The sequence below is a fragment of the Lissotriton vulgaris genome, chromosome 8 (genome assembly GCF_964263255.1).
Source record: "Lissotriton vulgaris chromosome 8, aLisVul1.2, whole genome shotgun sequence".
Lineage (NCBI taxonomy): Eukaryota > Metazoa > Chordata > Amphibia > Caudata > Salamandridae > Lissotriton > Lissotriton vulgaris.
In genome coordinates, this window is record NC_141696.1 from 967,190,785 (window position 1) to 967,334,963 (window position 144,179).

General features: G+C 46.3%; 1 pseudogene; it reads left to right on the forward strand.

The window, feature by feature from the left end:
* The first annotated feature begins 17,838 nt into the window (after positions 1 to 17,838).
* On the forward strand, positions 17,839 to 92,169 carry LOC147698187 (mortality factor 4-like protein 1 pseudogene; annotated as a pseudogene).
* Positions 92,170 to 144,179: the final 52,010 nt, after the last annotated feature.

The following is a 144,179-nucleotide window of genomic DNA, read 5'->3' on the forward strand; positions in this document are numbered from 1 at the left end:
AAGGCGTCTGTCTGTATTTGCCCAGGTTACTGGGGCTTATGTCAGGGGTCAAATCTATGTCCCCTTCACAAATCAGAACAGCCTGAGTAAGGGTTCTGACTAGGTCAGAATCTCCTTCAGTTCCCAAGGTGATACCCACTACCCCCTTGGTTTGTGGACCAGCACTGCTAGCTGTACTAGTGGGTGCAGTTGCCTTAGGGGCTGCAGTGCTGGGGGCTCCACCCTTTTTACACTCACTTGTCCAGTGAGAGGTGTTTTTACAAGTTTTACACCAGGGTTTCTTCTGACCTTCTTTCTTCTTCTTCTTGGAAGTTTGGGACCCTCCCTCTGCATCAGTTTGGGGCCCTGTTGAAGACTTCTGGTCTTTAGCTTTCTGCTCCCCACCCTTCTGGTCTGTTTTCTTCTGGTCACCACCCTGGTTCTGGTTCTGGTTCTTTTGCTTAACTCTGGTTCTTACCCATTTATCTGCCCTCTTTCCCAATTCTTGGGGAGAGGTCAAATCTTAGTCAACCAAATGTTGATGCAACTGCTGGTTCTGACAATTATTTAAAATGTGTTCTCTCATCAGCAAATTATACAATCCTTCATAGTCTGTAACCTTGCTTCCCAGCAACCATCCCTCCAGAGCCTTAGTGGCACACTCAACAAATTCAGACCAGTCCTGAGTCTGTGCCTTCTGGGTATCTCTGAACATTAACCTGTACTGTTCAGTGGTTAAGCCTAACCCATCAATCAGAGCACTCTTCAGGACCAGGTAGTTTCTAGAATCCCCATCACTAACTGTGAGGAGTCTGTCTCGGCCTCTACCTTCAAAGGAGAGCCACAAGATTGCTGCCCACTGCTCCTGAGGGATCTGCTGTACTCTGCAGGCTCTCTCCATTGCAGTGATCCATTTATGGATATCATCCCCAGCTTTGTAGGGGGGCACAATCTTACTCAGGTTTCTATTATCAAAAGACCTGTCTTTATCCTTGTGGATATTGCTGCCACCAGTGGGTTCTATTACCCCACTCTCTCTAGGCTGTCTTGCTCTAGCAAGTCTCTCTTGGACCAGGGCAACCTCTAGTTCTCGCTTCTGGATCCTAAGCTCAGCCTCTCTCATTTTGGCCTCATGTTCCCTTCTCTGAGGGCTAGTCATCTCCCTTCTGGAGTGCCCATGAGAGCCTCTAGAAGCATGGGAGTTGTCAGAATCACCTGAGTGAGTCCTTCTCCTCCTAGGCTTCTGGTTAAGTCCACCTGGGGGTCTGAATGGGTTGTTACCAGATTCATTCCCAAGTAGGCTTAAGTTAGCCTGGTTCAGTCTACTGACCAGCACCTGACTATTTCTGTCATCATCTGACTCACTGCTTCCCCCCTCTTCCTCTTCTTCCTCTTCCTCTTCCTCCTCATCTACCTGAGGAGCTCCAGTGATGGGGGCTTCCTCATCTACCAGGATGATAGGTGCAGGGGTGTCTACAGTGTCATCCTCTGAAGGATGGCCTCCTTCAGCATCCCCTGTGGGGTTTGCCTTAGGAGGCTTTAGAGTCTCAGACTGGTCTAAGAGCTCTCTTAGGTGGTCTGTAGTAGGGGAAGGCCCTGTCTTCAGACCCCTTAAGACACAAAGCTGTCTTAATTCCTTAAAGGAAAAAATTGCAAATTTGGATGGTGCCCTTGGAGGGTCACTCTCAACAGGGATGTTCCCAGTGGAACCCTCTGCTCCAGACATTGCTCTAGTGTGGGTGGATGTGTTGCAATCTACCTACACTGGTGTTTACCTACTAAACCTATCTAGTAGTTGTAGCTAGGGTGTGCTACTCCCTTTGCTCTACAACAACTAAGTTCAGTAGAACTTAAGTATACTAGTCTTGTTTTATATGTACCTAGCAGGTACCTGTATGATCTTTTAAATGATAATCTCAAAGATTGTAATGGTAAAACAACAGCAAGCTCAGATCCCAATCCGCTGCTCACCAATGTGAGAAGTTGGCCTGGTATATAATGCTCACTAATTCTTAGTGATCACTCTGTACCATGCCAAGCAACCCTTATGATGATTGGTTGTAATTCAACCTTGTAGACCAGTTATCCTAGTGGTAACGTGGACAAAGCAGTCTTAGGCTAAACTCTGAAAGGCATGTTAAGCCAGCTGTATTAGCATACACAACCCCCTTGAATACCAAATGAAAGGGACACCACACAGATATATATTGAAAATATATATTGATTTATTAACTATAAAATCCCCTGGACTCTTTATGAGCACAGAAGCACAAGCGTTAAATCACAAGACAGTTTAAAATACACAAAAGTTGCACAATATGGATGAGCCCTAGGGGCCACCTAAACCATATACTAAGAAAGTGGTATAAGAGATACCAATCGGAATTGGAACAGGCCTAGGGCCTTGGGAATCGCTGGAGCTATTCGAGACTATTAATGATTAAGTCGGGAAAGGCCCGCGGGACTCGGGTGCAATGTTCAAAGTGCACGCACTTTCCAATGTAAAGTCTATGGTGCGTAAAAAGTACAAAGTTAAAGAGTTAGGAACCTTCCGAGTGACCTAGAACGCTGAAACTTAAGACACAGGCCCTTGAGATGTGTACCAGTGTAGGAACACCGGCGGAGCTGAGTTATCTCACCCACAGGAAGCGGGTGCACAGGGTCGAAGTAGTGTCGGGTTTCGTCACGCTGGTCGATGGTGCTTGGAGCTGAAGATGCTGCAGGCGGCTCGATGTGAAGAGTTCCGGTGGATCCAAGGGTGGATCTGAAGTGGTGAAGACCTGAAAGCAGAGGGGACAATGTTCAAAGTCACTAGCCAGTGACTACCGTAGAACCAGATTGGAACCAGGCGATGTCGGGTGCAAACAGGCGTTGTCGGGTAGCTTCTCTCTGCAGCCACGTGGACACCGGGGGTCGAGTACGTCCAGGAGTCGGTCACGAGCTGTCCCACACAGGCTTCTCGCTGTTGGCGGTGTCGGCGACCTGATCAAAGCAAACAGGCCTTGGCTAATGCAAGCCACGCAGGAATCGAAAGATGCTTAACACTCGGTCCAGCAAGGTCAGAGCGAGTGCTCCTTTTCACAGGAGCTTGGGAGGGTCTGGAGCAACCAGACCTGCTGTGTAGTTCGTCGGTTTCATTGCCAAGATGGCCGCTGACCACGTGGCTAGATGGCGCGTCGAGTGGCACAATGCAAAAGGGCCCCACGCAGATCGTGGAGATGCTGGGGGGCTGATCTTCGGTGCAAGGGCTGCTCGGTGGTGGGGGTTCTCAGTCCCCAAAGCACAACGTCGAGGATACCTCAGAAGCTGCGCAGTCAGCTTTTCGAGTGTCTTCCAAGAGGTCCGGTCCCACGTCACTCGGTGCCTCCACGGGTCCCTTCTTTGCAGGGACTGTGGATCGGGCTCTGAGAGGTCTGGGAGTCTGGTTCTTGTCGGGCTCTGGGCTCGGGCTCCGGCAGGAGGCGGCGGCAAAGCAGACGTCGAGTTGCTGGTTGGTGCCTGTGTTCACAGGGTGGCCACTCCTAGGCCACAAGGGAGATTCTCTTCAGTCTTCTGAGCAGCAGAATGTCGAAGTCCAGTCTTCTTCTTTGTTTAAAGTTGATTCGGGATGATCTGCTGTGCAATGGCACTGCTCCCACTCTTATTCCCAATCTGAGGGGTGGATCCCCTACTAGGTCCCTCCTCTGGGAGGAACCAGGAAGGGGGGCGGTTACACCCCCCTTTCCTTTGTCCAGCTCCTCGCCAGCCCTGAGTCTGGAAAGTCCCAGGACCGGTTTGGACTGGCCTATGCACGGGGACACCTTGTGTGCCCCGGGCATGTCTGATTCTATTCAGCCCTGTCCTACCCAATACACAAAACCCTGTCTGGGGTGGTGCTCGCACCTCCCAAGGCAGGAAACCCTTTGTCCAGGCCACCATCTGCCGAGTTTCGGACAGCAGCAGGAGGCCAGACTCATGTCTGTGGTGGCAGCATCCATTTTGTGATGCTGAGGCTCTGGTTAACTTTAACCGGGGTTAAGGCTACACACATGTCGTGTCCCTCTAGAAGGGTGGAATGCTATCCCCGTCAACAGAACTGTCGAGGGGATAGTATTCCAATTCGTATGACACCTTACTCGACATGTTTTGATAAAGCCAAACCAAAGATAGCATTTAACCGCGAGGATTATAATGCACTTAAGAGTATATGGTATGGCAATATCCCGGAACAGCTTAGGGAGTGGTTCCCGACAGCTGCAGACAGGCTCAGCTCATGCTAGAGCACCATCTCACATATTTCCAAGCACTCTGCCTCCAGGATTGATGAGGCCTTCCATAGGAGTGGCTGATAGGAACATATGTGTCCAGTTTAGGGTTAGGCACAGACATACTGTACCTAAGTAAGAGGTGATTACACCAACTTACTCCAGCTGAGTGATCAGCCAGTTGTGTCAAATATGGAGGCCAGGCCAGGGGTGGCACAATACATGCTGCAGCCCCTGGTAGGCCTTGGAAAAACCTATGCCCTGGGTACCTAGGGTACACTACTACAGGGGCTAATAAGGTGAACCAGTTCCAATTCGTAATGCACCTAAAGTGCATTGGCAGTAATTTATAGAGAGAACAGCAGGCTGTGGGTCTGATTAGCAGGCCCACAGCCACATTAAGTCATAAACCAGTGAAGCAAAAAGCAAAAATTTGGGGTGACAATAGGATAGCAGACCCTACTCTCCTACAGTCCCAACAGCAGACAGGAGGCCTGGGAAGTTGAAGATTATGTGAAAGAAATGGGGACACTTGCAGCAGGTGCATTAACCTGTGAATGAGCACAAATATGTCTGGCTGTGAGAGCAAAGGGCCTGCAGAAGCTGTAGCGTACCAGGATTATCCACTGGATTGACTTCTTTAGAGTCTGGGTCCAACTTGTAATGTCTCTTCTGAGGTATATTCTGAATGGCTTTGGGGAACCTGTTCCAGGTCGATAACCACTCTCTAGGGCCAAGGCATGTATTTTAGGATGTACCCATCGCTATCCGTGGCAACTGGAGTGCAATTAGAGAAATCATATCTGTCCAAGCTGTTGCAGAAGCTGTCTCTTCTGAGATGGTGCATGCTTAGTGTGAAAGGACACAATACAGAGAGGAACTTTTGATCTACGGGTTGCCAGCACTAAAGTCTGAGAATATACAGGGAAATATGCTGTCCAAAGGCCTGTTCTACCAGGTGCGCCCCCTATGTGATCTGGAATATTGCAAGTGGTGAGGCCTTGCTTTTCCAGATCTTACATACACAAAGGCAGCAGCCTCTTTCTCACTAGGTGCACCCACAGGTAAAAATAGAGATTCCTTGTCAGCAGGGTTCTAATATACTTTCATTTCCACACTGATGACTGGCAGAAGGAATAGTCATTTCCAAGGAAAGGTACGTTTTACAATCCACTAGGGATGTAAGCATCATCCAGCAAAAGGTTAACTTTACAATCCACTGGCAATTTAAGCACCATCCCTACTCTCCAGAAGATTATTGTGAGATTACAGGCCATCTGACTCCACTTTGGGGTGCTCCTGTTCAGCTCTTGAAGATTTCCATGAAGGGATCAGACCACTTAAGACTTCCTTATATGTACTTTCACAGACCTAGTTGAGAAGCCAGAGCGTATACTAGAACTTTAGCACACCAAGGGGCATATTTACAAAAAAAGTGAGGAAGCGCAGCGTTAGTCTTCTTGGCTTAATGCCACGCTCCGCTACTTCTGAAACGCAGGGCTGCACTGTATTTACAACAATACAGTGCAGCCCTGAGTTTCATCCTGTGTTAGTGCTAATTACAGCTGTCTAGCACCAACACAGGAACCCTTGCTCCATGGTGCCAGCGTGCCTGCATTGTGAAAATTATTGTTTATGTACAGGAAGGTGTCCCTTCCTGCACATTAACAATCTTAAACAGTGATTTGTAACTTCACACACAGAAGTTAAAAGTCGTTATTTTTAAAATGATTGTTTATGTGCAGGAAGGGACACCTTCCTGCACATAAATAATAATGCATGGCATTTTGCTGTTTTTATATGTGCTGCAAAATGCAGCACGCGTGGTAACTGAAAATACATGGAGAAATAAAGCATTTTTCCTTGTTGCGCCATGTTAAGACCACGTTTTTTTTTTTACTTAATTATGGAGCTGCCCCATATTTACACCACTCTTGTAAATATGGTGCAGCGTCAAAATTAATGAATGGGTGTTGCGGCGGAACGCCCTCTGCAACACCCATTGCTCACCCCTTTCACGCTAAGTATAACGTGAAAGCGGGACTTATTTACAAGGCAGCGTTAAGTGCGACATTAAGTGGCTTAATTCTGCCTTGTAAATAAGGCAAAGCCCGTATCGCCAACAGGAACGTCTAAAAAAGTGACATTTCTGTGGCGATAGGAGCTTGTAAACATGCCCCCAAGTCATCTCTCCTGAAGATAGGTGTGTTCCAAGGATGGGGGAGGGGGAGTGCCGCAAGACTAGAGTGCACAGCTCTTTCTCCAGAATTGTGGGCAGATTTCACAGTCCCTCTCAGCTCTGCCTTGGATGAAGGAAATAAAGTCTGGAGTCCATGGCGGGAACAGTAACTTCAGAGACCTTCCCAATGCCTGGGGTACGATAGCTCTCCGGTTCTCGTGGAAGGATGCACGCTATAGATTCCACAGGTAAGGAAGTGCTTTCTCCCATGCCAAATAAAATATGTGCATTAAGTGTCAAAATAGAAAAGGGGACCAGGCAAGCATATTGGCTCCGTTTTATTTATTTCTGAACCAAACGTCGTAAACGAGGTATCTTTGTAATCAGAACAGTAAATAGTTATGTTGAATCCTACAGATAAAAGTGAAAACGAGAAACCATGCTCTTTTCCTGAATTTTATCTATTTTTAAGAAATGTATAGCTGCTCAGGTTTACAGATACCGGTCCAACGAAAAAGACGAACTGACAGATTTTTAAACTGTAACTCAATTGATAACATAGAGTAATTTTAATTTTATTATTTCCTATACTGGGAAGAACATATTTTATTGGTGCAATTTACAAATTTTTATTTTGGAAATAGGTGAAACTCAAACCAAAGACCTTTAGTATACTTATGCTCACAATTTTATGGTAAAGAAGGTTGAAACCTTGGTTTGAATTTGTTTTGTGTAAAGCTTTTGTTATGCCCTTGTCCATCTCCCAGAAAAACAAACAAGCATTTGCAATGCAATAGGTCTCGCAATTCCGAGAATTTGAGCTACTGGCATTGTAAATGACAATGGGCCATATGTATATTAAAAATTGCAAACGCCGAAATTCGCAGAGTTTCAGCGTTTGCAATCGCAATTCAGCTAAGTGGGATGTAAGAAAGGAAAACAGCCTCGCAAAATAATGAATCGCAAAATTTGCGATTCCTTATTTTGCGATTGCAATTTAGGATTTGCAAATTGAGATTCCTTAAATGCAATGTAAGAGGCCCAGAAAAAGTGCAATTTGGCCTTAAGGAATCACAAATTACCACCAACTTCAAGTTGGTGGTAATTTGCGATTTCTTTGAAAAATGCACTTTTTTGCATTTTTCAAAGTACCACGGATGTACACATGTACATTTCAGGGGTGCAACAGGGTGTCCTTTTGACACCCTGGCACCCTTGAAATTGCATTCTCAATTTGCGATTCTCTAATTGAGAATCGCAAATTGAGAATGTTTTCCCATTCATTCCTACGGGCCTCTAGGCTCATAGGAATGAATGGGGAGGTATTCCTTAATTGCGAATTGCAATTTGCGATTCGCAATTAGGGAATATGTAGGATTCGCAAAATTATTTGCGAATCCAACATACATAGCATTTTGCGATTCTCAAATAGTGATTCTCTAAAAATCGCTATTTGAGAATCGCAAAACCAAAATTTCATACATATGGCCCAATGCCTTTTATTTTTGTGTTGTTTTTAAAACAGATAAATTAAAGGCATTGTCATTTACAATGCCAATAGCTTAAACTCTCGCAAATGTGAGACCAATTGCATTGCAAATGCATTGGTGCTATAAAAATGTTTAAAAATCGATAGGAGAGGAAGGACAAAGTTATTTGAGAAAATAGTGCTAGAAGTCTGCCATTAAAGCCTACCGAGTAACAACACATGTAACGGGGGTATCGCCATGGGAAGTTACAAAATGAGACAATGCGGTACTAAGGAGGGACCACTAAGCCTATTCACCAATGAACAGTCAAAGTTTAAGTGGACTTTGACACAAGCCAATTAAAAATATGGGTGGAGAGTAGGCAGAGCTTCAAGTCCCTACCTGAATACAGCATGCCTCGCAGAGCAGGGCATGGCCTGCCCAGGCTCGACCTAAAGCAATCAAGCAGCAGTTCTTACTAAAAACACAGCAACAGCCCACGATATATGAGGCGGAAATGTAACCGCAGTCAAGCGCACTCATTTACACTTCCAACAGTCGCCTGTTAACGTGTTCTCTATGTGGATTAAACCCCAAAGAGAAGCTAACATGGTACATTTGATGGGTGTACTCAGAAGGCTAGTATGCTTGCCAGGCTTGTGGGAGAGTTGTGCATATTGTTTTTTAAAAGCATGGGGAACATTAGTCCTCCTTAATCCTTCTTTAATAGAATAGGCTAAAAAAAACTGCTGAAAGTAAATGTCAAGGTTTTTCCCAATCTGTATGACTGGCATACATTCTAACAACTGGAAAAAAATAAGAGAATCGCCTAGAAAACAAAATCTGAAAATGTCCTTTTCCCAATGCCTAGCATTCAAGTGGATGGGTTTCAAGTGAGAGAAAGCTCAAATAAAACTTTTTGCTTAAAAAGTTAGAAGTTCCCACCTAATTCAGAAGTGTTTGCAGGTCTGAACTCTCTGTGGATTTAAATAACTCAATCATAGCTGCAAATCAGCGAGTACCATAGTCATTCAAGAAATGAGATGTAGATCATTTAAATTACAATTACAATTTATAGAGCGCTAGAAACCACAAGAGAGTGACTAAGAGTGTGCTGCAGTTCGAACCAGATGCTGTTGCTAAACAGATGTGTTTTTAATGCTCTCCAAAATGGAAAGAGTTGCTCTATCTGTCAAATTCTATCCAGGAGGGAGATCCACAAGGAGTTTGCGATACAGTGGCGGCCGGCACTGATCTAGGGCGGAGAGCGCGTGGGCGAGGGGGTAAGGGCGGTAAAAAAAAAAAAAACACACACTTACCTCCTCTCCGCTCTGTCTCTCGTCGTCTCTCCTCAGTCAGCCGAACAAGAAGCAGCCAAGCTCCCCTAAGCCAATTGCAATGCTGCCATGCAGCATTGTGATTGGTGTAAGCGCCAAAATTAGGCACTCAGATTGGGACTGGGGGCATAGGCATCGTCTCCATCCAGGCTATAATGCAGCCTGGGTGGAGAACATGCTAAGTGCGCATCACTGTTTGGCTGGCCCGGAACGGCCGCGAAAGCATCCTGTTCACTTCAGTGTATGCACCACTCCTCCCCTGCGAGCCAAGCAGCCCCACACCACCCCCATGTTGCCCCTGCAGGAACAACTAAAATTATAATATCACGTTATTATCATTTTATTTTGCCTTTTCATCATTGCTGCAACGCAGTGGGGCAACACTCCTCCACCTTAGCGGAGGAGCCGCCACTCTTACCGTAGCTGGAAAGAATTTTCACACTATTTTTCCATGATGGTTTAAAGAGGCAGTCACAAGAGTTTATCTGCAGACCTCAGAGTACTGCTAGGACAGTGCAAGCGAAGTTGTGTTGCATGTAGTCAGGGACAGGGCAAAATAAAATGTTATGAGTCGATGTTAGGTTCTTAAACTTGATCCAAGGGGCTACGAAAAACCGATGACGGTTGCAGCAGTCCTCTGAGGGGGAAACATCGTTTATAATGCAGGGATTACATCGCGATGCCATTACATAGCATTTTTTACAACGCAAGTCGTTACATCGACTTGCGCTGGATGGCGCTCTAGGACAAGGAATAGTATAATTTACTATCCAACACCTTCCCAACTGTACGTAGACAGTACGTAGTACAGTACGTAGTAAATTATACTACTACTCCTAAGTTCTGCGCCCTCCAATGCAAGTCGCTGTACCGACTTGCGTTGTAAATCCCACGATGTAATGTACCGCGATGCAAATGTATGCGTTGTAACGTCATACATCCCTCTGAGGTATGAGTCATCTTGGGCAAATTAAGTGTTGTTTATATTGTTGGGAATTGGAAGGTCTGGAGCTTGAAACCATTGACTTTCAATGTACCTACTAATTGTGCTTTTCCATAGTCGATTATTGGACAGATAACCAGTATTGCTGTGTTCTGGGGACTTAAGACGTTGGATTTTGCTAACAGTTTGAGATGGTAATTGCAGGAACGTATAATCTGGTTGCTTTGGCAATCCATTGAAAACCACGTGTCGAAATTAATGTCTAAAGTCATCACCTTATTTTCACCTCAGCGTCATTTGAGCCCATCCATAAAAAGTTGAGATCATTGCTACAGTTTTTTCAGCCAGTGGTCTCTGTCAATAAGCAGGAATTCTGTTTGATTGGATCCCATTCATCCAGTTGCTTATAACCTTAAACACTGCTGTTATCTGCTGCTTATAATTGAGGACCGCAAGTACTTAGCATTTTAACAGTCGCAAACTTGCCAATTTGGCCTTCCTGGCTTTTAACATTCTTTTTCCTATGTACAAATTCTATTTTAAGAAACAGAAACGATTTTCTGAATCCAATAATGGGATTCCAAATGGATACTAATTCAGTATCTGGACAGAGTATTCTTGTAGGCAACCATTCCAAAAATAGAATCCGCATCTAATGTATCTATGTTTTGAAACCAAAATCCGGTCCAAAATCATTGAAAATTTACCAACACCTTAAAGGAGGTGGTAACCCATCCACAAAATAGAGTTTGTGAATGTAAACAAAAGTTTGTTGAAGAGTAGGCAGTGGTCCTGAGGAATACTAATATGTGTAATAAACAATTCCTAGGCAATCATAGATAAATACATATATACATATGCGGAGGGTATAAAAAATCAAAGTCAATAGAGTATCTATACAAATATATAGTGTATTTATTCTTCATTTATAAAGATTCATGGCAAATAAAAACATAAAATTAATCATTTCAAAATAAATCAATTTCAACAATATTCCTTACAATAAATATACAAGGTTACATCTATAAAGGGTTTCAATCAAAATATAACTATCATTAACGTAATAATAGTCAAGTTGTTATCCATGTAAATGAGGAATACTGCCATTTCCTAAACAATTAAAAAAAGGAAAACGTTTTTAAAAAACTCAGTTTCATTTCCTTTCAGGAAGACAGCCTGCATTTAAAAACAAAGTTTACTTTGTTCCAAATCAATCGCAGATATGGTGGTATGCTGACATTTGTAGGCCATCATTCCTGGGACTGTGGCCAATTGTATTGGCGCAATTTGTGACCTACCTGAAGAATCTTAATTAAGTAGGTTAGATTGTGACTCAATTCAAATATGTTTTTTGCAATTGAACTCATTGTACATAAGTTAGTTCATAAAAATATATGTGCAACAGGTAGGATCCCTGTTGAGCACTACTGCCAGCCATAAGTGTTGTGAAACAAAAGGGGATGATGGACAGAGCGTTTAAGCAAATCAAACACTCACCCCAGTCAACTGATCTAGGTTTAATCGATCACCATTCTTTAGCCCACTCAGCCACCCCAGTTCAGACATGGCCACATGCAAATCAGTCTGACCCTGTGCCTCATGGGAACAGTCCAGTCCGAACTACCAAGCCATGTCTTCCCTGGACCGGAAACAACCATCCTGGGACCGGTTTCGGATTCATAATCCTCATCAGCCAGGCACTCTTGAATCCAGTGGCCAAGTGAGCAAGGGACTCACGTCCGAGCATACCCTGACAACTTAGGGCGAACAAAGCGAAACAAAAGGGGATGATGGACAGAGCATTTGAGCAAATCAAAAACTCACCACCAGTCCACTGATCTGGGTTTAATCCATCACCATTCTGTAGCCCAGTCAGCCACCCCAGTTCAGACATGGCCATATGCAAATCAGTCTGACCCTGTGCCTCATGGGAACAGTCCAGTCCAAACTGCCAAGCCACGTCTTCCCTGGACCGGAAACAAGCATCCTAGGACCGGTTTCGGATTCATAATCCTCATCAGCCAGGCACTCTTGAATCCAGTGGCCAAGTGAGCAAGGGACTCACGTCCGAGCATACCCTGACAACTTAGGGCGAACAAAGCGAAACAAAAGGGGATGATGGACGGAGCATTTGAGCAAATCAAAAACTCACCACCAGTCCACTGATCTGGGTTTAATCCATCACCATTCTGTAGCCCAGTCAGCCACCCCAGTTCAGACATGGCCATATGCAAATCAGTCTGACCCTGTGCCTCATGGGAACAGTCCAGTCCAAACTGCCAAGCCATGTCTTCCCTGGACCGGAAACAAGCATCCTGGGACCGGTTCGGATTCATAATCCTCATCAGCCAGGCTCTCTTGAATCCAGTGGCCAAGTGAGCAAGGGACTCACGTCTGAGCATACACTGCTAACTTAGGGCGAACAAAGCGAAACAAAAGGGGATGATGGACGGAGCGTTTGAGCAAATCAAACACTCACCCCCCGTCAACTGATCTGGGTTTAATCCAGGGTCAAGGCTTATTTACATAGGGCCATGTCTGAACTGGGGTGGTGTGGAGTGCAAAAAAACGATGGATTTAGGCCCAGATCTCTGCACTGGGGTGAATGTATGACATTGTTCTGCATTCTGTCCATCAATTGTTGTTTTTGCATTTGTCACCCCGAGTGGGATGGGTATGCTCAGACATGAGTCCCATGCTCTCCACACTACTGGAGTCAAGCTATCCTGGCTGAAGACGGCTGATAGCCAGAAACCGGTCCTAGGATGCTTGATTCCGGTCCAGGAAGGACATGGCTTGGCAGTTCGGGCTGGACTGTTCCCATGAGGCACAGGGTCAAGGCTGATTTGCATATTGCCATTTCTGAACTGGGGTGGTGTGGAGTGCAAAAAAACGATGGATTTAAGCCCAGATCTCTGTACTGGGGTGAATGTATGACATTGTTCTGCATTCTGTCCATCAATTGTTGTTTTTGCATTTGTCACCCCGAGTGGGATGGGTATGCTCAGACATGAGTCCCATGCTCTCCACACCACTGGAGTCAAGCTATCCTGGCTGAAGACGGCTGATAGCCAGAAACCGGTCCTAGGATGCTTGATTCCGGTCCAGGAAGGACATGGCTTGGCAGTTCGGGCTGGACTGTTCCCATGAGGCACAGGGTCAAGGCTGATTTGCATATTGCCATGTCTGAACTGGGGTGGTGTGGAGTGCAAAAAAACGATGGATTTAGGCCCAGATCTCTGTACTGGGGTGAATGTATGACATTGTTCTGCATTCTGTCCATCAATTGTTTTTTTTGCATTTGTCACCCCGAGTGGGATGGGTATGCTCAGACGTGAGTCCCATGCTCTCCACACCACTGGAGTCAAGCTATCCTGGCTGAAGACGGCTGATAGCCAGAAACCGGTCCTAGGATGCTTGATTCCGCTCCAGGAAAGACATGGCTTGGCAGTTCGGGCTGGACTGTTCCCATGAGGCACAGGGTCAAGGCTGATTTACATATGGCCATGTCTGAACTGGGGTGGTGTGGAGTGCAAAAAAACAATGGATTTAGGCCTCGATCTCTGTACTGGGGTGAATGTATGACATTGTTCTGCATTCTGTCCATCAATTGTTGTTTTTGCATTTGTCACCCGAGTGGGATGGGTACGCTCAGACGTGAGTCCCATGCTCTCCACACCACTGGAGTCAAGCTATCCTGGCTGAAGAGGGCTGATAGCCAGAAACCAGTACTAGGATGCTTGATTCTGGTCCAGGAAAGACATGGCTTGGCAGTTCGGGCTGGACTGTTCCCATGAGGCACAGGGTCAAGGCTGATTTGCATATGGCCATGTCTGACCTGGGGTGGTGTGGAGTGCAAAACAATTATGGATTTAAGCCCAGATCTCTGTACTGGGATGAATGTATGACATTGTTCTGCATTCTGTCCATCAATTGTTGTTTTTGTATTTGTCACCCCGAGTGGGGTGGGTATTCTCAGACGTGAGTCCCATGCTCTCCACACCACTGGAGTCAAGGTATCCTGGCTGAAGACGGCTGATAGCCAGAAACCGGGCCTAGGATGCTTGATTCCGGTCCAAGAAAGACATGGCTTGGCAGTTCGGGCTGGACTGTTCCCATGAGGCACAGGGTCAAGGCTGATTTGCATATGGCCATGTCTGAACTGGGGTGGTGTGGAATGCAAAAAAACGATTGATGGATATAGGCCCAGATCTCTGTACTGGGGTGAATGTATGACATTGTTCTACATTCTGTCCATCAATTGTTGTTTTTGCATTTGTCACCCCGAGTGGGATGGGTATGCTCAGACGTGAGTCCCATGCTCTCCACACCACTGGAGTCAAGCTATCCTGGCTGAAGATGGCTGATAGCCAGAAACCGGTCCTAGGATGCTTGATTCCGGTCCAGGAAAGACATGGCTTGAGCATACACTGCTAACTTAGGGCGAACAAAGCGAAACAAAAGGGGATGATGGACGGAGCGTTTGAGCAAATCAAACACTCACCCCCAGTCAACAGATCTGGGTTTAATCCAGGGTCAAGGCTGATTTGCATATGGCCATGTCTGAACTGGGGTGGTGTGGAGTGCAAAAAACGATTAATTTAGGCCCAGATCTCTGTACTGGGGTGAATGTATGACATTGTTCTGCATTCTGTCCATCAATTGTTCTTTTTGCATTAGCCGTAAGTGTTGCAGCATACTTCCAGGCAGGAGCCCTGAGCAACCCCATTGCCAACCGTCAGTATTTCATTCTACTGCAAATGTTTCAGCCCTACTGGCACTCTATGTTATGTTATGTTAAGCCGTACTTTTTGAGCGCACGGCTACCCCAAAAGGGTGTCCCGGCGCTTTAGCAAAGAGGCCCAAAGAGACAAGAAAACAAAGGCATACACACTACAGTCACGATGGTTACTTAGTGAAGAGCAGAGTCTTCAACTCCTTCCTAAAAGCCAGGAGGTTGTTCGCTTTCCGAAGGAAAAGTGGGAGCTCGTTCCACAAACAAGCTGTCACGTGTTGGAAGGATCGGCCACCCATCCGGGCACGTTTGACCGCAGGCACCTCCATTTTGGCCAAGTCCGCTGACCGCAGCGACCTCCGTGGCACATAGAAAGCAATACGCTTCCTAAGATAGTTGGGACCAATCGCATGAAGGGCTTTAAACGCCAGAGTGAGGAGTTTAAATCTGATTCTACCAGAGATTGGCAGCCAGTGCAGCCTAGCTAGTAGCGAAGAGGCGCTGGCTCTCCTGGGCAGGCCATAGATGGCTCTGGCCGCCGAATTCTGGACAATTTGCAGTCTGGATAAAAGATACTTAGGTAGGCCTGCAAAAAGCACATTTGCATAGTCCAGGCGGGATCCCACAAGCGCCTGGACTACATTCCTACGATACTGCAATGAAAGCAGAGGGAGGAATTTCCTAAGCATCTTAAGGATGCCGAAGCATTTCCCTGATAATCCCAGAATGTGTGGATGGAAAGAAAGATCATCGTCGATCACCACTCCAAGATTTATTACTTGAGAAGATGGTTTCTCCGGGGGGAACATGTCCTGGGGCCACCATGTCTTCCAACCCGGATCAGGGGCACAGCCGAAAAAGAGCAGCTCAGACTTGTCTGAGTTGCATTTAAGGCTGTGCCGCTGAAACCACGCAAAGACTGCGCTCAGACAGTCTTTGATTCTGCCGCCGTTGAAGACCTCTCCCTTCCTGCAGGTGAACAGGAGCTGGGTGTCATCGGCGTATGAGATGACCCGGGCCCCAAACGCCTCCGCTACCTCCGCCAGAGGGGCCATATATATGTTGAAAATGGTGGGGCTCAAGATAGAGCCTTGAGGCACCCCCACCTCCAGCGAAGGCATTTCAGCCGAGAACGGCGGAGCCCAGATCACCTGTCGGCGGTCGGCGAGAAAGGATTGAAACCAGTCCAACACCGTACCCCGCAGACCAATCTCCCTGAGTCTTGAAAGGAGACCTGCGTGTGGGACGGTGTCGAACGCCGCCGACAAGTCCAACATGACTAACATAGCCTTTCCCCCGTGATCGAGCGTCTCCCTGATGGCGTCGGTAACCTCTACCAGAGCTGTCTCCGTGCTGTAGTTCGCACGAAAGCCAGACTGGGAGTCATGCAGCAGTTTGTTATTCTCAATAAAGGTGGTAAGAGTATGCTGAACATGTTTCTCCAACACCTTCGCCAGAGCAGGGAGGAGGGAGATCGGTCTATAGTTAGCCCACTGCAGGGGGTCGAGCAGAGGCTTCTTAATCAACGGCAAAATAAGTGCGTGTTTCCATTGTCGAGGAACCACCCCGGAGCTCAGTGATAGATTAAGCAGGGGGTTCAGCAAGCTGTTCACAGCTGAGGCCACCCTGCCCAAGCATTTCGCCGGACAGGCATCCAGAGGCGAGCCAGATTGCAACCGGGATAGCAGCTCGAGCGATGTTTCACTGGACAACTGGGGAAAGACAGATAGTAAGGGCCAGGATTCTGCTTGTAAGGGAGCTATACAGTTCTACTTACCCCCTGAAACAGCGGCAACAGTCAGAGGATCCACAGATGGAAATGTGTCCTGAATCTTTAAGATTTTAGCCACAAAGAAGTCTGCAAGCTGTTTGATCCATTCTTCAGTATGTGAATGAACAGGGGTGCCTACGACAAGATTGACAAACTCCTTCACAATCCTAAAAAGTTCCCGGCTCGTATTGTCGGCTTTGTCAATTCTCTGCTCGAGATAGTTCTTTTTAGCTGCAGCAATCTGTTTATGGTATGACTTTATAGCATCACGGTATTTCGTTTTCTCCACAAGATCGTACTTGCGCCGCCAACGCCTTTCCAACTTTTTGCAGTCTTGGCGCATTATGCGTAGTGTGGAGGAAAACCAAGGAGCAGAATCGAGATGAGGGGCTGTTGTAGCTGACTTCAGTGGGGCCAGCTCCTCGAATCTTGCCTGCATCCAGTTCTGGAACAGGATTAAGTCAGCTTCCAGAACCCCTGTCAGTTGACACGGGTATTGGCAGAGAGCAGCAGAAAGCATATCTGCTGTCACTAGGTGAAAGGCTCTAGATTGCCGGGACCCTTCCTTCAGTGCTCTTTGGCTAGGCTTAGACTCAAGCACTAAGGCAAAGTTTATAAGATAATGGTCTGACCAAAGGACCGGGAGTGGGGGGGACACCTCAATAGGCACGGAGGAAAAGATCACATCTAATGTGTGGCCTTTCACATGAGTGGGGCTGTGAATAAAAGAGGCTAGCCCTAACAGCGCCGTAATGTCTCGGAGTTTGGCAGCTTCAGCATCAGTTAGAGAATCCATATGCAGATTTAAATCACCCAATAGCAAGCAATGCGCAGAACGCATGCATGGTACTGATAAAGCTGACTGTAGGTCCTCAAAAAAGGACCCGATGGGTCCAGGGGGTCTGTAGAGGAGAATCCCGGTACAGGTCTGAGACGCCGATAGGCAGAGCGTAAAACCTAAGGCTTCACATCCAGCAATATTGTCCACCGTAAAGGAGGAACAATCAAAGGCCTTGTCCACTATCAGAGCCACCCCGCCTCCTCTTCCCTCAGTTCTATCCTTCCTTAAGATGGAGTAATTAGGCGGAATAGCACAGGCAATATCGGGTTCCGAACCCACTCCCAACCAAGTCTCAGTTAAGAATAAGCAAGAGGTCTTGGAGTGCGCAAGAAGATCCCATATGTCCGAGGTATGACGAGGAAGGGACCTAGTATTAAGCAACGCGCAATGACAATGCAAAGGAGGGGTAGATAGAACACGAATGGATGTCAACGTAGGGCGCCAGTTGCACACAGGGCAACCCTTGCCTAGTCGGCGACCGCCGGGGAAAAGAGACAAACAGTCAGAGCGAGGGGGGCGCAGAGCAAACAAGGTAGCAGCGCTATACGAGATCATCCTGGAACAACAGGAAGTCAGCCACTAGGCAGGCAGACGGCAGGGACCCAGTACAAGATGGTGGAGCTAAGAGCCAGAGTCCGGCCTCGTCCGACTCCGAGACGCGGACGAGCGCAGACGGGCAGGACTCTGGCACGACTCAGGCGCAGGGAAGGCGCTCCGCTGCGCGTTACCGCTGCGCGCTACCAGCGAGCACTAAATAGCGTTGTCTCGGCGTCCCAGGTGACCTGGACGCTCAAAGATGGCGCTCGCGCTTCCTCCCAAACCAAGATGGCGCTGAACCCACAACCTCCCGGTAACCCGGACCCACCAAACAGCGGTGGTGATTCCTGAATTACAGTGCAAGGTAGGGGCCAGAACAGATTAAAAGCAGGGAAGAAGGCAAAAATTAAAAGTTACAAAAATCTGAAAAACGGGAATTGTTAAAAATTAACTGGGCAGAATAGCGCGCGACCAGCGCGAACAGCAGCGAGGCACCAGAGAAATTCTCGCCCTCAAGGACACTAAGCAGGCTCACCTTCCGGTCAGCTCGCCCTAAATAGCGTCGTCTCGGCGTCCCAGGTGACCTGGACGCTCAAAGATGGCGCTCGCGCTTCCTCCCAAACCAAGATGGCGCTGAACCCACAACCTCCCGGTAACCCGGACCCGCCAAACAGCGGTGGTGATTCCTGAGTTACAGTGCAAGGTAGGGGCCAGAACAGATTAAAAGCAGGGAAGAAGGCAAAAATTAAAAGTTACAAAAATCCGAAAAACGGGAATTGTTAAAAATTAACTGGGCAGAATAGCGCGCGACCAGCGCGAACAGCAGCGAGGCACCAGAGAAATTCTCGCCCTCAAGGACACTAAGCAGGCTCACCTTCCGGTCAGCTCGCCCTAAATAGCGTCGTCTCGGCGTCCCAGGTGACCTGGACGCTCAAAGATGGCACTCGCGCTTCCTCCCAAACCAAGATGGCGCTGAACCCACAACCTCCCGGTAACCCGGACCCGCCAAACAGCGGTGGTGATTCCTGAATTACAGTGCAAGGTAGGGGCCAGAACAGATTAAAAGCAGGGAAGAAGGCAAAAATTAAAAGTTACAAAAATCCGAAAAACGGGAATTGTTAAAAATTAACTGGGCAGAATAGCGCGCGACCAGCGCGAACAGCAGCGAGGCACCAGAGAAATTCTCGCCCTCAAGGACACTAAGCAGCTCTCTAGATTCCTCTATGTTAAACACTTCAGTTGAGCTGTTTCTGTGACAAAGTTTGCTTGTCAGTTGGGTGGGTCAATAAGAATCTATGGATCCCAAAACTATGAAAGATGCTAAGCATAGAGAGGAAGCGAGAGGATACGGAAAATAGGTTGATGTAAAACATGGGTACTCACAAACAGTGGCCCAGGGGCCACAAAGTACGGTCTGTGGTGTGACCGAGGGCCACTCTGATGCCAACAGGGTGGCGGTAAGGGGTCTGGGTGGGCTAGAGATTGTGTAAGGAGGTCTAAAAGCATGTTAAATAAACGAGCAAGCACTTATTTGCATTTTAATAAGTGCTTGCCTGTTTATTTAACATTTTTCCTAAATATTAGTGCTCAGCAACGGAACAGAAGCTCTTGCTGCTGTTTACCGGGGGGCCGCATGTAAAGGTCAAGAGGGCCACAAGTGGCCCCCTGGCGGTACTTTGAGTATCACTGATGTAAAACAACTTATCGAGAGAGGTAGCAAGTGCTGGGTCTCTAGTGTGCATCAAAGGAAGTGGGTATGGTTAGGAACAAAAGATGGGAGGAGCATGGATCCTGGAAGAGAAATAAAGTATTGTAGAAGTAACGTCTAACACATAGGACCAGTCATCCCAAACGATGCCCCATTTGTGGATTTGAATAGGGTGGTAGGGTTCATAATATGAGGTGATACACATAAGGAAAACTAAGATCCTCATTACTAATGCCATAAAGTCCTGATTCATATTCACACAGGAGTTTTCACCTGATTTGGGATCATAACTGGTGTAGGTTTACCACACCATACAGGTTTATGCCCTCACAATTTTCACAAGGAAAAAGACAAAAAAAATGTGAGGCAAACACTGAACATTACAAATGTTGGTACTTCAGAATGGAGAAAATATTATGTATATGGTGTATACATCGGAATGGTGTGGTAATCAGACACCTCATAAATACTACATCCAGCAGCATGGGTATTTACTGGAAGCACTGTTTCCGCTCAGCATTGTTTGGGACTTGTAATGAGCCTCTAAACAAAACACATTGAGGTCCATATTTACATATATGGCGCAACCCCGACTCAAAATGCATTTTGCCATTTACTAAGCCATGTGAAGTAGATTTGCATGGCTTAGAATACTGCCTTGCTTACTTTGCACCAGGTACATGGAAGGAGCATTGGCATTCCTGTGCATTCACCCATGTATTTTGATGCATATCCAGATTTACATAGACTTGTAAACCTGAGGCTGAGCCAAAATGGTGTGCTTATTCGACAGAGGTGTAACAGGAGAAATCTTATTTTCTCCTTGTTGCTTGCTCTTTCCAAGAGTGCTGCATTTTGTATCACATATAGAAAGAGGAATATGCCTCCAAGGATTGTTTTTGTGCAGAAAGTTAGCCCTTACGGGCCAAAAATAATCCTGCCCATAGCACAGGCGCCTATGGGGCAAGGGTGCCTGAGTTAGACCTAGGCAGCTACAAGTGTGCCAGGGTATACAGGGAACTGAACAGAGCCTTATCGTGGTAAATATGGTGCTGCTAAATTCTCTCTCATTCACACAACACAGTATGTATCTTGCCCAGGGCCGGACTGGCCATAGCGGGCACCTGGCAATCCCCCAGTGCGCCGCACGGGTGGGGGCCGGTTTTGGGCCGACCGTTTTTGTTACAGGGCCGATTTTGCAGCATAGTTGCAAAATCGACCCTGTACCAAAATCGGCCAAAAACCTGCAAAGTGCTCGGTGGCACCTCCAACCCCCCCCGAGTGGGGAGGAGGGGGGGCGCGAGCACTTTGCACTTTGCCAGGGCCAGTTGTGGTTCCCAGTCCGTCCCTGATCTTGCCTTGCTGCATTGTGTAAACTATTAGTAAATATGACCCAGAGTATGCAGAGGATTTAACTAGTTAACCTTGGCCTGTGTCTATTGAAGGAAGATAGAGCATTTTACACCAGGTCTGATCTGGTGCATTTTACAGTACGGTAATTTTACAGTACGGTATATGGTCTTCCCGACTCAATGCAATTTTGCACCGTACATTTCTGGATTACGTAGATTACACAGGTGCATTTTTGCACTTCCATTTGCAAGCCCCTACAAGGAAACGTTATAATCGTCCCAACTATGTGGACTGATTACTTTAGGTGCAAAACCCGACAAACAGTGGAGCACTCTTTGTAATCCTGCCTGACTGAGTGTTTACAGAAGGTCGATTTTCAGGGAAGGACTTCTGACAAACAGGTGCGAAGAACAGATGCTAATAGCCCTACAGGTGGCCCTAGTATCCCATATACCTCTATGTGTAAATGAATATACCACAGCCTTTTCTGACGTTAGTTGCCTCTGTTTGACTAGCTATTACAGTTTGAGCACTGGTTAGTTAGGTCGGACATTTACCACCAAGGAAAACCTGCCTCATTAATACCAAACGAAGTCGTTTTGCCCTGACTGACGCTATCGTTGTACTTCTCCACAGACATCTATTCTTAAAACTGTGCCAGCTATTGCGCGAGCCATTTTGTTTCGTCCTGTGAATGTTTTCTTCTTTGTAAACATAACGTCGGGGAAAAGGCCCTGTAGCAAATGGATTCTCACTCTGAAAACGAGAGCTGGAACGTTAACCGAGGTCATAAGGTTGGGCGCGAGCTGTGAACAGCTGTGTGCTCCCCACAGAAAAGAGTGTTACATTACCAAAAGACATCGGCGTCCAAGATGACATATAAACCAAATATGTTGCACTTTATGAGTGGTTGCTGCCTGTGGAATAATGATTCATAATGCTGCAGGTGCAGGCATGCGTTAAACCGAACATCTTGGAAATGGGAGCCAACATTGTGTTTTTTATGTCTCCCTTTCCTGTATTCCGTGAAACAAGACTTTTCTGCGCCAGTTGTTGTCAGAAACAGCTGTAGAAGTATTTGATACGACCCAAATCGTTAACACAGACAAGCTTGGGTCATGAGCTCAGTTGTCCTCTCTCTGTGTCCCTTCATCATCATGAGAACCAACCAAGGCGTGAGCTTTGTGATTTTTTTTTTGCGAGGGGAGAAAGAATTTCCCTACATTCTGAAAGCAAAGTTCAAGTCCGGGTTGCGATCCCATAGGAAATGATGCAGTTTAACCCCGGCTTGTTCTCCATGGGGAGGGAGGGCATTAGTTTAAATATGCTTGCAAGAGACTCACCCACTTTCTGCTGCAAGCTGATAAGTACACTGGGAGAGGCCCGGGGTAGGGGCGCTGGAAAAGCTGATGGTATCATTCGCACAAACATTAAAACTCTGAATCAAATCTGTTTTTTCACAGAAGGAGGCACAATTTGTCAAAGGACATTGAACAGAGACGGGCGCATTTATCTTACTTTAGTATACTCTGCGGTAGAGGCATCTAAAATTAGTCGTCATTTTTGCTGCAACCAGGCCTGTACCTCTGTTCTACATCTCATTGCACGGGTGTCCTTTTACTTTGTCCATAGGCACCTGATGCTGTACCTTCTCACGTCTAGGAGGGTACAGTGTGCACCAGCCCTAGTACCAGTGAATTATTTGTTGGCCATTCACTATTACATCACTCAATTCCTCACCTCTTGAGTTTCTTAGCCTTGCTCTTACCATCAGTTCAACCCCCTATAGTGCTGTTGCCTTGTGATTCCTTGGTTTGGTTCAAGGGTGAAGGCATGCAGATATCTCTGGGTGCAGACAAATACTCCTTCAGCCTTCCATTGGGTCTCCCCATTCTGGAAAAGGGAAAAAAACTGAATGCTGTAAGCTATAAGTGGTTAAGAGACAAGGCCCGGATTAGCTGAGATATTAGTGGTAGGCATATTTACTTGACAAATTCTTTCGCTATGGCAATGAAGGGGAACCACTAGTATTTTTTAGATCCTGCAGGTATTCAAGGATAATCGAAGAAGTCACTTTGCCCACAGCTTATTGTGGCATGCTTTATCATTGGTGACTTATTCACACTAAGGTAGGTGTATACCACATTGGCAGACTCAACCAACTTTAATTTTTACATTCTGTGTTACAACTTATGGGACATCAACACTGTGGGAAGCATAAGGGCCCTCTCATAACCCATTTGTGTTGTTATCCATTGCATGCCTTATTGACAATAGTGGGCCATACCATGGAATGACAATAATCCCTTTTGAAGTGATATACACCACGTCTGCTGAAATAGCCCATATTTGTATGTTTGTCTGATTGCATGCCATTGTCGGTATCCTGATGCATTCTTATGATCGGGTGACAAAAGGACATGCTGTATTATCGACATTACAACAATGTTGAAATGCTTCTATTCTAATTTCTTTACACCTCCAAGTGTGTGACTACAGAGAATTAACTCAGTTGTGACCAGAAGGCCTTCAACAATACTAAAATTGGGTAAGTTAGAGTGATGTGTCAGTTACATGATATACACATAGTCATGTGTGCAGTTTCTTTGCAGTGTCTTCCATCTCAGAACCCATTGATTCACAATCATAATGCTTTTAATTTGCAGTGTCCACCAGTCTGGGGTGAGTGTGTTAAGTTGAAAAGTTAGAAAACTTTAACAACAATCATATTTTATGTTTATTATTATTTTTACAAAATGCTATTGCAGGTAACACAAAAAAGGAACAACATATAAGATAGCCTCATACTTTATAATTTTGCATGGTATAAATGCGCGACAGACAGGGATTGTAGGATGACCTGATGAAGGCTGTAGACTGCACAAGCTTTTTATTCGGCCGAAACATTTTGGCAAAGCTTCTGGGTGGATGAAAAATTAACCATCAATCATCCAAAACATTCTCTTTTAATCATATCTAGGGTACCTACTGAATGGGTCAATGACACAAAATAGCGGTAAACAATTTTGTTTGTCGATTCGATTCGATAAAGCTTTATTCGAAATGTAAAAACAATTCATAAAAGCATATACAACAATCACAATCATTAAAAAATTCATCGTAAGTACAAGTAATAATTTAAAAATAGAAAGTCAGGTAATAGAATTTAATCTAACTGGTTTCTTAGAATTTAGCACGGGTTTTGATAAAAACATGTAATAATTAAAGGATTAATTCGTTGTGGAAGCAGCTATTATTCGAGAAACATAGAAAGGGTTGATCTGCGTTTGCCCTCCAGTGGTGATACTTTCCTTTAGAATTACGTATTTACATGCGGTAGGCATTCACAATACTACCCTTGCGTCGTGTTCACCCTTAATAGGGGCAAGTTAATAGCGCATTCCATGTTTATATATGTTGTGCGCTGAGGGAAAGCAGTTAGGTGCGGAGGCATAGGGTTTTCTACCCATCACGTATTTAAAATTGTACCCTACCTCTGGTCTTAAGGGGGGTATGTATGGCATTCTGGGATAAAAATCATGTAAGTCCCAGATCGATATTGGGCCATCGTCTTCTTGTGGCTGCCAAGATCGTAGGTACGGGACAATATGTCTAAATCTAAATTTTACCAACACTAAGTCACCAGGAATGTCTTTTGGGAGGGAGCCTAACCAGACCACCCTTTTAACACACATTATTGTTCCATTCAAATCCGGTGGCAAAGGTCTGTTTTTTGATAACCAGGAGGTTACTTTATTTAGTAGGTCATTTTGTCTTTCGGATTTCCCATGTTTGAGTGGTGGTACTCCAGAGAGCACACACACGTATGGAGCGGCCTCAGGTGGAAGGTGTATCGAAGGTGCCTTCTCATCTCTAGTAATAGTATACTGTGGTGATACCAATTTGGGGGCGATCATAGGGGTTATTTTATTGGGGGCTAGTTGGAGAGTTTTAAAATTGTTACATAGTGTAAGTTGCGTTGGCATTATGGGGCAACAGGGGATTGATGACGATTAGTTATTTCGGTGAATTTAGCGGGAATTAAGTCAATCTTAATCAATTCCTCTATTTCCAGCAACTTATTCTCCAAGGTATTTATTTTCTCCAACAGTGGCGATATAAGAGATTTAAGCAATGGTTCAATCAGGGATGTTAGAGCCAATTGAAGAGGGGATGCTAAACTATCTAATTCTTCTGCAACCTCTGGTATCAAGAGGGGGTTAGTGACAGTCAGTGGCAAGCTTAAGTGCAAATCTTGACCCTTTAGATCGTTCTCATTATGTTGCGCCTTGTCACTTTTGCAGGTAACGGGTGAGGTCTGTGTAGGCGCTGAGCTTAGAGTGTTAACTTTAGTATATAATGGGGTGAAATCATGCGCAGATTCATTGTAGAGCGAAGAACTTAGGCTTTTAGCCGTACAGGGGGAAGCACTATCTGATTTAGATCTCCAATCTATTTGGGCATACTTGGTATTACACAGATCATTAAGTTCCTTTAGCAGTGAGTAGTTTTGCGAGATACGTTTCTAAGGGAGATTGTTCACTGGGGGTACTAGCTATCGGCTGACGAAAAAAGTTCACTTCTGAATCAGTGGGTGTGGGCCATGGTATCCTGGTTAAATGATGGTCTTGAGTACCATTAAACGAACCCCTCTGGTTGATAGAATTTTTGGAGGGCCCTTTCTGAGTCATGGTTCCGTTCAGTTGGATAGGGGTAATATGTGTCATCAACACGGGGCAAGAGTTTGATGTTTACAACTACGTGTCCATTAGATGTAAGGAAGCATACGATAGTTCGTCTCACTTTATCTCCTCTGATACGGAATGCAATGGGGGTGGCCCGTCCCGTCCTCCACGGCCCTCTGAGGGCCACAGAGGGCCCGCCCTTTGCCCGGGCATCGCCCGGCTCGACCCGCACGCGACCCGCGCTGCGGGAGCTGCTAGGCGTTATATAGTGACGTCAGCTGTGAGGGCTTCCCTCCCCTCTGTCACAGGTGAAGAGCGCACAGGCTCCTGGTCCATGGAGTCCCGTGCGCTAGGCTGCAATAATTCTCCCAAATTAGCAAACCCCTCCTGGGGTGGCAGATTTCTCCCTCGGCACAGGAGCTTTCTGATAACCCCTCCTTGGGCAGGAAACAGCACCGTGAGCACCCGCTCAGGACAGCGATGCGGGACCCCAATTTTGTTTGTCAAAAATGATGTGTCAAAAATGTATTTTACCACAAAATTATGTTCAAAAACATACAAAAATATAATTTTCTAACATATACACAGGTTAAAGTGGTAAATGTTAAATATTATAATGTATAAAATGAATATAATGTAAAGTAAGTAAATTCCACTCTTCAAAAAACAAACAAAAAAAGATATATATATATATATATATAAATATATATATAATATATATATATATATATATATATATATATATATATATATATATTACCTACTGGCGGTTGACAGTAGGTAATTATGGTTAGGACCCAGTTTCTATAGGAAAAGCGTTTTTTCTTTTCCCAATAACTTTGGCGCCGGTTGATGAATATTCGTGAAATTTTTTTTAAAAAGTGCCCAGCTCCGGTCAGCTTCTGTCTTGAAAGTTTTGGGGTGATTCATCAAGCGGGGGCTGGGAAAAAGGGATGTTCCCAAAATTAGTTTTTCCCATGTTAATTTCCATAGGAAACTTTAGACAAAGCTACAGCCTGAACTGCTGAACGGAATTACACCAAATTTGGCAACAGGTCGCCCTTGCTACAGAAAATGGTGTAATTTCGTTCAATAGTTGCTGAGAAATTAGAAAGAGCCCGGCCACGCACTTCACTCTGATTGGCTGCCAACACTCCAAACCAAGAAGTGTTAGCAGCCATCTTGTGACGAGGAAGAACCGAATCACATAAAAACAGTAAGACAAATATAAAAAACAAGAAAAGGGGTCAGGGTATAAACACCCTGACCCCCTAGGCCTGCTCAGGGGGTCCCACAAGCACCCCCCCCACCCCCCCCCCCATTTTTTGTTTAAATTTTGGGATGGGCAATCCTCATTATTGTAGCAGGGGCCCGCAGGGACCCAGGCAGCCCCGGGGACCACCACCTCCCTGGGGCTATGTTGAATATGTGTGGGGGCATGCAGCCCCCACAGCCCCGGGGACCGCCACCTCCTCAGGGCTTTCTAAAAAAAATAATGTGTGGGGGGTCGCACCACCCCACCACCTCCCCGGGGCGGTCAAAATTAATTGGTGTGGGGGGATTGAGCCCCCCCATACTTCCGCGGGGACCACCATCGCCCCGGGGCTTTAAACATTGGGAGGGACGCCAAACGCCCCCCTCCTGGAGCCCTTTCTGGCCCAGGGGATCGCCACCCCCCAGGGCCAGCTCCTGCAATGTTCCGGGGTGCCCACACTGCTTTTTGCTATGGCAGGGCGGGAGCCGTGTGGCTCCCGCCCTGCCGTAGCAAACGCGGCTTTGCTTCATTGAAGCGAGAGCAGGGAAACCTGCTCTCGCTTCAATGAAGCAAAGCAGAATTGCTTTTCCACAAGGGGAGCTGTATATCAGCAGCTCCCCTTGTGGAAAATCAATGCCGGCTCCCGCAGGAGGTGGGGAGCCGGCTGGACTGTGGGAGCATTGAGGATCCCCCATGGTCCTCAACGCAAAAAGCCGGCCCCCAGGGTAGGGTCCCCAGGGCCAGAAATGGCCCAGGAGGGGGCCACGCACCCCCCTCCATCAATAAAAAAAAAGTAAGGGGCACAGTCCCGGGGGATGGAGTCCCTGAGGCCAATAGAGTCCTCAGGAGGGGGGCCACACAGCCCCCTTCTTAAAAAATATATTTTTTAAATACATATGTGGCAATGCCCTGGGGGATGGGGTCCCCGGGGGCCAAAATTCACCTCGGGAGAGAGCCCCCTTCCTAGTTTTTTTCCAAGAAAAAATATGGGTAAGGCCCTGGGGGATGGGGTCCCAGGGGCCCCAAATATTGTAAAATATTTTTTTTAGGAAGCTGACATTGCGCCGGAGTCCCCGCCCCCCTCCCAGCAGCACTCTGCAAACGCGCCCCCTGGTACGTTGTAAGTTGGGGAATTAATTCCCCTTGAATACTGAGGGCCCCTGGGGGCCAACCAGCCCACCAAGTACCTCCGTAATGCACCAGGGAGCTGTGTTGCAGAGAGGTGGTCCGAGGCCACACCCTCTTTTTACACCACTCTGCAATGCAGCACTGTGGCGCTTACTGGAGGTAAATGGTGGGCTAGTTGGCCCTCAGGGACCCTCAGCACTCAAGGGGACTTAATTCCCAAGTTTCTGCAATGCGCCAGGGGGCACGTTTGTACAGTGGCGCAGGGAGGGGCCGGGCCTGATATTAGCAGTGTGCAAACACACCCTCTTGCGCTTTTTAAATTGGGGAATTGAGTCCCCATGAATCCTGAAGGTCCCTAGGGCCAACTAGCCCACCAGGTACCTCCAGTAAGCGCCACAGAGATCCGCGTTGCAGAGAGGTGGTCCGAGGCCACGTCCCTTTTTACAGCTCTCTGCAACGCAGCTCTGTGGGCCTTACTGAAGGTACCTGGTGGGCTAGTTGACCCCCAGGAACCCTCACAATTCAAGAGGACTTAATTCCCCAACTTGCAACACACCAGGGGGCGCGTTTGCACAGTGGTGCAGGGCGGGGCCTGATATTACAAGTGTGCAAACACATCTACTGGCGCATTGTAAATTGGGGAATTAAGTCCCCTTAAATCCTGAGGGTCCCTGGGGGCCTACTAGCCCACCAGGTACCTCTAGTAAGCGCCTCAGAGCTGTGTTGCAAAGAGGGGATCCGAGGCCACGCCCCTTTTTACACCACTCTGCGAATGTGGCTTCTGATGCACTGCTGGTGGGGCAATGAGGTCCTCTTGTGTCCTAAGGACCTCAGGACACAAGTGGACTTCATCCTCCAAGCAGCAGTGCACCAGAAGCCGCATTTGCAACGTAGTGTAAAAAGGGACGGGGCCTCGGAACCCCTTTCTGAAAGCCAGCTCTGTGGCACTTACTAGAGGTACCTGGTGGGCTACTTGGCCACCAGGGACCTTCAAGATTCAGGAGGACTTAATAGGGATGGTATAGTTATAAATTAGCATGTAAAAAACCTTAGAAATTCACTGAAAAAACCATAGGACTGAGGCACATTACAATTAGAAATTTTCATTTAAAAAACCATTGAAATTCACTGAAAAAACCATTGGTTTCAGGGTCATTATATGTAGAAATTAGCATTTAAAAAAACATTGAAATTCACTGAAAAAAACATAGGTTTCATGCAAGTTACAGTTAGAAATTAGCATTTAAAAAGCCTTACAAATTCGCTGAATAAAACATGTGTTTCAGTGACATTATAGTTAGTTGGACATTTTACTCATACAAAACCATAGAAATTCTGCTGTTATAGTTAGTTCAGCTACCTATAACTTGCACCCCCTCAATGCACTGATGATGATATCACATATTACATCATTCATGACATGGTCAGTGACATCACTGATAACATCACTGATGACATCTCAAATGACATCACTGATGACATCATCCGCATGAAAATCTGATGCACCTCTTCACACCCTAATATAACCTTTGATACACCCACTGTAAAATACAGACTGCCATTTTCGAATCCATCGACACACCAATACCAGTTACTACATACGCATGCACTGATTCCTAGGTATACACACACGTCCACTTATTTCCCCATACAATCACTCATACATGCAGTCACTCATCAATACAACACTATCATATGCACTTATACACCTATACAGACACACACCACCACTCATCAAGAGTTACTTGCACACCTAGTCAGTCATGCAAAGAATCAATCACACTTCCATTTACTGACCTATACAGTTATACACACAACACATCACTTATTCTAACAGAAACAAACGCATACTTTTTCTCTTATACAATCACTGATACAAGTACACACTCATCTATACAGCCACTCTCACAATAAATGACTCTCACGTATAGTTATTCATATACTCCAACTCTCACATACACTGCCTTTTACATTAGTGGTTACTTGGACATGTACAACTGAGACATCCATTCACTCACCAACACACACTGACCCACCCATACAGAGGTTTCCACATGCACTCTTGAACCCATACACCCAGTGAATCAACCACTCACATCTATGCACAGTCACACACCTCACACCCACCCACACAGACACTCAGGCCCCCATACAAATACTCAGGCAACTAATTGATACCCTATATAGACCCTCATGTAGCTACTGACCAACCCATGCATTAGCTTATACAACAACAGACAGACTGATACAGACATTTACACAGTTCAATCATTACCCATGCATTTAGTAAGACACGTGTGATCACTCACTTAAACAGTCAGTCACACACCTACTAAATCCAACATCCAGACACTTATACACCCACTCATTCTTCAATACACCTTGGCATATACATAATACATATTTAAAATGTAAAGAAACACATAGTTACTGGATGATGTCATCAGTGATGACATTTGAATTGCCTTCAGTGATGTTACTGACCATGTGATGAATGATATAATATGTGACATCATCAGCAGCGCATTGCAGGGGCGCGAGTTATAGTTAGCTGAACTAACTATAACGGCGGAATTTCTATGCTTTTATATGAGTGAAACGTCCAACTAACTATAATGTCCCTGAAACCTATGTTTTTTTCAGTGAATATATATATATATATATATATATATATATATATATATATATATATATATATATATATATATATATATATATATTCACTGAAAAAATTATTCTAAAATAGCGAATTTTACCGATTCTGTATTTTAGAATCAGTAAATCCTATGTGGGTAAATATTCGGTAAAAATTACCGAATCGTTAAGATTCGGTAATTACCGAATTGGTATTTACTGATTCGGTAATTGCTATTCATTCCTATGGAATGAATGTCAATTACCGAATCGGTAATTACCGATTCGGTAAAATTGGAAAAAAGTCAAGGGTGGCAGGGTGTCACTTTGACACCCTGCTGCACCCCTGATTAGTGCTTGTGTGCACATGTGACACACATACATGCCCTAAGGACATGTATGTCTGTCACATGGCACAGGTGTAAATGCACATATTCGCATTTACATAGAAATTCGTTATTTACCACCAACTAATAGTTGGTGGTAAATAACAAATCCTTAAAGCCCAGAAGCACTGTTTACAGTGCTTCCTACATCTCATTTACCGATTTGGTAAATGATGATTCGGTAAATACATAATCGGTAAATACCGATTTGTTATTTACAGAATCGGTAAAAAAGCCTCCAACATAGGAAAAGGCTATTACCGGTCGGTAATGGCCGAATTCAGCCGTTACCGACCGGTAAAAGCCTACCTACATCTAGCCCTAACATTAAAAAAACCTTAGGAATTCACTGAAAAAAACATAGGTTTGAGGCATGTTATAGTTAATTTGAACATTTCACTCGTACAAAACCATAGAAATTCCCCTGTTATATTTAGTTAAGCTAACTATGACTTGCGCCCCCGTAATGCACTGCTGATGACGTTACATATTACATCACTCATGACATGGTCAGTGACATTACTCATGACATCACTGATGACATCTCAATGGACATCACTGATGACATCATCCAGTGACTGTGTGTTTCTGTAAAGTATAGATATGCTTTATATATATAAATGCCAAGGTGTATTGAAGAATGAGTGGGTGTATGAGTGTCTGAATGGATGATTTAGTAGGTGTGTGACTGACTGTATAAGTGAGTGATTATATGTGTCTTACTGAATGCATGGGTTAGTGACTAAACTGTGTGAATGTCTGTATCAGTTTGTTAGTTGGCGTGTAAGTGGCTGCATGGGTTGGTGACTAGCTACATGAATGTCTAAATGAGCTATTGGTTGGTTGTCTGAGTATCTGTATTGATGCCTGAGTGTCTGTGTGGGCGGATGGCGGGATGTGACTCTGTACATAGATGTGTGAGTGGGTGATTCACTGGATGCATGGGTTCAAGAGTGCGACTGTGAGGGGCTATATGGGTGGTTGAGTGTGTGTATAGCTGTGTTGGTGAGTGAATGAATGTCTCGGTAGTACATGTGTGAGTAACTACATATGTGAAAGGCAGTATATGTGAGTGTTGGAGTATAGAAATGATTAAATGTGAGAGTGAGAGATTGTGAGAGTAGCTGTATGGATGAGTGTGTGCATGTGTCAGTGATTGTATATGAATGTAAGTATGTGTTAGTATCTGTATAAATAAGTGAGGTGGTGTGTGTATAACTGTGTAGGTGAGTGATTGGGAGTATGATTGATACTTCGCATTACTGACTAGCTGTGTGAGTAACTATATGGGTGAGTCGTGGTGTGTGAGTGTCTGTATGGGTGTATGAGTACATACAATAGTGGCTTTATTGACTGCATTTGTGAGGAACAGTATAGGTGAGTGAGTGGATGTGTGTGCAGACATAGGAATCAGCGAGTGAGTATGTAGTAACTGGTATTGGTGTGTCTATTGTTTCAAGAATGGCAGTCTAAATTTTAGATTGGGTGTATCAAAGGTTATATTAGGGTGTGAGGAGGTGCATCAGATTATCATGTGGATGATGTCGTCAGTGATGTCAACAGTGATGTCACTTGATATGTCATCAGTGATGTCATGAGTGATGTCACTGACCATGCCATGAGTGAAGTAATATGTGATGTCATCAGCAGTGCATTGCAGGGGCGCGAGTTATAGTTAGCTTAACTAACTATAACAGAGGAACTTCTATGGTTTTGTACAAGTGAAATGTCCAACTAACTATAACATGCCTCAAACCTATGTTTTTTTCAGTGAATTTCTAAGTTTTTTTTAAATGCTAATTTCTAACTATAACGTGCCTGAAACCTATGGTTTTTTCAGTGAATTTCAAAGGTTTTTTAAATGCTAATTTTTATCTATAACGTGCCTGAACCCTATGTTTTGTTCAGTGAATTTCAATTTTTTTTTTTATGGTAACTTCTAATTATAATGTTCATTTAACCTATAGTTTTTTCCGACACCCAAGAAGGACACAACACCCACTGCCACAACCCTCAGGACGCCCCCGTACCACCCCTCTCCCTACTACCATGAAGGCAGTGCAGAACAGTACAGCAAACCCTACTAAAACGGCATGGTCCCTCAACCGTATAATAGCTCAATGTTAGAAATGTGGGAATAATTTTTTCAATAAATTTGATTTTTTTTTAGAATACTAATTTCTAACTTTAGTGTTCCTGAGACCTATTTTTGTTGTGAATTTCAAAGGTTATTTAAATACTAATTTCTAATTATAAAGTTCAAAAAACCTATGTTTTTCTCAGTAGTTTTGAAACAAAATGTTATATTTTGTAACTTTAATATCCTAGAAAATAGTTTTTGTAATATTTTTATTTATTATTTAAATTATATAATGTCTTCTTGTTTTTAAAATATTAAACAACTACATACAGTATGAAAGGCAGCCCAGCCCAGACCAACACATGTCATAGACCTACTGATCATGCAGCTCCAACCCCCAAGAACGCCACAACACCCATCACGACCCCCAGGAACCCCCTCCCTCTACCACTGAGGCAGCGCAGAACAAGCCAGCAAACTTTCCAAAAATGGCATGGTCCCTCAGCCACACAATAGCTGAATATTGGGACAGTTGTGAACCAACTATATATAAAGGAAGCAATTCACCCTTGAATAACAATGCACACAATGCAAAGTGTAGCGGTGATGTTCTGGACACATCTCAGTATGCACAACACATACCTCTCCATGTGCACAAATACTACCGGTGCTTGTAGTGTTGTGGACAGTGGACCCAACCATGTTATGTCAAACAATAGGGAAGATCTCAGTCATATAGCTGTGTCGTCCCCCCTGTAAGCATAAGCATAACCAGAGTGGGCTGGTCCGACGTACGTCACTTCAGCGTAAGAGTGTGAATAAATAGGCCGGAGCTCTAGACGTGGTTCACTTGTGGGAAAGCCAAAGTGTCTGCCAGGGTGGTACCCCTCACCCTGCCATGAGGCCGCCGTCGTGACCGCCAGCCTCCTCAGCCGATTGCTGGCTTCCGCCACACAAGCTCCCAGGGGCACAGCACCACGGACTTATGTCTGTACAAACTACTGCCTTCGATATACACTGCCGACAGCAAGGCTCACAAATCAGATCGAGCCGCGATTGCAGATGACGCAGTCCAGTATGCAACAGACATTGCTCAAGTCAACAACACGTGGCTCTGGGCCCTTCCTCACTGCTGCCTCCGGCCTACACTGCAGTGAGTAGGGCTCACAATTCAGAGCAACTCCCGATTGCAAATGACGCAGTCCAGTAGGCAACAGACATTGTTACCAGTACGGCCTGCCCGAATGACGCATCATCGGCACAGTACATCCCACATGTACAACTGTGCCCTGAGTCCTGAATGGCAGTGACCCCAAGTCTGTGACCCCTTCGATCAGTGAGGCATATTTCCAAATGCAAGGCCAGCGACACATGGTGCCACTGACCCTATACAACACAAGGCGCGACACGTGGTGCCAGTAACACTGTACAACACAAGGTGCAACATGTGCTGCCACTAACCCTGTTCAACACAAGCCAACCCCACATGTGGAACTGTATCCTGAACACCGAATGGCAGTGACCTCAAGTCCATGGCAGCGACCACAGCACCAGACTCCCTTCGATCAGTGAGGCATATTTCCATATGCAAGGCCGGCTACACATGGTGCCACTAACCCTGTACAACACAAGGCGCGACACGTGGTGCCACTAACCCTGTTCAAATCAAGCCAATCCCACATGTGGAACTGTGTCCTGAGTCCTGAATGGCAGTGACCCCAACTTCGTGGCAGCGACCACAGCACCAGACGCCCTTCGATTAGTGAGGCATATTTACATATGGAAGTCATCGATGTGCAAAGCATTGCAGACGGAAATATAAGTCAAAGGATACATTTTACACAAAATGTCGATTTACCTTTCCACGTCCAGTACTTTCCAAAGGAAGAGTGAAAAGTTTTATGTCAGCAGTGAGGCATACCATCACTCGAAAATCATCCAAAAATACTTATAATTTAAAAAGAACAGAAGAATCCAATACATTAATGATTACAATCCGGTGATTTTGAAGATGTGGAATGCAAATATGGAAATACTATATGTTGCAGATAACTCAATTGCTGTTGCTCGCTATGTCACGTCATATATTACCAACTCTGAGAAGACAGAATTGAAAGAAATGTGGTAGGACATTTCGCAGGAGAGGACACTTAGCAAAAAATTATACTGCTTCAGCTTGAAGATGCTTTCACTTCGAGAAATTGGATCCTACGAATGTTAGGATTGATTGACATCTGCAAGTTTATATTCAATGTCAAGAGGGATCATCTGGATAAGTCTTGGTCTTCCTGCAGCACAAAATCGAGTTTTCAAATCTGTACAAGAAATTGAATACTTGGCACTTAATGACCCGGAAAGTACAGATATTCTGAAAACAAATATGTTGCATACGTACTATTCAATTAGAAGTCCATAAGTGGAAAACATATGTCTATATGAAATACTGCAACATTATAGTTTTAAAAACATGTCACAGAAAATATAAATGAAGGAAAATACGCTGTAATTGGATCTGAAGGATGTTTGGTAAAGCATGACAAAGGAAATCTGATTAATCACAGGAAATTAAGTTGGGATACTCCATATAAAAGAGAGTTTTTCTGTTTAGGTCTTCTGCAACTCTTCAAACCTTGGCAGACTGAAATGGAATACTTGGACATTGTGACTTCTATGAGGATTCTTTCAATGCATGTAAAGATAGCATTAAATGTACAATTTTTCCACATTATCTCCAAATGTTGAACGAAGAGATTAATCAGGAAATAACTATTGCAGCAGAAAGAGCTAGAGATAGTTCTCAAGATAGTCAAAGATCACATGACACACAATCTTATCTTACTTTTTATTTAACAGGCTGTGAATCACAAATCAACATTCACCCCCCAACACCACCAGAGCTGAACGTGTGAAAAATCTGCGATGATGCCTGGACATCCTGACAATTAATATCCAACCTGAATTGTGAGTTCAGCTGGACCGCGTGTACGCAACGGCTCAGAAGTTTGCTTCAGCATGTGGTGGACCCTCTTACACACATGCCGGTGGCGGAAGGTGAGCAGAGAGACTTCTTTCCACAGCAGCAGCCAGTCACCTCTGGGCGGTGAAAGTGGATAGTGTGCATCAGTCTGTGCGCACAAGAGCGCACAGACACCTCCAAGCAGTGGGAATAAATGGGGTGCACCACCCTTATTGCACATTACCAAAAATAGAATTACACGTGTGCAGTTGTAGGTACTCTGCAATTATTAATTATATATTATCTTTCAGATGACTAAACTTGAGGGCTGCACTATCTCCCGGCACGTGGTTGGAGACACACCGGTGGCACAAAGGTGAGCTGCAAAGATTTTTTCCAGTCTCAACACTCCCTCTCCATCTCTTCCTTTTTCTCTCTCACACTTCCTCTTTTTCTCTGTCTCATTCTTTCTTTCTTTCTCTCCTCCTCGCTCTCACTCTTTATCTCTCTGTCTTTCACTCTCTCACACTGTTTCTCTCTTTATCTCTCTTCCTGTCTCTCACACTGTTTCTCTTGTTGTCTTCCTCTCTGTCTCACTCCTTCGCTCTTTGGATGGCTTCCTCTCTCTCACTCTTTCTCTCTCACTCTCTCTCTCTTTCTTCCTCTCTCTCTTCCTCTCTCTCACTCTTTCCCTCTCTCTTCCTCTCTTCCTCCCTCTCACTCTTTCTCTGTCTTCCTCTCTCTCACACTGTTTCTCTTTCTCTCTTCCTTGTATCTTACCCTTTCTCATTCTCACGCTTTCTCTCTTTATCTTTCAGATCACTAAACTTGAGGTATGCACTATCTCCCGGCACGTGGTTGGTGACACAGCGGAGGCACAAAGGTGAGCTGCAAAGATTTTTGCAGTCTCAACACTCCCTCTCCATCTGTTCCTTTCTCTCTCACACATTCTTTTTTTCTCTCTCATTCTTTCTTTCTCTCCTCCTCTCTCTCGCTCTTTATCTCTTTCTCTTCCTCTCTCTTATACTGTTTCTCTCTTTATCTCTCTATCCTGTCTCTCACACTGTTTCTCTCGTTTTCTTCCTCTCTGTCTCACTCTTCCTCTCTCACTCTCTCTCTCTCTCTCTCTCTCTCTCTCTCTCTCTCTTCCTCTCTCACCATTTCTCTCTCTCTTCCTCTCTCTCACACGGATTCTCTCTTTCTCTCTTCCTCGTATCTCATTCTTTCTCTCTGTCTCTCTTTCTCTATCTTCCTCTCTCTCACAGTGTTTCTCTCTTCCTTGTAGCTCACTCTTCCTTCTTCTCTTTCACTCTTTCTCTCTCTGCGTTCTTCTCTCGCACACTGTTTCTCTTCCTCTCTTCCTTGTATCTTACTCTTTCTCTCGCTATCTTCCTCTCTCTCACTCTTTCTCTTTTCTTCTCCCTCTCTTGCTCACTCTTTCCCTCTCTCTCTTTCTAACTCCTTTCCTGGACGCATGAGGCATCATCTTATCTTTCGTTTTGTCTTGCAGGCTGTGATTCACAAATGGACCAGCGATGACATGCCACGGCTGTACATAGTTTTATTTGTTGTTGTTTTGTTTAAATAAAATGTTTTATATGTAAATCTATACATGAATAAGATTCTTGTTTGTCCAACCACAGAGGGACACTTCCGGGTCCAAGAAAGTTGTTGGGGGTATGCTGGTGATGTGAGAAGAGGGTGTGTTACCTGCCAATGTGGGGAGATGCAACGTGAAAGGGGTATCTCTCAGAGAAAGAACTCCGGTATGTTTTCAGAAATGCCTCAGACAGAAACCAGCAGACGGACTGAATCACAAAATGGCTTTTCAATGCTCATATAGTGTGACTTATGAACAGTTCGACCCAGGCTCTCAGAGGGACAGCTGCGGCCCGTGGGCTCGACTCGCAGATGGAGAACTACAAGCCGTCTACTCCTAAAGGAACAGCAGCGTGGTAGCTCGCAGAGGTAGAGGCACAGCAGCGTAGTAGCTCGCAAAGGTACAGGGCTGCGAGCCAACGCACAGGCTTCTAAAGGCATACCTGTGAAGTGGTGGTGTTGGGGAGAGTGAGCATGAAGGGGGTATCTTGCAGAGAGAGACCTGCGGTATATTTCCGGTCTTGACTTCATAGATACAACTGCAGCCCCGAGAAGTCCCAACGGAACAGCTGCAAGCCCACCACTAGTTGCCAGTCACTGTTTTCCACCTAAGCTGAATGTTCCTTGATGGGGCTAGAAATCAGAGCCCACAGACTTGCATATGCTCCAGTGGTGGAGCGTCTCCTTGGCCGGCACACCGTCAACATTTGCTTCCATACACTTGCCAAAGATCGAAGACGCACTCTTCATTCAGACAAGTTTTAATTGGTGGTTAAAGCAATTCAGGTGAAAACAATTACTTGACTTTCATGCCCTACCCATTTCGGACTTAAACAGTCCTTGTTCACAGGACCTGGTTGGCAGTTCGTAAGGAGTGAAAAACAAAACAGGTGTTTGGAGGGTCTAGGGGGATATTTTTAATGACCTGACTGCTCGTTCCCCTATATCAAGATACAAAACACACAAAAGAGCAGAACAGGTCGAGAGGTGGTGTGTAACTATCACAGATACTAGTATGATAATAGAGGTGAATGCGTGAAACAAGTTGTTGCTGGACACCAACTGTTGATGACAGAAGGCTCAAGTGATTCCCATCAGACCACCCTCATGGTGGAGTTTGCATCACGTGGGAATTGCTGGTCATACCATCCCTTAGTCCGACCATAAAGTGCTGGTGCGAGAAAGGATGTCAGAAGTATTGTGTACATCCTAGAATGGTGTGAATACACAAGTGCAGTGCTCAAAATAGTGAATTAAACTCAACTACCCAGACCTCAAACAACGTTTGGACAGAAGTCTAAGTGCCAAAGATTAAAAACCACTCCAGGTAGTCAGACTACCCACAGGCGCTGTGCAGTACGGTCGACATGTTTCAGCCTAAGGGTTATTTGACCCGGCTTTCTTCAGGACCTATGATAGAAAGAGCTACCGCAACTACATATGATGTTTTTTAAGTGATAAGTGACACGAAAGTGCTACTGAAAAGTTACATCTGTACCAAAAAACATAGATACTTAAGTGTCCACTGAAGGGAGAGATATGTGTCTTCTTCCCAGCTTTGTGTGGGTGATGACCTCACCTCACCCGGCGACCGCTCGGAAGTGGAGGCCTCCACTTCCGCTCGTTTTCTAACTGAGAGCACCGACGGATAGAGCGGGGCCTCATACTCCCGAGCGGTCGCCGGGTGAGGTGAGGTCATCACCCACACAAAGCTGGGAAGAAGACACATATCTCTCCCTTCAGTGGACACTTAAGTATCTATGTTTTTTGGTACAGATGTAACTTTTCAGTAGCACTTTCGTGTCACTTATCACTTAAAAAACATCATATGTAGTTGCGGTAGCTCTTTCTATCATAGGTCCTGAAGAAAGCCGGGTCAAATAACCCTTAGGCTGAAACATGTCGACCCTACTGCACAGCGCCTGTGGGTAGTCTGACTACCTGGCGTGGTTTTTAATCTTTGACACTTAGACTTCTGTCCAAACGTTGTTTGAGGTCTGGGTAGTTGATTTTAATTCACTATTTTGAGCACTGCACTTGTGTATTCACACCATTCTAGGATGTACACAATACTTCTGACATCCTTTCTCGCACCGGCACTTTATGGTCGGACTAAGGGATGGTATGACCAGCAATTCCCATGTGATGCAAACTCCACCATGAGGGTGGTCTGATGGGAATCACTTGACCCTTCTGTCATCAACAGTTGGTGTCCAGCAACAACTTGTTTCACGCATTCACCTCTATTATCATACTAGTATCTGTGATAGTTACACACCACCTCTCGACCTGTTCTGTTAGTTCGTAAGGAGTACCACCAGGGCTTTAAGTGGGATGAAAAACTGGGGGGTCTCTCAAAGGGGCGTGGCCAGTTTAATTAGGGGCGTGGCTTTAAAACACTTACGCTAAAAATCTGTGTTTAGCATAGTGTGCTGCCCGACTTGTATTTTGCTGTTTCTGGCATTGCATCCAGATATGTGATACAACAAGTAAAATCATACCTATAGCAAGTCAGGACTATTGGCGTTGACAATAGGTGTTAGTTGCATAAGATAAACAAGCTGCAGCTATGGCTTGTTACATATAATATTGAAAAAGCTTCCAATTATAGCCCTGGTGACCCTACCACAATGTTGCTCCTCTTGCGTTTCAGAAAGAGAAGGGAAATCCAGAAAGAAAATGACTCTTTAAATCATTTCCCTTCCCCCACAACACTCACCTGGCATGACGTCATGCCGTAACTTCTCCGCTAGTTAGATGTGAGGGCAGCACACATCGATGTACCTGCAGTCTCGAAGCGGGTCTCTAATGGGCTGTTTAGCGCCCTGGCACTTTTTCCGGACTGCAAACTGCTGTCACTGCAGTCTGGAAAAAAAGGGTCTGCCAGTGCCAGGGCTCAAAACAGAGCCCGATAGAGACCCGTTTCGAAGCCCCCTTTAAAAAACTGCCAGTGCTCAGACCCCTTGAGACCCGGCCCACTTAAAGCACTGAGTACCACATTTCTGATCCAATTTGCACTATGTTGTTATTACTCTTATTCACCTCCTTAGTATGTTATCAATGAAATGCATTCTGGGACCAGTAGTTGTAGCACAGTTCATATCACCATTAATACCTAAAATAGGTTATAACTATTGCCAGCCAAAAAATATACCCAAACTTGCCAGTTAGTATTTTCCACCTAGGCTGAATGCTCCGTGATGGGTTAGATATCAGAGCCCCACAGACCCACATATGCTCCTAAGGTGGTGCTTCTGCTCGGCCGGCATGCCATAACATTTTCTTCCACACCCTTGCCAGAGCACTGCTGCTTGGGGGAAGAAGTCCACTTAAGTCCTGAGGCACTCAGCATGCAAGGAGACATGATCCCCCCAAGAACAGTGCACCTGGAAGTGCGTCTGCAGAGCGGTGCAAAAAGGGGGCTTGGCCTCCAACGACCTCTCAGCAATCCCGCTGTGTGGAGCTTACTGGATGTGACAGGAGGTCTTGTTGGCCCCTAAAGACCGTCGTTAGCCAAGGGGTCTTCATTCCCCAACCAGCAGCATGCCAGGAGGTGCGTTTGCAGAGTAGTGGAGAAAGGGGGCCGGGACTCAGGCGATTTTCAGGAGATTTTTCCCCATTTTTTGGTATTTTATAGGAAGGGGGGGGCCATATGGCCCCCTTCCCTGGGCCATTTTGGGCCCCCATCCCCTGGGGCCAGCCTATACCATTTTTTATTTAAAAACATAATACTAAGGATATGAGGCCTTTTCTTTTCTTTTGTATAAAAGGAAGGGGGCAATTTTCCTCCTAGGGACCCCATCCCCTCGGAACAGGCCTATACTCTGGGTGCCCTGGACTCACCCAGGGCACCCACTCTTAATTGTTGGGGGCCACAGGGGGAGCTTTAAGGCCCCTGCGGTCTGTGCTGGCTCCCCGCATCCTGTAAAAGCTGGCATTGCTTTTGAACATAGGTAGCTGCGATCATGCAGCTCCCTCTGTCTAAAAGCAATTCTTCTCCACTTTCAGCAAGCGAGAGCATTTTAAATGTTCTTGTTTTCTGAAACTGGAGCAGTTTGCTATGGCTTGGCGGGAGTGGTGCTCCCGCAAGCCATAGCAAACAGCAATGTCCCGAGGATAAAAAAGATTTTTGGGCCCTGGGGGGTCCCTGTGGGACCCCCCAAGGAGATCTGGGTGTTTCTACCCTGCCACCTTTTCTTCTTTTTTAAATGTTTTTTCTGGGACAGATCCTCTGTGTAGGCAGATATACAACTAGAAATTTCTTTGAAATACTTTGCAACTACTGCAAGGATTTACACCATTCTGGACCAACAGCTACCTTTCTGCCAAATTTGGTCTAATTCTGTTCAGCAGTTAGGGCTGTAGCTGTGTCAAAGGATTGATCTGGAAATTAACATGAAGAAAAAGTTTTTTCAGACCCCCCTTAACTCGGTCCCCACTTGACAGATCACCCCAAGATTTTCACGACAGCAGCTGAAGTGAGCGTTGAACTAGTTTTGAAAATGTTGTGAAGATTCATCCAACGACGCCAGAGTTATTGGCAAATGAAAAAACGCTTTTATTATGGAAACTATAACTAGTGAAAACAACAAAGGTTAAAGTAAAGTTATGATTAGGTGAAATGCTCAGTAACAACTTAATGTTTTAAACTCTAAAAGAACACAGAAATTCACGTTTAAGGTTATAGTTATCTCAAGTAGCTCCAATTCGTGCCCAGGGTAATGATATGCCCACTCCCACATAACCACTCGCATATCCATTCACAGACCCATACCAGTACTCACACAATCACTCACTACTCCATAGAGGCTCTCACACACCTATTCACTCACTCATACAGCCACTCACAACCATTCATTCACTCATACAAGTACTTGTACAAGTCACTTACCCATACAGCCACTCACATAGCCACACACTCACCCATACAGCTACTCACATACCCACTTATTTACCTATACAGTCACTCACACACCACTCATTCGCCCATACAGGCACTAACAAAGTCACTCACACACCCACACAATCACTTACATACCCATTCACACATCCAAACAAGCACTAACACTTCCGCTCACTCACCCATGCAGCCATTCACACAGACACCTACTCTCCGATACAGCCACTCACACCAACTCACTTAACCAAACACACACTCAAACACCTACTCACGTACCATACAGTCACTTACACACAGAGTCACATAATCATACAGCCATTCAGACACCCAATCACTTACCCATACAGTAAGCCTTGGCAGAGTTCACGTAGCAGCGCTACCCGAAACTCAGCGAAGCAGTTAAAAAACTCCACAATGCTACACGGAGTTCCGCAAGCATGCAGAGTTGCTTGTTTCGCATGCTCACGAGATGTTTCTGATGGTCGGCAACATGGATTGAGTGTTCGGGGAAATATCGCTCGAACTTCACCATTCGGTCGCCAATGGGCACGGACTTCTTGTTTTTCTTCTCTTTGTATGGTTCTGGGGCCTGTTTTTTAATCCTCTCAAATCTTTTCAATCCTTTGTTTCTAAAACTTTTTTCTGATCTTTTTTATTTATTATCTACCCCTCTCTCTTCCTAAGTGCATATTTCACGTTTTATTTCTACTTTTACTAAGTTTTTTGTACTGTTGTTCTATTACTTGCTTTTTATATTTTTTACTTCCCTACTTCTATTCCTGACTTTATTTTTTACTTCTACATTTTTGTTTCCGCACCCGCCCCTTCCCTAGAACCATGGCTAAGGGTAATGCAACCAGGAGAGCGAGGGTGCACTGGACAGTGTTTCGCTGCTCTGAGGTCTAGCGCACCCACAACCAGCTGACTCACCAGTGGTCCAACATCCTGGCCCGGGAGCAGGACCTGCTGGACCTGCTAGGTGTTGAGGTTGTGGGACTTGGTGAGTAGCTATTTACATTCCTAATGTGTGTTCTGTTCTGTGCTATTGCGAATAGTATTTGTTTCCCAAATAGCAAGAATGCTGCTGCAGCTTACATGCAGGTAAGTTCCGTTTAAAAAATCTTATATTATGTGATTGTTATTTTTCTAAACAGGTGCTCGGCGCTGCTAATCTTACTTGTTTGCAACTTTGCGCTCAATTGGGCTGATTATGTAAGAGAGGTTAGAGAACTTAAGTTAGGTAATGCCAGAGAGACTCTTTTCCTTTGTCGTGTCACTAATATAGTGGTGGTAGGTAGTTATTATAGTTAGTTACTTAGTATTAGTTAGTCATTTTTTAGCAGTCCGTGTGACATGTCCTCTGTCACGTGCTTCTGACTACAGTCCTTAGTAGAACCTTTTGTAGTTTGTTAGTGAATGAATAATGTAGCAACTCAGCACATCAGCAACCAACCAACAATTTGATGAATGCAATATGCATGCGTCCATCTATGCATTTTTGAGAACTAAAATAAATGGAAATGCAGACTTAGTGAACAATTGGCCCGTCAAAGGGGGTTGATTCATTGATGATTGCGAATGAGATTGGAACTTACAAGAAAAAAATATAATTTTTGGCAATTCATTTCGATGTCTTTGGAATAGGTGAGCTAGGCGGTACTTATGTTTATGATTCTGGAATCAGAATGGACCCCTGGTTAATAAATAAGGAGATAGGACGGTCCGCGAGTGCGATACTGCTAGTCGATCAGATTAGATAGGTCATTTTTATTGCAATTGTTGTTTCCTGTCAAAAAATCTTTTTAGAGCGTTAAAAAAAATATCTATTATTTGTTTCACACCAATCAATTTTTGTCTCTTTATTATGTCTTACATGATCAGCATCCAGGGGCAAGAAGACAACGGGGTCTGCTGAGGCGAGAGCTAAATATGCCTTCCAGGGCCAAGATCTCTCCTCTACAGAAGGCTCTGCTGCAGACCCCAGTAAGTTCTCCTGTTGTTAATATTAATAATCATATTTCCCTAACTTTTACTGCACCTTATTTTTTTGAACTTTTATTTCCATTTCCTAATTCTATTTTTTACCAAATCTTCTTCAATCTGTTGGTTTCTAAATTCTTGTTATCCTTGCATTACCTACCTACTTAGTTATTAAATTTCTAGTGTCTACCTGCCTCTGGCTCTGTACTATTGTTAGTCTGTCTGTAGCTTGCTTTATAATTTATTCTGTTTTTTCAGTAAACAAGAGAGAGAGAGAGAGAGAAGAAGAAGACTTGTCTACTCCATAGTGCCTAGTAATGACTGAAACGCCTACAAATGTTAGCGGCCGAGGAAGTGAGAAGATACCACAAATGTTATGTACTGTGCTAGCTAGTGCTACTGTGGCGCTGTAATTTTATGTGTATAATTAATTTGTGTAACTGTTTTGCTAAGAGTATTGGTTACAATTGTCTTTTTTCTTTCTTGATATAGCTACTGCTTCCCAACTGAAACAACCAAACAGGAAGGAGTTAGCAGCCATGGCCGGGCAATGTAAACTGAAGGCCATCCGTATGGAATATTGGCAGCTGGTGGTTCTGGTGGAGGAGGAGGAGGAGGAGGAGGAGGAGGTGGCAGCAGCTGCAGCATATTCCAATGCCCCGGGCCCCAGCCAGGCTCCCCGTGCCTCCAGTGGTACGGCGTTGTGGTTTGGCAGCCACCATCTGCACTTCTTCTTTGAACACTGCTGCCCACCCCTGTGCATACAACTGCAAGGCATTTATGCACCGCATGCTCCTCCGGATGGCTCGCCTAGAGGAGCGGATAAACTTCCTGAACCATCTGGGACATCTGTCCTAAAGCTCGGAATGAGTATAGAGACCAGCTCCTGTAGCCGTAGTAAAAGACACCAATATGAACACAAATAATCAATTACATATATCATGCATAAACTAAGCACTGGGTCATGATAAAAGAGGTCTTTTAGAATGATTAGAATAAATCAGAACTGCACTCATACCATATGGCACCAAAGATAAATACACCGTCACACAATACTGTGCCAAAGATAAATACAAACTCACACAAAATTGTGCCAATGAAGACTAAACATAAGCACACCATACATTCTTATTTCAATGAGATAAGACATAATCTGTATCCTTTAACTGTAGTATGCCCAAGGCTTAAGAGAGTTACCAAGACCTTCTTTGGGTGAAAAAAAAACAGAGACATAACAGGATAACAATAAACACTGCAATAACAATATACACTGCTATCAGCAAGAACTATGCAAGAATTACATAAATGATATGAGGGGGAAAAGACCAATATTCAGGCAAGTAGCGTAAAGTAAGCTGAGTGGAAACAAGAGGAAACTGTGACATAGGAAGCAAAGAGTTTCGTGCACAGTTACCCAAGATCTTCCCGATAGTCAGAAATGAGCCAGGAGTCAAAACAATGGAATTCCACTGAGCACAAGAGTTAAATGTAACCCAAAAAGTATTTAGACTTATCTGCGAGTAGCAGTAGAAAGGATTGAACAGGACTTGTCCGCCCAGCACCTGCAGAGAAGAGCTGTCACGTCTCTGGATCTTCAACAGGAAACTCATTGCTAAGCACTGAAGATAAGCCTGGGTGAGAGTTAAATACCTTTTGCCAGGCTGATGAGTCATGGAGGTTGCTCAGTTACGGAGGCTGGTGAGTCATGGAGGCTTGTTGAGTCACAGAGGCTGCTGAATCATGGAGGTTGCTGAGTCATGGAAACTGCTGAGTCATGGGCGTTGCTGAGTCACAGAGGCTTGTTGAGTCATGTAGGCTGCTGAGTCATGGAGGTTGCTGAGTCGAGCTCTGGCGTGGCCTGGAAACAAAGATAAGGAAAACACCACCACATACCGGAGCAGAGAATGAAAGAAATATAAGTCAGCTTTTATTCCACAGGGAAGATGGGGAGTAAAAGAAGGGAGCGAGCTGAGGGCGAGAGGCATGTGTTGAGAACCTTCTAGGAGCCCCCACCCGACAGGCAGTCTTCCTAGGTAGGATCTTAGGGGGTGAAATGCACCTAGCGCTCTGGGGTTCACCCTGAATAGTTCCCCCACTATTGCTGGAGTGCGGAAGGTGGTGGGCAGTCCGATGGCTCCAGACACATATTCATTGATTGGTCTGTACTGCTCAAACAGAGGTTCAAGCATGTAATAAGTTGAGTTCCAACATGTTGGCACTTCCTGGATGAGTGCTTTAACTGGCATTCTATTATCACGTTTAATGATCCTCAGCTGTTCCGGGCTTTAAAACAATGGCTGAAATGTATACAGATTCCCTTGGAGGTGGTCAGTAAGTTGCTGGCTCGGTCTTCTTTTTCAGAAAGTCTTGAACAATGATGTTAATGCAGTGCGCCAAACACAGGACCCTGAAATAGCCACCATTGGCCATGGCCTTAACTATATTACTGCCATTGTCAGTGGCAACAAAACCAATGTTAAGCCCTCTTGGTCCCAGCCATTCAAAGACCTTGCTGTCAAAGTCTTCTAAAATGTTTGCAACAGTATGAGATTTCTCCATGGCGAACATGGCTACAGATGCATGTTTCCGAGTGGCATTAAAAATCTCAGCAGTGTCAACAGCACCTGCTGCAGATATCTTTTCTCTAACTCCCACAAAAGAGATCGAGTGTGTAGTGATGCACATGTAATCAGTGACTTGGCAACTGGTCCACATGGGTGTTGGCAGGTGGATAGTGTGAACAGCACTCTGCTGCTCAGTTTGGCCAGCAACTCTGGTGAAATAGGACCGCCTGGGAATCTTCCATTTCGGGCAGATGGCTGCCACAAATTCAAGAAAACCCACCCCTTCCACAAAAGAAAAAGGGAGGAGGTCCAGCTCTAACATTTTAGCCAGCTTTGCATTGTACAAACGTGCCGTTGGGTGGTTGCGTTCGTACTGCCCCTCCAACCTAAACATGCTGAGAATGGTAGCCTGGATTTTTTTATTTTCTGGTGCCACTGATGCAGGTGACTTCTTGACGCCAAATGTTAGGCTCAATGCACGTTGTTTCATTGCAGTACTCTCTTGCCTGGGAAACCTTGGTGTCTCAGGCTGACTTTTGTGCCATTGCCATGTTGTTGATGATGTGGGCAGTACCACTGCACTGCTGGGGACAGGGCTGCTTTGTGTAACAGAGAAAATGTCTCCCTCTTGTTCACCTTCCACCATGATCGGATCTTCCTCATCCCCTCCACCAACAACACGTGCAGTTTTTTTGGCCGCTAAGGTGTGCCTCCCACTGGATCAAGTGGTGTTTTCTCAGATGGGTTGTTTGGCCTCCAGTACCATAGTTTGTACCAAACTTACCCTGACTAACACCTTGTCCACAAATGGAGCATATAGCAATGTTCACCTCCTTCATGCTTACCAAAAAAAGTCCCAAACTGGGGAGGTCAACTTTTTCGTGTTGCTGGTGCCTCAGGCAATGTCGGAAGAACTGGTTGGTGGACGTGGAAGTTTGACTCTCTGCAGTACCTACTTCTACTGAGGTGGTTGTGGTGGATGAAGGTCGCTGCCAGCGAAATATGAAAGCTGGAGGTGGTGTTGGTGGTATCATCTGTGTTGGTAGTATCCGTGCCACATCCCTCATAGCAATTTGGTATGGTGTAATGTCAGTCTCCACTGGGGCAGGTCTAATCTCCATGATGACTGGCTCGTCATCATCCTCCTCTTCTACATCCACCTCCATAACTCTTAGGCTTTCTGGAACCTTCCTTTTCCATAGCCTTGCCTCGTGGCGTGTCTCAATCTCAGACTAAGGTTGCTTCCAAGTGGCGTCTAGATCATCAGAAGGGGGATTTGCAGAAGAGGTCGATGGACTAACCCTCCTTTTCCTTGCTGGGGATCTGGAAGAAAGTGGGTCTTCTGAAAGAGTGGCTTGCTCTTCTTCTTCCTCTGCAGGAAGGTCGATCTCCTGAACTGCCCTACTTCAGGAGGAACAACTACTATTGGGGGTGGTTGCGGCTGTTGCTGCCCATTTATCTGAGTTTCCTGCATTGAGTGGGTGCTACTTTGCGATAACGATAAGTCAATGTTGACATCATTGCTCATCGGACTTGGACTCGTGATTAGACAGGCTGTCCTTTTTGACAGATATGGGCTTGGTCCTAGGTTGGTGGGGTGGGTCCACTGAAGCTGGGGTGCTGCTCCCAGCTTGCTCCCCGGACACCGCTGCTGCAGGCACAATGTTTGGTTTCCCAAAAAAGGTGTTGGGCGACATACTGGTCTTGGTAAGTGGCAGTGCCTTCTTTTCACTGGCAACTTTCTTGGTACTGGATCTGGTACCTTTCTTTGGGGCCAGCTTGAAGATGTCAGCACGCAGTGGCACAAGTTGAAGGGATGTCTGTGACCTTGTGTGCAGCCCTTCTGTCTGGTAGTACAATGGGTGATGTTGTCTTCTCCTCTTTTGTGCACCTAAAAGCAAAGAAGCAAGAAGAACATCAGTGAAACATGGCATTCATTGTTGTGGTTGAATTACTATTAGTCCATACAAATATAATATAACTTAGTGTGTAGTCACACTTGTTAGTGTATTAATGAATATTACTAAATATATTACCTCAGTTATTAAAACAATTTACAATACAGTGCAGCCATTTGTGAGACTTTGACAACAACAAGGGCTTTCATGGAGTACTGTCCAGCACAGCCAGGAAGGATAGGAAAGAAGAAGATGAACAACAAAAATACAAATGTAACAGTTTGGCATTGTGCATCACATGGGATGCAGCATTCAGGGAGCTGCAGCTGGCAAATGACAATGGATGGAAGCACTAAGCTAAGAGGAACAAAGGAAAAGACATGCAGGCCTATGACAAAGCACACTAACTGCCACCACAAATTGGCTGCTTGCCACATGGTCACTCTCAGCAAGCAGGAGGCCTGAAAAACAATGAACTCAAGCAGGCCTATATGGACACAGACTTTATCAAATTGCCCCATGCCACATGGGAAGGCTCAGCCAAGGCAAATGCTGGCCCACTATTACAAATACAATTACACACTGGCCAGACAATAAAAAAAAAGGTTTGCAAGTTACATAACAACCCCACACATCCAACAAAGGCATTTATTTAACACACATGAAAAAGTGAAATACCAAAAAATTCAACAGACACCACAGAAACAGTTATTTCATGCCCCCATGACAGTAGCTCCGGGCCTATTGGTTGGAAACCACATTGGAAAACTAGGCCACATAGTGAATCAATTCAAATCAATAATATTGCAAATTTATTAGAAAATTGTAGCGAACTATGCTCCATTTTTTGCTGGATAAAAGAAGAAACAATTGCATGCAAAACAGCAACCAGCAAGAAGGCATGGCCACCACAAAGAAGGCTTGCAGGCCTATAGCAAAAGCACACTGGCTGCCTTCTCAAAATGGCCACCAGTCACATGGCCAGTCCACAACAACAAGAAAGGGAATTCAGACAATGCAGGCCTATGGCAAAAGCACACTGGCTGCCCTCACAAAATGGTCAACAGCCTTATGGCCACTCTACCACAAAAAGAAGCAGTAAACCAAGAGGAACAAAGGAAAGACAATCAGGCCCAAGGCAAAAGCACACTAACTACCACCGCAAATGGCCACCAGTCACATGGTCACTGACAAAAAGCAGGAGGCCTGGAAAACAATGAACTCAAGCAGGCCTATATGGACACCGACTTTACAAAATGTCCCCTGGCCACACGGGGAGGCTCAGCCAAGGCAAATGCTGGCCCACTATTACAAACACACTCACATAATGGCCAGACAAAGGAGGCATGCTAAACAAAACAGCTTTAATGCAACAATGCCAAAAAACGAAAATCCACAGGGCTAAAAAAGGTTGCAAGTTACACAACAACCACACACATCCATCAAAGGCATTTATTTAACTCAAATGAAAAACAGTGAAATAACAAAAAAAACATTTTGCATATCAATCCAATGCCATCCATTGCCATAAATGATGTTTAAATTCCACAAACACCACATAAACAGTCGTTTCATGCAGCCATGAGTAGCTCTGGGCCTACTGGCTGAAAGGCCTATTGGCAGACTACTGGGTTAGGGAATTAAATAAATATTGCAAATGTTTTTCAAAAGTTGGAGAAAATGAAGTGAACCGAGCTACATGTTCCCTTTGTAAAAGAAGAAAAATTACTTACAAAGAAACAACCAGGCCCTACTGAAACTACAGTCCACCCACCGCAATATTTTTTTTTAAATGATGAAAAGTACAAAAACATTTAGGTGCAATGCCCCAATCAAACAAACAACACCAATTTTCAAACTTACTTGTAAAATCTCAAATTCAAAAGTCCTCAAATCCAATAATATATATGATGCAGCAGACACACAGAGAGATCCTTCCAGCTCCAAATCCAAATGGAAAGTGAACAGGAGATGGACAAAGCGCTGGGAGGAGCCTGCTGGACAGGAACAGGAAGATGGAGACTCTGGAGCAATTACTTCCTCTTAAAAAAAAAGTGAAAAAAGAAAAAGGACTCCTTGCACAAAAAAGTACAGCCAAATGTCAATCTGAGGAGTTTTTTTTAACCGTCATTTCGAGCTGGAAGGACATGCGGCCGGCTACCAAATCTCATGGCGCTTGTGAACGGAAGGGAAATCTTATTGGCAATCGGATGCACCCGGTATGTCACAACTTCACACGCGAAAACGCATTTTGGGTGCCCGAACACACAAAAAACTCCACTCCGTTGCGGAGTGCGGAGTTGCCTGCGGTAGGCAGAGTTGCAAAAATCCAAAAACTCTGTGAGCGGGGGGTAAGTTTTATGCCCAGGGTTACCATACAGGCACTACACACCCACTTAACCACCCAGAGAACCACTCATATCGCCACTCACTCACCCATACAGCCACTGACACACATACCCACCCACTCACCAATACTGACACTCATGCAGTATCTCACTCACCGACACAGCTACTCCCACACAGCTTATACACCCATACACACAAGGATACATACAGTAGGATACATACAGTCATACAGCTACTCACTTAATATATGTTAGAAGTAGTATCACTCAGTAGTAGTGCACCTAGTATACTAATTTAACTTTTGTAGTTGGTTAGTATAAACACACTAACACTCACTTGATTCTGCCATTAATGGTGTTACTTGAGATGTCATCAGTGATGTCGTCAGTGATGCCACGGACCATATCACGAATGAAGTAATATGTAAGGTCATAAGCAGTGCATTGCAGGGGCATAAGTTATAGTTATAGCTCAGGTAACTATAACTGCTGATCTTCACTGGTTTTGTATGAGTGAAATCTCAGCATAACTATAACTATAACATCCCTGTAACCTTTGGTTATTTATGTGAGATGTAGATATATATTTCTACACGTATAAACCAAAATAAAAAAATCATATATCAATTAAAACGAAAGGAAAGAAAAAAAAATTACATATAATAATTTCAACTTCCCTAACTAAAACAAATAACAAAATTATGAAATCATTACTTATTTATTTATTTAATTTCAATTAATAGGTTACAAAAAACAAAAGTTTTAGCAACAAATGTCATTACACAATAAAAACTTCACAAACACATACCTTTAAAACCATTAAAAAAGTAATAAACATTAAACAAATATACATATTTAATCAGCAATTAATACATTACATATAAATCCATATAAATAGTATTTTTTATATTTATTTTCTTTCCACCACTAACCTAAAAAAAGCATTAAAAAAATACATGTGAAATAAATATACAAACACTAAAATACAGATAATAATGTAATAATAAATTACATTAAACAGAACAATCATTACACAATAAATTATTAATTAATTAATTAATATCATTAAAAATTGTTTGCTTTTCTCCTCTTATCTCTCTCTTTTCTCTCTATCTTTCTCCATCGCTCTCTCTCTTTTCCACAGGAATGTGTTTTTGATTGTCAAAAAAGAGGGGAGATGTCATGGAGAAGTGGCCTGGCAGTAGGACACAGGACATCTGGACACCACTTCCGGACAGTGGAAGGGGAGGAGCAGGAAACACACATACGGATGGAGTAAGGAACAGGGCGTGTCAGCAGCCAGCTGGACAAAGCAGTAAATATATCCGCCTGCCACCCTTCTTTCCTCATGGTTCTTTCGGGGCTGGGGACACAACAAAGCCTGCAAACACAAGCTGGAAAGGCACTTCGGGGCATATTTACAAGGGCTTATTGCCACCGGAATATCATGTTTTTTTGATGTTCTGGCGAGGAAAACCCCTTCACTTTATTCACAAGGCGGCTTTAAGCCACTTAACATGGCTTTTGTCGCTTTGTAAATAATACTGCTTCCACGCAGCACTTAGCGTGAAAGGGGCGGGCAATGGGTGTTGCAGTCAGCGCTTTGCCGCAACACCCATTGCTTTTTGATACTGCCCTTAATTACAAAACTATCATAAATATGGGGCAGCTGCAAAAATAGGACCAGGGAAAACTTGGTCTTAAAGTGACGCAACGAGGAGAAATTACTAATTTGTCCTCATTTTTTGCTGTTTCTATGTAGAAAGAGCAAATCGCTATTAGTGATTGTTCATGTGGAGGAATGTGTCCCTTCCCGCACATAAACAATCATTAACTAATGACGAGTTGCAACTTCTATATGTGCTGCTTTCTGCAGCACACATAGAAGTTACAAATCATCATTAGTAATTGTTTATAGGACACCTTCCTGCACATGAACAATCATTCACTGCAACACGAGCACCATTGCCTTATGGTGAACGGGTGCCTACGTTGGTGCTAGGCAGCTTAAATTTAGTGCTAGGGAGACACAGGAGTTTGCTGTATTATTCTAAATATGGTTCATTCCTGCGTTTTCAGAATGCCGGAGTGGCGTTACCAATTGTGGTGTAACACCGCACTCCGCCATTCTGTTGTAAATATGCCCATTTGTGCAGTGATTTCTAGCTTGTCTTGCCCCCACCATGTGATTTTGACTCCTCACCAGGTGGGTGTGTGAAGGGAGCCAAAATTGTGTGATACACGGTGGCACCATCGGAGTATGCAGGTCTGTATTTTGAGTATGAGCCAATTTTAGAGCAGTCTGTTACCCCGGTCCTTGTGCAAGTCCCCTGCGGCTGCTGGGCTAGACCTTCCAGCCTGACACTCTGCTCTCCAAGAAGGTGCAAGTTCAGGCCCCCTGACATCACTGGTGCCCTCAATTATGTAACCTTATTTAATTTCCTTCCTAATCCCTACTTTTAATTTTATGGATTTTACTGCTGTTTGACTTTGTTTTGACTTGTTTACTTGGTGCATTTGGCTGCTATCTTAAGTGCTTTGGTGTTCGATGCTCTAACTGCGTTGGTTGCTATTCCTGACATTTTGTCTCTCCTGCTGGTTTTTCCACTCCACGTCCTCCCGCCAGCCCCTTCCACCCCCCAGGACTACTTTGTAGTGCTGCTGCACATCTACTATCTCTGATGCTCTAACTGCTCTTCCCGCCGTTTTTTCTCTTCCACAATTTTTGCCCGCTCACTGCCCTCCCACCCCTCCCATCCCCAGGAGTACTTATGAAGGCTGCTGAGTGGCTGTGCCGAAGGTGCACCAAAAACACGCCTGTCTGTGCCCGCCCACACTTGTACCACACCCAGCTCCATGAACCCTTGTCCCATGCGATCTCACAGATACTCTGCCACAGAGCTCCGTGCACTGGACCTCACATGCAACAACTGCTGCAACATCTAAATATGCACCACAGCAGGACCGTTCACCTGCAGCCACTGCTGCTTCTGCACGACCACCACCGAACACCACCACACACACCACAGACTAAGACACCCCTCTGGCCCAACTTAACAGCATGCCAGATCTCTCTGCAAACACACCACTGAAATATGAGCCACCATCTCCACCCTCGCCCATGTCCTTACCTCCATCACTGAGACCTGGCTCACCCCCATCTCAGCCCCTGGCATTGCCACTGCAACCTCCTCCACCTACAAGATGAAACACTGAAACTACTCCAACAAACAAGGAAGAGGCATTGCCATCATACACAAAGGATCCATCACCTGCTCCATTGCCAATGCCAAACCAAACATCAGAGGCAACCTCGCATACAAACCGCCAAGCCCACCCACCGGTCTCAGAAACTTAATTGCCGAACTCATCACCCCCTCGCCATTGAATCCAAACACTTCCTTGGAGACCTCAACTTCCACCTGGATGACCCCACCAACACCACCAACCTCCTGGAAAGACTAAACAACATCAGCCTAAATAGATCATCATGGACCCCACACACAGAGCAGGAGACACGCTGGACCCCATCTTCACATCCAGTGACGGAATGAAATACAGCCACACATCAAAGCTCACCTGGACCGATCACGCCATCATACACTTCATCCTTGTTGGCCCACCACACACCATCCCCGTCTGAGACAGCACTCCCTACCGCAGCTGGACCACAATAACTCAGCAACATTGGATAGATGTCCTAAGCACCACTCAGCCCAACATCAAGGCAAACCTGGACCATCCAGTAGAGAACTTCAATGCCTGGATCACCAATGCTGCCAACCAAGTCGCCCATCCAAACCGCCCAAGATGGACAGATCCACAAAACAAGCCCAATGGTACATACAAGAACTCTGCACATTAAAACACAAATGCAATTAAAGTGAAAGAAAATGGTGGATCAGCAAGGACACACCGACGGAGTCACCTACAAAAACACCGTCAATGACTACCACCATCAGCTCAAAGCCTCACAAAAGGAGGTCCTCGCATCCTACATTGAAACCAGCAACAACCGAACCAAGGAACTCTTCACCATTCTGCTGCCCATCAGCCACAGAAAATGCGATCCCTCCCTCACAAGAAGTCTGTGACTCCCTCTCCGGCCACTTCCACAACAAGATAGCAATCATTTACACACACTTTGAACCCCAACCGGCTGACAACCTCAGCAACCCATTGACAACAGCTGCCAACCATCCCATCACCTCATGGGAACAACTCAGCACTCCAACAACTACCACCCTGATTAAATCAATCACCTCAGGGGCCCTCACTGACCCCTGCCTCCATCGGTTCTTCAACCTCAGAAGCAACGAGATCAGCCACCAACTCACCTCCATCCTCAACGCCTCTATAACCACATCAGCTTTCCCCAACGATGGAAACATGCAGAGGTTAGGTCCCTCCTCAAGAAACCATCAGTGGACCCAAAATATCCACAGAACTACCATCCAATCTCCCTCCTCCTGTTCCCCGCCAAAGTCATTGAAAAGACCAACTCACCACACATGTACTGGGCCCATCACAATCGGTCTTCAAGGCCAGCTACAGCACATAGACAGCCCTCTTTGCAGCAGCAGATGACATTTGAGACCTACTGGACAGAGGAGAAACAGCTGCCCTCATCCTACTGGACCTCTCCACAGCTTTCGACTCTGTCTCACACCACACACCCATCCAGCGGCTTCACCAGATCAGACTCAAAGGCGATGCACTCAGTTGGATTGTGTCCATCCACACAGGAGGCACCCAGAGAGTCCGCCTCCCCCCCTTCACTTCGCACCCTAAGCACATCTTCTGCGGAGTACTCCAAGGCTCATCTCTCAGTTCCACCCTCTTCAACATCTACATGACACCACTTGCAGACCGTCAGTGCACACAACATCAACATCATCTCCTACGCCAATGACACACAACTCATTCAACTCACTCTCAGCGAACACCATCCACACAAAGACCGACTTCCACAACTGCTTGAAGAGCGTAGCAACATGGATGAAAGACAACTGCCCCAAACTAAAAACAGACAAGAAGGAAGTCCTTATCTTCAGCAGACACACCGACCTCTGGAACAACTTATGGTGGCCAATGGAGCTGGGTCCCACCTCTGCACCGAAAAACCAAGCCTACAACCTCGGCATCATTTTAGACAGCGTGCTCTCTATGAGACACCAAGTCAATGCCGTTGCATCTGCTTGCTTCACCACCATCTGCATGCTCTGAAAAATCTTCAGATGGCTCCCCACCAGCACAAGGAAAACTGTGACACAGGCCTCATCACCAGCCGACTCGACTACGCCAACGCACTCTATGCCAGCACAAACTCCGAACTGATGTAAAGACTCCAGACGATACAGAACACAAGAGCCAGACTGATCCTCAACCTGCTCAAGAGAACTCACATCACCCAACACCTCAGAGGCCTCCACTGGCTCCCTGTCTATAAGAGATGCCAGTTAAAGCTCCTGACCCATGCCTACAAAGCTTTCCACAACATTAGACCACACTACATGAACCACTACCTGACTTTCCACCAGACCCACCAGCAACCTGTGCTCCACACACCTCACCCTTGCATTGACAACACGTATCCAACACAGCCACACCAGAAGACACTCGTTTTCTCACTTTGCCACCAAAGCCTGAAACATCCTCCCTCTCCACTTACGCACCTCGCCCTCATTTAACCTCTTCAGGAAGAAACTCAAGACCTGGCTCTTTGACTGAAACCCACAGCCCAGTGCCTGGATACCCCTGGGGTGATAAGCAGCGCTCTACAAATACTTTTTGATTGATTGAATTTTGTAAACACTGTTAATGTTTCATTCTGGTGGTTGTATGGGTGTAAGAGTGCACTGTGGCCCGGGCCAGACTGGCCGTTGCGATAACCGGCCATTTTCCTAGTGGGCCGGAAGGGTGGCGTACAGTTTTGGAGCAGTGGGTGCTGTTTTTGTTACTGGGGACCAGTTTTGCAGCAGTGCTGCAAGAACAGCCCCCTGAAACAAAAGCAGCAGCAGTGTTTCCCACAAGCAGCCCCCCTCCCCGGGGCCTTCAGAGTTAATTGCCAGGGCTGTTTTCCGTTCTCAGTCTGGTCTTGATTGTGGCCAATAAGGGAAGAGTTTGGTGTTGTGAGTGAGGCATGGAGGTTTGACAATGCTCGTAAAATGATCTGCTTACAGTGCCTAATTTGATCAGGTGGTTGCAGGTGGGGCCATCAGCTCTCTTTTTAGGTGACTGGCAATTACTTTTACTCATCAGACTTTGACTCAGTGCAAGAAAGAGAAAAACAGAAAAAGAGGAAAGAAGGGTTAGGGGAAAGATAGAAAACTGTGACAAAGCGAGAAAACAGGGATGGAAAAGAACATACAAGAGTGAAATAAAAGAGCTGAGAATATATGGTATTGAAAGAAAGAGGCATGAGGTGGAAACAGGACTAAGCAGGCTTGGTGTTCGGCAATACCGACATTCGTCAGCATGGGCTGCTGGTCACCAGCCTTTATTATTTTACAAATTAAGCGCTGACACTTACCAAGAACATTTAGGACATTGTATGTGGCGAGAGTTGTTAGAAGAGGCGGGATCAAAGAAATGAGCTCATGTCCTGACAGCAGAGCAGTGACAGGGCGCTGACCATGTCAATCAAGGCCTCAGGGGGGTATGTTAACACAAGTGGATTACACGACTGAGTGCAGCATGGACCTCCACATCACATGAAGGAAATGGGCGATTGAGCCCTAATTTGTCACCTAAATATAAAGAAAGCCTGTGAACCACAGAGCACCATTTATTCTACTTGCTCGAGGCTTTGCACGGAAGATTCCGAATTGTTGTTTCAGCTGGGTGCGAACTTTTCAGCCGCACTCATGCCTGAACAGAATGCGGGCTCTAGAGAAAAACTTGTCTTGTCAAGATGCACAGAGTTTTTCCACCCCGTAAATCTTGTTTTTCGTACCAAGGACAGTGCATGGATTAATAATAATCCTACTTTTCAACTGTTATTTTTTAGCTGGTTAATGCATTTGCTAAGCGACCACGCTCCTGTTCTTTAATGGCGCTGCCTTTCGCTATGTAAACCGGTTGCATTACATAAGAGCTTATTAAACACGCTCATGTACTGGACTGAGGAGGACAGTAAGATATATCAGCTAGTACCTACTCTCCATGTATCTGATGTTATAGTTGAGATGCTTACTCTAGAAAGCGCTCTGCAACCTTCGGTTCATAATCACACTATATAACTCCAACTGGCACAGGTAAGAGCGGTGAGGCGGTGGCGGGGTGGGTTGGGGGTCAGGGTAGTCGACATACGACGGGATAAGTAAAATTGAATTAAAACAATTCGGTTTTATTTTCTTTAAATTTAATTTAACTTATCCCGTCATATGTCGACTTCCCTGCCCCCCACCCCGCCTCACCGCTCCGCTCTTACCTGTGCCTGCCGCGACTGAAAACTCATGAATACATAAATAAATAAATAAGTACTGCATTGACCCTGACCTAGGCCTGTTTATGCAATCTGTTTGTTTACTATAGCCAGGGCCACTAGAATTAAGCAGCGAGGGGAGGACCAAATTACACTGCAGGGTTGACTAAATTATGTGGACAAAAAGTATGTGCCATATTGCAGCACATATTGTGATACTGTTATCATCTACGTCATTTAGCAGTCACCAGAAGTCGCGGATATAGCCCCTGGCTTGCCTCTTGCGATTCCTGGCACTGTCTTTGAGGCCCCTGTCATCAGAGGTGGCAAAGTCAGTGCCAGAAATACTATATTATTCACTATTGGTGTAAAAACAAATGGAGTACTGTCAGCTGGATTATGGCCCTTTCTGGCATCTGAGGTAAGTAAAAATGCTTTTAAATGTAGGTTGTGTTCATGCTTGCGGGCGAGAGTGTTTATGTGAGAGACAGTGTGTGTATGTTTGAATGTGTGTGTATGTGTTAGTGTGTGAGTGGATAAGTGAAAGTAAAGGTCAAATGGCATGTAATCTCGCTTTCACCACCCCTGGCATTATGGTGAATGTGCGACCATGAGTATTACTTCATCATTTGTTCTGTTTGAGCCGGAAATACTTTTTGTGAAAACCTGCAAATTATGCTGCAGATGATAAATAATGTGGCAAATACAGCAAATCCACAACTATGCAGAAAACAGAGCTGCTGCATAATTGCATAATTCCCATGGCCTATAGGTCGTGTGCCAGGAAATGAGCAGACTCCAAGGTGTAAACTGTTTCAGTTGTTGTACGTGAACATTGAAAGTGGTGCAGCATAAACACCTGCCCAATCTGTCCAAGCAAGCAAGCCGATCTGTCCAAGGGGAGTTTGTAGGGGTTCTACCCTCAGGAAAATGCAGAGACATTTAAAGACATGGGCAAAGTGGGCTCTAGCCCAAGGCCCCAGCCTTTCAGGGCGCCCCCAGATAGAGATAGCTCTATTCTGCAGGGAGTCTTGCCCAGATGACCTTTATTAATTTTTAAACAGATTGTTTTAAATGCCATTTTCCTTTAATTTATTTTAAATGTGGGTGATGTGTAAGTCTATTACAGAAAATTTGCAGAGAAATGTTGTGTAATGTTTCATGCAACATCCATAAAAAAGGTTTATTTTGGATTGAAACAGGACCTCACATATTAGAAATGGAACGGTGTCACAGAGATCATTTGCATTAATGTCAGTGAGCTTCTGCCTTGTTACAGTATTGAAAATACACACATGTCACTATCCCCGAATAAAAGATGTAAACACTTTTATCATTTGGATGAGTGTGCCTGTGCGCTGTCAGTGACATGGCCAAAGAGGGTATGAAAGAGTTGAAGGTGGATCATACATTCAAAGCTGTTCTGGAGAGGGGCCCCCAAAGTAAGTTTAGCCCAAGGCCCCCCAAATCCTTAAGATGTCCCTGGGAAAATGCTAAAATAAACAAGGCCAAGTGATGGATTTTACTGCACAATTTACAAATACATTTACTAACAAGCTATACACTTTACAGGCATATCATGACATTTTTCAATACCACCAAGCGTGACTACCGTGCAGTTGATGAAATGTTCATATCAAGAGTAAAGTTTAAAGGTTTTGGTAAAACGGTTGTCATTTCAGAGCAGTTTCCCTAAACAATGGTTAAAAAGCTAAAGTCTTAGACTGACAGGATCTGACCGAGGCGAGGTTACATTGATGACCCAGCTTAAGGGTTGGAGATTGCCTACCCTAATTGCTTATTGGCTGAGGTTTCTGAATGACCATCGGATAAGGTATTGGGGGCACATGCTATTCATATTTAAAGGGGCTGGGAAGATGAGATGCTTAGCCATAGTCCACAACCAATCTTCTTTACAAACCAAGGAAGGCACAGGAAGATTGGGCCTCTTAAAGGTCCATCTTGTTACTAAAGACTGAAACCAAAATACTTGTGAAAGTGTGTACAAAGTATTTATAGGGATCCAAATATGAATCCTTCCAGACCGATCCAGATTAATGCATGCTGGATCAACCAGGCTCAATCTCAGATGATTGCACAGATGTCTGTATCACACATGGACAGTCGAGGTGCCATCCGCAATTCTGTCACAAAATGTGAGAAGGCATTTAACTCTATTTAGTGCCAAATTATGTTGCAAACTGCCCTATATGGCCAAGACACCAGGGTGAAATGTAATAGTGCTCAAGTTCGTTGAATAATACAAAATCATCCAAGAAAGTTTCTTGAGGATTTTCTTCTTTTATTCTTTATCCACATCCAATCCCAAACTAACGCGTTTCGCCGAGGTTATTAAACACTTAACGGCTTCATCAGGGCTGGAAATAATACAAAACATTTCTGTCTTAGCATCATGTACATTTTTCTTCATTAAATTAAAGGAAGGATAGAGCCCCACACGGCCCATAAAGAAAACCTGTGCCACATTTTCTATGGTGAATACATGCACATCTCTCATTTGTCATAACATCATATTATGGCAACCTTAAATCCAATACATATCATCATAATCCAAGTGAAGATACAGTCCAATCATACACCTCATCTGTGATTTTAGTCAACTACAACAATGTCATGCATGAACAAAAGTGAACAGCCTCATGTGAAATTGCTCAATTTGGTCTACTTATAACCCTGAAATTAGAAAGCTTTTTTTTAACGGTATTTTACCTTGTCTTCTATGTAATCCTGCCTAAAAGGAGAAACCTTTCCTTACTCTTAAGTTTTGGCATGAAGGGAAGAATTTAGAACAATCACGTCACCTATTCAATGCTCCCGTTTCAAATAACAGAAATTGCATACCATTGATCTTTAGGGAGGGTGCTCGTTTATATCTATTTATTGCTGTTTTCTTCGGTCGGACTAAAAGCTTCTGTTATGTTTGTAGTTTCTAGAAGAGTAAGACATAACTATGTCTCAAAACACTATATTTATTCCTCATTTTTGACAGCCCATTCTAAACATCAACACAAGGTAGCCATTTTCAGCTTTTACGAATCTCACCTGAACTGTTATTCAGTATATCATATCAATTCCACTTGCTTCCTTCTAAATTTCAAAACGCTCCAAACTTCGCCTGTTTCCCTGCAAATTAAGATTCATAATTATGTCCACAACTTCTTTCTGACTGTTACCTAAATACTATTGGCATTTCACCCATATACTCGTTTTCATTTCCGTACCTCAGACTTCCGCTTCACTTTATATCTCCCAGCTTTCACTCCGCTGCCCTATTTGTCTTGCACCTTTCCCTGTTAAATAAAACGTATAACTTGCCATTACTATTTCGACACTCAAACTAACCCGTTGAAACTTAATCCCATTCATTTTTGGATGCTTACCTCCCACGTTGTCTTGGCGTCCCGTGTACAGGCGGCACCATCAACCTTGCTTGGATCCATTAAATTACTTAACTCAAAATAGAAGGCGGACTTACCACTAGCGCTATCTCGGCCGCCATCTTAGAGTGGGGTTTTATTTGTATGAATCACACTGAAGGTATAATCTTTCCATTACCCTCACATCATTCTACACGGATTCTTATTTCCTTTTCATTTACCCTCGTGTTTGGATAAAACACGGAATAGTGTCAATAACCATAAATTCTGAGCCCCATAGTTCTCGCAATATACCTACTACTATCCAACTTTGTTTGGTTCCATTAAGTTCCTTTTCTCAAAATAAAAGGCGGACTTATCCCTAACGTCAGCTCGGCCGCCATCTTAAAGTAGGGTTTATGTTCAGATTAAGTTGAAAGTATATTCTCATCATTATTTTCACATCATTCTACGCAGATGGTCCACATAATACACCTACTACTCCCCAAAAAAACAACACCAGTAAGTTAGAGTTTCTCTAGTACATGTTGCCACAGAATCTTTCTACCCTTTATACCCTCATGGCTTTCATCAACACAACGGATATTTGATTCTCCTATGAAGTTATGGTTATGTTGTTTTTGTTATTGTACTTCTACTCCTTAACTTCTTAGTCTCCCAGAAAAAATTCCAACTCCCGATCATAATTTAGGCCGTCCTCCACAGCCCGCAATCTCATGATCCATCTTGCCTCCTGTCGCCTTAATTTCAGTTTTCTGTTTCCCCCTCGCGGATAGCTATACACATGATCTATTCCATAAAATGTAAAACTTCTACTCTGATCCTGCTTTTCGCATGTGTGCACATGTTCTGCTATTGGGTACCGCATATCATTGTTCTTCACAGCTCTCAAATGTTCATTCACCTGAAATTGTTTGGTCTTATCCTTAGCATGTCTACACATACCACAATGCCCACATTTGAAGAACCCCTTTGAATACATGTCTAACCATTTTCTGTGCGATCAGTTCTCGGATAACTTGGACTCAGTAGTGTTCCTAAGGTCCTGCCCCTTCTGTAAGTCATCTGAGGTCTTCCCCCCACATATTTACAAAGCACTTTATCCATTCTTAACACACTCCAGTGTTTTGATCATGCTCTGCTGCAATAGCTTTCTCATAGGAGTATAGTTTGTGATTAATCTAACCGGTTGCTCCTCTTTATTATCTCTCATTTTCGGTTTCAGTGTCATGTTCCTTTCCACATTTATTACCCTCTGTTTTGCTGAATAGACATTTCTTTTGTCATAACCTCTTCTAATGAATCTCTTTTCCATACCACAAACACAATCATTGAATTGTTGAGCTTCATTACAGTTCCGCCTTGCTCTTAACATTTCACCAAACGCCAAGGATAAGACCAAACAATTTCAGGCACCAAATGGAAAAAGATATGAAATGAGAATGAACATAACCTGCAGTACCAAATATGTAATTTACATTATTGAGTGTAAATGCTTAAAGGTGTATGTAGGTAGCACGATTCGCATGTTGAAAGACAGTATGAGTGAACATTTGAGAGCTGTGAAGAAAAATGATATGCGGTACCCAATAGCAGAACATGTACACACATGCGAAAAGCAGGATCAGAGTAGAAGTTTAAAATTTTATGGAATAGATCATGTGTATAGCTATCGGCGAGGGGGAAACAGAGAACAGGGATAGTCTGGTCCGCTGTGCATAAATTGTGATTGGCTTTAAAATCTGTTCCCTAAAGTGCAATTTATATCAGTGCATATTTCGTCAGCCACGCATTTTGCAGATTGCGCTTGCTACCCGTTCGATAAGGCACCTGGACGTCACCCAAAGCGTTATGAAGCGCTATGTAAATATCATTACTGTTGGGGATAGTCTGGTTCGCTGTGCATAAAATGTGATCAGCTTTATAATCTGATTTCTAACGTGCATTTTTCTTTTCTGCTGTGTACGTTTCTTTCGCTTGCAATGACATTTTTGAGGCACAGTGTTTCTGTTTGCAAACTATCCACCCATTCATCCATCCACACACCCTTTGATCCATCCACATACCCATCCAGCCATCCTTCACCCATCCACCCTTTGAAACATCCATTCATCCATGCACCATTTCATCTAGCCAGCCACCAATCCTTCACGCACCCACCCTTTCATCCGTCCATGCATCCTGCCACCCTTTCATTCAGCCAGCAAGCCATCCGTCATCCACCCACCCTTTCATCCATCCAGCCAGCCTTTCACCAGTCCTACCATACACCCTTCATCCATCCACCCACCCTCTCCCCATCAATCCACCCATCGCATTAACAAAGGAATGATGATATTGACATTGCGCACGATTTACGTTATTTGTAGCTTTGTTGAGCGTTTGCAGTATTAATGAATGCATTACAAACAATTCAGTCAACTGGCATTAAGTATATGACCGTTATTAAGTATATGAGCGTTATTAATGCGTGCGTCAATAAGCTAAGGTGACATAGCCGCTGTTTAAAATAACCATGTCTTCAGCTTTTTCTGAAATTAAAGAAATGAGGTACACTTTCTCAGAGACTCAGGAACAGCGGTCCACAATTTGACTTTGACAAGGATGTTTTTAGGTCTTGTGGTAGCCAAGACATTTTGATTGTCCTAAAATTGTATACAATATACTTACCTATTGGGGCTTTCAGCCAACCAAATTGGTCTGTTGTTGACCCATGTGCCCCCTTGACCTGTGCCTGATTTCAAAGCCATGTACTTCAACATGGCTAATGTCCATCTCGGTGGCCATGTTTAGGTCACCAAATACTTCATAAGTACCCGAGTATGAGCGACAGTGGAGGATGTGGGGCTATTTAATACATGTCCTGGGGCCCAGTTCCACTTTTCAGGTATTGGGTGACCTGGGAACTGAGAGGTTAAATCACAGGAGGGGATGGGAAAGATTGGAAATCATGGGAAGGAAGGCGCATTTATCATGTGGAGGACAAAAGAAAAGTAACTGAGACCTCGAAACAATAAGGGAGTGGAAGGATGAAAAATAATGAAACAGGAAAAAAAAAAGAAAAACAAGCAGTGGCTCTGTGTTGAGTAATGTAGTCTTTTTAAACCATACTGCTCACGGTTCACAGGATATAAGCTATACACTGTGATACTGGTCCCCTCAGGGATCTGTAGTGGTGCTTAAAGTTTCAGTAAAAAACACTCTTGATTTCTGAATAATAAGTATAAAAGTGTTAAGGTAGCCATGTTGTTCTACTTACATTTCATATGCTTTACTTAATATTGCATCCATATGAGGGTTTGCTTTTTCCAGGAAGGTACTTTTTTTCCAGGCAGCATATCAATCTTGTGCATAATTTGAATTGAGCCGCATCCAGGTATATGTAGCAGGGCACAACTGGGTTGTAGCTGAAGGCAGTGTGGGTGTCTCAGTGGGATAGTATGGTGTTCATTGGGGGATGTGGCACTACGCCAGAGCTGCTGAATTTTGTTCTGGGGAACCAGGTTCAGCCTTCATGAACAGTCTACCAGACCACTCTCCTGGATTCCTGGAGTGCCTCTGACTTCGTTCTGTTTCTTTACTTTTTGTGACTGTTGGTCCTGCTGGGAAACATTTTCAATTTATGTTGTCTTGTTTACTGGGAGCATTGCTTTTATTTTCCTTTAGTGTAATAGGCTGGCTGGTGAAGTGCACTTCCCATAGTGTGCAGTCACTTCAATTTGCCTTTAGGTGACTACCTGGCTTGATGGTGGTTTTCTATTTGATTTCATGTAACTCCTTGTCTTGATGAGTGCATTGGTTTTAGTTTGTTTGAGGTAACTGCTTCACATGCTGGTTTCATCACACAGCTGATACCCACCCTGAGAAAGCCAGAGCTGCCCTGTTATTGGTATCAACACCAGTGCGCTTAGGTTCCTTACAGCTCCTTCACTTGAAGTGGGTTACCACCTACTCGTTTACTTTTTGTATCCTGCTCGTACCAAGTCAGATCATGACCCAGACCATTTTTCTTTCATTAAACTGTTTGACTTGCTTGGTGCTTTTATGTTGGTGCCTGCATGCTGAGGTGTACTCTTCTTCAGTTTAAATGTATGTGACTGGCCTGTTCACTTTGAAAGCAGGGTGCTAGTCAAGGTTCACAGGTTCACACTTGCTTTAGTTTACTTTTGTATGGTTGACTGCATGCACTGTTTTGCTGGATGCATTGCTTTAAGTTACTACATGATGCATTGCTTTCAGTTTGCTTTCAAGTAATTGCCTCTCATTTTCCTAATGCTTTGTGAAGGCTGTTTCCCAACTGCTGTGCAACTTCTTCTACTCTTAGAGCTGAGATTTTCATGAAAGTCTTATAGTCTGAATTCAGCACCTGAGCGTAATAGGACGGAATGAATGAAGCTCTGTGGTTATACTGAATAAGCAGCTATCTATGTTATGCCATCTAATATTTGTAATAACTGCACTTTCACAATTGCTTTATTAACCTTCCTGCTTTCTCAAATTTGCTCGAAAAAGCATGATTTTTCTTCTTTTTTTTTCAAAATTTTCTTGGGGGGGGGGTAATCCCCCCAAACCCCCCTTTTGGGGTTCGGGCACGCTCGCTGCGCTCACACGCTACGGTGCTGTGTCAAATCGCTTGGCGGCCCACCACTTTGACATGTCACCCACCGCCCCTGGGTATTGTTGGTGGTAGAGGGCAGGGCCGTCCTCAGCAGCCTACTATTTATGTCATGGCGCTATTTTAAAAAAAACAAATTAAACAGAGGTCTGTAGTTTAAAAAGGGAGTTCCCACTCATCCCACTCAAGCAAATATCTTTGGAGCGCAGTTGCCTACATTACAATGTCTTAATACAGGTGCAAGTAAATCCTTCAGTAGTTTGCACACACCCTAACCTCAAAATCCTGATGCTTACACATATTGTTTGCCACTTTCTTATTTACTTCACTGCCCTACATTTGCTGTTGACAGAATGTTCGATGGGGTGCCACTTCGGGTGTAAGCACTTTAGCCCGAAATAAATAAGGCATTTTATCTTACTTTTTCACGTGCCATGTTTACATTGGTGGATATGAATTGGAATTCCCCCTAGTCAACTCTAAGGGTGGGCGTAGTTCGCGAAGTAGCGCTACGCAAAGCTACGCGAAGTGCACTTCGCACTACGCAAACTTCATGTAGCACTACGCGAGCAGCGTAGTGCATGTTCGCACTGTGCAAGATGTGTTTTCAATGATTGCACAGTGCGGACAAGCATCCGGCACTGTGCAATCATTGAAAACGGAATCTTGCACAGTGCGAGCTGTAGTTTTCTGCTGCTCGAGTAGATTATTACTCGAGCTGCAGCTTTCTCAACGCGAACTGGTAGTTTCTCATTGAGAGCGGTCGCGAGCATGCGCAACCACTCACAATGAGAAACCTTACCTTCCCGCGTTGAGAATCTCGCCGGGATGTCATTTAGCTTGCTCGCGGTCGCGAACATGACGTTCAGGACCGCGAACAAGCAAAAAATGAGTGCTGCACTACGCTACGCTGCACTACGGGTGTTCGCACTGTGCTACGTGCAGCTCGCGTAGTGCGAAGTTGCACAAACTTCGCAAACTCCGCGAGCGTAGCGTAGTGCTTCGCCCAGAGTTAGTCAACTCCTGCTTTATTCAGACTGCTCTCCCCCACCCACCTCCTCCTCTTTCTTGTCCCCTGTGGTATGGTAAGCAACCCAGGCATCTCTAGAGTCTGCTTTTAGAGCTGTAGCTGCCCTATGAGAACCCACAGCACATTTTGTGAGCATAATTACAGATGCAGTTTAACCAACGAAGTAGAATTGGCGTTTCCATCTAATTTGTTTTTCTAAAAATGAACACTGATCAACAAATAGGAGATTGCATTTATTTTTTCCACACTACGAATGATAGAACCTTTGGATGTTTCTGCACATTCTGTGTCCCAACATTTTTTATTCTGATTTAACATTAAAAGGATTCTCATATCCTTTCGCAACAAATTACTAACTGCTTTTTTGGAGTGCCTAAATTTGCACTGCATGTTCTACTTTTATTCTTCATGTCTGCAAACATACTCACCTGGATGGTAATGAGCTCGGCATCTTTACTTTCATGACCATGCATCTTCTAAATGACTTGCAGTATCCTTATACGTATGACAGAGGGTATTTTATCTCATGTCATACATTTGTGATGTTTATTATTAATTGAAATGCGCCCTGCATCATTTTACATTTATTTGTATCGCCTGTCAGTTGAGATAGTGACACATTGTGAAGCACAGGTCTTCCAAAACAAAGGAATAGTTTTGTAAACACTTGTCGTAATAGGAACTCGCATAGCTGTCTGCCAACCTTACTAAAGCAAATGTTTGGAGCTGATTGTGCTAGAATTGGAGTGCTCTATTCCTTTGTAAGCCCTAAGACATTTCAGCAGCATAAACAGTAAGCTGGGAGCTTTACTGCTCATGCAATGTAACTCTTCATTCGGTAAAATAACTTACTTTTACTATGTAGAAGTATAGTTTTTCATTTTCAGAAGAAAGTCTTAAAAGAAGCAGAAGATACAGACAGATGTGCTAGTGAGTGCTGGGGCAATGAACCTTGTGAAATCAAAATGTCTTTAAAAAAAGGACTTTTTGGTATGTAGATTCAGCATTGAACAAGGTTTTCCTCAAACAGGCACTAACATATTGGTCACATAAGGCTACATTTATAAACTCTCTCTGGCAGTAATATCCCACTACTGAGTAAGTTGTGACTGACTGCTGCAGAAGAGTTAATGGATACTAGCAAGTGACATTTCACTTCCAGACAGGGTGCTTATCCAGTCAAGTCAAGCCAAGTCAGAAAGCTTTATTCGATTGAAAACAAACCATCATAAAAGCACAATAGCAGCATTTCACAAATATTAAAATTCCTATTAAATTCATTTAGACAAATTAATTAAGTTCATTACGAGATAAAGCATTATTAAACTCCACAAGCTTTCCTGCATTTTAAAACTGAAACATTTAACCCTATCTATGCTGATGACGGAACCGCTCCGTCATCAGCTGCGGTGGCGCTGTGCTGATGACGGAGCAGTTCCGTCATGGCCCTGCCGCCGCGCCTGCGCGGTGCTGATTTTGCGCCTGCGCGGCGCGTTCTATTGAGCAGGCGGGGCCATGACGGAACTGCTCCGTCATGAGCACAGCCCAACCGCGGCTGATGACGGAGCGGTCCCGGCATCAGCATGCGGCCGCCGAGCGGCCGCCCTGCCCAATTAGCGCTGCGGTGGAATAGCCGCCGCAGCGATGTGGTTAAGGAAGAAGCAACTGTTTCCTTAGACGCAAGACCTTTTTCAAATAAGTTACCATCTAAAAACCATATGTACATTGTCTAGTTGTTGTAATGCCAGAAGGGCAGGTCTACATTGGTGAAGCCCCAACCGTTCTAGTACAGGTACTATGATCATTCTTCTGGCATTAGAATAAAATTTACAAAAAAGAATAACATGAATGGAAATCTGCTTAGACATTTTATCACAAGGGCACAGCTGTAAGACTTGGGACCAGTCGTTCGCTTTGGGCAGAGTAACTAATCTATAAAAAATTCCCAAGCGAAAGCGAGTTAAAAGGAACCTGTCAAAATCACTCAGGACCAAAGTGACGTAGGGTTGTATGTTAAAAGTAATTAAAATCAACTGTTTGTGCAGGACTGTAGGTTTTGAGATTTCAGTTGATAGTCTGGCGGTGTCTAGCAGAGACAAGCCCTTTGCTTTTAGTTCCATCCTAGTTATTTCCCTGATGTTACTGGGATTCGTAAAGTACTCAGGGTGGTCAAGATCTTGAAAGAACCTTCAAACATAGCTTATCCACTGGATTTTCAATGCTCCATCCAGTTTCAAAACATCCCGAATGGTGTCTCCATTTAGTTTGGTCTCTTCCTTTGTCCAGAGTCTGTGCCACAACAGCACAGGCTCAAGTTGTATTAAATCTGAAACAAAAGAGAGGCCCAACTCCGCGTGACAAATGCTTGCGGAAGTGCCATTCGGAACAGATAAGATATATTTTAGAAAATAATTTTCTACTCTTTGGATGGGAAGCAAGTCCACTGGTCCCCAAACTCCAGTCCCGCAAATTGCAGCAGAGAGACATTTAGCTTTATATATTTTGATAAACTCCTCTGTGGTCTTTTACCAAGTTTAATTGCAAAGATTCTGATGGCAGATGTACTGTGCAATAATGCCAATTTTTGGCCGACACCGCCTGAGGCCATGAGTCATTGTGGGCAAAGACAATGACCAAATATGAAAATTTCTCGGTGACCCCGATCTTTTGTCTTGATACAAAAATATCTTTAGGTTTTTGATGCTAGTACCGCATCGCATGATAAAAGTCTTAGAGGAATTAATTCTTAGGCCGAGCTCATGCATGAATCTTGAAAAACTATCCAGAACCCTCTGCAGTCTTATATTAGTACGGGACCTCAGTACAGCATCATCTGCATATAAAAGAGCTGGAATAGGGCTCCCTGCCACTTGGGGGAAGTCATGATTGTCAGTTAAAAGGGCCTCATCCAGCCCGTTTATATACAGATTAAAAAGAAACGGAGCAAGGACATAACCTTGCCTGACTCTGCTTTTAATCGGGAAGGGAGCAGAGCATTTGCCCTGTAGACCATAGCGCACTCGAGCAGTGGCATCACTATAAAAACTTTAAAGAAAAAAATAAGTGATCTGTGGATTGACCCCATCACTTTTAAAATTGACTATAGTTTGTTATGAATAATGCATTCAAATGCGGCTGTGAGGTCAGCAAAAGCTAAAAATAGTTTCCCCACCTTGGCCCTAGTGTATTTACCAACTAAAAGAGATAGGTTCAAACCCTGCTCAACAGTTCCTACACCAACACGAAAGCCATATTGCAGGTCCAACAGAACAGAGTTCTCCTATGCCCACACCAGAAGGCGTTCTAAAATTATTCTGCCTGCTACTTTTGTGGTAGCATCTAGTAGTGAAATGGGCCTATAGTCTACCGGATCCTGTCTATCCCCTTTTTTAAAAATGGGGACAATAGTTGATCCAACCCACATAGGTGGGAAATCAGCTACACAGCTAGCATGTAATACCTGTGTCAAGAGAGGTCCCACAAGATAATATCAGATTTAAACAGGTCTATTGGTACCCCATCGGGCCAGGTGCCTTTCCGCCCTTGCTAGCAGACAGAGCTCGCTCCACCTCATCCAGAGTAAACAATAGTGCATTCGCTTGTGAGGGGAGGTTCGATTTACAGACATCCTGGGTGGGGCGGTCCTTCAGAGTAGGAATTCCCGTACCCTGATAGACCTTAGTAAAATGATTGATCCATTGCTCCTCTGTTATTGCTATTTCTAGTGATGGGCTGTCCTTCCTAGCCAGGAAAGGGGTCCTAATGACTTTCCAGAAAGCCGCTCTATCCTTGAGCACTGATGCAGTAAGTAATGCATCGCACAGCTCAATCTTCACTGTAGCTGTCCTATCCCTGATTGCTAGTTTATATGCGTCTCTGGCCACCTGGCCACCTTTAACTCACTGTTGATTCTTGGGGTTTTATGTAGCACACTGCACCTGGAATCAAACCATCCTTTTCTAGCACCCTTGGTGTTTCTGCATTTAGTTAAAGACTCCCTGATGGCTTTCGAGATAGCCTGAAAAGAGGCTAGTATAACTTCTGAAGTGGCTGTATCACTCAGGCATATCTCTATCTCTAGTTTAGTTTTGCCCACCACTGATTTAATCAGGGCATCTTGATCCACCGAGGACCAGGGAGGGAAAAACCATTAGTACTCTTTATAGCTAGGTAACCTGACAAGCAATTGTTCTTGTTCGTTCTTGAGATTATGTTGGACGGAAGTGAGAATACTAGGCAGAGAGGAAAGTGATCACTGAGGAAATTTTCGGAAACATAGAAAAAATGGAGAGAGTGGAGACGCGCGAGCGCGTCAATCAAGATGGCCGCTGCCACCGCAGCTCCGTGAATACTACGGCCCGTAATTTTCTTTGACAAAGAATTTTGTGTCAAGAAGTCGGCGAAAATAGCGGCGCTTGCCTCCACATTCTATTTCTTACCTATGGAGTGAATTTTGGGCGAATTCTTTCGGCGAAAGTGCTTTTTCTGGCTCCATGGTTCCTGCTCCCAGCTCTCCTTAATGGTACTGCCGGCTTTGACTGCTTGGGGGCGGAGTAATATTTATGACAGAGCCTGGCTTGGGCCTAGCCCCGCCTACAGTCCAATTTAGCTGCTGCACCTGTCTTTTTACAGAGATTGTTGGTGTTTTTCGTCATTTTTCTCACATTTTGAGGTGGTTTTTCTTCACTTTCCTATTCATACGTATTAAGCAATATTTTTTCACCTCAGAATGGATTCCAAAAACCCAATTACTAACAAGAGGAAAGAACAGGTTTCTCCTCCTCCTACCAAATCAAAGGTTGTGGAGTCTTCAGAACCTTCTCTTGCATTAATTCTGGAGTAACTTAAAGCATTACGTCTGAATACTGACACTATTGCCTCAGAAGTCAGAAATGTTCGTAAAGATATGGCTTCTATTTCAATGAAAGTTTCAGACAATGTCATCAAAATTCAAGACAATAAAAACAAGCTGGACTCTTTCACACCATTGGTAGCCAAAATTGTTCCAATGCATAATCAACTGCTGGACTTGGAAAATCGCAATAGGCAATATAATCTTCGTATTTTTAATTTGCCTGAAGATGTTGAAGGGACAAATTGCCGACTATATCTGGAGTCTTTGCCACTTGGTCTCTTAAATATTAAATTTCCAGAAAAATTTGAGATTGATAAAGCTCATAGAGTCCCGTCACATTGAAATCCTTGTCATACAAAGCCCAGGCAAATGATTTTCAAAGTACTGCGTCATCATCATTTGGTTCTCATTTGTAAAGCTGTGAGAGAAATTCCATCATTATTAGTGAATGGAACCAACATTTTTATTCACCAGGACTTTGCTAAGGAAACTGTGGCTATTCGGAGAGTGTTTTCTTCCCTTCGTCCGCAGCTGAGGAGCCTTGGTTTCAAGTATGGTCTTTTTGATCCGTCTACCATGCGTGTTTGGAAAGACAATGTCTCCAAATCTTTTCAACGTCCTGAAGACCTTCGGCTTTTCCTCGACCAACAAGCTCCTCCATCCATGGATACTCAGGATACTAACACTTGAAATGGTTTTGTCTGACTTTAGTTGTCACAACTTCCAATAAAGTCTATTCATGGGCTCCAACGGTTACTGGCCATGCTTGAGGAACGGGTGTGCGTTTCCTTCTCTCTATGCATGTTTCTTGTTTGTTCCTTCTTCTCTCTTTTTCGTTTTCTCCCTTCCTTTTTTCCACGTAGAGTTACTCCTTTAGCTTGGCTATTTCTTTCCTCTTCTTGTTCTCATTCCTTTCTGTCCTTTTTTCTATATCTCAATGGCTAACATTCTTAATATTAAAATTGTCTCTCTCAATGTAAAAGGTTTACGGAATCCAATTAAACGTACGAAGATTCTAGATTATTTAGGTAGTTGCAAGGCTGATATTTGTTTTCTTCAAGAGACGCATGTTGATGATAAAGTCTTGTACTATATGAGTAAAAAATGGGTAGATTCCATTGTTTCCTCACCTGCTATAGGTAAGAAAAATGGGGTCGCTATTTTCTTTGCTAAAAGGTTACATTGTCAAATCCTTAATAAGATTTCGGATACTGAAGGGAGATATATTATAGTTAAAATCAAAATTCATGACTCTATTTTCTTTTTACTTAATATTTATGGCCCTACTGCAGATGATCCTGTTTTTTGGGCTACAGTTACTACCGAAGTTTTGAAGTTGGCAAAAGTTCCTTTGATTGTTGTTGGGGATTTTAATATTATTGTTGACCCCTTATTAGACAGATTATCTACCTCTAAATTTCGTCCATCAAAGATTTTCCATGCTTTTAAGACTTTTCTTCATACCACTAAGGTAGCTGACATTTGGAGATTACACTATCCCACTGGTAAAGATTTTTCTTTTTTCTCCAACCCTCATAATTCTCACTCTAGAATTGATTACTTTTTTTTCTCCCCCCTTCTTGTCCCATCTGCCACTAATCCTACTATTGGTACCATTGACATCTCAGACCATGCTATGATTTCTTTTGTTTTGAGTGTGTTGTCTTCTTTTGTTAAGCAATCCAGATGGCGTATGAATGCGGACATTGTTCTCAACGATACTCATAAACCCAAATTGTTGCAAGCGATCCAAGACTATTTTATATTTAATCCGGAAGACTCTACTTCTGTGATTAATCATTGGGACGACTTTAAAGCGTATGTTAGAGGTTCCACAATTTCTATTATCGCACATGAAAACAAAAAAATTAATTCTAATATAAAGACTCTCGAGAAACAAATAGCCCACTTAGATCGCTTATTCATTACTTCCAATGACCCTCAATATAAAATTAAATTGCAAAAACTTAGATATGAATTTAATGCTATCCTTAGTACTAGGGCTGGGATTCAACTCTCAAAATCAAACGCTAAATTCCGCTTTAATACCAATAGGTCTGGTAAACTCCTCGCTAATTACCTACATATTAAAAGGGATAAAACAAAGATTACTTCCATTCAAGGCCCTCAAGGTAAAGTTGCACTTTCTCATAATGATATTGTTCAGGAATTTTTACACTTTTATTCCACCTTGTATAATAAACCTGATCCCTGTGATGATTCTAAAATTGATACTTTTTTAAATGCTTCCAATTTACCTCATATTTCTCCTTCTGACAGAATTGGGTTGGATTCGCCTATCACTAATGATGAGATCCTGAATGCTATCAAATCACTCCCAAAAAATAAATCTCCTGGTCCGGACGGCATACCTGCTGAATTTTATAAAGAATTTCAATCTCATTTACTACCTTATTTATACCAAATTTTTTCCCACTTTAGTTCCTCCGGTACCATTTCAGGTTCTTTTTCAGATGCTTTAATTGTTGAACTTCCCAAACCTGATAAAGACCCTACCCTTGTCTCTAATTACCATCCCATCTCCCTAATTAATCAAGATTGTAAATTGTATGCTAAAATCCTTGCCTCTAGATTAGCTCCTGTCCTGCACTCTATTATTCACCCCGACCAGTCCGGTTTTATGAAAAACAGATATTCTGCTAACAATACTAGAACATTATTACATGTTATTGAACAAAGTTCCTCACTCCTTATACCTGCTGGTCTTATGGCTTTAGATGCAGAGAAAGCCTTTGATAAAATCCATTGGCAGTTTTTATTTAAAACTTTATTATCCTTTAATTTTGGACCCTCTTTTATTCGTATGGTTTCGGCTTTATATTATGCTCCCACTGCCCGATTATTCATTAATGGCCAAATTTCTAATCAATTTTCCCTTTTCAGAGGCACACGTCAAGGTTCTCCCCTCTCCCCTCTCCTATTTTTACTAGGAATAGAACCCTTTCTTAATTCCATTCGTAAGTGCGATGATATTCAGGGTATCACCATTAAAGATGTAACTGTTAAAATTTTAGCATCTGCTGATGATGTGTTATTATTTATTAGTAATCCTGTTACATCAGTACCGTTGTTGCTTGATATTATCTCCAAATACTCAGTGGTGTCAGGATACAAATTAAATGTTACTAAAACTGAATTTTTTCCCTTAAATGTGCTTTGTACTCCCGATATGTTACCTTCACCTGATATTGTTTGGCAAAAGAATAAGTGGAAATATCTTGGTATATTATTTTCATCATCTTTGTGTGCTACCGTGGAATTGAATTATGAATTCATTCTTGATTTTGTCAAACAAAAAACTTCCAAATGGTCCTCTCTTCATCTTTCATGGTGGGGGAGAATGGAATCAATCAAAATGAATATTCCCCCGAAAATATTTTACTCTCTTGCAATGATACCAACTCAATTCCCACTCAAATTTTATAGGGATATTGATACACTATTATCTAAATTTCTTTGGAATAATAAACCTCCTCGTAGTATTGCTTATAAAAAATTGAAGATTCCTAAATGCCAAGTTGGTTTTGCCCTACCGGATTTTCATTTATATCATAAGGCATTCATTTTAAAACAGAGCTCGTTATGGTTTAGTATTTCACCTGTTGTCAGTCCTCCTATTTGGCTTCATATTGAAAATTCCCTTGCAAAACCTTTTCCATTGGCATCCTTATTAACTATGTCTCCCACCACTAAGGTTATACATTCTTTGTCCATTATTAAGTCATCCAGATTAATCTGTTCTGATTTGGACTCTAATTTTGCCTCTCCTTTACTTTCCACGGTGCATTTGTCCTTATGGCATAGCGCTTTAATAAAATTAAATAGAAATGTCTCTTTTTGGTCTTCATGGATTGTTAAGGGCGTTTTCTATCTTAAAGATGTTTTCTTAGATGGTGCATTTATTCCATTTACGCAACTCCAATTAAGATTCAATTTACCAATGTCTGATTTGTTAAAATATCAATTTTTGTGTAATTCTATTCTAGATTCCTTTCCAACTGGTATCCCATCTATATCCTCTGCTGATTTTTTAATTTATATGACTACTGTTTCTGTAACCTCTAAAGCAGTCTCTATATTTTACAAAAAACTCACATGCTCATTAGGCTCTAACGTTGATATAATCACCACCTTTTGGAACAATGAACTCTCCATTTCTTCATCAATTGATTCATGGTCATCAATTTGGCTCAATAGTATTTCTGGATGGTTGCCGGTTTCACTTTATCAAACTAACGCTTATATTTTGTTTAATTCTTTATGGACACCATTACGTTTATTTAAAGCTAAATTATTACCATCCAATCTATGTTGGCACTATAATTTACATCCTGGATCTTTACGTCATATGTTATTTGATTGTCCTATTATTATGACATTTTGGTCTGAAGTTTGGAATGTGATATTGAAAATGTTACCTATCTCTGATCCGCTTTCTTATCAACTGTTAATATGTAAATCTGGTGTTCTAATTAATCCTCTAGAAGATGCTGAAGCTAAGTTATTTAACTTTTTGGTTGCGGCTGCGTTAAAGTCCGTTACTTTTTATTAGAAAGATGCTACTTCTCTGTCAGTTCATGCTTGGTGGTCTTGGAATATTTTTACAAGAAGAGGTGCACAATTATCTTTAAAAGGTGTTCATCATAATTCTATGCATTTTCAATCATTCTGGTCCCCTATAGATTCATATGTACAGTTATGATTCCTGTTTTTTCAATTTTGCTATTTCATCAACTGATTCTTATAATGTTTTTTAGCTTCTTATTGGTAACTCTATTTATCTAATTTATTATGCTATGAAATGTATCATCCCTCCTTCCCTTCCTTCCTTCCCTTCCCTTCCTCCTTCTCTCATATTATTATTTCTCCTTTGATTGACAACTGTATTGTGTGATGTATTTTCTTTCAGACTGTTCATTTATGATTGTTCTTATTCGCCTTCATGTAATTCAATGATCTAATTCATCAATTTCCTGTATGTATTTATGTGTTTTCCTATGCTAAAATTTCAATAAAATCCTTTTGAACTAAAAAAAAAGAAAAAATGGAGAGTGTGTGCATGACTGTTAGAGACTAGTACATAATCAATGATGGAGGAAAGGCCCCTACCATTGAATGTACATGGCATGGGAGCAGGGGTTGGGAATATTTCATTTGCGAATCCCAGTTCGAGGGTAAAAATAAGCTTATTAAATAGATACCCCAAAACTGAAAGACAAAAATGGGATACGTAAGCCCCTTCATCATTTAACGCTTCACACTGTTTATCCACAGCGTTTGCACATAAGGTACAATCAAAATCCTCTACCAGAATCAACATTAAATCTTTACTTCTGCCTATATTTGTTAGCTTTTTTAACATGTTATAAATCACAGCTCTCACATTATCAGATAGAATATTATTATATAGATTAATAACTACGATCAGGTGCATAGAGTCTAGATTCAATGTGACTAGTTGATAATACTTATCATGTGCATACAGTGTTATCTTTTTAGAGTTTATGTTACACAATATATAAGTACAAAGGCCGCCCTTAGCCCTACCACTCAACTGCTAACTGCTGGTGTATGGAAGGTCCTATAACCGTTCAGGTGAACCGCCTCCTTAATCCAGGTCTCCTGAAAGCACAAGTTCTCGAACTGGCTAATCAATTCCCCCCATAAAGGATTATTTAACTTGGAGGATATAACAGCAACGTTCCAAGAAAGAACAATGCAAAGATCAGGTTTACTACTCACAGGATGTTTAACTATATCTGTCATAATTGCATCCTCTGGTATGTTATTTGAGGGTAGGGGGAGTTTTGGGGGAATCCAGAGTTTCTTCAGATAATGGGATCTTTCCCTCCAACTTTTTTTGGGCCTCTCGCCCAGTACAAACCTTGGGGAAACAAGGAGACAGAGCGTCTAAGTACCCACTGGGAGGGCTAAAATATCGTTCTGCACTGAGCCCTTCCACTTCAGAATTTATAGGTACTTGGATTCCCGAGTACAGTCAATCTATATCCTCCAGTGAACGCAAAGCATCAAAGCGTTTGGAAACTGGGATTAGGAATCTGGCTGCCTGAAACCCCTCGTATAGCCTCCCATGTAAGTGGTATCTCGGGATTCGAAGGAGTTTGTAAGTTTAGAAATAACCTAATGGCAATATATGTATATCACTAGAATTAGGAGGCCTGTGGTTTGTCCTTTCCAAGATTGTGCGCACCAGAAGAGGTGAACTAAAAGTTAACACAATACAATCCCCTTTAAAAGACTTCCCTGAGGGTCCGACCCAACCTATTCTTCGGGTCATTTTAAATTTAGAAAAAAGGGGATTACCTAAACCAGTTCTTTGACCCAAATAGTGAAGTGACTTATTCTTCAGCGCAGCCCAGTGTTCAAAAGTATTATGGGATAATGGGGGGACATTTGCCAGGAGGATTGTATAAGGGGTAACCTCTGAAGGCAAATTTAGAGTAGATGGAGGGTGGTTAGGGGACTCAAAGTGGTCCCTGGGAGCAGTACCTCTAAGGCTATCGTTGAGCGGACCAGACGGCCTAAGAGTCGGTGCTCCACTTGCTATGTTGGAGGAATTGCTGGGATGATCCACAGGAGTTCCTATTTGAGGTTGGGGCTGCCTGGTGTGAGCTATGGTATTTGTTACACTTGGATCTTTGTTTTTGATGGTATTACTGTGCTGTAGCTGCTGGTTTGTAGTACTGCTAAGGTGGCCTGGCACTGTGTCAGCCTCTCTGTTAATTAATACACAAGAACTTGGATTGGGGCTATGTGATGATATGGATAAGTGTATTTGGCTAGTGTGTTCCTCCACCTTAGCTAGCCTAGCTTCAACAGCAGATATCTTTAGGTGAATAGATTCCAGGAGAGTTGTCATCACGGTTTCAAGTCTACCCCAGAAATTACCGACTTGCAAACTATCTAGACAGTCATTTAGCTCATTGGGGTTGTCAACAGACATTTGGCCCTTGCTACGCGCTCTTGGACTGTCTAAAATGTCCGCAGCCTTCCCATTTAATTTTGGTCCAGATTTGCTCTGCTTCCGGGTATTCCTAGTTAATAATTCAGAAAGCACTAGAGGCTGCCGATCTGAATGACGTTTTGCTCTTCTGACACTGAGATTGGCCTTCTCACTGTGAGTGAAGAGCCTTCTCATCAGTAACCGCAGAGAATGAAACGCAGCAGAAATGGCCATCTCATTTCCACTCTAGATCCCTCAGCATTCAATAAAAAATATTTTGGATGATTAAAATAGCTTTTGCTATTGGTGATGTTGTACTCCAGAACCAACATTCTAGCCTACTCTACTTGACGAGTCATTACAGGTTCAAATGAAAGAAACATTTTGGATTGCTCATCAGTGTCTTTGGGACCAAACTTTAGGAAGGACCTAGACCTGGCAGAGAGCTCAGATGTTCAGGAAGAACTTGAAAGCCTTCTTATTCATAAGATATGTCATCTGTTAATCAGAGGAAAATCAGACTTCCCCACCGTTCTTACAAAGTTCTTGCTCCACTCAACGCTATTGCTCAGCTTTACACCTGTAGCAGCCAACCAACTTTGATAGTTGTTTACCTAAACAAAATATTTTAACACCATTTGCCTACCTGCACTACTGGAAGAAACATCTGTAACTGGCATAATTGGCTTCATGGCCACACAATGTAGAACTTCTAGTACATAAGTGCATTCATTGACTTGCTTTGATGATGATGAAGCTTTTTTGTTACTTCTTAAAATCAAATAAATCCAAACTCGCCAATAGGATTGAGGAACCAAACATGTTTCATTGATAAAGTTGGCATCTGCTAATCCAGAAAATCAGCATGTTTTAGGGCCTGAGTACAAGTTTGACGGAGCAAGATGGCACCCCACTGCCCCGCTCCAGGACTGCCAAACTTGACCACAGGCCGCCTGCCACATTAGGAGATTTCTCCTGGCCTGGCAGGCAGCACAGAGGTGCCTTTCAAAAAGGCACTGCAATGGGAATGTAAAAGCTGTTCCTGCACGGCATAGACTATGGAGTCGTGCCATGCAGGAAAAGGGGTGCATTCACACAGGAGGGCACACCATGTGCTCCCCCTGCATGCATCCCATGGGCCATGAGGCATCAGGGAGCCCTTTAGGGCCCCCTTTGTTTCCTCGTCATGACCCTAGCAAATACGGTCTCACCTCCGTAGTTAAGGGAACCCTGCAATTTGCCTAGCGGTGCCACAGTGGCACTGCCAAGCATATTGTTGCCTCAAGACTGCCGCACCAGATATCGCAGATCCCTGGTGGCTGTGGGAGTCCACTCACGGTTCAACCGCCAAACTCGTAATCAGGCCCTTCATCTTAACAGTGCATTGCAGGCCAATGCCTAATATGTTAATCAACGCACTAGTTCATTTTGAGACTGTGTTCATCTTTATAAATATGAGCTTTTTTCCAAAGGCCAACGATCAACATCTCCATTTTACAACCTCAAAGCACATTAAAAGCAGCAGTGGTTTAAGATTTAGGTGCGTGGTCAGTGTAATATCAACATATGCAATGTGAGAAAGCATTGATTAAAGTTACTGTGAATAAATTGTTGTTTGCATCATATTTAATAAGATATGTCTCAGATTTGTTCTTTTGTAGTGCTGGTGCCCTTCTGGCTCCCTACCGCCAATATAAGGAACTTGAACCACAATGCAAGGGGGCTAGCATTGTGGTCAGAGTATTTTTCTTGTGTAGGGGAACATCCTGCAGAGAAACTAAATGATTCTTCATCTGGCCAAGTCATTGTGAAAGCCCATCTCCTGTGTGACTCTGTAAACTAAAGTTTATAAGGTGGGTATAAAATATTAATAGTTTTGCACTTGGCTTATCTTTTTACCCAACATCAAAATCATGGAAGTTTTTACAAGATCTCAAATTTAATATCTATTCCTAGAATTACTACATGTATGGCACAAGAAATTTGGGGTGGGATTGTTTTATACAAGATCTAAAGTCATATTACAATCTATTCCCCCAAATAGAAGGGTCTACAAAACCTGCTAAGTCTACGGAAAATTGTGACACCATTGTAGGCTTGTCTATGTTTGTCGCCATAACAAGGCACAGAGTGTGAACCTAAAGACCCTAAATTGATATTCTAAATTCACCCTGTGGCCTCCAGAATTCTTTGTAGCCATAGTCACTTGAATATTTAGACTGGGCTGTGACACTGATATGCCTGGTGTTTTACACTGTTGAGTCATTGACCAACCATGAATGTATGCTGTAAATAGTCCACCAAGGGACTTTCCAATTTCCGCTTCAGATTTATCTTTTATGGAGTACAGACAATGTCCAAGTTGGAGACTTGGTGGTGAAAATTAAATTGTTTCTCCTAGCCGAATCAATCAATCCTTTTCTGATGTTCATTCATTAACTTATTAATTTATTTGATTTATTTATAAAATTTATAAAGCGCTCTGTCACCAACTGGTATCCTGGCGCCAGCCAATAAAATGATTATGGGAAACGCAAAGAAATAAAAAAGCCCCACTAAGAACAAAAACAGAATTAGCGCATTAAAAGATAAGAGCCTAGACTCAACAACTAGTTAGGAAAGAGCCAGGTCTTAAGCGCCCAGCTGACCTGCAGCAAATCAGTTACTGAACTTAATGAGGGAGGAATGGGATTCCAAAGCTTGGCTGCACTGACCATAAAGGTCCGGCCACCTTGCCTAGATTTCCTGAACTTGGTCACACAGACAGATTGGCTGATGCAGGTCTAGGAGATCTGCTAGGAGTACACCTTCTCAGCCTATTTCGCAGGGGAACAGGGATCAGGCCCTGAAAGTTTTAAACTAAATGTAGAGCGATTTAAACCAAATGATTTGCTTATGTGGAAGCCAATGTAGCTCCTTCAATGCCAGGGAGGCCGAGGCTCTCTTAAGTCTATTTAGGGCAAGTTTGGCTGCTGCAATCTGAACCCTCAACAGGGGATGTAATGAATACTCTGGTGCACCCAACAAAAGAGCATTACAGTAGTCCAGGCAACTGAGAGTAACACTACGGACTACCAAAGCTCCGGTGGAATGAGGAATCACCAGCAAGATCTTCCACAGAGTTCTCAAGAGTGCAAAGCCTCTGCTGGGTCGAGTTTTACATTTACCTGTGATCTGGATGTTATGATTATTCATCTGGATAAATGTCATTGGATCAAATTCTAAGTTTGAGATGTGGTCATATGCAATATTTACCAGTCTACTTATGCCCTTCAAGTAGGTCACTTTTTTCCTTGATTGCTACACTGCTGGGCTAATCAAACTAAAATTGCCTGTCGGAGTGTAAATGTTAGTGTTTGAGCTTACCCCTTCCTTCAAGCTATGAGACCCCTTCATCTTAGTCAATTCTTTACGTTTGCCAGAGCGGCGGACCATTAGATCGATAAGTGCACCATGTGTATTTCGAGCATTGAAACCGCTGATAATTTGAGCGCACTGAGTTGAAAGACGTTCTCCCTTGTGTGTTGTCTCTTTATCTCACTTTACATATTGGGATTTTATTGGGATGAGGGGTATCTGTCCAAAGCCTGGAATTTGGCAAGTGGTAGCTTCTGCAATGGGATATTGGAGTATAGTGTATTTTTTATGTTAAAATCAAAGTCTTTTTTTTTTTCATCGAGTGGCTTTGGGCACAAAGCAGATGTTGTACTCCTTATGAATGAGAAAATAGTTCTATAATTTGGGAGAGTAGGGACACAGTATAGGAGAACAAATCAAATTAACAGTGTTAGAGCTTGCTGGTCCTAAGATCAAACTTAATTTTTTTTCTTACAGTCTCTTTTAGATTTACTAATCTAAGGTTTATGTTAAGATGTTAATGTGGAGGAGGAACTTGGCATTGATCAGGGTACTAAACCAGCAGATTGTGCTCAATACTGCTAACTATTGACTCTTTTCTGCACTGACTCAAAGTTAAGTATTTAACAATAATTCAGCCATGAGCCCATCAATAATGACATAGTTGGCGTCAGTAAAGGAATGAGAGTCTAAGCCATTGGTGCCAAAAACGATCATGTCGGCATAAGTTGTATTTCCATTTCTAGACAGTGGTGTATCTAGAGCTTTAAGTGGGCCGAGTCCAGGCGGTGCTGAGCACCCGCAATTCTAACAAGCATTTGCAATGCAATGGTCTCGGCATCATTAAAGGTAGAGCTATTGGCATTGCTCATTACATTTTTTTTCTTTAAATCAAAAGATTCTGCACTCACTACTCTGCACTCACTACTCTGCACTCACTACTCAGCACTCACTACTCTGCACTCACTACTCTGCACTCACTACTCTGCACTCACTATTCTGCACTCACTGCACTCACTACTCTGCACTCACTACTCTGCACTCACTACTCTGCATTACCACTCTGCACTCACTACTCTGCATTACCACTCTGCACTCACTACTCTGCACTCACTACTCTGCACTCACTACTCTGCACTCACTACTCTGCACTCACTACTCTGCACTCAGCACTCTGCACTCACTACTCTGCAGTCAGCACTCTGCACTCACTACTCTGCACTCTGCACTCACTACTCAGCACTCACTACTCTGCACTCACTACTCTGCACTCACTACTCTGCACTCACTACTCTGCACTCACTACTCTGCACTCACTACTCTGCACTCAGCACTCTGCACTAAGCACTCACTACTCTGCACTCACTACTCTGCACTCAGCACTCTGCACTCTGCACTTACTACTCTGCACTCACTACTCTGCACTCACTACTCTGCACTCACTACTCTGCACTCACTACTCTGCACTTACTACTCTGCACTCAGCACTTACTACTCTGCACTCACTACTCTGCACTCACTAGTCTGCACTCACTACTCTGCACTCACTACTCTGCACTCACTACTCTGCACTCACTACTCTGCACTCAGCACTCACTACTCTGCACTCACTACTCTGCACTCACTACTCTGCACTCACTACTCTGCACTCACTACCTTGCACTCACTACTCACTACTCTGCACTCACTACTCTGCACTCACTACTCTGCACTCACTACTCTGCATTACCACTCTGCACTCACTACTCACTACTCTGCATTACCACTCTGCACTCACTCTGCACTCACTACTCTGCACTCACTACTCTGCACTCAGCACTCTGCACTCACCACTCTGCACTCACTACTCTGCACTCACTACTCACCACTCACTACTCACCACTCTGCACTCACCACTCTGCACTCACTACTCTGCACTCACTACTCTGCACTCACTACTCTGCACTCTGCACTCACTACTCTGCACTCACTGCACTCACTACTCTGCACGCACTACTCTGCACTCACTACTCTGCACTCACTACTCTGCACTCACTACTCTGCACTCACTACTCTGCACTCAGCACTTACTACTCTGCACTCAGCACTTACTACTCTGCACTCAGCACTTACTACTCTGCACTCAGCACTTACTACTCTGCACTCACTACTCACTACTCTGAACTCACTACTCTGCACTCACTACTCTGCACTTACTACTCTGCACTCAGCACTCACTACTCTGCACTCACTACTCTGCACTCACTACTCTGCACTCACTACTCTGCAGTCACTACTCTGCACTCACTACTCTGCACTCACTACTCACTACTCTGCATTACCACTCTGCACTCACTCTGCACTCACTACTCTGCACTCAGCACTCTGCACTCACCACTCTGCACTCACTACTCTGCACTCACTACTCTGCACTCACTACTCTGCACTCACTGCACTCACTACTCTGCACTCACTACTCTGCACTCACTACTCTGCACTCACTACTCTGCACTCACTACTCTGCACTCAGCACTTACTACTCTGCACTCAGCACTTACTACTCTGCACTCAGCACTTACTACTCTGCACTCACTACTCTGCACTCACTACTCTGCACTCACTACTCTGCACTCACTACTCTGCACTCAGCACTTACTACTCTGCACTCAGCACTTACTACTCTGCACTCACTACTCTGCACTCACTACTCTGCACTCACTACTCTGCACTCACTACTCTGCACTCACTACTCTGCACTCAGCACTCTGCACTCACTACTCACTACTCTGCACTCACTACTCTGCACTCACTACTCAGCACTCACTACTCTGCACTCACTACTCTGCACTCACTACTCTGCATTACCACTCTGCACTCACTACTCACTACTCTGCATTACCACTCTGCACTCACTCTGCACTCACTACTCTGCACTCACTACTCTGCACTCACTACTCTGCACTCACTACTCTGCACTCACTACTCTGCACTCACTACTCATTACTCAGCACTCACTACTCTGCACTCACTACTCTGCACTCACTACTCTGCACTCACTACTCTGCACTCACTACTCTGCACTCAGCACTCTGCACTCAGCACTCACTACTCTGCACTCACTACACCTGTCCCTTTAGTGTAACTAAATATAATCTCCGATACCAATATGCCCGTGGTTATTTAGTTGCTTAAAATCTGCAGTTAGAAGTATCCATTAAAAATATCCGCTTTAGGTGTTACTTACTAGACAGATGGCTGCTAAAAGTATTGATCCCAAATATTCCAACTGTATCAATTTCTCCACCCAGAGCAGCACTGCCCGCTCACCTCATGCCACTGGTGGCTTGGTTTGTTACTCAGCTTTTAAACTATTCCAGTAGAATGCACGATGGGATATTTGCAATCTAAAAAATGAACTCAATCATCACGCTGCTTCCTCCACTCAATTCTTTAATTTCTTAAATGTATTCTATAGATAAAGCAGTCCTTTTTGGCTCTTTTTCCGCCGCACTGGCAAAGCTAACAATGCATTTGTTAATGTAAAATTGAGTTTGTACATGGGGCGCATGTAAACTGCATTTGTGAATGCCTTTATATGCATTGACCCTTTAAACCCGACCTACTGACTTTGCCAATGCAAACCGAGCCGACACCGGCCCAGCAGACAGACGAGCTGCAGGCGAAACCTATCGTGGGGCGGGACTGAGAAAACGAAACCTATCGTGGGGCGGGACTTCCGTTTTGTGAAGCCCGCGCCCACGGAGTGCCTGGAGGAGCACCGAGGGAGAGCCCCGCGGTCGGAGGCTGCACAAGTCCGGAGGGCCTTTGACCGGTGAGCGGAGCGGAGCGGAAGGGGGGAGCGGGGGGGTGGAGGGGAGCGGGGGGGGTGAGAATGCCTGTATGTCTGCGTGTCCGGCGGGGCGGGGAGAGAATGCCTGTATGTCTGCGTGTGTGTGTGCGACGGCGGAGGGGAGGGGTGGGGGGCGGGATGCGACGGCGGAGGGGTGGGGGGGGATGCTCGGTGCACGTGTGTGTGTGTGTATGCATGCGACGCCAGGGGTGGGTTCGCTGTATGTGTGGATGCGTGCGTGCGTGCATGAGCGCTCGTGTGTGTGTCTGTCGCTGTTTCTGTGCATGCGCGTGTGGTGTTGCTGCTTCCCAGGAGACAGCAGCTGAGCGCGTTCGCGAGCGCGTGGCCAGCGGAACTCGCCTCCTTGAAGAGGCAATGCGCGTGGCCAAGGCTGTCTCCTGGGAAGCACAGTCCCTGACAAAAGATCTCCGGCGGAGACGCGCTTCCGCGCGTTGACGCCGAGACCTAAAAAGCAGGTGCTGAGATGGGTCCCTATCGACCTCTCCATTTTTGCCCTCACCCTCTGTGAAGAAATTAATCAGTGCCACCCTTCACTGCCTTTGACGTAACTTCAAAGAGACTCGTTATAGTTCTTGCACAGTCTCATCATTTCAGAGCTGAAGAATTTTCAATGCTATATGCAACAAAGCCATAGCTGTTGCTTATTTATCTTATGCAACTAACAACCATTGACAAAGCAAATATTCCTGGCTTGTTGTAGGTGTAATCAACTTGTTTTATTATATATCTGGATGCAGTGACAGAAGAGGCAAAATGCCAGTCAGGCGGCACACTATGATAAGCACAGATTTTCTTTTAGTATGTTTTTAAGCCAGCTCTTAATTACATCGGCCACGCCCCTTTGAGAGACCCCCCCTCCCTTCCAGTTTTTTCTTCCAACTTAAAGCCCTGGGCCTAACAATAGCCCCCCGCGTGCCTGCGTGCTGGAGGACCCTCAGCTCCAGGGAACTGTGCACGGGCAGCAGGGCCCTTACTTGAGAGGCTTGTGTCTAGACTCGCCACAGCTGGATACTCTGGCTGTGCCATTTGCCAGAACAGGCATTCACAGGTTGACCTTTCTCTCTGGTGCAGCAGGATTCTAGAAGTGCACAAGAATCCAGAAACCTTATTCACAATTTTAACTCTTGCTGGCCCAGAGTCCTGCCCAGCCACAACCCTTTAAGAGCTTCCTTGATTATAGAGTGTAGAGCCTGAGTCATGCCCTTAGTTAGGGCGTACAGGCTTACCTGGCAACCGAAGACTTGCCTGTTCATTGGAAAATGGTTGCCGGAATACTCTTCTCTGCATTACTTCCCAAACACAGAGGGGCAGATTTACAATAAACTAATGCAGCGCGGTGCAGCAAGTCATTTTGCTGAGCCTCGCTGCATTAGTTTGGAAGCACAGGGATGCGGCATATTTACAACAGTATGTTGCATCTCTGTGCTTCCCCCTGCGCTGCGCACAAACCGCTGCCATGTGCCGACACAGGCACCCTTGCACCATCGTGCAAGGATGCCTGCGTCATGGGGAAATTGTTTGAGTGCAGGAAGGGTTCCCTTCCTGCACACAAACAATCAGAAAGGGTGTTTTACAACTTCTGCACTAGCACACATAGAACTTGCAAAACGTCATTGTTTAAATTATTGTTTATATGCAGGAAGGGACACCTTCCTGTACATAAACAATCATCGGAGGGGATTTCCTATTTGTAAGTGTGCTGCAGAATACAGCATGCATAAAAAGAGGGGAGAAAAAAGGAAAAATGAAAACATATCTCCTCTTTGCGACTCCTAGCATTCAGACGCATTTCCAGATTTACGATTTCTTGTAAATCTGTAAATGTGTCTGGTTCCATGGGTGTTGCGTGGGAGCACCCACAGCAACACCCATGGAACGCCCATTTCACGCAAAGTGCTGTGTGTAAAGTGGCCTAATTTACAAGGACAGGAAAAGTCACAAAGGGTGGCTGTTCCTGCCCTTCAGTGGCGTAGCTAGGGGTGGGCGGTCCGCCCCAGGTGGCACCATTTTTGTGGCGGCCGCGGCTGCGGCACTGGAGGCCCGTTGCGGCCATGGCGGCCTTTATAGTTTATTTGGGAACGAACACAGTGTCCCCAAATAAATTATAAAGGCGGCCGCAACGGGCCTCTAGTGCCGCAGCTGCCACCCCCGGAGTTTAAAAGTGCAAAGCCACGATCCATCCTGCACTCCTTCTGACATGCGTTATTTGAGGGTGCGCAGCTTTCCACAGTGGTCGCATCGCCATGACGTGTCGTGGGCGGTGGCGGCAGCTGGGGCTGGCGCGCAGGGACTAGATGTGGCGGGCCGGGAGTGGAGGCCCGGGAGGAGTGGGCAGTATAAATGGCGCTGAAGCAGGAGCCCAGGCCTAAATTTACCAAAGGTAAATGTCATTTGGTCTGATTACGTGCACATCACCTAAACAGAAGAGCACTTCAGCACCAGGGTTGGTGGGCTAATAAATTACTTTGCCTATGTTTCCTCTTTCTATTCTTTATCCTTGTTTATTTTTTGTCATTCTGCTCCGTTTAATTTTGGTCTTTTGGTTACAATGATTCAAAGCCAGCCTTATATTTTCTTTGCACCAATAAACATCATAGTTTCATGTTATGTGCATTAGATAAAAAAAATAAAAAATCCTATAGATACACCTGCCAACTAGGAAACATACATACTACGCTATTAAAACTATGTGATGCCTTTTTTTTAAATTACAATTCTTTTGCAATCTTATGGCCAGTACATTTAGTTAGTGTCATGTTTTCCTTTTCTCTTGTTCAATTTATTTTTTGAGGGATGTGAGTGGAAAAACAAATAAGTATAAATTAAACCTTTGCATCAGCTTTCCAAGGCCAGGCCTGTTGGTTTTAACAATGCTTGGTGTTCTCTGTAGTTGTTGCTAAGCTGTTCATGCTCAGGTCTAGTTTCAGCTGCATTGCTGCTGCGTCTCTGAGAGTATTTTCATATGTTATGCTTGTGGAGTTTCATAGACCCAGGTTGCTGTCAAATCTGAAACCCTGCCGCCTAATACTGAATGCGAGAGTGTCAGTACCGGACTTTAGTGTAAAAGCAGCACCCCCAACAGAGAGACCTCGGAGGCACAAGCCACTCACTTATGATGGTCCTTATAATATTACTGATATTGCAATCATAGGATCCTTCTGGCAAAGTGTTTTATATATATTTTTATGAACACTTTTTTGCATTTACAGATGAAACTCAGCAGTATTGAATAGCACGTGTTCATTTCTGGTTCAAGGTTACAAATTCAATCTGTTCTAACTGGTGCACCTATAACTCCAAGAAAACATGAGCTTACATGACCACATCAGTGCAACATTATCTCTCATTCACAGCCAGCCAGTGCTATGTGTTAGAAGGTGTCTCTAATCCAAGAATTCGTCAAGACCATCTTGGGGTGACCCCCTGCTGGCTCCCTCAAGCCCAGGGGTTACAGTCCAAGCCCTTTATGTGAATTTCAGCCCTCCATGTTTTGTGATATTGTGGACAGCCTCTTGCTTGGCTTGCTGGAAAGAAATGATCCATTCCACGAGCCCCACTGTTTAGAAGGTCTGCACCATTTACCTGAAGTATCTTTCCTGGGGATAATGAGACCGACATGACGGGGAACCATATGTATCTGTTTATGTCCTAATCTAATCTGATATGGAGTAGGGCAATCTTATGTTTGAGCTTCACACGCGATACCAACACGTCCGACAGAGACCATGAGAACCCCTTGCAAAAATGTCTGTAGTACGCGGAGTAGGTATGTCATATATATTAAGTCACCGTTGGATTTGCCGCATCTCAGATAAATTTAAGAGGAGTTGAGTTGATATTTCAGAGCTTTTAACGTATAAATGCATGGTAAATATTTGACCTGAATCAAACCAAACAGAGTCAAGACGGTTGTTTCTGTTGGGCCATCAGAGCATCATGCTACCTCCTCTTTTGAGGATCTTGATCATCCTGTCAAGCCTCTGGTAAGGTGGGGAAGGAGTTTGGAGTGCTAATTACTAATGAGCAATATAGAGCAGTAGATTTCATATTTGCCTATCTTTCTTATGAGGAGTTTGACCTCGAAAAAGTAGAAATCTGGTATGGCATTATAAAAAAGCACACCGCCTGCTTTTGAAGGACAGTTGCATCAGTGCAAGGTTTTTTAGTGAGGAGACTCCAGATTTATCACTGCTTGAGTTGAGAAGGGAACGTGTTTTGTGTTTCCACAGACCTCTCCTTTATGAAGCCAAGCGAGTGAAGGTTTCCATAAAGGAGAAACAAGTGAAATACTTTATACATTACAGCGGTTGGAATAAGAACTGAGATGAGTGGGTACCAGAGAGCAGAGTACTCAACTACGTGGAAACCAACCAGCAGAAGCAGAAGGAACTTCAGAAGGCTAATCAGGAGCAGGATGCAGAGTGGAAAATGAGAGGTGCAGCACCAAAGAAGGCCGGGGTTCTGCAGCAGAAACATGTGGAAGTAAAAACGAAGAAAAATAAACAGAAAACTCCAGGGGCTGGAGAAGGCAGTAGTACGAGTGAAGCACCTCAACCACCACGTAAGAAGAGAGCTCGGGTAGACCCCAGCGTGGAAAATGAGGAAACGTTTATGGACAGAGTTGAAGTGAAAGTAAAGATTCCAGAGGAGCTCAAACCGTGGCTGGTTGACGACTGGGACTTGATAACTAGGCAAAAGCAGCTCTTCAATCTCCCTGCTAAAAAAAGTGTTGATGCCATTTTGGAGGATTATGCAAATGACAAGAAATCGCGAGGCAACACAGATAACAAGGAGTATGCAGTGATCTAATTGGTTGTTGGAATTAAGGAATACTTTAACGTGATGCTCAGCACACACCTGCTGTACAAGTTTGAGAGGCCACAGTATGCAGAAATTCTGGCTGATCATCCAGGTGCACATATGTCATACGTCTATGGAGCGCCTCACTGTTTAAGACTGTTTGTCCGTTTTGGTGCAATGCTTGCCTACACACCCCTGGATGAGAAGAGTCTGGCTTTATTATTGAACTATTTGCATGATTTTCTGAAGTACCTTGCAAAGAATTAGTATTGTTCAGCACCAGTGACAATGAAGTTGCTCCTCCTGGAACCACCCCTGCCTGCCATAGACCCTGCTTGGAGTGAGTGAGGTAAGAGGAGAGCAGCAGCAGATTCAGAGGGGTGGGTGACTGAGTCTGTGGCTCATCCGTGATAGATGCCAATGTTTCAGATTGCTATGTGTGGCACTTTCAGAATTTCATTGCAATTATGAGTGACATTTCAACGTCTAGACGTCACACTTTCTCAGGGGCAAAAAATTAAAATCCCTCATGTAAGTGCATGTAAAATGCATGATCGAGGTAACTATTAGCAGCAATACTACGTGTCTCCCGGACATCTTTCAAGTGCTCACCGGCCTTTTTTCCCAGCACTCCCCCCCCCCCCCCCCCCCCCAAGGGCAGGCAATCTGAGGGATAGCCCCGGGCGCCACAAGCTCTAGCTACGCCCTTGCTGCCCTTGTAAATATGGAGCAGCAAAATACGCTGCTGGTGTGTCATAAAAAGTGACGCACCGGTGGCGCATGGGGCTTGTAAATTGGCCCCAGGGTATTTAGATTCTTGTGCGATACATCGACTAAGAAATGTTAATGTTCACGCACTGGTTCTCAAAGCTTTTTTCCTTTAGTGGTGACTACGCCTGGAAAACCAGGAGTAAGTCGGGAGTAAGTCACTCCTACTGAAAGAAAAATATTCGTGAAGTGGCCCTAAAAGTTGCCGTGACAAGAGGGTGCTCAGGTTTCCCGAATCTGGATTAAACCAACAGCTATGCCTCGCACTGAGGAGGTTAAGAGGCCGGGGTAACTGGAGCTTGAGCAATGATATTGTTCAATAAAAATTGACGGTAACTAACATTACATGAATGAAGATTATGTCACTTAAAGAGAATGTCCTATGACCTTCTCAGAGTGCACGTGCTCAAGCTGGAGTTGCTTGGCGAAACGCGTTTCATTACTCTGGTGAGATGCAACCTGTTTAGAAGGCGAGGGAGTCTCGTGAGGGGCGCGAGGCGCGGACTGGGAGGGGGTGTCCGAATCCAATGAGTGTTTTTGCTCTGTTTTTCATTCCTCACAATGCCTTTTTGTTGTAACAGAGACACATCTGCATCGTGATCACCTCAGACACGTGTCGTCTCTATGGAATTTTCTTTCACATCCCTATATTAGGTTGTTATTTCCTCAAGGAACTGGACACATTAAAAAAAAGGATTATGTGTGCTGTTTTTTCGGTATACTTTCCAGTGAGGGACGTAACGCAAGTCCCTGTTGTGGGGGGAGGAGGGGAGTTGTTCTACCTTTAAGGGTCCCCTTGCAGCCCAGCCGCAGGACTGTGATTATCGCTGACATATGGTAAGCTCAACAAATTGATTTTTTGGGGGGTTCACTTTATCTACCCCTCTGTATTGTTTGCAGTTGGCATAGCATGCTTCTGTGCAACCAGCTGACGTGCTTCAACCTTTTTCTAGTGTTTGGTGAGTTATTCTCCCGGGATATTTTACAAGACATGGGGCACGGCCTTACGTGCATTCACAGTTAGAATGTTATGTTATGCTACATTATACGATATGTGAATAGCGCATGCCCACCTAAAAGGTTTCTTGGCACTGAGGTAGTAGAGAGAAGCGAATTTAGCCATATGCTTGTCTAAATAGAAAGGTTTCAGGAGCTTCCTGAAGCTCATATAGTTTGCTGCAGATCCAATTTCAAGCAATAAAGGGGTCCAAGTGGCATTTGAAGCCTGTGATATAGGCCTATTGGAAGTCCCAGAAAAAGGGTGTTTGCATAGTCAATTCTTGATAGGACTAAGGCAATATTGAATGCTTTTTGCCGCATTGAAAATAAGCAGAACGCCATTTCAAATGTAATGTACTGACAATGAATGGGTCATTAAAATCATTCTCAACAGACAATGTATTGTAAATTTAATAGAAGGCTAGTGCGAGATTAAGGGTTACATTTTCTATTTTTCCCAGTCATTCAACCCTATACATTTTTACAAATATCAAAAGAAGGGAACTGCAGTGTTTACCGTTCTAGCCAGACTCTCCTACCATGGCAACGTAGAAGCAGAGGACACAGAGGAACAGGTGGGCTGTAGAGTGATGTCTGCTATGTGCCTAGGGGGAACCACCGCATCTGACAAGGAGCTCACCAAGTCCTTCTTTTCACCTCCGGACATTGCAGGAAGTGGAGAAGAACTGCACCATTCCTGAATCCTGGAAGCCTCCTCGTGTTCTGCAGAACACTGCCTAGGGAAAGCTGTGTTAGGTCTAAGGGTTATCCAGCCTAGGATGAAGAACCTGCTTGAGAGTAGGCTGCCCTAGTCTTTTGAACCTTTTTAGGGGGTAGGTTGCTCTAAGATGCTCAACCTGTTTAAAATGGAACCATCAAACCACTGGATGAATCATCTTCTTCATTTGTATAATGGGAAGCAGGCAAAACCGTAAGTGTTTAACCTCTTCCTGTGTTATTTGGCTGAAGAAGAGGGGTTTTTGGAACTTGTGGTGATGATTTGTCTGAAATGTAAGTTCCAACCAGGACCCATGTCTCCACTGCTAGTGTGGCATAGCTGCACTGGAAAATAATAGCATGGTTTCTTGAAGCATTGGAGGAGACAGAAGTGCACACCATCCATTTGAATCTGGATCAGTGGTTCAGATACAGTCAATATGGAGATCATTGCATTCTGGGTCACTTTCAGGGAGATGAATAAGAGGGCAAACAAAGCCTGTCCTGCTTTTAAAGACATTTCTCAGCATGCAAGAATTGAAGAAAGCACCTGCAGCTGCCAACATTGTTGAAGAATTTAAAGCCAAAGTCTTACAATGGCTTGAAATCATGGGTGTCAGCGTTGGATTCATTATCAGTGACAGTGACTTTGTCCATGTCATGTCAGATGGTGGATACTTCCAAGTGCTCTGTTGTGCCTATTGCAAGAAACTTATTGTCCAGGACTTCCTCAAAACAGAAAAAAGCTCAAGACATTCTGGTCACGAGTCACAGGATTTGCACACATTTTGGCCATTTGTTTAAAGTCAAAAGCAGTTGAGTGTCATTCATTAAGCTACTACCTACATTTGAAATTATGCACAAGTTTCAAACCTGTTGAAACTTCACTTTCCACATGCTATAGTACTTGTTTCAGTAGTACAAGGTACTGAATGAATAAGTGAAGCAAAAGAAAGTTGATGCTTCTGCCATAACCATGTCACTGAAAATTAATCAATGGGGTCTAGTACAATTTGTTACATTTAAATAACAACAAATGCTGGGTAAAATGCTTGCGAACTTTTCAGCCACTGGCAACAGCTTAGTCCAGGACCTAGACTGATTTGTTTATGGTGCACCCCATATGGAGGGGCAATCAACTATAACACTGAGCAATCGCTGTTAACTAAGGGGTAGATTTACGTTTCCTGGTGCATCCCAGCAAGTCAGCAGGGATGCGCCAAGAAACTTGCAACACACATCTCAATTCTTGCCCCACCACGGATGCACTGCATTTACAATGCGGCGCATCACGGGCAAGGAAATGCAGATGCGTGTCGCATCTGCTGCCGTAACGTTGGCGCAGTGCTGGAGTTGTATTGCGGTCGTGACGCAACTCCAGCACTGTGCAAACCCTGCCTATGTCTAACATGGTGCATCAAGCCTTACGCCTGCTTCAAACAGGCGCAAGGTTTTGACGCAGCGGGGTCGGAAAAGTGACTAAAGTAAAATCTTGTAGATTTCACTCAGCCACTTTTCCAAGGCGTTCCTGCGCTGGAACGCCCCCCCTGCACCAGAACGCCCACATGAAACCTGCACAGGTTTCATGTGGTGCAGGGCTTTACAAAGTGACGCATCTCCCTAGATGTGTCACATTGTAAATGCCCCGCAGCATGGCACTGGCTTTACGCCGCCGCTGCTTCACAGAAGTGACGCAACGGCAGCGCAAAAGTGGCGCACGGGGCTTGTAAATGTGCCCCTAAGAGTTTTGAAAACTTTTCGCTCATCACCCTTTAATGTTTTATTGTGATTCCCTATGTGTGATGAGAATACACAGATGTGGATCCCCCAGCCTAGAATGAGGCCCTAGTGATCAACAATGGCTAAGATTAATTCAAGAAATCCTTTCAATAGTTTGCTGTTTATTGCAGTAGATTTCCTAAGTATGACGAGCTTGCTGTGCCACAGGATCCAAACTGGACTTATTGATGATGCTCAGCTAGGCTAAAACAGGTCTTGGCTTCCTTGTGATCCCAGTCAGATGGGAAGTAGTCTGGCAGTTTGGGTGGGCCTGTTGACACTGGAGCAGTAACAGCCCTAATTTGTGTATTGTCGCTCCCATATGGAGTGGCATGGTTGAAAACAGCAGTGGAGCAGAATGTGGCCATGAGCAATAGCCAGTGGCTAAGACGTTTGGAATCATTGCCCAAAAAATAACATTTTCCCCATTTAAAAGTTAGTACTTCCACTAGCAGCTGATTTTATAGATATTCAAGTCTGTGGTTACTGCAAAACCTTCAAATGTAATACTAAAAGATCTAAACCCACAAAGTGATGTAGCCAAGGCATTCTTTGTTTTGAGTGTCTGGTCATTTTCAGAAGTGGAAAAGCATTTCTGTAGTTTATTAAAATTCCGCCAGCCAAGGCTGTCCGTCTTTTAGGCTCTTTATATCTCCTACTGCAAAGATTTTGCCATTGGAAACATTAACCTAAAGATTAGATTTTTTGCAGAATACTTATAAAGAATGCAAAAGGCGAACCCAGAAAATCCGCCTCTCCCCTTTCCAATCTAAAGCCACCGAGATCATCTGCGGTGTACAACAAGGATCATCCCTCAGCCCGACATTGTTTAACATCTACATGGCATCACTCGCTCGCGTCAGCCGACTGCACAACCTCAACATCATCTCCTACGCTGACGACACCCAGCTGATCCTCTCCCTCACCAAGGACCCCCTCACCGCCAAAACCAACCTTCATGAAGGAATGAAAGCTGTCGCCGAGTGGATGAAGATCAGCTGCCTGAAGCTAAACTCAGAAAACACGGAAGTCCTCATCCTCGGCTCCACTCCCTCGGCGTGGGACGACTCCTGGTGGCCGAACGCACTGGGAGCAGCACCAACACCCACCGACCACGCACGCAAGCTAGGGTTCATCCTCGACTCAACACCCTCCATGACCAAGCAAGTCAACGCCGTCTCGTCCTCCTGCTTCAACACTCTCCGCATGCTCCGCAAGATCTACAGGTGGATCCCCACCAAAACAAGAAGAATGGTCACCCAGGCCCTCTTCAGCAGCAGGCTAGACTATGGTAACGCCCTCTACGCAGGAGCATCAGCCAAACTCCTGAAATGACTACAATGCATACAGAACGCCTCCGCACGCTTGATCCTCGACATCCCTCGCCGCAGCCACATCACACCCCACTTAAAAGACCTGCACTCGCTTCCCGTGAACAAGAGGATCACCTTCAAGCTCCTCACCCATGCACACAAAGCACTCCACAGCACCAGACCGACATACCTCAACAGACGACTCACCTTCTACACCCCGAACCGCCAGCTCCGCTCCGCCGACCTGGCCCTTGCCACCGTCCCCCGCATCCGAAGAGCGACCACCGGCGGCAGATCGTTCCCCCACCTCGCAGCCAAAACCTGGAACACCCCCTATCCTCCTACAGCAGACCCAGGACCTACTTACCTTCAGGAGGCTACTCAAGACCTGGCTATTTGAGCAGTAGCAGCACCCCTCCCACCAGCTACTTGAGACCCTCATGGGTGAGTAGTGCACTTTACAAATGTTATGATTAATTGATTGATTGATTGAAAACACTCACTAGACTGTCATCTGTATGTGCTCATAGGACCATTTTATTCGCATAGAGTAATCAATCAATCAATCAATCAGAGTACTTGTAAAGCACGCTACTTACCCGTGAGGGTCCCAAGGCGCTGAGGGGAGGGGGGGGGGGGTGCTGTTACTGCTCGAAGAGCCAGGTCTTGAGGAGTCTTCTGAAGGCGAGTAGGTCTTGGGTGTGCCGTATGTGGGTATGGAGGGTGTTCCAGGTCTTGGCGGCGAGTTAGGAGAAAGATCTGCTGCCAAAGGTCATTCATTGGATGCGGGGACAGCGGCGAGGGGGAGGCTGACGGAGTGGAGGTGGCGGGTGGGGGTGTGGAAGCTGAGTTTGCTGTTCAGGTAGGCTGGTCCGGCGTTGTGGAGTGCTTTGTGTGCGTGGGTGAGGAGCTTGAAGGTGATCCTCTTGTCAACAGGGAGCCAGTGTAGGTCTCTCAGGTGGGGGGTGATGTGGCTGTGGCGGGGGACGTTGATGATCAGTCGGGCGGAGGCGTTTTGGATGCGTTGTAGTCGTCATAGGTGTTTGGCTGGGGTTCCTGCGTAGAGTGATTTGCCGTAGTCCAGTCTGCTGCTGACGAGGGCCTGTGTCACCGTTCTTCTTGTTTCGGTCAGGATCCACTTGTAGATCCTGCGGAGCATGCAGAGGGTGTTGTAGCAGGAGGATGAGATGGCGTTGACCTGCTTAGACATGGAGAGGGAGGAGTCGAGGATGAATCCTAGATTGCGTGCATGGTCGGTGGGTGTTGGTGCTGTTCCCAGTGTGGTCGGTCACCAGGAGTCGTCCCAGGCTGAGGGGGTGGGTCCGAGGATGAGGACCTCCGTCTTGTCCGAGTTCAGCTTCAGACAGCTGCTCCTCATCCAATCAGCGACGGCTTTCATTCCCTCGTGGAGGTTGGTTTTGGCGGTGTGCGGGTCCTTGGTGAGGGAGAGGATGAGGTGGGTGTTGTCAGCCTAGGAGATGATGTTGAGGTCGTGATGGCGGGCCACTTGTGCGAGGGGGGCAATGTAGACGTTGAACAGCGTTGGGCTGAGGGATGAGCCCTGGGGGACGCCACAGATGATGTCGGTTGCTTCGGATTGGAAGGGTGGTAGGTGTACGCTCTGGGTTCTGCCAGAGAGGAAGGAGGTGGTCCAGTCAAGAGCCTTCTCTTGGATTCCGGCTTCTAGGAGGCGTGTCTTTAGAGTGTGATGTCAGACTGTGTCAAAGGCGGCTGACAGGTCCAGGAGTACGAGGGCTGATGTTTTGCCATTGTCTAGTTGGTGCCTGATGTCGTCTGTGGCGGTGATGAGGGCTGTCTCGGTGCTGTGGTTTCGTCTGAATCCGGACTGGGACGGGTCCAAGATGTTGTTGTCTTCGAGGTGGCGGGCCAGTTGCATGTTGACGATTTTCTCGATGACCTTTGCTGGGAACGGGAGCAGGGAGATGGGCAGGAAGTTCTTGAGGTCCTTGGGCTTGTTGAGGAGGGCGTTGATTTCGGTGTGCTTCCAGCTTTCCGGGAATGTTGCTGTTTTGAAGTAGATGTTGATGAACTTCCGTAGTTGGGGTGCGATGGCTGCGTCTGCTTTGTTGAATACGTGGTGTGGGCACGGGTCAGACGGAGATCCTGAGTGAATGGAGTTCATGACCTTGCGTGTCTCATCGCCGTTGATGTTGGACCAGGAGGTCAGGCGGTTGGCACTGGTGGTGTTCATAGGGGAGGTGGAGTCTGGCGTAGTCGGGCGGTCGTGGTGTTGAAGCTGTCGTGGATGTCAGCGATCTTGCGGTGGAAGAAGATGGCTAGTGAGTCGCACAGTTCTTGTGAGGGCAGGATGTCGTTGGCGCTGGGGTTGAAGAGTTCCTTTACGATGCTGAAGAGCTCTTTGCTGTTGTGTGCGTTGTTATCCAAGCGATCTTTGAAGGAGGATCTCTTGGCTAATCTGATGAGGTGGTGGTGTCTGCGGGTGGCATCCTTGTGGGGTGTGGTTGTCCAGTGTGCGTTCGTGGAGCCATGTCTTCTCCAGTTTCCGGCATGCGCGTTTAGAGGTCTGCAGCTCGTCGGTGAACCAGGTGGCTCTCTTGTTGGCGTGCTGTTGGAGGGTTTCTTGAGCGGGGTGAGGGTGTTGGTGCAGTCGTCAATACACTGTCTGAGGTTTTGGGCGGCGGCGGCTGAGTTGGTGGGGTCAGCGGGTGAGTTCTTGGCAAGGGAGGTGATCAGCTGGTCTTCGGTGACTTTGCTCCAGCATCCGCGAGGCAGCTGTTGGGTGCGGTGGTGCGTGGTTGGTTTCTTGAAGGTGAAATGGATGCAGCGGTGGTCGGTCCAGTGGAGTTCGGTGGTGTGGTCGAAGGCGACCTGGGAGCCTGTGGAGAAGACGGGATCCAGCGTGTGGCCGGCGGTGGGTGGGTGTGGTGACGAGTTGTCTGAGGCCAAGGTTGGTGAAGTTGTCGATCAGGGTGGCGGAGTTGGCGTTGTTGTTGTTCTCGAGGTGGAAGTTCAGGTCCCCGAGGAGGATGTAGTCAGTGGAGGCGAGTGCGTGGGTGCTGGCGAGGTCGGCAATGGAGTCGCTAAACTGAGCCCAGGGTCCGGGGGGTCTGTAGATGAGTGTTCCTCTGAGGGTGGTGTTGGGGTTGGTGTGGATCCGGTAGTGCAGGTGTTGAGAGCGTCATCTGCGTGGGTGGCGACATTGAGGGTGGACTTGCGGACGATGGCTATTCATCCTCCAATTATGTTGGCGCGATCGCTGTGGGTGATCTTGTAGCCGTCCGGGATGGCTATGGCACTGTCAGGTACCGAGGAGTCGTTCCACCAGGTCTTGGTCAGGTAGGCCACGTCTGGGGCAGAGGTGTCGATCAGATCCCAGAGCTCGACGGTGTGTTTGTGTGCGGAGCGGGTGTTGATGAGTATGCAGCGGAGGTGGTTGGGTCCAGTCCTTGGAGGTTTGGTGGTTCTGTCGCAGGTGTAGCTGCAGGTTTGGCAGGAGAAGGGTCCTTGGGTCCGTTTCGGGGTGGCCCGGAAGCAGGTGTGGTTTTGGCCGGCGTTGAGTGTGTGGAGGGTGCTGGCGTCGTAGTGGATTCTGGTGTTGTGGCGTTCATTGGGTCCAGGGGTTCTGGTGCTGGGCGTAGTCCAAGCGCAGATGAGGCGTGCAGCATTGTGAGGCATGCAGCAGTGTGTGGCATGCAGCAGTGTGTGGCATGCAGCAGTGTGTGGCATGCAGCAGTGTGCAGCATGCAGCAGTGTGAGTAATGCAGAAGTGTGAGGGGTACAGCAGTGTGAGGCATGCAGCAGTGTGAGTCGTGTGGCAGTGTGCAGCATGCAGCAGTGTGAGTAATGCAGCAGTGTGCAGCATGCAGCAGTGTGTGGCGTGCAGCAGTGTGTGGCGAGCAGCACTGTGCGGCGTACAACAGTGTGTGGTGTGCAGCAGTGTCAGGCGTGCAGCAGTGTGAAGCGTGCAGCAGTGTGCAGCATGCAGCATTGTGAGTAATGCAGCAGTGTGAGGTGTGCAGCAGTGTGAGATGTGCAGCAGTGTGTGGTGTGTAGCAGTGTGAGGCATGCAGCAGTGTGAGACATACAGCAGTGTGAGGCATGCAGCAGTGTGAGTCGTGTGGCAGTGTGCAGCATGCAGCAGTGTGAGTAATGCAGCAGTGTGCAGCATGCAGCAGTGTGTGGCGTGCAGCAGTGTGTGGCGAGCAGCACTGTGCGGCATGCAAGTGTGTGGTGTGCAGCAGAGTCAGGCGTGCAGCAATGTGAAGCGTGCAGCAGTGTGCAGCATGCAGCATTGTGAGTAATGCAGCAGTGTGAGGTGTGCAGCAGTGTGAGATGTGCAGCAGTGTGTGGTGTGTAGCAGTGTGAGGCGTGCAGCAGTGTGAGGCGTGCAGCACTGTGAAGCATGCAGCAGTGTGAGGCATGCAGCAGTGTGTGGCGTGCAGCAGTGTGAGTCGTGCATCAGTGTCTCGTGCAGCAGGGTGCCGCAGGCAGCAGTGTGCAGCATGCAGCAGTGTGAGTAATGCAGCAGTGTGAGGCGTGCAGCAGTGTGAGGCGTGCAGCAGTGTGAGGCGTGCAGCAGTGTGCAGCGTGCAGCAGTGTGAGGCGTGCAGCAGTGTGAGGCGTGCAGCAGTGTGAGGCATGCAGCAGTGTGAGGCGTTTAGCAGTGTGTGGCGTTTAGCAGTGTTTGGCGTGCAGCAGTGTGTGGCATGCAGCAGTGTGTGGCGTGCAGCAGTGTGAGGCATGCAGCAGTGTGAGGCGTGCAGCAGTGAGAGACGTGCAACAGTGTGAGGCGTTTAGCAGTGTGTGGCGTGCAGCAGTGTGTGGCGTGCAGCAGTGTGTCATGCAGCAGTATGCAGCATGTAGCAGTGTGAGGCGTGCAGCAGTGTGAGGCATGCAGCAGTGTGAGGCATGCAGCAGTGTGAGGCGTGCAGCAGTGTGTGGCGTGCAGCAATGTGCGGTGTGCAGCAGTGTGCACATGCAGCAGTGTGTGGAGTGCAGCAGTGTGCGGCATGCAGTAGTGTGAGGCGTACGTCAGTGTGAGGCGTGCAGCAGTTTTAGGCATGCAATAGTGTGAGGCGTGCGGCAGTGTGCAGCATGCAGCAGTGTGAGTAATGCGGCAGTGTGTAGCGTGGCGCAGTGTGAGGCGTGCAGCAGTGTGAGTAATGCAGCAGTGTGCAGTGTGCAGCAGTGAGAGGCATGCAGCAGTGTGAGGCATGCAGCACTGTGAGGCATGCAGCAATGTGTGGCATGCAGCAGTGTGTGGCGTGCAGCAGCGTGTGGTGTGCAGCAGTGTGTGGTGTGCAGCAGTGTGAGGCATGCAGCAGTGTGAGGCGTTTAGCAGTGTGTGGCGTTTAACAGTGTGTGGCGTGCAGCAGTGTGTGGCGAGCAGCAGTGTATGACGTGCAGCAGTGTGAGGCATTTAGCATTGTGTGGCATGCAGCAGTGTGTGGCGTGCAGCAGTGTGTTGTTCAGCAGTGTGCCTCGTGCAGCAGTGTGAGGCGTGCAGCAGTGTGAGGCATGCAGCAGTGTGAGGCGTGCAGTAGTGTGAAGCGTGCAGCAGTGTGTGGCATGCAGCAGTTTGTGGCGTGCAGCAGTGTGCGGCGTGCAGCAGTGTGCAGCGTGAAGCAGAGTGAGGCGTGCAGCAGTGTGAGGCATTCAGCAGTGTGCAGCATGCAGCAGTGTGAGGCATGCAGCAGTGTGAGGCGTGCAGCAGTGTGGGGCGTGCAGCAGTGTGAGGCGTGCAGCAGTGTGAGGCATGCAGCAGTGTGAGGTGTTTAGCAGTGTCTGGCGTTTAGCAGTGTGTGGCGTTTAGCAGTGTGTGGCTTTAAGCAGTGTTTGGCATGTAGCAGTGTGTGGCGTGCAGCAGTGTGAGGCGTGCAGCTGTGTGAGGCGTGCAGCAGTGTGAGGCATGCAGCAGTGTGAGGCGTGCAGCAGTGTGTGGCGTGCAGCAGTGTGTGGCATGCAGCAGTGTGTGGTGTGCAGCAGTGTGTCGTGCAGCATGCAGCAGTGTGAGGCGTGCAGCAGTGTGAGGCGTGCAGCAGTGTGAGGGTTGCAGCAGTGTGAGCCGTGCAGCAGTGTGCAGCGTGCAGCAGTGTGAGGCGTGCAGCAATGTGAGGCGTGCAGCAGTGTGAGGCATGCAGCAGTGTGAGGCGTTTAGCAGTGTGTGGCGTTTAGCAGTGTTTGGCGTGCAGCAGTGTGTGGCATGCAGCAGTGTGTGGCGTGCAGCAGTGTGAGGCATGCAGCAGTGTGAGGCGTGCAGCAGTGAGAGACGAGCAACAATGTGAGGTGTTTAGCAGTGTGTGGCGTGCAGCAGTGTGTGGCGTGCAGCAGTGTGTCATGCAGCAATATGCAGCATGTAGCAGTGTGAGGCGTGCAGCAGTGTGAGGCATGCAGCAGTGTGAGGCATGCAGCAGTGTGAGGCGTGCAGCAGTGTGTGGCGTGCAGCAGTGTGCAGTGTGCAGCAGTGTGCGGCGTGCAGCAGTGTGTGGCGTGCAGCAGTGTGCGGCGTGCAGTAGTGTGAGGCGTGCGGCAGTGTGAGGCGTGCAGCAGTTTTAGGCATGCAATAGTGTGAGGTGTGCGGCAGTGTGCAGCATGCAGCAGTGTGAGTAATGCAGCAGTGTGTAGCGTGGCGCAGTGTGAGGCGTGCAGCTGTGTGAGGCGTGCAGCAGTGTGAGGCATGCAGCAGTGTGAGGCGTTTAGCAGTGTGTGGCGTTTAGCAGTGTTTGGCGTGCAGCAGTGTGTGGCATGCAGCAGTGTGTGGCGTGCAGCAGTGTGAGGCATGCAGCAGTGTGAGGCGTGTAGCAGTGAGAGATGTGCAACAGTGTGAGGCGTTTAGCAGTGTGTGGCGTGCAGCAGTGTGTGGCGTGCAGCAGTGTGTCATGCAGCAGTATGCAGCATGTAGCAGTGTGAGGCGTGCAACAGTGTGAGGCATGCAGCAGTGTGAGGCATGCAGCAGTGTGAGGCGTACAGCAGTGTGTGGCGTGCAGCAGTGTGCGGTGTGCAGCAGTGTGCAGGTGCAGCAGTGTGTGGAGTGCAGCAGTGTGCGGCATGCAGTAGTGTGAGGCGTACGTCAGTGTGAGGCGTGCAGCAGTTTTAGGCATGCAATAGTGTGAGGCGTGCGGCAGTGTGCAGCATGCAGCAGTGTGAGTAATGCAGCAGTGTGTAGCGTGGCGCAGTATGAGGCGTGCAGCAGTGTGAGTAATGCAGCAGTGTGCAGTGTGCAGCAGTGAGAGGCATGCAGCAGTGTGAGGCATGCAGCACTGTGAGGCATGCAGCAATGTGTGGCATGCAGCAGTGTGTGCCGTGCAGCAGCGTGTGGTGTGCAGCAGTGTGTGGTGTGCAGCAGTGTGAGGCATGCAGCAGTGTGAGGCGTTTAGCAGTGTGTGGCGTTTAACAGTGTGTGGCGTGCAGCAGTGTGAGGCATGCAGCAGTGTGAGGCGTGCAGCAGTGAGAGACGAGCAACAGTGTGAGGTGTTTAGCAGTGTGTGGCGTGCAGCAGTGTGTGGCGTGCAGCAGTGTGTCATGCAGCAATATGCAGCATGTAGGAGTGTGAGGCGTGCAGCAGTGTGAGGCATGCAGCAGTGTGAGGCATGCAGCAGTGTGAGGCGTGCAGCAGTGTGTGGCGTGCAGCAGTGTGCGGTGTGCAGCAGTGTGCGGCGTGCAGCAGTGTGTGGCGTGCAGCAGTGTGCGGCGTGCAGTAGTGTGAGGCGTGCGGCAGTGTGAGGCGTGCAGCAGTTTTAGGCATGCAATAGTGTGAGGTGTGCGGCAGTGTGCAGCATGCAGCAGTGCGAGTAATGCAGCAGTGTGTAGCGTGGCGCAGTGTGAGGCGTGCAGCTGTGTGAGGCGTGCAGCAGTGTGAGGCATGCAGCAGTGTGAGGCGTTTAGCAGTGTGTGGCGTTTAGCAGTGTTTGGCGTGCAGCAGTGTGTGGCATGCAGCAGTGTGTGGCGTGCAGCAGTGTGAGGCATGCAGCAGTGTGAGGCGTGTAGCAGTGAGAGACGTGCAACAGTGTGAGGCGTTTAGCAGTGTGTGGCGTGCAGCAGTGTGTGGCGTGCAGCAGTGTGTCATGCAGCAGTATGCAGCATGTAGCAGTGTGAGGCGTGCAACAGTGTGAGGCATGCAGCAGTGTGAGGCATGCAGCAGTGTGAGGCGTACAGCAGTGTGTGGCGTGCAGCAGTGTGCGGTGTGCAGCAGTGTGCACGTGCAGCAGTGTGTGGAGTGCAGCAGTGTGCGGCATGCAGTAGTGTGAGGCGTACGTCAGTGTGAGGCGTGCAGCAGTTTTAGGCATGCAATAGTGCGAGGCGTGCGGCAGTGTGCAGCATGCAGCAGTGTGAGTAATGCAGCAGTGTGTAGCGTGGCGCAGTATGAGGCGTGCAGCAGTGTGAGTAATGCAGCAGTGTGCAGTGTGCAGCAGTGAGAGGCATGCAGCAGTGTGAGGCATGCAGCACTGTGAGGCATGCAGCAATGTGTGGCATGCAGCAGTGTGTGCCGTGCAGCAGCGTGTGGTGTGCAGCAGTGTGTGGTGTGCAGCAGTGTGTGGCATGCAGCAGTGTGAGGCGTTTAGCAGTGTGTGGCGTTTAACAGTGTGTGGCGTGCAGCAGTGTGTGGCGAGCAGCAGTGTATGGCGTGCAGCAGTGTGAGGCATTTAGCATTGTGTGGCATGCAGCAGTGTGTGGCGTGCAGCAGTGTGTTGTTCAGCAGTGTGCCTCGTGCAGCAGTGTGAGGCATGCAGCAGTGTGAGGCGTGCAGTAGTGTGAAGCGTGCAGCAGTGTGTGGCATGCAGCAGTGTGTGGCGTGCAGCAGTGTGCGGCGTGCAGCAGTGTGCAGCGTGAAGCAGTGTGAGGCGTGCAGCAGTGTGAGGCATTCAGCAGTGTGCAGCATGCAGCAGTGTGAGGCATGCAGCAGTGTGAGGCGTGCAGCAGTGTGGGGCGTGCAGCAGTGTGAGGCGTGCAGCAGTGTGAGGCATGCAGCAGTGTGAGGTGTTTAGCAGTGTCTGGCGTTTAGCAGTGTGTGGCGTTTAGCAGTGTGTGGCTTTAAGCAGTGTTTGGCATGTAGCAGTGTGTGGCGTGCAGCAGTGTGAGGCGTGCAGCTGTGTGAGGCGTGCAGCAGTGTGAGGCGTGCAGCAGTGTGAGGCGTGCAGCAGTGTGTGGCGTGCAGCAGTGTGTGGCATGCAGCAGTGTGTGGCGTGCAGCAGTGTGTCGTGCAGCATGCAGCAGTGTGAGGCGTGCAGCAGTGTGAGGCGTGCAGCAGTGTGAGGGTTGCAGCAGTGTGAGCCGTGCAGCAGTGTGCAGCGTGCAGCAGTGTGAGGCGTGCAGCAGTGTGAGGCGTGCAGCAGTGTGAGGCATGCAGCAGTGTGAGGCGTTTAGCAGTGTCTGGCGTTTAGCAGTGTTTGGCGTGCAGCAGTGTGTGGCATGCAGCAGTGTGTGGCGTGCAGCAGTGTGAGGCATGCAGCAGTGTGAGGCGTGCAGCAGTGAGAGACGTGCAACAGTGTGAGGTGTTTAGCAGTGTGTGGCGTGCAGCAGTGTGTGGCGTGCAGCAGTGTGTCATGCAGCAGTATGCAGCATGTAGCAGCGTGAGGCGTGCAGCAGTGTGAGGCATACAGCAGTGTGAGGCATGCAGCAGTGTGAGGCGTGCAGCAGTGTGTGGCGTGCAGCAGTGTGCGGTGTGCAGCAGTGTGCGGCGTGCAGCAGTGTGTGGCGTGCAGCAGTGTGCGGCGTGCAGTAGTGTGAGGCGTGCGGCAGTGTGAGGCGTGCAGCAGTTTTAGGCATGCAATAGTGTGAGGTGTGCGGCAGTGTGCAGCATGCAGCAGTGTGAGTAATGCAGCAGTGTGTAGCGTGGTGCAGTGTGAGGCGTGCAGCAGTGTGCAGCATGCAGCAGTGTGAGTAATGCAGCAGTGTGCAGTGTGCAGCAGTGAGAGGCATGCAGCAGTGTGAGGCATGCAGCAGTGTGAGGCATGCAGCAATGTGTGGCATGCAGCAGTGTGTGGCGTGCAGCAGCGTGTGGTGTGCAGCAGTGTGTGGTGTGCAGCAGTGTGAGGCATGCAGCAGTGTGAGGCGTTTAGCAGTGTGTGGCGTTTAGCAGTGTGTGGCGTTTAGCAGTGTGTGGCGTGCAGCAGTGTATGACGTGCAGCAGTGTGAGGCGTTTAACAGTGTGTGGCATGCAGCAGTGTGTGGCGTGCAGCAGTGTGTTGTTCAGCAGTGTGCCTCGTGCAGCAGTGTGAGGCATGCAGCAGTGTGAGGCATGCAGCAGTGTGAGGCGTGCAGTAGTGTGAAGCGTGCAGCAGTGTGTGGCATGCAGCAGTGTGAGGCATTCAGCAGTGTGAAGCGTGCAGCAGAGTGAGGCATGCGGCAGTGTGAGGCGTGCGGCAGTGTGCAGCATGCAGCAGTGTGAGTAATGCAGCAGTGTTCAGCAGTGTGAGGCGTGCAGTAGTGTGTGGCGTGCAGCAGTATGTATCATGCAGCAGTGTGAGTAAGGCAGCAGTGTGCAGCATGCAGCAGTGTGAGGCATGCAGCAGTGTGAGGCGTGCAGCAGTGTGGGGCGTGCAGCAGTGTGAGGCGTGCAGCAGTGTGAGGCATGCAGCAGTGTGAGGTGTTTAGCAGTGTGTGGCGTTTAGCAGTGTGTGGCGTTTAGCAGTGTGTGGCGTTTAGCAGTGTTTGGCATGTAGCAGTGTGTGGCGTGCAGCAGTGTGAGGCGTGCAGCTGTGTGAGGCGTGCATCAGTGTGAGGCGTGCAGCAGTGTGAGGCGTGCAGCAGTGTGTGGCATGCAGCAGTGTGTGGCATGCAGCAGTGTGTGGCATGCAGCAGTGTGTCGTGCAGCATGCAGCAGTGTGAGGCGTGCAGCAGTGTGAGGCGTGCAGCAGTGTGAGGGGTGCAGCAGTGTGAGGCGTGCAGCAGTGTGCAGCATGCAGCAGTGTGAGGCGTGCAGCAGTGTGAGGCGTGCAGCAGTGTGAGGCATGCAGCAGTGTGAGGCGTTTAGCAGTGTGTGGCGTTTAGCAGTGTTTGGCGTGCAGCAGTGTGTGGCATGCAGCAGTGTGTGGCGTGCAGCAGTGTGAGGCATGCAGGAGTGTGAGGCGTGCAGCAGTGAGAGACGTGCAACAGTGTGAGGCGTTTAGCAGTGTGTGGCGTGCAGCAGTGTGTGGCGTGCAGCAGTGTGTCATGCAGCAGTATGCAGCATGTAGCAGTGTGAGGCGTGCAGCAGTTTGAGGCATGCAGCAGTGTGAGGCATGCAGCAGTGTGAGGCGTGCAGCAGTGTGTGGCGTGCAGCAGTGTGCGGTGTGCAGCAGTGTGCGGCATGCAGCAGTGTGTGGTGTGCAGCAGTGTGCGGCGTGCAGTAGTGTGAGGCGTGCGGCAGTGTGAGGCGTGCAGCAGTTTTAGGCATGCAATAGTGTGAGGTGTGCGGCAGTGTATGACGTGCAGCAGTGTGAGGCGTTTAACAGTGTGTGGCGTGCAGCAGTGTGTTGTTCAGCAGTGTGCCTCGTGCAGCAGTGTGAGGCGTGCAGCAGTGTGAGGCATGCAGCAGTGTGAGGCGTGCAGTAGTGTGAAGCGTGCAGCAGTGTGTGGCATGCAGCAGTGTGTGGCGTGCAGCAGTGTGCGGCGTGCAGCAGTGTGCAGCGTGAAGCAGTGTGAGGCGTGCAGCAGTGTGAGGCATTCAGCAGTGTGCAGCGTGCAGCAGAGTGAGGCATGCAGCAGTGTGAGGCGTGCGGCAGTGTGCAGCATGCAGCAGTGTGAGTAATGCAGCAGTGTTCAGCAGTGTGAGGCGTGCAGTAGTGTGAGGCGTGCAGCAGTGTGGGGTGTTCAGCAGTGTGAGGCGTGCAGCAGTGTGAGGCATGCAGCAGTGTGAGCAGTGCAGCAGTGTGGGGTGTGCAGCAGTGTGAAGCGTGCAGCAGTGTGAGGCATGCAGCAGTGTGAGGTGTTTAGCAGTGTGTGGCATTTAGCAGTGTGTGGCGTTTAGCAGTGTGTGGCGTTTAGCAGTGTTTGGCATGTAGCAGTGTGTGGTGTGCAGCAGTGTGAGGCGTGCAGCTGTGTGAGGCGTGCAGCAGTGTGAGGCGTGCAGCAGTGTGAGGCGTGCAGCAGTGTGTGGCGTGCAGCAGTGTGTGGCATGCAGCAGTGTGTGGCCTGCAGCAGTGTGTCGTGCAGCATGCAGCAGTGTGAGGCATGCAGCAGTGTGAGACGTGCAGCAGTGTGAGGGGTGCAGCAGTGTGTGGCATGCAGCACTGTGCGGAGTGCAGCAGTGTGAGGTGCACAGCAGTGTGAGTTGTGCAGCAGTGTGTGGTGTGCAGCAGTGTGAGGCATGCAGCAGTGTGAGGCGTTTAGCAGTGTGTGGCGTTTAGCAGTGTGTGGCGTGCAGCAGTGTGTGGCGTGCAGCAGTGCATGACGTGCAGCAGTGCATGACGTGCAGCAGTGTGAGGCGTTTAACAGTGTGTGGCATGCAGCAGTGTGTGGCATGCAGCAGTGTGTTGTTCAGCAGTGTGCCTCGTGCAGCAGTGTGAGGCGTGCAGCAGTGTGAGGCATGCAGCAGTGTGAGGCGTGCAGTAGTGTGAAGCGTGCAGCAGTGTGTGGCATGCAGCAGTGTGAGGCATTCAGCAGTGTGAAGCGTGCAGCAGAGTGAGGCATGCGGCAGTGTGAGGCGTGCGGCAGTGTGCAGCATGCAGCAGTGTGAGTAATGCAGCAGTGTTCAGCAGTGTGAGGCGTGCAGTAGTGTGTGGCATGCAGCAGTATGTATCATGCAGCAGTGTGAGTAAGACAGCAGTGTGCAGCATGCAGCAGTGTGAGGCATGCAGCAGTGTGAGGCGTGCAGCAGTGTGGGGCGTGCAGCAGTGTGAGGCGTGCAGCAGTGTGAGGCATGCAGCAATGTGAGGTGTTTAGCAGTGTGTGGCGTTTAGCAGTGTGTGGCGTTTAGCAGTGTGTGGCGTTTAGCAGTGTTTGGCATGTAGCAGTGTGTGGCGTGCAGCAGTGTGAGGCGTGCAGCTGTGTGAGGCGTGCAGCAGTGTGAGGCGTGCAGCAGTGTGAGGCGTGCAGCAGTGTGTGGCGTGCAGCAGTGTGTGGCATGCAGCAGTGTGTGGCGTGCAGCAGTGTGTCGTGCAGCATGCAGCAGTGTGAGGCGTGCAGCAGTGTGAGGTGTGCAGTAGTGTGAAGCGTGCAGCAGTGTGTGGCATGCAGCAGTTTGTGGCGTGCAGCAGTGTGCGGCGTGCAGCAGTGTGCAGCGTGAAGCAGTGTGAGGCGTGCAGCAGTGTGAGGCATTCAGCAGTGTGAAGCGTGTAGCAGAGTGAGGCATGCGGCACTGTGAGGCGTGCGGCAGTGTGCAGCATGCAGCAGTGTGAGTAATGCAGCAGTGTTCAGCATTGTGAGGCGTGCAGTAGAGTGAGGCGTGCAGCAGTATGTATCATGCAGCAGTGTGAGTAAGGCAGCAGTGTGCAGCATGCAGCAGTGTGAGGCATGCAGCAGTGTGAGGCGTGCAGCAGTGTGGGGTGTGCAGCAGTGTGAGGCGTGCAGCAGTGTGAGGCATGCAGCAGTGTGAGGTGTTTAGCAGTGTGTGGCATTTAGCAGTGTGTGGCGTTTAGCAGTGTGTGGCGTTTAGCAGTGTTTGGCATGTAGCAGTGTGAGACGTGCAGCAGTGTGAGGGGTGCAGCAGTGTGTGGCATGCAGCACTGTGCGGAGTACAGCAGTGTGAGGCGCGCAGCAGTGTGAGGTGTTTAGCAGTGTGTGGCATTTAGCAGTGTGTGGCGTTTAGCAGTGTGTGGCGTTTAGCAGTGTTTGGCATGTAGCAGTGTGTGGCGTGCAGCAGTGTGTGGCATGCAGCAGTGTGTGGCGTGCAGCAGGGTTTTGTGCAGCATGCAGCAGTGTGAGGCGTGCAGCAGTGTGAGACGTGCAGCAGTGTGTGGTGTGCAGCAGTGTGTGGCGTGCAGCAGTGTGAGGCGTGCAGCAGTGTGAGGCGTTTAGCAGTGTGTGGCATTTAGCAGTGTTTGGCGTGCAGCAGTGTGTGGCGTGCAGCAGTGTGTGGCGTGCAGCAGTGTGAGGCGTGCAGGAGTGTGAGGAGTGCAGCAGTGTGTGGCGTGCAGCAGTGTGTGGCATGCAGCAGTGTGCAGCATGCAGCAGTGTGCAGCGGGCAGCAGTGTGAGGAGTGCAGCAGTGTGAGGCGTGCAGCAGTGTGAGGCGTGCCGCAGTATGAGGCATGCAGCAGTGTGAGGCATGCAGCAGTGTGAGGCGTTTAGCAGTGTGTGGCGTTTAGCAGTGTTTGGCGTGCAGCAGTGTGTGGCGTGCAGCAGTGTGTGGCGTGCAGCAGTGTGAGGCGTGCAGGAGTGTGAGGAGTGCAGCAGTGTGTGGCGTGCAGCAGTGTGTGGCATGCAGCAGTGTGCAGCATGCAGCAGTGTGCAGCGGGCAGCAGTGTGAGGAGTGCAGCAGTGTGAGGCGCGCAGCAGTGTGAGGCGTGCCGCAGTATGAGGCATGCAGCAGTGTGAGGCATGCAGCAGTGTGAGGCGTTTAGCGGTGTGTGGCGTTTAGCAGTGTTTGGCGTGCAGCAGTGTGTGGCAAGCAGCAGTGTGTGGCGTGCAGCAGTGTGAGGCATGCAGCAGTGTGAGGCGTGCAGCAGTGAGAGACGTGCAACAGTGTGAGGCGTTTAGCAGTGTGTGGCGTGCAGCAGTGTGTGGCGTGCAGCAGTGTGTCATGCAGCAGTATGCAGCATGTAGCAGTGTGAGGCGTGCAGCAGTGTGAGGCATGCAGCAGTGTGAGGCATGCAGCAGTGTGTGGCGTGCAGCAGTGTGTGGCATGCAGCAGTGTGCGGTGTGCAGCAGTGTGCGGCGTGCAGCAGTGTGTGGCGTGCAGCAGTGTGCGGCGTGCAGTAGTGTGAGGCGTGCGGCAGTGTGAGGCGTGCAGCAGTTTTAGGCATGCAATAGTGTGAGGTGTGCGGCAGTGTGCAGCATGCAGCAGTGTGAGTAATGCAGCAGTGTGCAGTGTGCAGCATTGAGAGGCATGCAGCAGTGTGAGGCATGCAGCAGTGTGAGGCATGCAGCAATGTGTGGCATGCAGCAGTGTGTGGCGTGCAGCAGCGTGTGGTGTGCAGCAGTGTGTGGTGTGCAGCAGTGTGAGGCATGCAGCAGTGTGAGGCGTTTAGCAGTGTGTGGCGTTTAGCAGTGTGTGGCGTGCAGCAGTGTGTGGCGTGCAGCAGTGTGTGGCGTGCAGCAGTGTATGACGTGCAGCAGTGTGAGGCGTTTAACAGTGTGTGGCATGCAGCAGTGTGTGGCGTGCAGCAGTGTGTTGTTCAGCAGTGTGCCTCGTGCAGCAGTGTGAGGCGTGTAGCAATGTGAGGCATGCAGCAGTGTGAGGCGTGCAGTAGTGTGAAGCGTGCAGCAGTGTGTGGCATGCAGCAGTTTGTGGTGTGCAGCAGTGTGCGGCGTGCAGCAGTGTGCAGCGTGAAGCAGTGTGAGGCGTGCAGCAGTGTGAGGCATTCAGCAGTGTGAAGCGTGCAGCAGAGTGAGGCATGCGGCAGTGTGAGGCGTGCGGCAGTGTGCAGCATGCAGCAGTGTGAGTAATGCAGCAGTGTTCAGCAGTGTGAGGCGTGCAGTAGTGTGAGGCGTGCAGCAGTATGTATCATGCAGCAGTGTGAGTAAGGCAGCAGTGTGCAGCATGCAGCAGTGTGAGGCATGCAGCAGTGTGAGGCGTGCAGCAGTGTGGGATGTGCAGCAGTGTGAGGCGTGCAGCAGTGTGAGGCATGCATTAGTGTGAGGTGTTTAGCAGTATGTGGCATTTAGCAGTGTGTGGCGTTTAGCAGTGTGTGGCGTTTAGCAGTGTTTGGCATGTAGCAGTGTGTGGCGTGCAGCAGTGTGAGGCGTGCAGCTGTGTGAGGCGTGCAGCAGCGTGAGGCGTGCAGCAGTGTGAGGCGTGCAGCAGTGTGTGGCGTGCAGCAGTGTGTGGCATGCAGCAGTGTGTGGCGTGCAGCAGTGTGTCGTGCAGCATGCAGCAGTGTGAGGCGTGCAGCAGTGTGAGACGTGCAGCAGTGTGAGGGGTGCAGCAGTGTGTGGCATGCAGCACTGTGCGGAGTGCAGCAGTGTGAGGCGCACAGCAGTGTGAGTTGTGCAGCAGTGTGTGGTGTGCAGCAGTGTGTGGCGTGCAGCAGTGTGAGGCGTGCAGCAGTGTGAGGCGTTTAGCAGTGTGTGGCATTTAGCAGTGTTTGGCGTGCAGCAGTGTGTGGCGTGCAGCAGTGTGTGGCATGCAGCAGTGTGAGGCGTGCAGGAGTGTGAGGAGTGCAGCAGTGTGTGGCGTGCAGCAGTGTGTGGCATGCAGCAGTGTGCAGCATGCAGCAGTGTGCAGCGGGCAGCAGTGTGAGGAGTGCAGCAGTGTGAGGCGCGCAGCAGTGTGAGGCGTGCCGCAGTATGAGGCGTGCAGCAGAGTGAGGTGTGCGGCAGTGTGAGGCATGCGGCAGTGTGCAGCATGCAGCAGTGTGAGTAATGCAGCAGTGTGCAGCATGCAGGTGTGAGGCATGCAGCAGTGTGTGGCGTGTAGTAGTGTGAGACGTGCAGCAGTGTGCAGCATGCAGCAGTGTGCAGCATGCAGCAGTGTGCAGCATGCAGCAGTGTAAGACATGCAGCAGTGTGAGGCGTGCAGCAGTGTGAGGCGTGCAGCAGTGTGAGGCATGCAGCAGTGTTAAGCGTTTAGCAGTGTGTGGCATTTAGCAGTGTGTGGGGTTTAGCAGTGTGTGGCATTCAGCAGTGTTTGGCGTGCAGCAGTGTGTGGCGTACAGAAGTGTGAGACGTGCAGCAGTGTGAGGCATGCAGCAGTGTGAGGCCTGCAGCAGTGTGAGGCGTTTATCAGTGTGTGGCGTGCAGCAGTGTGTGGCGTGCAGCAGTGTGTCGTGCAGCAGTGTGCAGCATGCAGCAGTGTGAGGCATGCAGCAGTGTGAGGCGTGCAGCAGTGTACAGCGTGCAGCAGTGTGAGGCATGCAGCAGTGTGTGGCGTGCAGCAGTGTGCGGCATGCAGCAGTGCGAGGCGTGCAGCAGTGTGAGGTGTGTAGCAGTGCGAGGCATAGAAAGTAGAGAAGGTGAGACTCCTGAATGAGAGTGTATGAGTATGAGGAAGAAGATCAAATAGGGAGTGTGTAAAGTCAGGTGAGGGTGGGGGGTAAAGGTGTGGGGGTGGGGTGTTGGGAAAGAGCCCTTGCAGTGTGAAGGAGAAAGGGAAGAGCATCTGGCATAGGAGACTTTATCGTGAAGGATATTAGAGTGTGAGACAAAGGAAGCAGCAAGGAGAGAGGTGAACAGGGAAGAAGTAGATGAGAGAGAGAACAGAGCAGAGACTTAGAGAGAGAAACCAAAAGAGAAGGAGGGAGATAGGCATAAAATGAGGGACGAGAGAGAGGGGGAAAGAGTGTGGGTGGGTGTGTGAGAGAGAGAAAGAGACCACAAGGGGGGGAGGAGAGAGAGAAACATGAAAGTGTGTGATCTTGTTTAATGTAATTGGACGCTTATGTGAAGCGTGCCAATATCTTTCAGTCGAGTTCGTGCTATATATATTTTTAAAAACCTCCAGAAAAACGGGAGACCGGGAAAGAGAGAAAAAGGGAGAGAGGGGTTGGGAGGAAGAGATAGAGATATAGGGGCATTAAGTGAGAGACCAGGAGAGAGAGAGAGTAAACAAGAAAAGCGGAAGGGCAAGGAAGAGAAGAACGTGAGAGGTGGAGAACAAAGGGACAGCGGAAAACAAGCTCTCGGCATTGCTGTGGCGGGGGGCGGAGGAGCGGCAGCCTTTGATGTCTGATGCCTGATGCGAGGCACAAACAGATGATGGTGTGCGAGCGGCTTCCTTTCAAGTTTGATGGAGGGCGGGGGAGCAAATGGCGAGCGCACGCCCGTCGCACATGCACTGGCCATAATCCGCATTCCAAAGCCCTCTTGGTAGGATTTTCTGGTGGCCCTCTATATCTCTCGCCAGCAATGGGCAAGCGCATTGGCAGGTGAGACCTAAAAATGGGGGGAAACGAGTGGCACAGAGGCAGAAAGGTCACAAGAAAGGGCAGAAAAGGTCACAGAAAACGGGGGGAAACAAGTGGCACAGAGGCAGAAAGGTCACAAGAAAGGGCAGAATGGTCACAAAAAATGGGGGGAAACGAGTGGCAGAGAGGCAGAAAGGTCACAAGAAGGGGCAGAAAAGGTCACAAAAAACGGGGGGGAAACGAGTGGCACAGAGGCACAAAGGTCCCAAGAAAGAGCAGAAAGGTCACAAAAAATGGGGGAAACGAGTGTCATAGAGGCACAAAGGGGAGTAGAGGCAAGAAAAACGAGTACAATCAGGGGAGCAGAACGCAAGAAAAACGTGTGCAATCAGGGGAGCAGAAGGCACGAAAAACGGGTACAATCGGGAGCAGAGGCAAGAAAAACAAGTGCAATCGGGAGCAGAAGGCAAGAAAAACAAGTACAATCAGGGGAGCAGACGGCAAGAAAAAATGAATAAAATCAGGGGAGTAGAGGCAAGGAAACGAGTGTACTCAGGGGAGCAGAAGGCAAGAAAAACGAGTGCAATCAGGGGACCAGAGGTCACAAACAAGCATTTACAATGCAATGGTTTCGCCTTTGGAAAAGTTAGAGCTATTGGCATTGTAAATGACAAACTTTGTATTTATGTGTAGGTTTTGTCATTTACATTGCCATTAGCTTAATCTCTCGCAATGTGAGACCTATTGTACCCTACGGACGAGCTCAGCAGACAGCAATTACTACCACACACACACACCCCGAGCCACACACACACACACAAAGCCACACACACACCCAGAGACACACACACACCCAGAGACACACACACACCCAGAGACACACACACACACACACACCCAGAGCCCCCCCACACACACACCCACCCAGAGCCCCCCCACACACACACACCCAGAGCCACACACACACACACCCACCCAGAGCCCCCCACACACACACACACACCCAGAGCCCCACACACACACACACACCCAGAGCCCCACACACACACACACACACACCCAGAGCCCCACACACACACACCCACCCAGAGCCCCACACACACACACACACACATAGAGGCAGGGCAGCCCACATCTCACTTCTTGCTGTTTGAACAATATATTTGGGTACTAAGAGTGTATTGCTACGTTCTCCCTACCTTTCTTCACAGAATAATCTAGGACTAACACAAAAACGCACACAATCTTTCACTCTGAGGAAAGGCAAGTAACCATATACATTGCTAATCCACGGTTTCTGAGGAAAAAGCAACGGCCAGCCACCCCGTTATTGTCATCTACCACGCACTGAAAAATACTTAGCCAACAATTGCTTTTCCATCAAAACCTGAACAGGAATGAGACTTATAGGCAAAGACACAGAAACTCGATCCATAAAGAATGGAAGAATACCTTGGCTGGCACCATTTTCTTGCAGGAAAATCAGTGATTACACAGAGAATACAAGGGTGTGGAAATGCAGGAAGCTTTGTGTGGTGTGACCTATTTACAATCAAGGATAAGGGGGAAGGTAAGCACATTGTAGATGGGCCCTAAAACCTCAATTTGATCTACACATTGTGGGACAAATAGATGCTGCAATCCACATGCGAGGAAAAGACAGCCTGGTTTCTGACCTATCCACCAGACAACTTTGCAGTTCACATTTTTTTTCTATCAAAGGGCAGCGCAAATTTACATTGTCTGCTAGCTGCAGTTACATCATGCTGCTGGCTTCACGACAGCTTAGCCCAACAAGAGGCGCAAGTTTGGCAAACTGTATTTAAAACTTTGTTCTAAATGTCATACACTGCTTACTGCAAGGCCCCGCATTAGGGAAAGGGGTACTACTTTTTATTAGCCTATGCAGAGCATGTGCTCTACTTTTAAACATCTAGGGGTATACCCAAATCACCCTACAACACCTGGGCTTCGAACATTCAAAATACACTCAAGAGATGCAGTTTTCCTTTGCATTATAGGACATATGGTCCTTGAAAAGATGTAAATAAGTATCAGCGCTTGTTGTCTCTACTCACACCTAACTAGTGATGTCCAATATTAGACAGGCTGCATCAGTCGAGAGGCCGGGTATGGCATGATAAACAGTACCTTGACCACCACCTGCCCTCTCCGGACAGTGTTTAAGTGCCTTTCACAAAAACATTCGCTATCTACAGAACCGTGAGGCTATTCAGTTCACGTGGGCGCTGTTTAACAATTTATACTGAGGGCAAAGCGAAGACACATAATGTTTGTTGTGTGCTTTGTGCTGCTTCTGCCACACACCCCAGTGTCACGCGAACTTGCCTGTAAAATTACACTGTGATGCAGAAGTTATTTAGCGTCCAGTTCTTTTAATGAATATGTTTTGTTTAGTTGCTTTCAATTTTATCAAACCGGGGATTGGCAGATTATATGATTTGGCCAGGATCACACTTTGCTGCTAAGAGAGAAAGTGTGAATTATTGTGCAAGGCCCTCGGATGCCATTTTCTCCCTCGACACTACTGGCCTCATTGTTATATTAGATAGCTCTGGTTGTGTACTATTAGCACTGGTTGTGTAGTGTTAGCGCTGGTTGTGTAGTATAAGATGGCCCAAGTTGTGCAGTATTAGATAGGGCGGTTGTGTAGTATTACATAGAGTGGTGGTGTATCTCCAGCTAAGCTGGTAGATTTGCATTTGTTTAAACGTCAGTGAGCAGCAGATGTGTATTGCAGGAAGCACCGGGTTCCCACTGGGCGCGTGTCCACACCACTAGTCTCCATCGGTGCTGCCACGCTATCTTGCAGCCGTGGTGGAGGAGGTCAAAGGTTCTGTGTGCATATTTAAATATGCACACAAATTTTGCGATGCATTTCACATGTTGTATGCCCGGGGGCGTGGCAGATGTGTCCAGAATTCACAGATGCTACGTGAAAGTCATAAGAGAAATCTACCAACGCCAGATAGCCACAAGAGAGCGGCAGACTGGAGCATAAGACTGACGCACCCTTGTTGCGAAAGGGAAAGAGCGTCCAAACAGAAAAATATAATTTGGTCCCTAGCTTTGAAAATGTCATCTGGTTCATTTATCTGGCTGAGTAAAGCCTTGCACAGGACTCCTGATGGGACGATGCAATGCAACGAAAGCCGTACTGAGTTCTCTCCTTCTACTGCAGGTCCCTTTACACAAATACTTCAGGAAGGCCTAAGCATTTATAAATGCACATCCCAAAAACATAATCCTTCACATTTCGTTTAAGGCGCACGCAGAGAATTCACCCCCTGCCCTGTGTGATTATGTGCGGTGTGAATGGAAAAGATTTTTGACTTCATGAATGCAGGAAAAGGGTACTGACGAGCAGAGCCAAAGGCAGTTATTAACTGTCATACAAAAGCATTTATATTTTATCTTTGACCGGGAAATAGCCTTTAGCGGTCTCGAAGTGGCACGTACAAAGGGCGGGCGCGGACAACCGAGGGTTGAGAAGACACGGACATTGGGAGCGGTTGGGGGGGCAGATAGCGCATGCTGAGTGTAAACAAAAGGTGGAGGAGTGCAGGGGAGTAGGACACACGCAAACAAATATAAACAAGCAGCAGAAACGTGGCGGGCAGGCACACGGACAGCGGGAGGGGGGCGGGGGAAAGGAACGGACAGCGGGAGGGGGGGGCGGGAAAGGAACGGACGGCGGGAAAGGAACGCACTCACCTGGACTTCCTCGGCCGGCGGTCGGCCGCCAAATGGCCCAAACAAACCTCGACGAGCAAAAAAAAAAGGCCCCACCCACCGCCCCATGACGTGGCCAAAAGAGAAAAATTCTCGGGAACGCCCCCGAATCTGGTCCGGCCTTGACGGACAGATCCGGCACCCAATGGCTAGCCTCCATTTATGGAGCTAGCCAATGGGAGCCGGGGGACGTTCCTGAAGGCAATATGGTAAACAATAGATTTCGCCTGCAGATCGCCAGGTCGAAACCTAAAAACGGGTACAATCAGTGGAGTAGAGGCAAGAATAACAAGTGCAATCAGGGAGCAAATGGCACGAAAAATGAGTACGATCAGGGGAGCAGAAGGCAAGAAAAACAAATGCAATCAGGGGAGCAGAAGGCAAGAAAAACGAGTGCAATCAGGGGAGCAGAAGGAAAGAAAAAACTAGTACAATCAGGGGAGCAGAAGGCAAAAAAACTAGTGCAATCAGGGGAGCAGCAGGCAAGGAAACGAGAGCAATCAGGGGAGCAGAAGGCACAAAAAACGGGTACAATCAGGGGAGCAGCAGGCAAGAAAAACGAGTGCAATCAGGGGAGCAAAAGGCACGAAAGATGTTACCTGAGCCATACCTGGCCACCGAGTGTCTGCTTGTTGGGCTCGTAGCTAGGCATTGAGGTTAATAATAAAGATATGGAACAACACCAGTGCAGGAAAGCACCCATGCTGTGCTCCCTTTTCTATTGGTTAACTTACCTTCAGGGCAATACCAAAAAGCCCATATAAACCGACAAATGGATAAAGAGCGCTGACAGCAAGTACTACTAGGACATACATTATATAAATAATTTCAGTAAGAGACATTGCTAACACCAGACCTAAAAAGAAAGTGGAAGGATACAAGTCTACAATGAAAAGGATGGTAAATAGGCTATGTTGCAGAGGAGAAAAAAACACAAGGTGAGGAAATAAGTCCATCAAATATGAATCAAGCAAAAGAAACGGTTGAGAAAGTTAACTGAGATAAGCAATGAACCGAATTTAAGACCACTCAAATATTTTCATTGACCTCTATAGTTATTTCATCAAGGACAGCGGAAGGTGAAGACATAAAAAAATTCCCTAAAAAAGTGGACTAAGTGAACTATCCACACCTGATATGGGGTGATTAGCCATAATGTATATCGTAAAAAAGACCATGATATGCTTTATCCTAATATATTTTTTCACTGGTACAAAATATAAATACCTAGGATGTTAAGGTACGAGATCTCAACTTGGCTTGTCCAGTTAGCCAGGGTCAGGTGTTAGCTGTTCACCCACTCATTCTTTTTAACTGTTGTCCGGAACTTGTAATTTTAATGTTCCCCATAAGCACAAAACTGCATGTCCCTGAGTACAAACAAAAATAGGACTGACCGTTTTAGCACTGTATCACTTTTCTTGTTTTGAAAACCTGTCATGCAAAGTGTTACATGTGAACTGTGTAAATGAAATAAACGTGCACACTGCAAATGTACAAATGTCACGTATATGTACACAGGAAACTTTGCAACTTGGTGCTAACTTTTTCCCTTCATTGCACATGCACACAATGCTTCCAAAATGCGTCTTTCTGGTTTAAAAGGGTGTTCTATTTTCAACACAAACTCTTTCTCACTGCTGCTGCTCCTTGTAAATACTAGGGGTCAGGTTTATCTAAGAATTGCTTTGCCCTTGCGTCACACAGGGTGACGTAAGGGCAACGCAATCCTTAAGTCAGATTTACCAAGCCACGCAAGGCCACATGATGTGACCCTGTGGTGCTTGGTAAATCTAGAGTAACGCAAGGCAGTGCAAGTCACTGCTGTACTTTACTCGGCATCGGGAAGGAGTTGCATGAGTGGAGAGAGGGTGTTCCCGTATCCACCCATGCTTTTTGGAGCATTCCTAAATTTACCAAGATTGGAAAAACCTGGGAATGCGTCAGAATCACATACCTCCCTGATAGAGGCACAAAAAGGAGCAATATCTTCATTTCTCCTCATTGTTTTCCGCATTCTGCAGCACACTTAGAAAGAGGAAAAAGCCTCTAAGGGCAGTTTTTGTGCAGGAAGGTGCCCCTTCCTGCACAAAAACTATACTGTCTGTAATGCAGGTACCCTTGCACCATGTCACAATGGTGCCTGAGTTGGCGCTCGGCGCAAAGTGCGCGAGCGCAAGGGAAAAGCAAGAATGCATTGTATTTTGATAGATATGGCGCATTCCAGTCGTCTCCATTTGACGTGGTGCAGCAGGATGTCTTGTTGTGATGCTCTGTATCAAATAATGATGAATCTGGCACAGGTACCAGTTGAAAAGTCTCCCTCTCTGGAGTCAGAGACAGTTCACTATTTAACATCTAGTTTCTCGAAAGACACACCATTAAAAAACGAAAAAAATAAAAATGTTCAGTGCCGGTCACGGAACATTGAAGAACAGGTCCCAGGGTAAACTTAGTAAAATAAAACTCCTTCTCCTGTCCTTTCTTTCCTCTTTCATAATGTGTGTATGCAGAGAAGCCTCTGGAGGTGGGAGGGGGTTTCTCTGTTACTGTTAACGTTTTATTTGTTGACACTCTGCATCCTGCTAGCTAGTGGTTGTACATGGGTCTATGTGTATCTTAAGAAGATCTACTGAAAATAGTTGACCCAAAATACTATGCAATACAAAACACAGTTTTGTAGCTAAAAAAGAAATATATTATGTTTATCTAGCTACATCTATTGAGAAATAATAACTAAACACAAAAATAATTAGATCTACAAGTAAAACACCCACCCCTCTCTAAACCTAAAGATAATTTTAATCCACAACACATCCACCCTGTCCATAACCACCCATCTTCCTAAAGTCAATCCCACCCTCAACATATCTGTAACCTCTCTAAAAGCAAAATAAGCTTCACTCACAACAACAAACTCACCCTGTGCCCAAACCCCAAAACAACCCCAAGACCAATGATCCATATCTATACCTCCCTGAGGCCAAAAACAATTCCACTATAGCACAAACACACCTTCTCACTAAAACCAAAAAGAATCCTACCGATAATAAAACACCAGCCTTCTCCATGAACCGAAAAACAAAACTCACCCATCCCTGCCTTCACTCAACATTAATATAACCCAAACTAAAAAAGCCTTCCAATAACGCAAAAATACCCCCCAGCCCCCACACAACAACTACAAGACAAAAAGTGCTAGACTGGCAGTGTTTTTTGTTTTTTTTTGTTGTCCTATTTGGAAGCCTGGCTATTATCGTCTACACTGTATTGTGCTCTCTGTGAGGGAGCTTGCTTGCCTAAAAGTGGTGCTTAACAGTGCCTTCGACAGGGCCATGCTGTTGAAGGATTTGTGGGTGGTGTTACAGCAGTAGCAACCAACAATTGTCTGACGGTTTCTGAACTGGTTGTTGATGAAGTGGTTGCTGCTTTCTCCTTACCCTCTCTCTTTCTTCTAGCTTTGATCTCAGTAGAATAGCAAGGATGCCAATGGTCCTGGTGCAAGCAAGGAAAATAGCCCCTTTTACTGCCTTTAGCATAGTAAACTACAATAATTATCAGGGGTCAACAGATCCCTCAGGCCTCTGGGCCACAGTGCCTCTGCACTGTCTGCACTAATGGTAGCTATGCCCCAACGGCATGTTCTGCCACTGCAGTAACAAGACACTGTGCGTCTGGGGCCACCCATTGCTGTCACCTGTGCCCTATACCCATCGCCCTCTTTGCACTGCTTAAATTATAAACAAATGAGTGCCGTTGCCAAACGCTTACGCCAGAAACCCGTGGCCTGTGCAATTAAATGCCACAAGCTGTATACCAAGGCTGCAAATGTTTAAATCCACATCATGACTTGTTAATCCGCTACCAGACACTCCCTGTCTCTTTATCTCACTCTTCCAAGTTCCTGCTTCCTCCCTTTATGACAGCTTTTCCATCTTTCTCTTCCTCCATCTTTACACTTTGTGTTTTTCTCTCTCTTTCTCTCAGGAAACATCTGAGGCTGAAAAATAAGTGTCGGCCCCTAACAATGTGTGCAGGTGGCCCCCACCGACAACCACTGGCTCAAATTAAGCACTGCTTCTTTGGCTGTGATGGTAAGAAAAAAAGTACTAATTACTAGTATCCACGGAAGTAAACACATGTATTAGTAAAGCTACACGAATATGATGGTTCAGTAGCACTTACCCTACCTGACACACACCCTCCTTAAATTCAAAGTTGCACTTGGAGTTACTGGAAAAGGGTGGCTACATTGGTGTAAGTGAAAGGGTTAAAGCTAGGGGTGGAGTATGGATTAGTGTTTAGTGAGGGTTGTTTTCACTTTTGGGATCAGGTTACGTTTACAGTAATGGACTGCATAAGTGATGGCACAAGAAGAAGGTGTACAAGAAGACTATCACAGGATTGGATGGTACAGGGTGTCCCCCATAAAATGGTGTATGGAAGAGAAGGCTAGGATTCAGGTTGGGGGGAGCAGCAGTTAGAGGTTAGTGTTCAAGTTTAATGTGTGTCAAAGTAAAGACTTTTGTATTTTTCTTAATTTAGAACCTAACTTTTAACTTCTGATGGCAACGGTCATTAACATGCTCAGTTCTTTCTTATCTTGCACAACAATGTACCGCATTTCTATACATAACAGGTTGCACAGTTTACATCTTATCCTTACTGCATATTAATAAATATAACTTGCCTAATCCTGCAATACATCATACTTACAGTTATAAAATCTCTTTAAAGGTTCTCATAATTCACTTTCCCAACTGCTGTGACAGCTCTGCTTCTGTCGATTACTTGGTACACCGGTCGCATCTTTGAGGTTTCCCCTGCTACCAAATGTCTGCCATTCGCACCCCGAGGCCATTCATGGGTTGCAAGTGCCATGTCCACCCATGGCTGGAACATTCCTATCCCTTTATCTGCCCTCAAGTGTCCCAGCTATGAGGTATCCCAAGGACCTTATTCGGGCCATTGCCCTTTTTACGTACTTGTGTTACAATATTTTTTGTTAAACCTTTTGACTCCCCGTCATGCTGTATGTGGTTTACAGACCTCCGACAGCTCCCCTAGGACTAAGAAAAGCCCATCAGCTAGTGTACCCCATCATGTTCAGGGGGAACATGTTGCTCTCCCCGCTGGACAGATGAACCTGGCCATCTGTGTACTCCCCGGTAAAATAACTGGAGGGAGTGAGTTTTGTGTCTTTGAGCTTTGAAAATACCCCTATCAGAAGACATGAGTTTCCTAAGGAGTGGCTTGTGGGCAAAGTTGATTCTATACTATGGCTCATGCCACTGGAATTAGGCACCAAGAAATTCTAATTATGCCACGTAATGTTACTTGATCGGTGACCTTATTACTAAGTTATTTGCCATCTTGCCATTGTTAACCCTGAATGGCCACAGGCTTCCTCCTAATGCTATCCATGACGTATTTCACTACTGCCATCGTCGACTTGAGGGGACTCAGTTGACACTTTAGAAAAGACCTGGCGCTGTGCATTGACACTTTGTAATTATAGGGTATACACCGGTAATTCATACTATAGGTTATGTGGCAGGTGTGGTAAATCCATAATTATATGGGAACGCGCTCAGCCGCTGAATCACTTAACTCCAGTAGCCATGGTTATAGCGTGTTCCGCAATACCTCCAATGTACCCTCTTGGGAATAATGTGGTCCTATCCTTACATGCAAACGTGATCCTGAGCAAGGGTTGCTGTCTGTGGATGCCCTAGTTTGTCTCTCTTCTATTGAGTATTATGTGTTACCTAGCTCACCCTCAGCATCATTGCAACTCGCAATTAGCTTTGCAGGTACCAGAAACCTTTCAAGATGGTACAGTGTTGAAAGAATGGCTAGGCATAGGATTTTTCACCCATCCTAATCTCTCCTAAACAATGTAACTTTTCAACGGTCTTTAGAGCAAGTCTGGGATTTCATCAACCACGATGCCACTGTGACTTCTTTAACTAAATGCCCCAATTTCAGTAAGATTAACAAACTGGGACAGGGCTGGAGGTCATTAGTCTGGCTTTAGCATTCATCTCATTGCACTTCTCATCATGTCCGCCAGGTGTATTTATATAATGTATCTGTTGCAAAAATGTAACGCCCTGTTAACACCTTGTGCTGTAATTCACCTATGATGTACCTGCCACACAGCACTCCGAAGTGCACCGATCTCCTCTACCCCCACTTCACGAAAGAGGAGTCTCTCCAACATGTTCCAACTGAGATATTTGATCGGATGGGTCCAATTACATAAAGTCCCTGAGTACCAACATGCGCCGCATCACTTCACTCTGGCTATAATAATGCTCGCCCCTCTAGCTTCTAAACTAAAGACCCAGCCATTATGGTTGAATGTATCTCAGAGTAGCAATAGCCTCTATGCTGGGGCAATAAAAAGAACAGAAATAGATACTAAATCATTCATAAGGGACGTGCCAATGTGTTTCCTTTGCTTTTATGGTGGTGCATGCCATTAAAAATAGCACAAGCCTACTGTGCGTACAGTAGATTTAGATAGCTGCTGGTTGCAATTTTCACACTACTGGGCTGTTTAACTAAAGCTACAAAATGGTGCTGGAACCCTGCTATGATGATTTACTCTTCACTCGTATGCTCATACCCTGGCCTCCAAGTCAGTCACTCGGACATTAAGGAAGTCGATTGGCCCACTTGCGTTATCTATATGCATTTGATATGCTTTATTTGCTTCCCTAAAGACCGAGGGGCATATTATCAAGGGGGTTTATCTCCGCTTTTTTGGCTTTAAAAGCCAAGAAAGCAGAGATAAAATTATCTCCCTATTACCTAGCTGTCGCTAACACCAGTTAGTGACAGCTAGTAGGAGATAGCGACCATCTTGGGCCCCGGTTTGCATGTCAGTGATATTTATCACTAATGACATGCAAAGTGGGCGTGCCAAGATGTTAGCGACTGGAAACAGTTGCTAACATCGCTATCTCCTATTACCAACTTTTGGAGATATTCGCGCTAAGCGTGAATATCTCCAAAAGCTAGCACCTGCCCTGAGCAGTTCTTAGCTTGTTTATGTTGGGTGTGTTGGCCTGATTGCATGATGAAGGCACTTTGGTAGTGCCGAAATGCATTGGGCTCTCTCATGAAATGTACATTATATGGCATTGTAAATCATAACATGAACAAGAAATGTTAAGATTATTTTGGTTGTTATTTTTGACTATTAATGAAAATTGAAAGATTGTCAATATCAATATGTGGTGAAGCGCATATATGACATAAAAAGATATAAAAGAAGTTAAAAAATAAAATAAAAAAAGAAGAAACCGAAATCACAACAGGTTTATGTTTTGTTGAACAAGTTTAATAAGTTCAGGTGCATAGCACCAAGTGAATAGTGCATGGTTCGTTGGGCCAACACACCCAACATAAACAAGCTATAACCATAAGGGACTGACAAACCCAGTAACCATAGCACCAAAGACAAGTATAGAACAATAGGGCGAACGGAGTGCTCCCTTATCCAATAAAATATCTGAGCAGTTCTTAGCCATGTTATCCAATGGGAGGTGGATAACATGGCTAAGAGCATTAGCTCAGTAATGCATGAATATCGCTGACTTTTCAGCGATATTCATGCATTTCGGCCGATTTTTATCGCTTAGGAGATAAACCTTGATAATAGCAAGTTTCCTAAGCGATAAAAATCGCCGCAGCTCGGCGATAAAAATATTGCCGCTAAGCCAACATAGCGATAATTATCGCTAGTTGTTGGTAATATGCCCCCAAGTGTGAATACCACACACTCGAACACCACCTAGGGCCCAAAATTATGAATACCCCTTAGTGAACCCAAAGGCTAAAACGGCCTCTATTCTACCTTGGTGTAGTTGTAATTTAAGAAGCTACGTGTGTTCCATTGCATGCATGACTGACCACCACTCATCTAGGTTTCTGCACAGAGCATTTAACCCATATCTGTCAAATGTTGGGCAAGACAAGCTTTGCAAAATCATACAGACGTTTGATTAGAACCGATAACTTACTGGAGTGCCAACTGCAGCTAGAAACTACGCAGCAATTTTTGTTAAAGTTTAAACTGAATATATTGTGGGGGAATCTGAGAGCTGAAGGATTAACTTTACTGCATGGTGAGATCATTAATATTTCCTCCCCCTGACCATTGAGCAACAGCTTCCCTAAGCGATGAGATGTTTGGATATGATCCAAGGCGATTGCATGACCTTCATTATGCCATATGCCCAGCAAATGTTCTAGATGGTGTTCTAGATGGATATCCACGAAATGCATAAACGTGGCCTTTGCTTAGTTGTTGATGACAGCAACATAACTTCCTGCCACAACCCCATTGTTTCATGTGTGTTGACTCAACCGTGCATTCTAAAGTAACTTTCTGTCCTGTATGAAATATGGTGCTCGGGGTCTTGTCAGTGCGCACAGTGAAAAGACTATAAGAAATATCTTTTCTTGGCAATCTGGCAATGGTGGACAGCCGCACCGGACTTGGATGTCAAGTCTGGCCCGATCTGGTACCATTTATAGACGGTCCTACAAAATCTGATCATGCAATGCTAATAGGTCCAGTAAAACAAATGATCTTGGAGTACGCCTGTCCTAACAAGAGTTTCCACATTTGCACCTGAATGACTTGCCCGTAGTCACACCTTTGCAAAAGATGGGAGACTACAATCAATCAATCAGGATTCATAAAGCACAGCTAATCACCAGATAGGCTTTCCAGGTGCTAGCTGGTCCCAGAGGCTTATTCGAACAGCCGGGTCTTGAGGGCCATTCGGAATTTTAGAAGTGAGGAGATGGTCCAGACCTGCATGAGGAGACTGTTATTGCTCTTTGCTATGATGTGGGATGGGAGAACGAGCATCCTCCACTTCTGGCTCGATAGATGTGGGCAGTATGGGCAAGTGAAAGGGAGGTGGAGTGTAGTCTTCTCGACGGTTGGTGGAAGTCCATATTAATACCAAAAGTCACTGGCTCTCCAACAATTCTGGTCCTCGTATGCTATGGATTGAGCATGAAAGGGCCATTGTTCCCTGCCTAGTGTTGTGCTCTCTGTTCCAGAGTAGTCTCTTGGGAAGAGGATGTAGCCTTACGGCTAGATCGGTCGACGTCGAAGCTAGGTAACCGGGTTTGAGTCTCGTAACAACGTTCAACATCCTGTATTTTTGGCCAAATCACTTGATCTCCCCGTGCCTAACAAAAATGAATGTGTGCTCAAGTAACGAAACTGGTGCTATGTAAAGCGCTCTGATACCCGATATCTTCGGGTCTGGTTTGCGATATATAAAACTCTAAAAAAAAAGACTATAAAAAACTCACTGAAGGATTATCCTGTGTGGAGAATAGTGCACTTCTACAGGTACAGGACCTAGTTGAAACAGCAGTCTGACCTGTTTGTAGGCCAAGCCTAGGCAGTGCGCATGCGCTGTCTGCAAGACCTGTTGTTATCTCCTCTATCGGCTTTAGGCATGCCCATGAATTGCCATTTGTTCGTTGTAGTGACATTCAGAAACACAGGGTTTTTATTGGTGCATTGGGTCTAATTCTCCCGCCTTTGTGTGCTTGGCCACGCCCAGGCGATTTCACTCATTGTTTGCTTGCGTTGGCCATCCCAATACATCCCCAGTTCCTTCTGGTCATCCTGATCTGCCTTTTTATTTTTGTAGGCTATCAATATTGTTTTAGGCTTTCAGGCCGTTTCACGGAGCTGTGCTCTGTTCGGCACTCAAACAGTGGCAATTTCTGTCCAGTATCTGTAACTCAAAAAAATGTGAGACCTATTGCATTTCTAATGCTTGTTTATCTTTCTGGCGGCAGTGCCTGAAAGCTCCATGTTTGTCCGCAATTTAACATTTACTGGGTGTAAGAGCAATGGAGCACCAGCACAGGGACTTGAACCGCCATAATGCAAGTGCTAAAGATGACAGTTGTGTACCACTGAGCTATCAAAGGCTGTCGTAAAACTGAACTTCCGGCACTGGTAAGATCTGACCCTTGCATCAGTGGGGCCTCTGTCACCAAAGCACAGGACCTGGCCTCTGAGCTACAGCTCTTGGCTAGTGCTTCAGCCGTGCTGAGATCCATCGACCATTGACAGGGTGGCCTTAAGATTACTTATAACTGAAAAATGCACGTGAGTAGCACTCTGGTGACTCTTCATTTGCGGTAACGATACCCTGAAATGCAATTGTTACCGTTCCCACATGTAGTGCAGCACTCTTGGGCATGTAAAATACTTTTATTTTAGACGACCTGGAGGGGACCCTTTTAAAGCTCCCAGATTACGGAATTCTTTGCTTTAGATTGAATCACCGCTGACTATTCAACAAAATAAAGTGACTAATTTAAATACTGGTGCATCACTTACTGTGACTCAACCCAAAATGCTACCTGCTCCATACTTCCTCGAGTGGCTCAGTTGTGAAAATGCGCTGCAGAAAGGCGAGCTTACAGAACTCTATGCCTTTGATTGAAACACCGCCGACTGCCCAAACAAATAAAGTGACTAATTTAACCACTGGAGAATCGTATATTGTAACTGCATCCGAAATGCCTCCTCTCCATACGTCCTTGAGAGGCTCAGTCATGCGAATGTACTGCGAAAGGCACTGCCTCCGCCTTATATCTCGAAAGCACTCCGGGCAGCAGTGATTTCATTCGCGCTTTCGAGAGTGCCCATTGGCTACTCCTTTACCTTCGTGCTGTACTGAGAGCCCTTAAGACTCTGGCCCTTGGCAAGGGCACTCCTAGCTCGCCTATGAGCTGGCCGCCCCGATAGGTCAGCATACCCTCTAACCCATAACCAGAACTAGATTCTCCTCAGGACTTGTCCAGCACAGCCCTTCCCCTCCATTAGTTAGGGAATCTACTGGTTTGCAGTTTCCTACATAGGTGCGCAACGCCCATAGGGCTCAAAGGGCTTTAACCCCCCGTTGTGTGTGTCAGTCCGGGCTGAGACAGCTTCCAGGGCACACACACAGACAGTTCTTGAGCTGCTGCGGGCTGGCTGCTCTGGCATCCGTCTTATTGTAGCAGCACCCGAGTACTTCACAGGTCTTTGAAAGACCATTTACTTGCTTACGAGGCTTTCTTGTTTTTTCACCCTGTCTTAGAGGCATCTCCACTCTGCCTATTGCTGGAAGAATTAGCCCCCCCCCCCGTCTGAAATTTTTAGCAACCCCCCCACCACCACCCCCAAATTTGACTCTAGTTGCACCTCTGTTCCTACTGGTACACAACAGAAGAGCCTGTTGAGGTGGAAGAGGGTTGCAGCCTTTGCTGACCAAGCTAATTACTAGCAGTAACTAGCTAAAACGAGGCACAGCTAGTAGCCCCAACTGCCAGAATTGGACGTTGCTGAGTCTAGGCTCGCCAGGAAGTTGCCTGCAGTGGTGAGCGGCTGTGCCCGCCAGGCTTGGAGCCTAGGCCCCACACACTAGGTGCACGTGGTCCCTGAAAGAGCCAGTACAATGTTATTCTTTCCGGTTATGTGTCACCTTTAAGAGCTATGAAGCTTAGCCCGCCTTGCACCTTGATGATAAGAAAGTGGCAGTAGAAGTGTAGAAGATTTGCAGCAGGACCTAAGCATTTCCAGCTTCACAGGGACACAGCATACAATATATGGTATAAGACCCATTCCTAAGGCACGCTTCCTGCTGGAAACATTTCAAACCCCTTCAATTTCCACACTCTCCTGTTCCGAGACCATCCCAATACCTAAACCTCTGCTACCACCCGTCACAACACTTACTGCCCCAACATTGCTCACCTCAACATTGCTGACGTGTCTGCCCGAAACTTCTGCCACACGCTGTTGCCAACGGCTTTGGGGCACCGCCACCCATGCCGACCCTCTGCATGGTGCGAGATCAGACAACGCCCACTGAACTAACAATAGCCAGTAGCTCCAGAACAGAGTGTCCTGCAGCCTGGCTGGGCTGCTTCCCATAAGCACCGCTGTGCCAGCTTCAGGTGCCTATGGAAAGCCTGCACTACTGGTCCTGTTGTCCTCATCGCCATTGAGGGCCCAGGTGCCCGCCGCCGTCTTCTAGGAACTGCCATCCTGGCTGCTGGTGCCGATAACATAGGACAGGTAAGTTCCTCCCATGATTCATTCTTCGTACTTCTGATTGCTTGTCGCCACCCTGTGCAATGCCCCCACGGACGGGCCTCTGACCATGGCTTGCTGCACATCACACCAGTACCCTGGCCCAGGAGTTATCATCTTTAGGGGTTGTAGTTCTGCTCATATGTTCTTCTCGTGCGGCAGGTCAGGCAACAGTGACATCAATTGGGTGGGAGGGGGAAGAAGCAACCAGAGGAAAAATAAATAGTACCACAATCTCAGCACAATCAGTGGATGCACACTAATAAAGAGTAATCAATCTGTTTTTGGTCCATGCTCCAGAGAAAGAAAAGGAAATAATGCCCAGCAAATGGTAAGCAGTGGGCGGGCTCCAAGTACTTTACTGTATGCAATACCCATTCACATTGACAGCGCATGAGCTAATGGTAGGCAAGACCTAAACATGATAGTGTTATATGACCCACAAACTCACAATCCTTTTGAATTCAAGCTCGGGCCACAGTGGATACTGTGAGGGAAAACTACATAAAATTAATATACTTGTGTACAGAGGGTAAACGTGGGAAACTTGTGATAAAAAGCATTGCAACACAAGCACTTTTGAGCCACACCTGAAGCAGAAAAGGATTGAGACTAAATCCCCTTAGCACAGGGCCCTTGGATACTCACCAAGAATACAAATTTCGGTCTACCACAGGGTGGCATTGTTCATCTGTTTTTAAAATGAGTATTTCAGTTGTAAGTTTAACAATTTAAGGATTATTATGCAGGTAATTCCACAAGCGGATCTAGGCCATTAAAACAGGTTTGGGTGCTCATGAACAGTCAATACTGTCCCATGGGAGTGTAATTGTTGATAGACAAAGTCAGTACTGTAATTTGGAAGCACTGGCATACACAGTGGATGGAGAGGTCTACAGTGGCCGTCTGAGAAATATCTTGGGCCCTGGCATATTCTTTTTTTTTTTTTTTTTTACAAATTAAGCACCACTGTAAATGTGATACTCTATGTGGAGCCAGTCCAGAGAGAGAAGAACAGGGAACATTGTGGACAATAAAATCACCACGTGTAGGGGATGGGTATTATTGCATTTTACTTCTCATTTTAGAGATACATATTTCATGAGGTGCTCTAGAGACTCTCTTTAAATTCCTAAGCACTGGGAAAGAAGGACTGCAATCATATTAGAAAACAGTTAATTGATCGGAAAATAATTGGACGTCTGATAGAACACCGATGACAAAAATATCATGTGACTGTTATCAACAAAAGAGCGCCATAAGGAACACCCGTGAAAGGCCCTATTTCTCAATGAAAACAAGGTGAATAAACTACCCTAAAAGTGAATGGTCAATTAATTTATATGAAAGGAAAAAGGGAAAATTTATTATTTTCTAAAAGAACCCTCACTCACCCTAGAGGTGACATGCTTCATCATTGGGTTTGTTCACAGGGGGGCTGACTATCCCCTCCTGTGTGCTACCACGCCTGCGAGTGCAGCGGAGCAGGTATATGTGAAAGTGGTGATCAGTGCAAAAAGTGTGTGTTTAAAAGATCACAACCGTGCCTCAACAGACTTTATTAGGGGCCAGTTGTTCACATTAAAATTGGTGTAGTCACTGGATATTTTAATTTTTGTCCAGGGATACCAAAAGGTGACTGGTCAACATGTTTCTGCTGTAAAAGCTAAAGTCAGCTCAGCTTTCTTCAGGACCAAATTTAAAATAAAAAACCAATCCTACGGGGGTCCAAGCACCCTAAGGCCTGCCCACACCGTTAGGAAATGAAAATGAAAAGTGAGGTTAGGTAACAATTTATACTCTCCTCAGGATAACTCACGGTTTACCCATCCATCCAACTCCTGTTAATCATCAGGCGTTGTATCTGTAAGTAAAATGACATTTCAAATCTTGTTATGTATATCCTTCTAAATTGTGTGACCATTACTCAACATGTATGAACATACTCACTCATATTCATATGTTGAACATTAGTTCTCCCCACAGTTAATCTCCAGGGAAACTATGTTGGTGGTGTATACCTTGTTACACAGCACCAATAGGTTTAGGTCTATACTCCCTACATTCATTGATGAGGAATATATTCTATTACGCCAAACATAAGTTTTTTCTTTTTAAAAAAAAAAAAACTTTATAAGTGCTTCATACCAACAGTAAGTGTAGAAATCAGACAAGGGGGGTTTTAAAATCCATCAGTAGTTACTATCTAGTACAAAGAAGATTTCAGCATTAATCAGGAGATGTGGCAAACTTACAGTGTTAGATTATGTGAACCGCTACATGGGCTCAAAGGGATAGGCAGATCTTCACTCGTTGTCAGTATCTGTTGAACCCAAAAGAGAACTATTTAGTTTGGCGTAGATTTCTTTCTTTATGCAAAAAGCCAAACGTGTATACATATAAAACGTTATCACTCCCTCGAGTGACCCATTCGTTAATAAAGGTTACTCACTTCAGACCGCGAGACTCGCCGCCTCTAAACCTACTCGGTTACTCCCAATGGCCCGGAACGCGATGTCTCCGCGTTTCTCGTCCGTTTATTTTGATTCCGTGTAGCGCGCGTGTGACGTCACGCGTAACGGAACGTAAACACCCCACCTGACCGGTAGCGATTGCCGTAATGGTGTGTAACGAAATGTATTCACAGACCTGATTATAAAATTCGTTAGTTCTTTATTTCTTTAATTTCGGCATATTTCAGCTGGGATTCTATGTATTCCACCGTTCGCAACGCGGAAATGGTACAGGTCGAAATTAGCAACCCACTTCCGCCTGATTCAAAGACTAGACCGCTAACCCTTGGGCAATTGTAGGTTAGGACGGAAGGGTTATATTGTACATTGGGCTAGAATTTCATAATCATGCAGTATATGCAATGGGCGCGAAGTTTTTATGTGTCACAACACTGAATATTTCCTTTGGGTGATATATATGCATGAATGAGTGTTTCAGGTGTAATTAACAACACTGGATATTTCTCTTGGAGTGAAAGAGTGTTTCAGGTGTAATTAACAACACTGGATATTTCTCTTGGAGTGAAAGACCATGGGGTACCCATCATGTCTGTAGCTGGATTATTTCAAATATTACAATGTAAACATTGTGCATGAATCACCGTAAAATATTGCCCCACTACACCAATTTTAATGTGAACAACTGGCCCCTAATAAAGTCTGTTGAGGCACGGTTGTGATCTTTTAAACACACACTTTTTGCACTGATCACCACTTTCACATATACCTGCTCCGCTGCACTCGCAGGCGTGGTAGCACACAGGAGGGGATAGTCAGCCCCCCTGTGAACAAACCCAATGATGAAGCATGTCACCTCTAGGGTGAGTGAGGGTTCTTTTAGAAAATAATTAATTTTCCCTTTTTCCTTTCGTATAAATTAATTGACCATTCACTTTTAGGGTAGTTTATTCACCTTGTTTTCATTGAGAAATAGGGCCTTTCACGGGTGTTCCTTATGGCGTTCTTTTGTTGATAACAGTCATTTAAATAAGGGGTAGGAGAGTAGCCGTCTTTCCCTTCCTCTCTTGTTGTATATATATAAAAATATCATGTGGACAGAATATCCTGACAGAAAAACTCAAGCACCAAAATCTCGAGAATTTAAGTGAAAATAGGTAAGTATAAATTTACTATTCTTAGCTTCACATTTATTTACCTTGAATATATATATATACTGTCAAGGTATATATGAGCGGAGTTAAGCATAGTAAAACTTTTCTTTCCCATAGAAAGGTAACTTCACTTGAAATATGACGGGGAGAAAGGACCATGGAAGATGTTTTTTGAAGATGCTGCGGGCTTTAAGGCTCAGAGCACTTTACAATAGAAAAAGCCTTTTGTTAACCCTAAAAATACCTCCACGCCTGGCACTGACACATACAGAAAAAAGTTTCGAGTAGATCGGGCCAGCTTCGATACTTGTATAACATAAATGCTTTTAATCCCGTGCAGTCTGGAGACCAGCACAGGTTCAGCTGGGTGATACTGACACGACAGGGTTAACGCCATGACTTGTTTATCACGTTTTCTAGTGAATAATAAGTACACGCGGCACGTACAGCGAAGCAAAGCCTTCACGCTGGCACAGCCGCAGCTCGAGACTGCTCAAAAGGGCAAATCAAAGAGCTGAACTTGTGGCTTTAAAAGGTAACGAGGATGCTCAAACACTGCCCCGGGTGTAGATGCCAGCGGGAATCCACGGAATCGCCCCGCAGGAAGAAGCGTGAGAAAGGATTTCGGAGCTCGATGGATTGAAGTTTAGTACACAAGAGGCCGCCTTGCTCGTTATGAGCTGTTTCAGGATTTGGAAAGATGCTATGGGAGACATCAAAGGACGTATCGTGCGACACATGGGAATCCTTTACATTCGCAGTGTTTCGTGGCAAAAAACGTGAATATCCTCGTTGGCCAGGTACACTTCTTGACGCCGAAACAGCTAAAAATGACTTCCGATACCGCTGGAAGTCATATAGCTTCCTTTCTCTTGTCTCTTCCTTGCCGCTGAAAGTCATATAGCTTCCTTTCTCTTGACTCTTCCGTGCAGTCTCTCTTCCCTGTATGTATTGGTCCAAACAAATACTTTCTGGCAACTGTATTTCATTCCCCAAGGAACATCAGGAAGGATGGCTGGATTTATACAGCAATATGTGGGAAAACAAAGCGTGGATGCTGTCATCAGTGATGTCATCAACGATGTCCTCAGTGATAAAATGATGTCATAGAAAATGTCAATGAGTGAGGTCATATGTGAGATCATGGGGAGTGCATGGCGGGAGCGCAAGTTGCAATTAACGCTGCTAACTAAGAACGCGGTCGTGACATTATTAGATGTGGAGAAAGCCTTCGATTCTCTGTAATGGCCATTTATTCTTGCAGTAATGAAATGTATGGGCATGCCGTTGGGATTCATTGCCACTAAGGCACTACTCTATGGCAAACCCATGGCAAGGCTACGTTTGAACGGCACACTTTCCAGACCATTTGCGCTTTCCCGTGGGACTAGGCAGGGTTGTCCCTTGTCACCACTTCTGTTTATATTAGCAATGGACTGGTTGATTAGGCATTTTTAAGAACTTCACCTACACCTAGGATTACAGTTTAATACCGGCCCCCTTCTTGTCTCCTTCTATGCTGAGGATACCATCTTATATGTCCGGGATCCCCAAACCAACTTAGCACACCTTATTAGGGAAATCCTCCAATTCGGCAGATTCTCCGGGTTGGGCGTAAACTGGCACAAGTCCATTATTTTTCCATTGACCACGAGCACTACTCCGTGGGAATGCGAGTATCCTCTTGAGGGGTGTTCCGATTCGGTAAAATATCTCGGGATACATATCCACTTGGACACCACGCAAATTATAAGCTTAAACTACGGGCAGGCAGTGCACACTTTAGATACCCAGGTGGAACGTTGGCTGAGGTTACCATTATCACTAGTGGGACGGGTAGCAGTTCTAAAGATGTTCGTACTTCGCAAATTTTTATATCTCTTCAATAACATTCCCATATCTCTCACCGATGGCTTTTTTCAAACACTACGATCACACCTCACACAACTGGTTTGGTGGAAAGCAGCCACGTATCCGCTGGGCGATCCTCACACTACCATACGTGTGGGGAGGGTTTGGCGTGCCAGACTTACAATTATATAATTTAGTGGTGCAATGTCACTATGCACATGCATGGTTTCACCCAGACGCAAGAATACCGTTTGTGCGACCGGAGGCGAATCTCGTTCTTCGTGACAGGCTGTCCACAGTCCTTCCTATGGGCTTCCCCAACAACCCACACGACATACAAACGGTGTTCACCACCAGCTGGGCATGGGGGAAATTGAGGAAGCCTACCGGCGCTACAACTCTATACTCATCCGCCCTTCCACTAACTAACGATAAATGGTTCCCAATTACTGAGGAAGGCCTGGTGCAGCGCACACTGGCTACCTTAGACGTAGCCAAAATAGGGGATTTATATCCGGAGGGACATGCATTTTCACTAGACGACGATAAACGGTACACTGGCAGCAATTTTATGACTCGATTTGTTATGATCCGAATGAGGTCGGCCTTGCGGGCGACACACCCCACGTTCCCAATTGAACCAGACTCGTTTCCCCCACTCACACTGGTAACAGAGAACCCCAATGGAGCGCGTCTCATTTCTAAAATGTACAAAGCAAGTTCTGATATGAGACCGATGTGTGACGACAAGCTCCAGCATGACTGGGAGGCAGATTTGGACGGCCCAATAACAGACGAACAATAGTCCAAATGTTGCGCGGCAACCAAAGAAATCTCTCTTAACAGCAGACACAAGCTGCTTCATTTTAAATTTCTATGCCGTGCCTATTTCACACCTGCCAAAGCACACAGGATAGACGCCTCCAGGCCACATACATGTTTGAAATGCCCGGCACCAAACGCCAACTTCATACACATGACATGGACTTGCCCCCGTTTACAGAGTTACTGGGTGGACATTCACTCTATACTTGGGAAGATGATCGGCTTGCCTCTTGAGCCCATTCTAGAGATTGCACTGCTGGGGTACACAGTGAACTTCCCCAAGAGAGTTAAACGTTTTGCATTGCTGGGGCTCCTGCTGGCAAAAAGGGAGATTGCTATACTCTGGGGCAGGAAAACAGGACCCAAAGTTCAGGATTGGCTGCGCAGTCTAGCCTATTGCAATGTTAATGCGGAGAAGTATTCTAGCATCACACCCTCTACGTCCCGCCCCAAGGATATATGGGGCCCATTTCGAAGATATGTGGAAGTAACTAAGCAGGCCTTAAATACCCAATCAGAAAATGGTATTGTGCCTGAGGGAGTGGGGTAATTATATCAGAACTATCAATGTAAATGTATGTAAATGTATTTGAGCTTATATAGCGCACAGCTACCCACAAAGGGTTTCCCGGCGCTTGCTTAGGGAACCCGTCCTGGTATTCCCCCTGTGAGATAACCCCGGCAGGGTATCCACAAGGTGAAAGCCAGGCATCCCGCCGCGAGGGGCCGTTGTGGAGATTAAGCAAGCTATTGCCCAGAGTCGCAGAGTGTGAACCCGTGAGTCGAGAAGGCACCGGAGCGAGAATTATCGAGTCCGTGGAACTTTTGAGCCCAAGACCCACCGAGGCGGGGAATTGAACCCTGGTCCAGGGCCGATCTCAGCTTCCGGGTCTGCCGCCTCTAACCCCTGAGCCACACTTCTCCACTATCAACGCCTACGTTGAGGGCAACAATGGGTGGTGTTGTGTTACTTTATGCCTACACTGGTGGTAAATGGAAAGATGGGAATCCTGCACATCTGGGACACAAACTGAGGGCGGGCTAGTGGTGGGGCCCTTTGGGTAAGATATTTATTGTCATGATATGTCATTGTACTAGAGGTGCCAATTTACATCTGAAACGGTACTATCAAGATAGACATGTAGAACTTGCACAGTGACTGTTTATGATATGTTGGACATGGTGACTTATTTGCAACATTTGTATGTGCTACACATTGGAAAAATAAAGTAAACAAAAAAAACTATAACTAGGGAATTTCAGGTTTTTTTGTTCAAATCGTTAATGTTGTCACTGACAAATTCACCTAACTATAAAGTTTGCAGTGAACTTCTAAGGCGCTTTTTATTTATATTTTTATAAACAGATTCTTGTATCACACCTAAGTATAACGTTACTTTAACCTTTGTTTTTTTCAGTGAATTTCCAGTTTTTTTCTTTTTTAACATAAAGGAAATACTTCATTACCATACATCAGTCAATCAATCAGGGGTTTCTAAAGCGCAGCTACTTACCCAAAAGGATTTACAAAATGGGGGTGGTGATGAACAGAGTGTCTGAGTTAAACAGACCACTCTTACCCAGTCCAAAGATCAGGGCTTGATCCATCACCGTTATTTATCTCACTGCCCCATCCCAGCTCAGAACCTGGCTATATGCAAATCAGTCTGTCCCTGGCCCAGTGCATCATGGGAACAGGGCAGACTAAACTACCAAGCCAATTCTTCACCAGAAAGGAGACAAGCTACCGGGGACCGGTTTCCGGCATTTCAGCCTTCTTCGGCCCGGCTTGCTTGAATCCTGATGGAGCAGTGAGAAAGGGACTCATGTCTGAGTATACCCTGCCACACCTATAGTGGCCAAAAACGATTTACAAAAAGGGGGTGGTGATGAACAGAGTGTCTGAGTTAAACAGACCACTCTTACCCAGTCCAAAGATCAGGGCTTGATCCATCACCGTTATTTATCTCACTGCCCCATCCCAGCTCAGAACCTGGCTATATGCAAATCAGTCTGTCCCTGGCCCAGTGCATCATGGGAACAGGGCAGACTAAACTACCAAGCCAATTCTTCACCAGAAAGGAGACAAGCTACCGGGGACCGGTATCCGGCATTTCAGCCTTCTTCGGCCCGGCTTGCTTGAATCCTGATGGAGCAGTGAGAAAGGGACTCATGTCTGAGTATACCCTGCCACACCTATAGTGGCCAAAAACGATTTACAAAAAGGGGGTGGTGATGAACAGAGTGTCTGAGTTAAACAGACCACTCTTACCCAGTCCAAAGATCAGGGCTTGATCCATCACCGTTATTTATCTCACTGCCCCATCCCAGCTCAGAACCTGGCTATATGCAAATCAGTCTGTCCCTGGCCCAGTGCATCATGGGAACAGGGCAGACTAAACTACCAAGCCAATTCTTCACCAGAAAGGAGACAAGCTACCGGGGACCGGTTTCCGGCATTTCAGCCTTCTTCGGCCCGGCTTGCTTGAATCCTGATGGAGCAGTGAGAAAGGGACTCATGTCTGAGTATACCCTGCCACACCTATAGTGGCCAAAAACGATTTACAAAAAGGGGGTGGTGATGAACAGAGTGTCTGAGTTAAACAGACCACTCTTACCCAGTCCAAAGATCAGGGCTTGATCCATCACCGTTATTTATCTCACTGCCCCATCCCAGCTCAGAACCTGGCTATATGCAAATCAGTCTGTCCCTGGCCCAGTGCATCATGGGAACAGGGCAGACTAAACTACCAAGCCAATTCTTCACCAGAAAGGAGACAAGCTACCGGGGACCGGTTTCCGGCATTTCAGGAGCTTGTTTCCTTCCCAGTGTAAGAATTGGCTTTTGTAGTTTGGTTTGCCCTGTTCCCATCATGCACTGGGACAGGAACAGACTAATTTGCATACAGCCAGGTTCTGAAACTGGGATGGTGCAGTGAGCTAAAAAACGGTGTTGGATCTAGCCCTGATCTCTTGACTGGGTGAGAGCTTTCTGCTTAATTCAGAGACTCTGTCCCTCACCACCCCTTGTTGTAAATATTTTTGTCCACCCTAAGCGTGGAAGGGTATTCTCAGATGTGAGACCCTTGCTCATTGCACCATCAGGATTCAAGCAAACCGGGCCGAAGACGGCTGTAATGCCAGAAACCGGTCCCCGGGAGCTTGTTTCCTTCCCAGTGTAAGAATTGGCTTTTGTAGTTTGGTTTGCCCTGTTCCCATCATGCACTGGGACAGGAACAGACTAATTTGCATACAGCCAGGTTCTGAAACTGGGATGGTGCAGTGAGCTAAAAAACGGTGTTGGATCTAGCCCTGATCTCTTGACTGGGTGAGAGCTTTCTGCTTAATTAAGAGACTCTGTCCCTCACCACCCCTTGTTGTAAATATTTTTGTCCACCCTAAGCGTGGAAGGGTATTCTCAGATGTGAGACCCTTGCTCATTGCACCATCAGGATTCAAGCAAACCGGGCCGAAGACGGCTGTAATGCCAGAAACCGGTCCCCGGGAGCTTGTTTCCTTCCCAGTGTAAGAATTGGCTTTTGTAGTTTGGTTTGCCCTGTTCCCATCATGCACTGGGACAGGAACAGACTAATTTGCATACAGCCAGGTTCTGAAACTGGGATGGTGCAGTGAGCTAAAAAACGGTGTTGGATCTAGCCCTGATCTCTTGACTGGGTGAGAGCTTTCTGCTTAATTCAGAGACTCTGTCCCTCACCACCCCTTGTTGTAAATATTTTTGTCCACCCTAAGCGTGGAAGGGTATTCTCAGATGTGAGACCCTTGCTCATTGCACCATCAGGATTCAAGCAAACCGGGCCGAAGACGGCTGTAATGCCAGAAACCGGTCCCCGGGAGCTTGTTTCCTTCCCAGTGTAAGAATTGGCTTTTGTAGTTTGGTTTGCCCTGTTCCCATCATGCACTGGGACAGGAACAGACTAATTTGCATACAGCCAGGTTCTGAAACTGGGATGGTGCAGTGAGCTAAAAAACGGTGTTGGATCTAGCCCTGATCTCTTGACTGGGTGAGAGCTTTCTGCTTAATTCAGAGACTCTGTCCCTCACCACCCCTTGTTGTAAATATTTTTGTCCACCCTAAGCGTGGAAGGGTATTCTCAGATGTGAGACCCTTGCTCATTGCACCATCAGGATTCAAGCAAACCGGGCCGAAGACGGCTGTAATGCCAGAAACCGGTCCCCGGGAGCTTGTTTCCTTCCCAGTGTAAGAATTGGCTTTTGTAGTTTGGTTTGCCCTGTTCCCATCATGCACTGGGACAGGAACAGACTAATTTGCATACAGCCAGGTTCTGAAACTGGGATGGTGCAGTGAGCTAAAAAACGGTGTTGGATCTAGCCCTGATCTCTTGACTGGGTGAGAGCTTTCTGCTTAATTCAGAGACTCTGTCCCTCACCACCCCTTGTTGTAAATATACTTACCCAAAAGGGTCTCAAAGCGCTGAGGGGGGATGTAAGTGCGCCCCTCCTAGAAGTTCACAGTGATTCGAGAAGCCAGGTCTTGAGGTCCTTCAGGAACTTGGAGAGAGTTGGTGTCTGTCAGAGGTACAGAGGGAAGGAGTTCCCTGCCTTGGCCGCGAGGAGAGAGAAGGAGTGTCATCCTGTTCTGGTCTTCTTGATGCGTGGTACCATCGCAAGGGAGAGCTGGGCTGAGTGGATGGATCTTTTTGGGGCGTGGAACGAGAGGTGGTGGTTCATGTAGGCAGGTCCGGGGTTGGGAAGGGCCTTGTGGGCGTGGGTGAGAACCTTGAAGGGGATTCTCTTCTTGATAGAGAGCCAGTGTAGTGTCCGTAGGTGTTGGCTGATGTGGCAGTGGCGTGGTAGGTTGAGGACTAGACTGGTGGTGGCGTTCTGAACGTTCTGGAGTTTGCAAGTGAGGTTCTTGTTGATTCCGACATAGAGTGTGTTGCCGTAATCCAGTCTACTGCTGATAAGGGCGTGGGTGACGGTTTTCCTGTGTTCAAGGGGAATCCAGTTGAAGGTCTTTCTGAGTAGGCGGAGGGTGTGGTAGCAGGAAGAGGTGACAGAGTTGATCTGGTGGTCCATTTTGAGTGCGGAGTCCAGGATGATTCTGAGGTTGCGTGGTGGTCTGTGGGGGAGAAGGGATTCCCGAGGGCGGGGGACCACCATGTGTCGTTACAGACCTCGGGGTGTGAGCCCATGATGAGCACCTTGGTTTTGTCCTTGTTTAGTTGAAGGCAGCTGTTTATCATCCACCTAGCGACTGCTTCCATACCTTCTTGAAAGTTGTGTTTGGAGATGTTGGGTTTGTTGGATAGGGAGATGATGAGTTGGGTGTCGTCTGTGTACGATACGATGTTGAGTCCATGTGATCTGACTATGGATGGAAGAAGGGCCATGTGGACGTTGAACAGGGTGGGGCTGAGGGAGGTTCCTTGGTGGACTCCGCAGGTGGTCGGTGTGGGTTTTGAGATGAAAGAAGGGAGTCTGACCCACTGAGTTCTGCCAGAGAGGAATGAGCGGATTCAGCCGAGGACCTTGTCCTGGATTCCTGTTTCGTGGAGTCTGTGGGCAAGGATACGATGTGAGACTGTGTCGAAGGCGGCGGAGAGGTCCAGGAGCATGAGGGCCACAGTCATCTGTTGCAACGAGAAAGGCGGTTTCGCTTCTGCGGTTCTTCCTGAAGCCTGATTGATAGGAGTCAAGGAAGTTATTTCCTTCTGTGAAGGGGGCGAGTTGGCTGTTGATTGCATTTTACATGATTTTCGCTGAGTAAAGGAGTAAGGAGACCGGTCTGTTGTTCTTGAGGTCGGTGAGGTCCGCTGAGGGTTTTTTCAGGAGAGGGTTGATCTTGGCGTGTTTCCAGTCATCGGGGAAGGAGGCGGTCTTGAGGGAGCGGTTGATGTTTCATTTAAGCTCAAGGGCAATGATGTCTTCGGCTCTGTGGTAGATGTGGTGGGGGCAGGGGTCAATGGGGCTCTGGCGTGGGTGGTCTTCATCATTTATAGGGTGTCTTCAATGCTGAGGGCGGTCCAGCTGACCAGTGTCGGTTGCATGGAGAAGGGAGCGGTGGGTGTGGGTTCCTCTTGAAGGTTGTTTTCATCGAAGTTGTCATAGATGGTCTTGATTTTGTAATGGAAGAAGGCACTGAGTCTGTCGCAGAGGTCCTGTGAGGGTGGGATGTTGGTGGTCTCACTGTTCAGTTTGGCAAACTCTTTGATGATTCCTAAATGTTCCTTGCAGCATGGGTGGAGATTCTGTCCTGGAATGCCATCTTCCGTGAGTATCTGATGAGTTTGTGGTGGGTGGAGGTGGCTGTTTTGAAGTTGTCGAGGTCTGCCAGGGTTTTGGAGTTCCTCCATAGCTTATCGAGGCATCTGCAGGTTCGTCTAGATTCCCGGAGTTCGGTGGAGAACCGGCTGGCCTTCATGGCGTGTCGGTTGGAAGTTTTCTGGAGGGGGGCGATGGTGTTTGCACAGTCAGTGATCCAGTTGTGTAGGGTACTGGCAGCTGTGGTGGGGTCATCTTCCGTGGCGGTGGGAGCGGAGCTGCTGAGGGATGCGGCAAGCTGGTTGTCAGAGATCCTGTTCCAATTCCTATGCTGGAGCTGGTGTGGATGTCAGTGGATCATGTTTGTTTTGAATGCGAAGTGGATGCAGCGGTGGTCCATCCATGGGAGTTCGCAGTTGTAGCTGAAGGTGAAGGAGTTTTCTGCTGTG